Genomic DNA, 138967 nt, shown 5'->3' with positions numbered 1-138967 from the left:
TCATGAGAATATACACTCATATCGTCTTCTGGTTCTCTCATCCACTTGGAACCTCCACACTGTATTTTTAATAGCTTTTTTTTTTTTTCCCTGCAAGACTAACTCTTTGACTTGGGGCTTAGATAGAGCTTAAAGAGATCGCAGTGTGGCAGGATGTGCAGACTTCCTACAAAGACTTATCCTCACACCCCTTTTGACTACTAGTTGTGGCAGGCTTCAGATGATTTTATTCCTTACAAACCATCTATGAAATGCTTGGAAGTAGTTCATAAGACTTTTAAAAGCCTTTCCATGTCTGCATGCAAGCTAATCTCGGAAAACTAAACAGAATCCCAGCCAAAGCTGCTTTAAGCTAAATGGATTTCCCTGAAAGGTGCTTAGCAAAGCTGATAGGAAAAGGGGGAAGTTCAAAGATGGAGGGAGGCTTTTTTGAGGAGTCTCCCCAATACAGGGAATAAGCTTTGCAAGATTGGGCAGGCTTAAAAACAACAAAAAAAAAAAAAAAAAAACAAAAAAAAACACCAAACCACCAACTTTTTTTTTTTTGTTAAGTTGGCCTGTTGGGAGGGTTTTGGGTCCTGAAGGAAGAGCTCCCCTGACAGTAGTAATGGTCTTATAGATAGCATAGATTAGTGGAAATTTGATTTGTTTTCTCTCCATGCACATGCTCTGTTTGACTTCTCCCTTCTGCCATGAGTTGGCAAAACATGAGACCAACACAAGAAGCTATTAAACATCTGTGCTATCCTTCTGGATGTCCACAACTCCACAATCATGACCCAAAGGGATCTCATGTCTTTATAAATTTCTCAATCTCAGCTACTCGGTTATATAGCAACAGAGACCAACTAAAATCCTTTCGTTGGTTCATCATGGGTTCAGTGGCACCCACTGGGGATGCTAACAAGTCAGAAAAACACTAATCAAATTAAATACTGTAGGGCTAAAATCCTTTCCTTTTGCCTTCCTTCCTTCCTTCCTTCCTTCCTTCCTTCCTTCCTTCCTTCCTTCCTTCCTTCCTTCCTTCCTTCTTTCCTTCCTTCCTTCCTTCCTTCTTCCTAACTTCCTTCCTTCCTTCCTTCCTCCCTCCCTCCTTCCCTCCCTCTCTCTCTCCTCCTCCTTTTCTTTGTCCTTTTTGGTTTCTGTGATTCGGCTCCAGAATTAAATTACATACTAATAGCTTAACAAAAGAAAAGCACACCCATTTTATTTAATTGCACCACGTGCACATGAAATCCTGCTTAGGAAAAAAGTAGTTACGATCAAAAGCATATATACTCCCTGATTTTTTATTAATACAATGAATGATACATTTGTAGCAAAGTGGAAAGACAAAGAAAATGAATTCAAGCTTCAAAGGGGTGATAAATTGTAGGAAAATTATTAGGAAATGTGTGCTTAAAATTAATGGAAGATGGAGGTTGTCTTAATAGATTTGTCTATACACACTCATTTCAGTAGCAACTTCTAATGTCCAGTAATAAAAGTATCATTCTCCTCTTAGTACAGAAAAGGAATCTTTCTCATGGGAAACCTCAGATCTGCTTTTAAGTAGTAATTGAGGCCAGAGACAGAAAGTGTGCGTCTGATATTTCACAAATGCCACCCACTCAAACCAATCAATATGCAACATCAGTATCTGGGCAGAAAATTTTAAATTCCTTCAGTCTGGTAAGTGCTGTGAAAATTCTAGAAAGAAAAAAAAGGGTCATATTCAAATGTGAACACTAGAATGATTGATTGCCCTAAGCAAGATGAAAACATATAACCAGTACACTATGTACTACAGCTGGACCCTTTCATGATGTAAGCAAAGGAATTCTAAGGGTCTAGGAAGAAACTACTGAGAGAGCTGATTTTTCCATGTATCATAGCCAAACTAAAGAAAATTCCCTGGAGACAGAGAAACAAACAATAAAGTCAATTCCAAATATGCGTGAGTCTGGAAATAAATCTGTCATTTTATGGAGAAAAATTGTTAAACCCTACTGAAATCTAAGTGCATAAAAGTTTTTAAAAATGAGAAAATTAGTATCATCACCAAGTTTATAAACTCCATGTCAGTCAAAGACTTCTGATCCAGTGCTTTATACACAAAAGTACACTTTAGAGAAATATAAGGATGGAATTACAGTAGAATATAGCAAGTTGCCTAATAAAGGTGAAACTTCCTATTATAGTAGTAATCAGGAAATAGCCTGGGAATAGATTTGGCTTTCCATGGAAATTCAGTACACTGAAGATGTGGGAAAAGATGAACTCATTGATAAGAAGTTAGGAGCGATCCATGTAGAAACAATCACATTTCTGATTCCCATCATTGAAATCCCACTTGTATTGAAGATAGCATTGTGAAGTACGTTTGATGTGTTTAGACCAGTGGTTCTCAACCTGTAGGTCAGGACCCCCTTGGCAAACCTCTATCTCTCAAAATATTGACATTACAATTCATGACAGTAGCAAAATTACAATTTTTGAAGTAGCAATGAAAATAATTTTATGGTCAGGGGTCACCACAGCAAGAGGAACTGTATTAAACTGTCACAGTATTAGGAAAGAACCATTGGTTTAGAGGAAGACAGAAGATTATTAACTTCAGTGAAGGATCTTGTAAAATAAATAAGTCTGAAAATTGAAAAGACAAGCTCATAATAATTTAGTTACAAAGGTATAAAATAAGACTAGGCAATCACCAAAAAAAAAAAAAAAAAGAAGAAGAAGAAGAAGAAGAAGAAGAAGAAGAAGAAGAAGAAGAAGAAGAAGAAGAAGAAGTTTGTGACCCATATAGTAGAAAGATGTTTGTGATCTACATAATGTCTCTAAAGCACATAAATTATCACTACAAATCCATGTTAGGAAACTGTAGGTGTGATCTAGATTCAAGTTTCTTGGACTTGACACAATGAACAGCTTAGACTGGATAGTTTCTTGGTTTGTGTCCGTGGGTAGGAACTGTTCTGTTCTGTGGATTTTTGAAAATATAGCTGGCCCGTTAGACTGAGGTAACACCTGTGCTGGTTTTGATGGCCAAAAATGTCTTTAGACATTGTCAAATGTTCTCTAATGGTGTGTATGTCTAGTAGGGGCAAAGGGGGTCACTTCTGGTAGAGAGCTACCGTTTGACATTGTAAATGGCCTTTGAAGTGCTGGATGCCAACAGTTAAATGAATGCCCTGTGTGAGTGGACTGTTGGGAATAGAAAACTCACCTTCTCAAAGACAGGGCATTTTTGTTATGCAAGAATTTGTTTTGCCACAAGCATTGATTTTTGTAAAGATCTGAATATTGTACATCAGTGCTTGAGGATGACCTTTATGCACAGGAGATACGTCTGGGGATACTTTTACTGTTCAAGAGACTTGGTTTAGTAATGCATTAAAGCTCACATTTAAACAGCCTTATTCTGAAGTTTTTAGCTTGTTATTCAAATCTTATTCGGTTTACAAATGTAGATTTGATACAGTCAAGCATAAGGAGTAATTGCAACTTATACTTCTATGCAGATTTTTTAAACTGTTCACAAATGTGCTGAACTTCTTTTAATGGTGGCTGGCAAACTAATCCAGACACAGATTACTCTTCCCAGTCTGAAAGTAAAGGATGAGACAAAGATAAATTCTATTGAGTATTCTAACACACAAACATGAACTTCAATGTAAAGCTAAGGTTTTTAATAAGTTACTCTGTTACTGCTGTGGTTTGAATGTGTATCCTCAAAGTTATGTTGCAAACTTGATCATTAGTGAAGAACTATTGGGTGGTAGAGCTACTAGGAGGTGTTTAGATGGTGGAGACAGCCTTCCACTCTGATGAATGAGTTAACGCTTATTATTGAAGAGGGTTTCCTCTGTCTCTTCATTTATAATATACTTGCTCTTCCCTTTTGCACTATGGGCTGATTCAACTAAACGATCCTTTCCAGATGTGGGCCCCTCAACCTTAAACTTTCTAGCCTGTAGAACTGTAAGAATTATTTTAATTACAGCAGCATAGAATGGATTAACATAATACATACGATAAACTTAAATCACAAGTTTGTTTTTCTAATAGATCCAAAATATCACATATAGATATTTAGGTATTAAATATGCACAGGTAATTATTTTAGCACAACCATTACTGCTATGGTTTGAGTTTTGTCATTATTGTACTTAATGTTACAACTTTTGATAAGTGAAATATGCTCAATCTGGGAAATAAATGTCATCTTGACCTGTGATTATAGAGTTTCCCATTCCGTGAGCCAAGAGTCCTGGGTCAAATGTAGAAGAGATTCTTGCCCAGAGCATCAAGCACTAATGTGCACTTTCCATGAGTTAGGAAGGAAAATGATTTTATAACCTGTTCCCTTGGGCTTACTTCATTCGGTGGTTGTTTTCTACTGATGAAATTCTTCTAACCCCATTAAGATTACACGTAACTGGGTCAACTAACATTGACTCTCAAGGTGGATTAGTATCACCCAGTTGCTTTATAAACCTTAACGCTTTGATGGGCTCAATGATTTTGTTTTCTTGTGGGAAAATGAACCATGTGTGCGAATCACCGAGTATGTAACATCTGTGTGTGTGTGTGTGTGTGTGTGTGTGTGTGTGTTGGGGAGAAGGATGTAAGTTGGATGAGTTTTTTTTCAGACTTTTTTCTTTTATTGAAAATAGGTTTTTTTCTCACATAATATGTGGTGGTTTTAATAAGAATGGCCCCCCATAGGGTCATAGATTTGAGTGCTTGGCCATTAGGGAATGGTGCTACTTGACAGGGATTAGAAGGTGTGCCCCCTCCATGCTTTGTTCCTATTTCTCTGCATGCTACCTGTGGATCCAGATGTAGAACTCTCAGCTCCTCTCCAGCACCATGTCTGCCTGTGTGCTGCCATGCTTCCCATCGTGATAACAAAGGACTAACCTTTGAACTGTAAACAAGGCCCAACTAAATATATTCCTTATAAGAGTTGTTGTGAGCTGGGTGGTGGTGGGGGGGCACACCTTTAATCCCAGCACTCAGGAGGCAGAGTCAGGCGGATCTCTGTGAGTTCGAGGCCAGCTTGGTCTACAGAGTGAGGCCCAGGACAGGCACCAAAACTACACAGAGAAACTCTGTCATGAAAAACAACAAACCAAAAAAAGACAAAAAAAAAAAAAAAAAAAAAAAAAAAAAAAGAGTTGCTGTGGTCATGGTGTCTCTTCACAGCAACAGAACATTTGAGGACTAAGACATAATATATTCTGATTACAGTTTCCCCTCCCTGTACTCCTCCCAGTTTTTCCCACAGCCCCTCCCTTATAGATCCACCCTCTTTCTGTCTCTTATTTGACAACAAATAAAAAAATTCTAAAGAATAATAATGAAGTAAAATATACCATTATTAAAAAAAACATTGACATTGGACAAAACAAACAGATGAAAAGGAGCCCAAGAAAAGACGCACGAGTCAGAGACCCACTTGGTCACACACTCAGGGAGATGGATGACTTTGCAATGTGCATTTAGCACTTGGCAACGGAATATAAAAGGGAATGTCGGAAGGTGAAAATTGATCCCAGAGATAGTTTCCATAGTTGGGATGAATATGTTCTTAAACTGGAGTAGCTGGCAACTAGAATTGTGGGAAGGGTGTTAGTTATCAAATCTTAGGGAAACAACTTTTTATCTGGTGTAAGATATGTTCTAGAACATAGGAAGCACTCCAGAATTTCCCATTGCAGGAGAAGAATGTTAGCTTTTGTGGCTTTGTCCCATTGGATGCTTTGAGCTTCTCCAAGCACCTATGAATGAGGGGACTCATTGATGAGAAAGGTGAAGCTGTGAAGACTTCCATGTGATGGTCTTAGTAACTGGGGAAGAGCAACATGAACCTGGTGAAAGAAGGAAATATCAACTTCTGACACAGCAGTTGGCATTAAAGATTTATGTTAGTTTTTAATTATGTGCAGATATGCATGTCTGCATGTGGGAATGTGCGCATGTGAGTGCAGATGCCCATTGTGTCCAGAAGAAGGCATCTGATCCCATGGGTACTGGGAACTGAACTTGGGTCCTCTGTAAGAGCACTACATGCGCTTAACTACTGAGCCATCTCTCCAGTTCCAATAGTTGACAATTTATTCCTACTTACTCAAAGTGCAGAGGCAGGAGGATCTCTGAGAATCAAGACCAGCCGGGTACACATATTGTGTTCCAGGTCAGCCAGAGCTACACAGTGAGAATCTGTCTCAAATAAGAAAGGAGGGAAGGAAATAAGGAAGGGAGGGAGGGAAGGAGGGAGGAAGGACATACGTCCACCAGAGCAGATATTCTTAGATGTATAACAAAAAAGATGAGGTGTAAACTTCAGACAGGAGAAAGAGCACATCAAGTCACCCTCCAAATATTCCAGCATTCACCTGATTTCCTGATGAGGCTTCTATTATTACATATGATAGTAACACTTTGATTTGATCAATATTGGGTGCTAACTAGAAGGATTGATCTGATTTGTCAGAGTATTTAAGGTTAGATAGAAACCCATTTATTTTTCAAGAGCCAGATTTAAAAGATCCAATTACTTTACAGCCTGGGACAGTGATTTGTCTTTGGGAAGAATTAATTTAAGCTGGAAAGTAAATAATAAATGCCATAGTAGAAATCCCACTTAATGGGGCTCCCTGGAGCCTGATAAAAATGTCTGGGTGATACTATCTCAGGTGGAATTACACACCTTCATGGTTCAAGCCTTCATCTCAGTGTTCACTGTGCCAGCCTTTCTGATTTCCTGATTTACCAACAATTGGCATCTTGTTTTAGGTTTTAGAATCTGTTGCCCAAACCATTACATTGTAATAAAATGTTGAATTTAGAAGCTTTATTTTTGTTCCTTGATCTTTAGTGCCTATTGCTTTACTCTATATCTGTACAGTTCACTTGGTGAATAGAAAAATGTCCTCTCACTTTGGGGAGGTGGGTATGAAAGTCCAAATTCCTATATAAAGTGCACTCTGTTGTTTTTTGACATTGACAGAGTGCAATTTTCTAACACTATCTTTCATTTGAATACTGGTAACATCTTAGGCACTGGGTATGAACATAAAAGGATGCATGAGCCTGCTCTCTGTGCCCAACAGTCATGCCTTATTGTGGAGTGTGGTGGTACATGCTTTAATCCCAACACTAGTTAACCATGGAGGTCTGGAGGTCTTTACAGACAGACAGAAAGTGACAGAGCTGGGCAGGAAGAGGAAGTGAGGTAGCTGGACAGAGAGCAAACCAGATGGCAGAACAGCAAGGCATATAGCTGTGGGTAGACAGGAAGTAACACACATTTGGAAGCTGCAGTTGGTGAGGTAAAGTTGACTGGTGGCCTTCCCTGTTTCCCTGATCTCTCTAAGGCTTTCACCCCTATATTTGGCTCCATGTTTCTTATTTAATCAGACCATTTAGAAATTCATCTACAACCGTACAAGTACATGATGGGTAAGCCAATTTTGGGGGATAAGGATCTCCTGTCCAGTTTTCTTTCTGCTCTCCACAAAAGCACTGGCTTCTCTTCCATTCCCCTCCTACATCTTGTAGTATGTTCTTCATTAAGAGTCTCACTATGCCTTCTTGTTTCAAAGGGAGAGAACAATTAGAGGAAATCTGTAGAAGTTGAACTTCAGAGCTAAGTTCCTGGATCTATCTTGTGTGCCCAGTGTGGGGTCTGATGTCCTCCAGCCCCTGGCTTAGTGTGCAGGGCCATGAGTTGACGTGTGTGTGTGTGTGTGTGTGTGTGTGTGTGTGTGTGTGTGTGTGTGTTTGAAAACTTCAGTAAACTCTGCCATATTCAGCCAGGTATTTCTGTAATCTAAAAACAACAGGAATCTCTTATCTAGCCACCGAGAATGCAAATCAAAGTTTATGTAAGTATTCTAAAGCACGTTCTCCAAAATAGCCCCAAATCAGGAGCATAAACTCGAATCTGTCCTGGCAACTTCATAACAACTTGTCATTTTCACGCAGTTTTTCTTTGGCATGCTCTATATGCCAAGCGTACACTTAAAAATTTTATAATGCAGACTTCAGCGGCATGCTCATAATCTTTGCATAAGACTTCTCTTCCCCACTACACCCCAGGCAGAGACACTTTCACAAGGAGAGTGTACGGCAAATTGTATATAGATTGTGTGGCTGTCTGAGCCCCCTGAAAGACAGGAGGACTTCCCCACTCATGGAACAAGGGTAAAGGCTTTTCCTTCACCCCACAATTGTGAAAACAAGCTAAACACCTACCAGTGCATTCGTTTTTTGAAATTAATGTGGAATGTTTACATTTATTTGACCCGTTTGCAGAATTCAAGTTCCTAGTTAACTTCAGTGAATTTCTTGGCTGAGGTCTGTACAACTGCTTTTGTTTAGTTGATTTTGCTTTGCAACTTTAAAATAAGATTAAACCGGGTGGTAGTGGTGCACACCTTTAATCCCAGCACTAGGGAGGCAGAGGCAGGCGGATTTCTGTGAGTTTGAGGCCAGCCTGGTCTATAGATAAAGTAAGATTGAACATCTGGTAGAAAGTCTACTTCTGTGTCTTCTTGATATTAAATGAAGCCATAGTTATGAATATTAAAACATTTGTTGTAAATATACTTTTAAAGAAGTTGACTCTACCTCCCAGAGACATAACTTATACTATCTCTCGCTCACTTGAAATCACTGAAGTCACTGAAAATTTCCCCATTTTCTATTTTTAAACTGACAGTTCATTTTAAGACAGACACTCGCTATTTCCTTTAAGGTAGCCGTGTTGAGCACAGACACATCACACTACTTTTGGAAGGCAAAGACTGACTGTAAGACTCTTTACTCAGGTTCTCTGGAAGAAAAAAACACTTCCTCAATGAGGTAGAGGGAGGAGCGCTTTCCCAAGTCATCTTAGAAATCCCCCAGAGGAGCTGGCTCGTTCAAAGGCAACACCAGCTCCCTTTGTCAAATAAAAAGCAAAAGGGTCTTTATTCTTATTTGAAATACAGTAATGATTTCCTTCTCCTTTCCCTCCAGATCTGATCCTCTTCCAGTCTTTTGTCTACATCGTTCCCAAAGTAATCTTCCTACAAATGCAAATATGGACTTGCTGATATCACTTCATGGACCCTCTATTCAGGACAGCAAAATTTGTAGCTTGCTATATAAGCCTCCAGGGACAAATTCAGTCTTTGTGAGGCTCAAAGCTCGTGCAGCTGAGGGTAGGAATCATAAGAAGAAATACAAAAGTTTGAATTCTAAATCAGGTTCTAGGCTTTAGAAAGGGCCATGGGGATGAGCCTCCCTAAGGCATCAATTTCACCAGTCTCCTGGTATACCTTCTCTGTTAAGGGAATTGCTTAATTATCTCAAATGAGCTGAGGTTAAGGGATCAATAAATAATGAGCACGATTAAGGAATGAGTAACTGACAAGCTGAACTTGCGTGCAGCTCAGTTATCGCTGACTAAAACCAAGACTGAAGGTTGCTGAGTTTGGCTAGAGAATTCCTTCCTAACATGAAAGAAATGACTTGAGTATTTATTATAGTTACCTTGGTCGAGGAGATATAGGGTCCATCATTTTCAGATGACATTGATTTCAAATGGAGTTGATCTTCAAATGGCTTAAATATGATTAAGTGTATCTCTACATCATAAGGTGGCAACATGCAACTCTGGCAGCTACTAACTTCCTTCACTAACCCTCTAGTCTTTGAATGAAATATTTATTTAATAGTTTTCCTGTTCTGATGAGCCATATTCTTGGTAACAGTTTAATGGTAGGTGGTTGGATTTGGGATCTCTCACAGCACTGTCTGGGGGCTTATGTAGTTAACACAACTAAAATCATGCCAGCAAGGGCCCTGGTTAACTCCCTCACACCAGAGGGTCTAGTTTCTACCCACTTGAGACTGGAGATGATTTAAGGAGTTGGTATGCATATCCTGTCATCATCCATATAAAAATCTCTTCTTCATTCTGTGACTCCAATACCCCCTTTTGTTTTCTCTGCAGCCTCTTTTGAAAAGTGAGCAGTGAATTCCTGATTTCTGTGGTGTTTTTTTTTTTTTCCTCTCTAAAGTATTTCTGCTAGCTTGGGTCGTCCAAGAAGCAGAGGCCAAAAAAAATGGGATTAGACACATAAGAATTTTATTAGGCTGTATGCCTAAGATAGAAAATGGGAAAGAAATTGGCAAAGACCGGGGCAGAAGTTAGACCCTGGTACAAGAGTAGTGCCAAGAGGAGAATAAGAAGAAGGCAGGCTGGAGAGAGCAGCCTTTGTGGTGCCAGGCAGTCTAATGACCTCATTTAGAGCTGGAAGCCTCGCGCATCATCCTGTATGCCCATCAAATTAATATACCTAAATTTGGAATGTCCTGTCTCCAGAAGCGAAAGAGATTTTCCCAGTGTCTTAGCTCTTTCTCTGTGTAGGAGATAGAAGATACAGAAATTTGTCTTTTGTAGAAGCTGGGGAGATGGGATGATGGCTCAGTGGGAGAGTGCTTACCTTACTAGCCTGAGGAGGAGTTCCAATCCACTGTCCCCACATGAAAGCAAGGCAGGTGGGCTTGGTAGCCTTTCTGTAACCCCAGCAATGGGAGCAGGGACAGGGCATTCTTGTGAGCTCCAAGTTGAGAGAGAGGTGGGGCGGGGGTAGAGGCCCTGCCTCAGTAAGCAAAGCAGAGAGCAATGGAGGGAAACACATCATACTGACCCCATCTCCACATGCACATGCATGTCCCCCCCCCCCCCGGCATTTAGTATCCACACATACACACGCATACATGTACTACACGTGCACTATAAATCAATCAATCAATCAATCAATCAATCAATCAATAATTGGTCTTTTGCTTGGGGTGGCAATAGTCCCAGCATGCTCCTAATCGTTGAATCCTTAACACACTACTGAGATTCATAGTGTAATTTCTCTCCCTCCATCTTAACACCACTTCCAGCCTAGCAGCCGCCTCTTGCTCCCATTCCATCAGCATTATGTCATGCATGTGATGGATCAACTTGATGTTCTCTAGGATGTCCTGGAGGTTTAGAGTCCTCTGCGCTCTGTATGACTTGGCTACTTAAAATACTCAGAGGTAAAACTTTTAATGAATACTGTTGTCCATCCATGTGAATGCAAACTCTTTCCAAGTTCTTTCTTTCTTTTTTACGTTCTTGGTTGAGATTGGATAGGATGCAATCCCCAGCCACCTGTTGCCTATTGTGTGTCTGAGGCCACATGAATTGATTCTATCAATCATACCATCCATAGTACAACAGCTGTAATTGGCCCTGCTTCTTGGTTGAGTTTGTGATGGTCTACAGTAACTTTCTCGATCCATCTTGTTTTTGAAGAGACTGGAGTAGCATATCAAATAACGATGTGAACCACCATGGGAACCACCACTCGCCTCCTCAGACTATTTAGCGTGGCTATGCCTTTTATTAGTTTATTTTACCACATCCCTCCATGAGACAATGCATTATTTTTAGTTTAGAATTTTGGAGCCATTTCTGAGGTTTCCATTCAGCTGTCCACACTGTGAGAGCTCGCCACAGTCTCAGGACATGGTGAAGGGATCATTCTACCTGCCAATTGTCTAAATGAGTGCAGGCAAGGACACGGCTGCCATGGTTGGGCAGTCTTTCCTCCTAGGTCCCATCTCTTTGTTTAGTCAGTGGGTTACAAATGGAAAAATGATTCATGGTCCGAGGACCGAACAGGTGATTATAGCTTTGTTAGGCAATCACTCTCAGCCTCCTCCATCCATTTTTGTCTTCTGGCTGTAGTTTTAAACAGCATGCTTGTTATCTGCCAATCTGTTTTGTTCCTAGACATCTATGCTGAATTAACCACCTCTACAGCTCCCCATAGGTCAAAGCTCTGCCTGTGATTGTGATAATTGCAACCACCTGGAACACACGGGCTAAGTGCTGTCATTAGATCTGTATTACTTGAAGATCTCATCATCTTCATGGATGTTAATTAGTCCTGTGTGGATGCTTCTGGGATTATAGTCTCTTGTCCTGTTGAGGGAGCACCATAGAACTTCTTAGCCCTACCTTGTCTTGATAGCTCTTGTAAAGGCTGTGTGCTTGGAGCCCTCATGAGGAACATAACTGATGATCTTCCAGCCTTTTGTCATGTATCTGTTCTACATATCAGCTTTCCTTGGCCTCTTCTTTCCTTCTTCTACTGTCTGCTAGGACATCTAAGGTTTTTCTATGTGGTTGAGTATTGGTCAGGCTTCTAGGAATTACACTAGCTGTTTGATTACCCATTCTAAGGTGCTTGCTTGGGTATTAAACCTGGAGTCTTAAAAAAAAACCTAACCCCAAGTTAATGAGTCCTTATATACTGAATTATGTATTCTGGCTGCCTTGATCAAGCACTTTCAGCATCCAATCCTAGGAGTAACTCTCTGACTCCTGCCAATATAATGCTAGCTTGGATGAATGCATATTTCTTCAGATGTAGGGGGGGGGCTCTGTTGCTTTACAGCTCTCTGCCATCAGCATCCATGATTTCTACCCTTGATAACTAACACTCTTTAGCTGATGCTTTCATTTACTTTTGTTTCTCTCTCCCATGTTCTGCTTCATCTGGTTCCGAGGTATTTAAGAGGCATTCTACCATCTGGGTTGCCTACTAACTTATATGTGATTGTGCACGATTTAAGACAATAAAATTAAAAGTTCAAATGGTTCGGCAAGTATCATAAGAGATAACATTCCTTTTTCTCTCACCCATATTAAATACAGGTTGATGAAAAGCGAGAATTACCCCCAAAACAAAGCACAGGGAGCCATTTCAGGGTTCTTTTCTTCCCTCTGAGGTGGTTGATTAACATTTCAGCTCTAGCCTGACACATAATTCCAAAATAATAAAACCCAAATTTGCCTTCTGAAATGGCCTTTTCGAAATGGGAATTGGGGAGCTGAGTTCCTATCCAAAAGCAATTAAATGGCCTTCAGCAGGTAACTTGTGGTCTCATGATAGCTTCCGTGATGTATTCTAGAGCAATGCTCTAACACTGAATGAGAAAGGAAGGAACAATAGCTGATTGTAGTTAGCCTTGCATTAGTCCTGTATTCCTTTAAAAATCTTATCAAAATGTAAACGGGGGTTCGATAATGAGACAGATTAGAGTATTTCATTGCTGTCTGCCTGGGAGTTAAAATGCAGTGCTGCAGGAGAAACAAAGGGAGGTCAATGAGATCAACCCAAATACACCTTATGACTGTGCACCGAATCAGCCTTCAATTTGTCTAATCTTCGCGTCGTTTAGACTTGAAGAGCCGGCTAATTTGTGATATTGTTTGGAGAATTCAGAGGTATCAGAGTGAAGCCATTTTTTTTTCCAAAGTAAAATTAGTTGGAAAGATAAGAAAATCCACCATTTAAAATAAATTGGCTCGGGGACTCACTAAAACTCAAGACAGAGCTATATCACAAATGAAATCCTTATTGGAAACTTAGCTTTGACTTATCAGGGAAGATAAAAATCCTCATCTTAGTGGGGAAACAATAGATGTGAGTTACTTATAATTTTGATTTTTCTGGTGACAATTGGTATTGTTTGGTAACTGAAGAAACAGAGAATTTTAAAGAGAAAGTTGCATTGAAATTAGAAAAAAAAACCATTTTCATACCAATCTGCCTTTTATTATTTGTTTACTAAAATAGGTTTACTTCGGATTGTACAGAATCTAATGTTTGAACTGTGACCTCTCTTTCTTGAGAAGTGCTAGGATCACACGTTATGTGTCTCGCGTTTTGTTATCTTTCCATAGTCAGTCTTGAATAGGGTGAAGAGACCTGCTTTCTCCACCCCCTCATCTCAAGTTCAGCAGGCCTTGGCAAAGAGAGACTACCACGTGGGGGCAGAGCATAGATTCCCATCGCTTTAGCATGAATGCTACTGATTTGACAAGTTTAAATAATAGTGACTAGTGCAATGTTTCCAGAAAGAGCCTGTTGGGTAGAAACATCTTGATTAGAGATGGGTTTTAGTTATGAAAAGAGGGGAAGCAGGGCAGCTACATCTGACTTTAATGTCTATGAGAAAAAAAAAAAAAGATTTGAAAATTTGGGAAATCCTTGATTTATTTGACTCTTAAGATAGCCCAGTCATTCCACGTATACTTAGAAGTATATGAGTTTACCGATACTTTTTTGTCAACAGTTGCTGGAAACCGTGTATGTATCAGTTACTATTACATGACTGTGACTAAAACTACCTCACATAAGCTGAAGGGAGGATGGTTTATTTGGCCCCGGCTTTAGTGAGATTTCAGCCCATCATGGTGGGGCAATTCTGTCAGTGCTTGGAGCCAGTGACAGCCCATCAAATGTTGGCAACTCTGTGAAACAGTACCTGGAATCAAGAGTCTGGAGTCATCACCTTCAATTCAGAGTCCTTCTTCTAGTAATCTACTTCCACCAGTGAGACCCTACCTTCCAGGGGCCCCACCTCCCCCTCAACAGTGCTGCCAGTCAGGAAGCTAGGGTTCAGAACATGAGCGTATTGGCTGCACCTCAGATTTTAACTGTAAAAGCATAATTAACGGAGAAGCCTTTTAGGTCGTTAAAATAGCCTTTGGCGTTCCTTTTGTCGTCTTTATCAGTCTTCTTATGCATGCAGGCTAAGTGATCCTGGCTCACCCACCATCTGTTGTCTGGTTGCTTATACAGACGCCAGCTCCCACCAACCCTGAAGGATGTTCTGACTTACACTAGATGGAGTCTGTAGAGATATATGTTTAAAATTTCCTCAGCTGAACCCCATATGTAGGCAGGAGTTGTATCACCCTCCCAGGAAAGTACCTGCCTCTATATAGCATCTTGCTACTGTGGATAAGGGATCAGAACTACCATCCTGTTCAGGAATAGCGCTTGTCCTGTGAATCTTGAGATGTAAATTTTCCTCCCTTAGTGACCACTTTGCTCCATCAATCTTGAGCTCCCCACCTTACAGTGAAACAATTTTTCCTTATGAAGGCAGACTCAAAATGAAATTAAGTGGCTCTGCCTTCTTTCAGTCTATGGCTTTTTAAAACACCGTATTCTTTGAGCGGTGGGATCTGTCTTGTCTATATTGTTATTTTCTGCAAGTCTAATTTTGACTTCCTGAGGCAGCCCGTTACTGGTTTTAGTTATAGCTGCTTCCTTGAGACTGCATTTGTCTTGTTTGTTTAGTCGGTCTCTGTACTTCTCTTTCCTTAGCTCCCGAGCTGTAGTGAAACCTCCCACAAGTCCTAAACTGCCTGTCACTATAGTAGACTATCTGACAATGGAATGCTCTAACTAGTTTTGAAATAAACCTTCTTAGTACCTGGCACATTTTACAGTGCCCTTGACATCCTCTCCTTGGTTAACAGATTTGGTTATTTTTGTTTTTTTTTTTCTTTCTTCCAGACTTTTTATTCTCCTTCACTAATTTATGGTCAAAATGAATTTAATTCAAGAGAAAATATACTTTTTTTCCTATTTTTAAAGAAGCGTTTTAAACGTCCAGCTTCATTCTTTTCAGAAGGATTCATCAGGCAGATCGAGAACTGAGCATTTATCTTTTCCCTTCAAACTCCCTCTCCATAAAACATTGCTACATCAAAGCCAATGCAAAGGTTTATGTAAACAGAATTTTCCTATTAGTTTGGTACAATAGAAAAATAATTGGAAGCAGCTAGCATGTCCAGTGATACATAGTTAATATTCTATTGAATATATGGTGCTTACTTAGACAACATTAGAAAAGATGGTGTGGGATACTTAATGACATGAAAAAATGCTCATGCAATCACAAAGCAGGTTTGAAGATTATGTAAAGAGCACAGCAACAGCTTTCTAAAAATATATCAAAGTGAATCATCGTGTTAACAACAGTTCTACTACCAGATTATTGTGGTATTTGTGCTTTTTCTTTTATTTTCTAAATGCCTTATAACCATGTGGTCCTTTAAATATAAGAAAAATATATTCAATCGTTTTTATCACAGATACATATATCTCCATCTTTGGTTGTCTGCTTGGTTAGAATTCTCTTTTATTTTTATACCTGGTCTTAAAATCTATTCAAGTTTCAGCTATCAAAGATAATGAAAAGGACAGAGGAGATGACCGCTTGCTAAGTAATTCTGACTCCCCGCTAGCTAACATTTGAGTCTGACTGTATGTCAAGTGAAGCACTTGGGGGTTAGAATACTCAGCTCTTTATTTATCAAATATAGGCACTATCTCACACTAACCTTAAAGAGTATTTAGTGTTTTTGTGGATGCAGACACTAGGTTCATATTGTCCAAAGGCACACAGTTGGTATGGCATAGGTTGTCTGTGACCTAGCATCTCCAATGACAAACTTATAATCTTTCCACTACAATCCAAACTCGAATCATGTAGCAGCCTCCAACAAAATTACTAAATTATATACCACAAGAGTCTCCATTTCCTAGCCCTTCAATGAGTCATTTTTAAATTGAATTTTACTGTTTATTTTGAAATAATTATAAATCCACATGCGCTTGTAAAAAAATAGTAAAGATCCAGTATCTCTTAGCCCACCAAACTCCACAGGTAAGATTGTACAAAAAGTGGTACCAGATCATCATTAAGATACTGGCGTTGATACAGTCAAGATTCGAAACATATTCATCACTACGCAGATACTTCAGCTTGATCTTTTCTAGCCATACCCACTCTCCTCATCACCCTACTTAGTCCCTGATGACTACTGAGTTGTTCTAGTTGTATAGTATCATAAATGATGAATGCTCTCTGAATAGAACCATGCAGTATGTAACCTTTGGGGATCTTCGGTCTTAAAACTGATCCTTATTCTCTGGACACTCATATGTACTGTTGTATGTAACAATTGTTGGTTCCTTTTTATTGCTGAGCTGTAGTCTGTGTTATGGAAACACTACAGTTAACCCACACACGCACTAAAGGATTATCTACACTGTTTCCAGTTTGGGGCTATGATTAACGAAGCCTCTGTAGTATTATTGTATAGGTTTTTGTATAACTATCAGTCTAGGATACGTTTTTAGGGGTAATTACTGAGTTGTATGTTCTGTTTTAAAGAATCTGGCCAAAGTATTTTTAGACACCTCTAACAGCAGTGTAGAAGTGACCCAGTTTCTCTCCATCTTTTTCCTCCTGGTGTTGCCATTGGCTTTTATAGTCGTCATTCTGGTTGGTGTATGATGGTAGCTCATATTTGCAATAATGTTGATCATATTTTCATGTAAATCTTCTTATATTCTCTTGGATGAAATGTCCTCACATCATTTGCCCATTGTGTTATGTGTTCATTGCTTTTTATCGTTGAAATGTGATAGTCCAGATATGAGTCCTTCACCAGACAAGAGGCCTACAAAGAAAAGCTTCTTTGTCCCCTCATGTAGTTCTTCTCTGCCTGAAAGTCTTAACATTTTAACAAATTCCAATTCACAATTTTTTCCTTTTCTGAATCATAATTTCAGTGTTCAATCTAAGAAATGTCTATCTGTAATAATACAAGACTTTTCTCAGATTGTTTGCACTGAAAGTATTACAATTTTACATCTTATACAACTATGCCTCATTTATGATAGGGTTACATTTTGAGAAAAGCATTGGGGAATTTCATCACTGTGAAAATATCAGAAGCTGTATTACATAAGCCTAGATGGTACAGCATCTGGTATACACCCAAACTGTTCAGTTTAACTTGTTGCTTCATTGATATAAGTCTGTACAACACACTACGTCACTGAACACTATAGGTGTTGGTAAATATCTGTGTACCTAGGCACAGGAAAAGTAGAGGAAAAATGTGGTAGAGAAATTTAAAAAAATAGTATGCATACACAGGGCAGTTATGAATAGTGGAGTCTCCATGACTGGAAATCATTATGAGTGAATCAGTGAGTGAATGATGTGTGAGCATAAAGCCTAGGACATTATTGTGCACAGATGTATGGACTTTATAAGCACTGTACACTTGGGCTATCCCAATCTTATAAACAAATATCCCTTTAATAATAAACTAGCTTTGGCTCACTATATATTTTTGCTTTATAAATATTTATATTTCAACTTTTTGGCTCACAAAAGCAGTTTAAAACTGAAATGCACTGTACAAGCGTGGAAAATTATTCTTTGTTATTTCCTTATCCACAGGACTTTTCTTCTATTTAAATATTTTGATTGTTTGATTTAGAACATTTTTTAAAGCTAACATAGAACTTGTTATCACAGGCTTTCACAGGGTCAGGGTTGTTGATAATTGATGTCGTTTTCTCTACTTCCTCATCTTGTCCCGGTGGGAGATTTTCTTCATTAATACCACTCAAGGAAATGTCAGCGTCACCTCCTATGATGAAGGCATTGTCTTCTGGAATGTCTCCCTACAGATTTGCCTGAGACTGTTTTTAGGTGAACATTTTCAATAAACAGGAGTGGTAGACTCTGGAGATTAAAAAAGTATAAAATGGTAAATACAAAAACTGATAGCATAGTTGTTTATTACCATCATTATCAAATATTGTATAGTGGATGCAATTGCATGAGCTCTGTTTTTACGTGACTAACCACACAATAGGCTTCTCTGTACCATGGTTACTGAAAGCATGAGTACTCCAATGTGATGGTATCAATGACCAAAAGGGATATTTCTGATTCACTATAATATTATGATATTCCATAATATGAAACCTATCATTGACTGAGATCCTTTTCTCAGTGTGTGACTGCGTCTAAGTCATCACATCTTGGATATTTCCAGCCCCACTGCTAGAATCAGTCATTTCTCAAAAGAACTGTGGTTATTTTTAAAGTGGTTTAGAAACAGAGACTTGGCTTCTAGATGTACTTGTTGCTAAGTTATCTTTGCTCCTAGATTCTCTCTATCAACACAATAAAGAGGCTTGTGTTATACTATCCTTAAACTAATAATTGCACATATGCATCTATAAATACTTCCCTATGCAAGCATATATACCTGTGTCAGTCTAAATGAGTTTGTAATGCTATCTGTAACTATTATTTGGTCTATTACCACACAGATCATTCTAGCCTTTTGTCTTTGTTTGCTTGGAGACTCTCAATGAAGGAACCTGGTTCCTGTTCTTTTCCTGGTATCAGTACTGTGTGGGAAGGAACTGTATCCACAGAGTGCTGGCCTTTCTTTTGTATTCACATCAGACATGCTGCTCCTTTCCTGAATTACTACCTGCCCTCTTCAGTAAGGTTGTTCTAAACATTACCAATACATTTAGGCTGTCTACACAGTCTGCATTCGACACATAGACTACTAGACCTTGTAAATATTTTTATTTGCATATGGATTTTTGTGCTATACACTTCTGTGAGTTTTACAAGTGTAACAATATGCATCTATAATCACAATTTGCAGAACTGGTGCCTAGAAAAAATATTCGATATTTCACCCATTTAACCTTCTGCCCTTGCCTGGCAACCACTAATCACTTTAAGATCTCTATCGCTTTGTGTCTTATTACTTGCATCATACATGATGTAGATTTTCAGACTGGCCTCTTCTACTTTTTATTGTGCATATAAGAGGCATCTGTGTCTTTCTGTAGTGTGATAGTTCAATTCTTCTTTTAATCCATGATTAGTAGTGCACTGTACAGACACATCATGGCGGTTTACCTAGTAACCTATTGAGGAGGGATAGCTTGATTTCTTTCAGCTTTTTTTGCAACTGTGAATAAAGCTGCAATAAGCACTGACAAGTAGATTGTTGTGTAAACATAAATATGCAAATCATTTGGGTAAGCATCACAAGCATGATTGCTGGGTTACATGGTCAAATTATATTTAGCTTTGTAAGAGGATGCCAAACTGTTTTTCGTAATTACTGTACTTTTCTGCATTCCCACCACCAACAAATAAGGGTTTGTTTTCCTCTCCATCTTCAGCAGCAGTTACTATTGTTAGTTTTTTGCCATTGTAATTGATGTGTAGTTTTTGTATTTTAATTGTTAAAAATCAGCTGGAAGACAGGTGGCCCTTTTGGCAATTCAGGAGACTAGAAAATAAAAAGTTCTGTTCAGCTACTGATAAACAGTTGTTTGGCCTTACTCTCTGAGGAATGGCTTCAAGACCCACACAAGCCCATGTTTCTAAACATTCCCTTAAATTCATAGTTCTCAGCCCTATCAGAATCAATGTTCCCTTATGACAAATGTCTGTGATGTCAAATGAAGTTCATCATAATGTACCTAGGTGTGTGGGTTTTAAATAGCAAAGTGATACTTTATTATAACATTAAAGAGAAAACATAAATATTATAGTTAAATTGTATGTGCCAATGTTTCCCATAATATTCTAGTTACATGAAAGACAATGAAGTGGCCAGATATTAATACCTTAGTCTTTAACAAGAAGATGAGAATAGCCAATGTCTCTCCATGAAGACAAGGATGTTGAAGCTGTGGCACCTCAGTCTGTTGTCACCACTGAGTGCCTTCAACAAACTTTCACCTCCCATAATTCCCAAAGGCTTGAAGTTCCGGATGAGAGTGATGTCAGTAAAGTTGGGCTCTCAGGGATTCCTTTTAAGTTGAACAATAAAATTTCTTGTTGTGTGCTCACAAGCTGAAAGAGGACCAGAGGGTCCTCCTGTTCTCTTTTATGAGGTCATTAATCCTGTTAATAAAGTTTATACCTTCTTGTCTTAATTTATTTTTCAAAGGCACACACCAGTACATCATGTTGGTAACTAGAATTTTGACTTGAATTTTTGAGAGAGATAAAAACTTTCAGCCTTCACAAGCAGGATGGGTGGATACTACAATTAATATATTCATCTTGTGGAAGAGGAAAAGAGTGCCTATCTGGATGCTAAGGGAGGGCATCTCCCCATCTGGAGTAGAACATGCCAAGCTAAATGTTGCTGGGGTGGAAACAAGGAGAACATAAAGTTTTTACAAATGAGACCAGTGTGCATATGATGTTAAAGTTTCTTATATTACAATACACGGTATGATAGTGACAAAATGTCATGTTTCCTGGTTTGAGATTCTGTCCATGTTGGGACATGCATTTAGTCTCATCTACCAAGTCAGAGAAGGCTATATTCTTCAGTGAGCCATTGGAACTACATTATGCATTAAAATAAGACACTGTAGGGAAAAAATGTGTGTTAAATGATCGGAAATAGTGTTGAAGTAATTGCTGAAAGATAAGCAACTCCAAAAAAATTTTATTGTTATTTTCACAGCATAAAGTTTTATCCTTGTACCAGAAAAAATAATGTAAGATGGCTAAGGATGTAAAATTTTAATGCACTTTTTGTAGTGAAATGCACTAAGCTTTCCATATGTTCCTCTAATTTGATAATATTTGGCATCTAATCACTTAAAAGGAGTCCCAAATCTATGATACATTTGCAATCTGCCTGTGGTTTTTTTGCCGTAATTGCACATCTGTACTTTTAACTAATATGTACTTGGAAGTGCTATGCTACATTGAGTAGGTAGAAACCAGAAAGTAAGTCAATTATCCAATAGTTTAAAAATAATGTCTTTATCCCATTTAAGCTTCTCTCTGAGCAATATCCCCTTAACTTACATTGACTTTTTGTATGAGTATATGTAAATTTTCAGTCTTTTATTTAATGAGGTATCGATTTATTTTTGTAGTGGATTTGACACCCTAGGACACTAAAAAAAAATGTACGACAGTATTTCCTGAGTGGGATTTTCTTGCGTGTATTAGAATATCTGGAGTGCTTAGTCTCTACTCACTAAATGCCTGAGTTTCCACATCTTTACCGCTAATCATCAGAAAATGGGCAATGCTCCCAGGTCACCAAGATTAGGTTACCTCATTTACAAAGCCCAACTCACTGATGACCACACAATTCAATTATGGGTTCCTGCCCTTTTATGGAGAGTATTGTGAGGTTCAGCTGTGGCGTCTGTAAACACTGTGTAGGTACATAGAAGCTCTCTGATAACTTCCTGGTAGCAGCGGGATAGATGATCAAAAGGGTGTTATGGTAAAGGTCCTTGAGGAGTACAATAATTATCAGCAAAGAACATGTCAGCCAAGCAAAAAGTTAACCTAGCTCTTGTATTCTTTTTATTTTTGTTTTGTTTTTGTTATAACCTTGGTTATAATGAGAAAACCAGTTGAAAAGAAACTGCTACATAAGCATGTACTATATGCCAACGGCTATATTGATGATTCCACATCTAATTTTCACAAAAGGCCTCAGAAGATTTTATTGTCCTTATGTAATATTCACTTAGTAGAAGAAGAAAAACAGAATCCGCCACAAAAGAACAAGGAGATAAACTAGGCGCTGGAGGAGAGTCCGTGGAATTGGCTGCAGCATTGAATAGGTCAGCAGTAAGGACCGTTGATATGCTGTTGGTTGATTTTTTTAAAAAAATGCAAGGCATTTTTGAGATGTCAGATGCAGGCATTCTGTCTTCTCACCTTGTTTAAGGTCCTCTGTCCAACTTGTAGGACTATATACCTGTTCGGTCTTGTTCCCTGCTTCTAGGAACAGACGTAGCACCAGCACCCAAGGCTCAGCTGGAGCTGTCAGTGGGCCTCCACTTAATAAAGCGATTTATGCATGTGCATCAGTTAAACGTTTCAACTTGAAAGATGGGAGAAGGTCCCCTTAGCTCAGATTAAAGATTCAGTGCAAGCTAAATAAAGTACTTTCTGAGAGCTTGTGTACGGAAAATGTCGAAGTGTTTGTTTTATGTGCCACCCTTGCATGATCTGCGTTTAAATCAGGCGGCCCTGTGCTTTGACTCTGGAGCCTCCAAGGTGGCATGTGGGAACACGCTCCTAGAAGCTCCTGAAGGTCCACTGTGAAATTTTAAGAGCTCTGCCATCTGTTAGTCCAGTGATTGATAGTTTAAAATCAGCCAGGACAAGAAGAGTTCTACCACAGAAATCAGCAAATCTTACAAACAAAACCTATACCCCTCTATCCAGATGCAATTGTTAAATATTTATCAGCAGGCAAGGGTTTAAGGGTTGACTTGTTCCACTGTGGCATTGACATTTATTTAGTTATATGCTTAAGGGATCTCAGATTTATTAGGATTTCTTTTGGTGGCATACAATATTTGGCCACATGACAATTATGAAATTAAGGTGAGCCAAGAAACCACATTACTTCTTTTCAGGGAGATCTCAAGGACAGATGCTGGTGTCCATCAGCCTGTGGCTCATTGTTTTACGACTTTTATTATTTCTGTGGCTCCTCATTCTTTGCTACCACTGTCCTCTACTGACATTGATTAGATGTTAATCTTTTGTATGTGTCTTTATAAAATATGTACTGCTCTGCATATATCCACTCACTTACAGAAATGGTTTAGTTCACTCTATTTCATACCTTTTACACAAAAAATAGTTTTTACCTATTCTTAATTTAATTATTGTTAGTGACCCATTGTCCCCTGAGAAGATCTAACCTGTTAGCTTTCCCATCAGTCATTCTTAAGGACTCCCATATTGCCACATTCTTACCAAACTTCAATAATTAATTTGGCTTTCCATTTCCAGGCTAATAGGTGTAAAGTGATATCTTTTCCTAATTTACATTTCTCTGATTATTAATGAGCTCGGGGATCATTTTATATTCTTGCTAGCCTTTGGGTTTTTTTCCATAAATTGCCTGTCAGTATATGCTTGGTACACTTTTATTTCTCCCATGAAGTTCCTGTCTCCTTATTATACATTTTAGATATTAATCTCTTATCAATATCTCCTACTGCAAATATCATAGAGAAAATAAATTAAAGGTCTTTGTTATCTAACCGTGTATCAGAAGACGATAATTTTGTAAACTCAGTGTGCTCATTCCTTTCCTCTCCATGCTTCTCATCTGCCCTTTTTATCAGTCAAGATTGATTAGACTATGTTGCAGTAGCAAACATCTCTCAGATTTTTATGACTTAGAACTGGCTACACACCCGAGTGAGAAATGATCATGTCAACTGTGGATCAACACAGGGCTTCTGCTTGTCATGGTCCCTCTGGGACTGATGGATAAGCTGTTACTATAAGCACTGCAGAGACAAAGGGAAGAGAGTTTTGAAGGTACTGGCATAAAAACTAAATGGTGGGCCTGGAAGTGATAGGTTTTGCCCACAATTCTCAGGCCAAGAGGTGTCATGATGCTTTATCTAATTTCTAAATGGGCCAGGAAGCAAATTCCTGCCATTTCTTTTGAAAAAAGTCAGCAGCAAATAGTCACAAAACAAACAAACAAACAAACAACAACAACAAGAAGCACTATTATTAACTCTTCTGTCACAAACCAACACAGGTCAGGTCAGTACCTTCCTTCTTGCAAGTGAGAAATAGTTTCCATTTCTTGAGAAATAGCACCTGAAAGTCAATTCCAGTCAGTTGATCAAACTCAGAGTTCCTGCCTCTCTGAATGGCAATCATTATCTGGGGAGTTATGAGCAAAGATGACTAACTACTCATTTCTCACACTGCCAGTCAGGAAAAGGTGACTGTAGTGCCAGGCTGCCCAGGGGGGCAAGGGTGGAACACAACGCAATGCAATTCACAGTCCTAATATCAACAAGGGACTGCAAGGGGTCCTGAACACTGAGGTGGGATTTCTAACTGGGACTCAACGATACACCCCAGGACAGGGGCATCTGCTCTGTTACCCTCAACTTCACCACTGGGAAGTTTCTTCTTTATCCCTTGTCATCCTAGGCCATATCCGAGAAGAGTGTTGGGGACTATGTCCCCTGTCACAGTTGAAAGCGTTCTCAAGCTGTGCTTTAGGGACCAAGTGTCACTTTTAGCCTCAAATAGCCACCAGTTCTCGATCTAGTCCTGTGGTTCTCTGGACCATAACCAACATAGTAATTGGGTTTTCATTTGTTTGAGTCCAAACAGCATCCTGTGCCAATAGACATGTACACAATTATTTTAAAACCTGGGCTGCCTTCAGCTCAGTGCTCAGCTTGAACTTGGGTTTGCGTATGGGAATGTAAGCCTTGGTGTCTTTTCACTGAGTGGATGCCACTACCACTAACTGACCTCTGTTCTGAAATAACTGACTATTCCACTGTTTTAAGCCTTGATTTGGTTCTTTGCTGTGACATCAAATTCTAAGAAGCTTCCTCCTCTGTCTTACAATTTACTAGCTGGAGATAAAGCAGCTGCTCCCTGGCCCTACAGCTCCCAGAATCACCGAGTGTACTTCTCCTTATCACTTTGGCCAATAAGCCAATGCTCTCCTGAGTCATTGACTCCACACATGTTAACACATACAGCCGATGATAAGTAGTATTTTATTTTCAACCTCTTCCTACAGATGCCATCTTATCAAGCACTTGAATCATGTAATAACATCCATGATGTCACAAGTGACAATTTTAAGGAAGGTTTCACCATGTCACCCTATGGATTGTTACTTCTCCATATTCCAACATTTATTTTCTTGTCACCCAGCTACTGGGCCAATGACAAACAATTTGAAATTTTAGTTATCTCACCTTTATTTTTGAGAATATATTTAGTGCATGATCCAGCCATTCTTTCTGCAGGATGGATGACTAATGTAGCATATAAGTAAATATGAAGTCTCCCTAATCATTGTAATATTTTTCTCCGAATCTGAGTTAGAACAAGAAAGTTTACTGGTTGGTTTTCTCTTAAAACCGTGTATTTCTAGGTCAATAGCCTAAAGGTAACGTATTAAACTATTATTAAATGGCTATCAAGATCGAAATCATTAGTATCTAAAAACCAATATACAATAAAAGAGGATTATAGCAACTTGAGAAAATTCTTCATATGACTTTCCCTCTTGCCAGATGCTTTCATACTGGTATAAAGGATGGATAACTTGATCATATCTGGATTTTATTAAAATTTGCATAATCAGAAGTTTTCAAGGAGTTACAATGAGACTGCAACAGGCCTAGCTTTATGATTTATATTTTTGAGAAATTCTTGACATTAACACACTAAGCTAGAGTCTTTGAGGCATGAGAGAAATTGCTCTTTTACCATAGGGATTAGGGTAGGCAGTAGATTCTCTTTCCTTAAGGCAGGTGGGCAGTGGAACAGGCATCATGATTAGAGTTTATTAAGCAGTCGGATCTATTGCACCTCTGTTTGAACAGAGAAGGTGGGTGGAGATGGTGAAGAAGTCTGGGTTGGACATAGAGGACCTAATTCATCCCTAATTACACACAGTGAGCTGGGCATCAAGAAAACTCAATATCTCCAATAATCCAGGTGGTTAACACTAATCATCAAATACTAGAGTACCAGTTCCACAGATCTGAACATGAAAAGGACCAACAGCATCAAAAGGAAATGTCCTCTCAAGGCTAAAATTTCAAATTCTTCAGGTTTTGCAGACATACGGTTTTTGTCTCTCTCTTTACTTCTAATTCTCAACTATTTAAACAGACAAAATCCGGTTGTAGATCATACGTGGCCATGGACTACCAATCCCTGATATATTCGTTTTCTGTTGCTGCAACGTAATACCCTAGAATCAATCCAGATTGAGAAAAAGTTGATTTTAGACAACCGTTTTGGAAAGTCTTCTCTATGATTGAGTGGCCCTGTTATTTCCAGCCTGCTGTACACACCATGTCAAGGGCATGTGACAAAGAAACACTGCTCATCTCATAGTCAGGGAGCAAAAGACAATGAGATGGGATTGGGGGGTCTCAGAGTCTCTAAGGACCTTGATGAGGGCATGTCTTTCTCTACGCTGTGAATATGTGCTGCTCTGACTGGTTGATAAATAAAGCTGTTTGGTCTATGGCAAGGCAGCTTAGAGGCAGGTGGGAAATTCAAAGAGAGAGACAGGAAGAAGGAGGGGGTGGGGTGGGGGAGGGTGAGGTAGGGTGGGGTAGGGGAAGCTGCCAGAGAGCTACCCAAGGAGCAACATGTAATGGGACACAGGTAAAGCCACAGAATATGTGATGATACATAGATTAGTAGTTTTGGACTAATTTAAGATGTAAGAGCTAGCTAGCAAAAGGCTTGAGCCATGGACACACAGTTATAATTAATTTAAGCCTCTGTGTGTTTACTTGGGGGGGGGGGGCGGGGGGCGGGATTTGTCCCGACCACTGGCAGGCAGGGACACAGAAAAACTGTCAGCTACAGGAGCTTTTACTAGGCCTCACCTCTTAAAGATCCTGTCACCACACAAAGTGAACCACCCTCTGGATCAATCATTACCACATGGTCTTTGGGGGTGTAGTCAAGATCCAAGCTTTAATAACCAGTTTAATTCAGCCACGTCTCCATAGCACAATGGGAAATGGGTGGCTACAAGTCAGGGATGGGGCAGCAGGGGCAAAAACTCACTCCATAGGACAGAATGCCTGCTAAGGGACCCACTCTAGATCCTATTGGCTATGCAGAGGTAGCCTGAAAACACATGAATTTTTCCCTTTCTCCCCATAGCCAAATGACATCATTTCTGAGAAACTCCAAAGAATGAGGAGAAGCTCTTCAAATCAGATCTTTAAACAGGAATGCAATTAGGTGATTTTTGAAGTTGGCCGGAAAGAAAATTATTGAATTGGATGACTTTCTCTGTATCTGGGCAGTCCTGGGGACCCAGCACTAAGATGAAAGTGGTTAGAGAAGAAGCGTTCCCATTATGCTATTTGCAACTTGGCTTTCAAATCTGCACCTGGCGCACAAAAATGTTTGGACAACAGCCAGTGGAATTAGAGGCACTGAGCATCCATCTCTGCCAGTGTCACCTCCAGCTGTCACGTTTACATACTGCTCATTTAATACATCTCATTTAATACACTTCTCCCTGGATGTATCTCAACATATGAGAAGAACTAACGTTATTCCAGAGTTCCCAGATACTTTTTGTCACCGTGAACAATACAGTAACGTTTACATCTGGAATGTCCTTCGAAGTCTCATAATGCGAAAGAGTTGATTGGCAGCCTGTGAGGTTGCTGGAAGGGTGGGGCATTTTTGATGAGGGCTTTTCTCTGCTTTTTGGCTGCTGTGAGGTGAGCAATGCTCCACCTTGGGCTTCTCACTACAGAGGTTTAACTTTATCTTTGACTTCAAAGCCAGAAGCTCAAGTGCTGGTGGCCTCTGAAACCACCAGCTCCACCCAGTACTAACTTCTGTTGTCTTGGTTGGTATTTAGTCACAGTGACAATGCTGGCCAGCGTAGAAGCCTCTTTAGACACCGAAGATTGCCTGTTTTCAAGCCAATGCTGATGACACCAAATCCACAGAAGCATACTATCAAAGTTTGGTTGGTTAGGGAAAAAAAAAAATTTACACTACCTAGGTCACAAGAAAAAAAAAAAAGACAGGAAAATCAGTTGTGGTTATTGGAAATACTCAGATTTGTTTTTACCATCAAGAGTTCAGTCACCACAAAAATGAAAGAATTTCAGAATGTCTTTTACATTTGCTTTTTTAAAATTTGCTTTTATGTGTATGGGGGTCTTGCCTGTGTTTGTGTCTGCTACATCTATGCAGTGCTTGTGAAGGCCAGAAGAGGGCATTGTTTCCCCGGGGAACTGGAGTTACAGATGGTTGTGAGCTGCCCATGTGAGTGCTGGAAAGTAAGCCTAGGTCCTCCGGAAGAGTAAGTGGCCTGTGCTTTTAGCTGCTGAGGTATCTCTCCAGCTCCTGCTGTTAGTGATTCTTGATGCAAACATCGAGGACTGAGATGCCCTCAAATCGTAAGTCAGTGTCTGTGAAAATGGAGCTGACTCTTTGAATGTCTTGTGGATTTTGTTTTGTCTTTTTCTATTTTTTTTTAAAGTGGTAGCAGCAATCTTGCACTTATAATTACATCTAATACATGATAATGTTGAGGGAAAGCCTGTTAGGGTTTGAAGTTCTAGTTTACCTGTCTTTGGTCCTTAGCTCTCTTCTGTTGAAAGCCTTCCTGTAATTCTTGCCTGGTACTTTTTCACGCTCCTGCATACACAGATCTGGGCAGAGCTGTAAAGAGTTTGAGTCAGGCTAGTGCATGTGGCTTAAAATAGGTTGAATCGTGTGCAGTTTTTAGGGCCAAGAAAGACAGGAATCCCAAAGGTAGAATACACCAGTCATGAGAGCTGTGTGCACACCAACCTCACAGTGGGTGTTGTTGCCTTTTAATTCCAAGGAAGCCCAGGATCCTTATCTAGTTGTTTGGATTTTTTTAGTACTATCAAGTTTCTACTTAAAGAATACTTGTGTCTTATCTCTTAGTCTAGTGACCAGTAAGATTATGTTATTGGGATCATTTAAGGGTTGTCAGAAAGGCTCGAGCCCGCTTCTCAGAGGGAGTTTCTATTTCAGTTTAATCACTTTCCATGGGAGAGATAGCAATCTAGAGTAGCTATAGCGACCATTCTGCCTTGGCGCCCTGTCTGTCCAGTTATCCCATTTGCTCATATTTATGCCATAGAGAGTCTGGCAATTAGACTCCAGAAACTGTGTTCATCTTGTTCAGATTTTGGGAGAATTGAAGTTAATGCAATTAATTACTTGATGACATTAGCTGACCTGAAGATTTCCTGGAGAATGTCATTGTGAGGTCTATAATAGTTCCCAGAGTCACTAAGAATCTTGCAATTTCCCAGAGGATTCAGAGTAAATAAGGAGAGTGAAGTTTCTGAATAAATGATGGGCTATTACAAAGAGACTCACCTTCCTAGTGCAAGTCAGGGAATTCTTAGAGTTCTCCAGGGATCTATTGTCCATCATCCCTTAACAAGCCTGTCAAAACCACTCAGCTGATTTATGCTATGATTTCCCCAATTGTCAGCCTAAAATCCTAGACCCTGGGGCATTTGGTGATGTAGATACCAAATACTTTATGAGACAAAGCCTTTGCATTCTTCAGAGCACTCTTCACTTGGTGAAAAGCAACATCTTCTTTCACAAGGTCAAAGTTGTTGTTTAAGAGGAAAGGTTGAACTATCTCAATAGGCTTTGGTTCAGAATGTCCCCATAGCCACAGCCCTCAAGGACATCCATTCCTGTCATGTCTTCCCAAACAAGGCCTTAGGATTTCATACTGGTTATCAACTTTTTAACTACCCGGTAGTCTTATTTACCCTCTGTAGTTAGATCACTGATACCATTTTGCAATAACCAGTAAATTCGACTTTTTTGTCTGCATAGTTACCCTTGATTTTTAAATGCTCAACTTGTTCCACTGCTAAGATATCTCTACATTAGGATATTTTTATTGTCCTCACCAGTAAATTCTTAGCAACTGGGCCTCTGGCTAGGACCTGAAAGTAGCATTGTCTTGTATAACACTTAGGATGAGTAACTCAACCTCCTGATCACTGGAAGTGTATGCCCAAGCCTCTTACCACCTGCTCGCTAGGATTACTCCAGAAAAACATAGGGTTAGGCTGTGTCTTCAAGGAAGAAGCCATGAGGGCAGAACTAGAAATAGCTTCTGTTGTATTGCTGGTGATAGCTGTGACACTTGAGAGGGAAAGAAAGGGCCGGGCAGTGGTGGCGCATGCCTTTAATCCCAGCACTCAGGAGGCAGAGCCAGGAGGATCTCTGTGAGTTCGAGGCCAGCCTGGGCTACCAAGTGAGTTCCAGGAAAGGTGTAAAGCTACACAGGTAAACCCTGTCTCAAAAAACAAAAACAAAAACAAAAAGAGGGAAAGAGAGCAGTACACTGTAGATGTAACCAACCGTCTTATTAAATAGGAAACACAGAACCAATGCAAAGAAGAAAGCCAAGAGGTCAGAGCTAAGAGCTAAAACCTTACCCTTCCTCCTGCGGTGGTCCTACCTCTCCGGAAGAGAGCTACTTCTTGTGTTAAAGTCTTTATAAAGACTTTCAGTTCTGCCTTCTCATTGGTTGTAAACCCAACCACATGACTGCCTCATCACTGCCTGTCTGTACAGACCTCCAGGTCTTCTATGGTTGGTATTGAGATTAAAGGCGTGTGTCTCCAATGCTGGCTGTATCCCTGAACACACAGAGATCTACCTAGCTTTGCCTACCAAGTGCTGGGATTAAAGGTGTGCACCACCACCGCCTAGCTTTCCCATGGCTTGCTAATACCTCTGACCCCCGGGGAAATTTATTTATTAACATACAAATAACATTTTAGTACAAAATAAAATATCACCATAGTACACTGCACTGCGGTATCCCTGATGTTTTCAGCCATTGGTTGGGATTGTCCAAGCAGGGTGGTCTTCAGTCAAACACTAACAGATCACAAAGGCACTAGGCAAAGCCCATTAATAGACTGTATTATTTTCTTCTTAAAGAGAGATCTAAACAACAAAAATTTGATTGTTTACACTGATAAGCTAGATAAGGGCATCACTTTTAACATCATGGCCTCCTTATATCTAGAACTGCTTCCCACCCAATTGGATAATATTTATCTGACTTCAAAGTTCTTCTTAATGATGAGAAGAGGAAATAAAACTGGTCAGGTCCAGGGACCCCAAAGTACCAGTTCTGAGAATATCCTTTCTGGAGACCAGGAATGCCAGAGGAGAGTTTTCTTCGCTGGTTCTTTGTTATCTCTTCCTTTTGCCTAGAAGCCATGTCTGAGTCTGTAGCTAAAACCGGGAGATGGCTCCTAGACACCCCATGGCTGGGCCAACTGGACTCACCAGCCGGTCTCCTCCTGCCTTAGTCACTTTTTGATTGCTGTGATAAGACACCATGACCACTCTGGGGGCCACTGATGTAACCCAAGCTTGGTGGAACCATAAGCCTGGGGTCCAACATCCCCATTCTGAGTTAACGAAGCATACTCGAGAGCAGAGAAAGGCTCTGTTGTTCCTAAAGATACCCTCTTTCTTTAGAATGTCTCTAGATATCAGTTACTCTCTCTTCTCCCTCCAACGGTGTCACATCCCTGTCTTCTGTCCTCCATGCTGCTGTTCAGCTAGTGTGTTTTTCTCCACGCATTATCTCCTTTCTCTCATCAGCCCCATCCCCCTCTGCCTCCAGTCCCTAAGCTCTTTTGGAATCCCAATTGGACTTATGCAGGATTTTCACTTTATTATCCACATCTTCTCTTTTATATCTGAACATTAATCTTCCTAGGTACATGGCGGGTGTCTCTTCAAAATAGTCTTCAAGAATACACAGAAGGAGAATAAAATTAATCAGCATTTTCAAGTTCTTACACTGATTTTGACACACTGGATTCTTATTTTATACACACTAGCTAATGATTTTGATGCCCGGTTTAAGCTCATAGCACACGTTCATTATTATTTTTTGATTTGTATCTTGATGTATGTTGTGTATGTGTGTATGTACATGTGCATGTGTGTGTATGTGCTCAGTTTCACTGGAGATTACCTGTAGAGTTTTAGAGTATAAGGCTGCTGTCTGTTTTTCTGGGAGAATTGATGTTTTTTTGTTTATCAGCGCTGGGAGTATGACTTATTCTGGATAATTTCAAGTTTAAGTCTGTACGTGGGACTTTCTTGGACAACACAGATGACCTGATTCTTCAGCTAACCATAAGGGTAATTTACGACTGTGGGTTCTCAGGGGAGAATTGATTTCTTTTTTGCTGTCTCTATAGCTGAGTGTTGTGACCTGCACAGCTTTGGGATTGAACTGAGGTGTTAGAGAATAACGAAGAAACAACAGATACACATACAGGAAATCTGGGATCAGATGAGCTGTGTGTTCTGAGGGAGACGCACCAGCCGCAGAGAAACATCCTGGGCTTACTCTGTACAACTGAAGGAGAAGGCAGGCTGACTAATCTTGGTAGTGGTGGAGGGTCTCTGTAGCAGAACAGCCTCAGGCTACAGTCATCAGGGAGGTAGAAGCTGCTGATTACTCTTCCTGTACACACTGTCAACATCTGTACCAGGGGAAGGCCTTGCGGTTCCTACTGAAATGAGGCACTGGTGTCCTTGACATGGCCATGCTCATGTTCAGGGGCATATTCATGTATAGGGGTACACTTGCTCCCTACAACTAAGTTTGAGAATGTATGTTTTCTTGATTTGTCTTCTTTTCTTTTTGGTACCTTTTCTCTTTGTAAACTAAATGTATCAATAGAGTCTCCAACTGCACTGGCTGTAGGGCCTAGCTCTTCTTACTATATTAGTGCATACAAAAGAAAGCCAAGAATCTCCACAGGTCAGCAGAGATTGACAAATCTATTGTGATATTGTCCTCTAGTCTTTATTTTAAATGATTTGAAAAATTTTTTTCATACCCTCTAGTTTTGTAAATTAATAGTTCAAGAATGGTTTTTATTTTTCTATTCATTTTCTTATATTTAATGAAAACAAATTGTTTATGGCACTTAATCTACCATATCAGTAGGAATATAAATATTGGCAACTAGCATAATGCCAAATTTTTCCCAACTGTTTCCTACTAAAAATTAAGATCACATATTTTGAGAAATGGGTACTTTAACAGAACTAATTAAAACTCCATTTACCCCAAATTGGAAAAGCCTTCTGTGGAAAAAAAATGAAAACATGGACAAAGAAAAAACCAGCAAACAACAAAAACCCCATTTGTTATCAAAAGATGTTATGGTGGGTTTTTTTTTTCTTCCTCATTGTCCTCTCTGCCTGTTTTTGTTCCTCTTAAGTCAACTCATATTTTATTCTGCTGGAGTCTCCATGTTCTTTTTTTTTTTTTTTTTTTTTTGGTTTTTCAAGACAGGGTTTCTCTGTGCAGTTTTGGTGCCTGTCCTGGATCTTGTTCTGTATACCAGGCTGGCCTCGAACTCACAGAGATATGCCTGGCTCTGCCTCCCAAGTGCTGGGATTAAAGGCGTGCGCCACCGCTGCCCGGCTGTGGACTCTCAAGGTAGGATTCAGTCCACGGGAAAGTGGGAAGATGCATTTCTAAGTCTCACATATACCTTATTCCCATGAAAGGTGCTGAAAGACTAAAATTTTCCACACACTCTTGCGGAAGACCTCAGCTAAATATTCTTCCCACCATTCTTACTGAGCTCAGTTGCTTTGACTGTGTCTGCTGACTCTGAGGTGTTTGCCTACACCCCAACTTTAACCCACATTCATATGTCAGCCAAACACACCCAATGCATGCTCGTGTGAAGTACTTTTTTTTCCTTTTAGAAAAACTCTTTTTTTTTTATTCCATACATGCTACTTAGTTACTGCCAATGAGTCAGAGTGTGTAACAACCGTAGTGTGACTCTTGTCCTGAAAGAGGTCTTTTAAAGAAGTTAAAGAGAGGTAAGTAGCTTATGTGTGACTGAGACATTGTTCTCTATCCCCTAGTAGTCAAAGAAATGTACTCCACCCTGGAGTACATTGATCTCTGGAGAAAAAAAAAGAATGTCCAAAGGTATCTGACTCATCCCAGTGTGACAGAACAGGGTAGAGGGTAAGGAGCAAAGGTCTTTTGTGAAGCCTTATAACAACTTGACAAAGAAGTAGACTGGAAAATCCTGACCAGAGGTCAACTAAACCTGGTTGGCACTCTAGTACAGGTATGGCAGGTGCAGGCTCAGAGGCACTTCTAACTTCTGTCTCATTAGAATACTACTACTAATACTAATGCTAATTAGAATAGTCTTGGGTGGAGCTTTAAGATGTTAATGGGATATATAATGCATAGAGTTGTTGTATGTAACAGAGCGTGAACAAAAAAGACCAGGCTACGCAAAAGTCTGGGCTTCTGTGACATAGACACCCAATCCCTTACACAAAGACATACTTGAGATACTGAACTTTCTCTGCTCCCTTGGAGGAGTGTCTTCTAAATCAATTTTCTTGCTTTGCTTGACACAGTCTGATCCGCTACCAGATTCTTTATGACAGGATACAGGGAACCGGCAACTTCCTGCAAGCATTCATCAAATGCCAAGATCAGCCGTTATCAGTGAATGTCAGTAAGATTACACTTCCGAGCATCAAAGCCCCCTCTTCAACACACAGGATCAGAGACCATCCATGCCTGAACTCCACACAGACCAGGAGGCTCTTAAAGAACTTTATCCCTCAACTTTCAAAGTAGGGAAGGAGACCATGGTAAATTTCCACCTTAAAGAAAAATGGGTGCGTGTAATTTTTGCATTATTTGTGAAAAAAACCTAAATCTCACAATTCAATCACCAGTGTGTTCAGCATTCCTCAAACGAGTGAGAGAATCTTCACCGAGATTTTTCCTGGACTTGCTAGAATCCAGAAACTGAATCAACTAACTCAACTCAGGGTTATGATCATATGCCTTGCAATCCTCCAGCTCTAAAACTTCAAATTATTTAAAAAACATCAAAGACAAATGATCGTTTAATAATTTTAAAAGCCTATCACATGTTCCCTACCATTACAGAGGTCTAATTAAAATAAGTGTTCTTCATGAAATGAAGAGAGGCAAATACCTTCCATGTGACTGAGGCAATGTTCACATCCCCTGATAACCAAAAAAATACACTCCTCACTCTAAGGAGCTTGGCCTCTGGAGAGGGGTAGGGAAGGAAGAATGCTGAAGGGCATGTGACCCATCTGAAGATGGCAGCGAGTCGGGAGAATAGCATAGAGGGTATATTGTTTTGGAATATTAGCTTGTATTTGCTCACTCGGTAGTACAACCTATATAGCTTTATATGTCTACATCACACTAGCTATGTATTTCTGTCTTATTATAAATGGGGTCCTGCCTGAGTTTTCCCACATAGTGGCTAGAATTCTCATACAATGTCATCCTGGACTCTGTTGGCCCTTGTCTCTACTCCTGTTCTGCTTGCCTCCATGCTGCCCAGCTGTGCCCTGCTGTGGAACAGGAAATCAGAGAGAACAAAAACTGCTGATAAAGACAGGATGCTATTGTAGCGTCCTGTGGCATCTTTGTCGTTAACTGTGAAGGTGTCATTTTTGCATTTTGCAAAACATAGGGGCCAGCCAATTTGTTCCTGTAGGCTAGATGTTAGGAGCATCTCCTCTTCTGTACTGAGAAGGTCACCTTCTTGCTGAGAGTTGGTCAGAATACTCACGACAAGCTCCCAGTAATGCAGGAGAAACTTTGAGTGAAGGACTTTTGTCTACTATGTGTGGGGGCTTTGTTAAGGAAATAATATATGAGTACAACAATAATATGTACCAGTTCCACAGTGCAAACCCAGGAATACTCTAAAGTATAGTTTGGAGAAGGGTCCAGGCCTATTGAGTGTCCCTGGAACTAGGAAATTCAGAAGTGTTTTATAACTTACGCTTAGAAATTCGAGTGAATGACAACATGGTTTCATTTCAAAGAAAAGCATTCTGATTTTCCTGTGTCTAGCATTAATTAGGTACCACATTATGCAGGTGATTGCTCATTCTTGTGAATTACCCTGTAGGGTTGATATTTCCTAGAACTTATAGATAAGTCACAGTTGTGGTACAGAAACTTACTCAGAATTAGTAAGGTGACAATGAGGGACACCCCCTTCCAGGATGCTCAAGCTGAGGTACGTGATTCTATGTTTCCACCAAATGCAAGAAAACACTCAGGGTATCATACATAAAACACATATAAAGCTCTCGGGGGTGGGATAAGGAAGGGCAGAAGGCCTGAAGCCTGAGGAACTAAGAAGCATCAGTGTAGAGAGTAACTGGGTCTTCTTTTAGACGCCCACATCCCAGAGATGGAGCTGAAGAGGCCAGCAACCCAGACATGCCAATGGGTTCCAAAAGGGCTGAAACAAAGCCATCTCACTCTGTGATCATGACCCAGAAAGGGAAACTGTGGAAAGACAACTTCTCTGTGCCAATCTAACACTCCAGAAAAACTTTTGGAGAGCTTCAGTTTCTATCTCTTGGCAGCTGTAAGGATGTCCCCACCCTCTTGCCAAGCTGGTATCACAGGAGGCAGAATGGAGTTCCTGGGCTTTCATGGCCCACCCCAGGTAGTAACATGAACCATGCATGCTCCCCAGAGCATCGCTCCGCAGGGCATCGCTGGAGCCGATGCTAAGGACCTGGACTTCTGCCTGCAGTCTGCAGCAATCCAACGCCTTCTTGCTCTTCTCCTGCTGGAGCTATGTCAGAAAAAGGCAACGAAAAATACAATGTAAAAACAAGTGCCAGAGTCTCTTAAATTAACCGGCTTTGCTCTGCAAAACTCTCTGTTAAAAGAATATAAACACAAACTATAGCATGAGACAAAATATTTGCAAACTCCGTCTCTGCCAAAGGATGAAATCTGGAATACATAAAGAACCTTCAATTCTCAACAGCATGAAGACAATCCAATTAGGAGATGGGCAAAAGACATGCACAGACATTTCACCCAAAAGCATATGCAGATGGTGGATATGCACATGAAAAGATGTTCAACATTATTAGACATTAGGGAAATGCAAATTAGAACCACAGCAAGATACTACAACACACTTAACAGAATGACTAAAATAAAAAATAACGACAATATCAAATCTGGTGGGGACTTATAGAAGTTGGATTGCTCCCACCATTGGTGGCTTTTGCATATTGTTGGTGATAGTATAAATAGGACAGAATTCTGGGAAAACAGTTTGGCCTGTTCTCTCAAACACTAAATATCAAAGCAATTGCACACCTGGGCATTTTTCCCAGAGAGAAATAAAAAAAAAATTATATTCACTCAGAATCCTGTACACAGATATTTATGGCAACAGGACTCATATTTCTGAACACTGAGGCTAACCCAGTGTCCTTCAGTCAGTGAATGATTGAGCAGGAGTGTATCATGGAACAGCACCCAGCCATAAGAAGAACGGAACCATTGATATATATGGCAACCTGGATGAGTCTCCTGACGACTGAGTTTAAAAAAAAAAAAAAAAAAAAAAGCCTTTCTCAAGAAGTTATGTGCTGGGATACTATTTAAAAGATGATAGGGAAGTGATTAAATTATAATCACGGGGAACAGACGAATGATTGTCAAAGTGCGGGAAGGAAGGTGTGAAGCTACCCAAGGTCAACTTGAGGAATTCTATGGTGATGGAAAGGCCTGTGTCTTTACCATATTACTGCCAGTAACCTAGTTGTTTGGGATAAACCATGGCCACCTGCCCCTCAAGCCCTGTATCTCAGAATGTGACCATGTGTGAAGACAGTGTCTTTAAAGTGGTATTTGAACTATTTAAACAAACAAAAAAAGTCATTGAGATGGGCCATAACCTAGTTGGTTTCCCTGGAAGAAGAGCGGTTTAGACTGACAGGTACAGAAGGACCATGCTCTGAATTACATCTGCAGGCCAAGAAGAATGTCTCAGAAGAAATGATCCCTCTGACAGCTCGTGTTTGAACTTCTGGCATTTAGGATTGTGCAGAATTCTGTCTCTGTTGTTTAAGTCGGCCAGCCCCGAGTTCTTTGTTAGAGCAAAATAAATGGGTACACCAGTGTTGACACTCTATTATAGTTTGGGGAGATGCTGCCTGCCTGGGAAACTGGGAAAAGAGTACATGAGATATTGCCTATATGATTTCTACTACTGCTTGTGAATCGTCATTTGTCTCAAGACAGTTGTTTGTTTTTAACTGCTACCTTTTAGTTTATTTTGCAAAAAAGGAAAAAGCCTGATGGACAAGCAGCTAGTTCCACAGATGTTAGTGTTTAGACATCAAGAGGGAAACGAGGTGAGAAGGCAAACTTCCTCCCAATGCAGCATTGCAAACATCACAGAAACTCTTAACAGCACCAGAAACACGGGGTTTCAGCATGAGCAGCGTGAATGAGTATTGAAGAGCCATAGGGGTTGGTTGGCCTGGGGACTGTATGTTAGGAAGCTTGAATCCATCCAGCCAGCTTGCTGCCCGTCTTTCAGGTGCAGCACTGACTCTAATACCCTAGCGACTCACCCCTGTGCCCAGATGTTGGCAGTTTCAATGTACTCACTTGCTCAGTATTTCAGCTAGGCAGGTCCAGGCTCTGTTTCAGCACAGGAGGTTTTCTCTGATTTCAGAGGACCTCAGAATCCTCTGTGTCACTTTGATGTGGATAGCCACCTGGATCCCTTGCCTTCAACGCTCCAGCGGCTCGTCCCTTGGCAATCGATCACTGTCAGTTCTCCGGTGGTCTCACGATCACTGGTAGAGTACTCCGGCCGCTATCTCTGATGACCCTGGGCTGCAGGGGCAAGCACCAAGCTCTCCTCTCGGCCTGGGATTGCTTTCTTCCTTCTCTTATGTCCCCGGTGTATTTTTACTGTGAGAATCTGACTGTCACTTTCGAGGCTGTCCTGCAACTCTGACTTTTAAAGACTGCTTCATCTCCGGCTTCGGCAGAAGGCCAGGCACGGAGTGACCTGCTGGGAATGGTCTCAGGGATCTGCAGTCTCCGGCAAGCACCGCTTTCTTAAGGACCGTTTGGTCCTCCTTCAAGTTCTGCTCCAAAGTGGGTACAAATTTGTTTTAGTATCCATTGGTAACTTTTGTGCTGTAAGGTAACATCCATGCCACACTGACGTTAAACTTTCAGACAACCTGGGAATTGACCCGCAGCAAATACCATGTGTCAATACTCGATCGGTCCCATGAACTGCTGTGTCAGGTTCTGTGCGGGACACCTGGCACCTCGGAAGTATCTGGAACTGGATTTCTTCCCTGTGGCTTCCAGGGTGCGGGAGGAGACAACTAACTGCGAAGTTCTGCGTGGAAGCAAGATGGGTGTCTGGAAAGTCACAGGAAAAATTTTAGTCCGCTCAACCTTCTGAATGACATATGTACTATACTACTGAAGGAACCAGTGTTTACAAGTCAGTTGAACGTTCTCTCTGGCTGCCTGGGAAACCAGCAAGATAATGAATGCCGGGGCAGAGTCACTAAGGATGCTTTGGAAGAACCCCTGCTGAGAGGCGCCAGGCTGAAGGCTGGGCAGGAGCCAGTACCTCGTCTCCACCTGATGAACTTCCCACGCCTCTGCCAGCCTCCAGGTGTGAGGGCGAGGGCTGTCCGCAACGCGATGGGTCGCCACATTGCCTATGCAACTGCCTGGCAAGAGGTTCAGGGAACCTTCAAAATCAATGTTCAAAGTGATTCTAGGGTTCAAAACTGCAAGTCTGTTGAGAAAGCTTGTGCTTAAAATCGGCCCAGACTTTTGACCTGGTCCTTTGTCAGAAGACCTGAACTCCTGAAGCTGAGTCATTACTCTTAATTTTAGACTCAGCAGACTGGTGTGGGTGCTGACCTAAAGCCCTAGCTGTGATAGTTCCAACTGTAGTACTCGACCCGGCTTTCTGATTTTCCTCATTGTAGCTCAGCACTTCCTGGTTGCTGCCTTCCGTGGAGTAATGACCCACTCTTACCGACCCAGGATTTAGTTGAATGGGTGACATCTGCTGTCATTTTCACCTGTAAGTAAAGCCTTAGCAGTCTTAGAGGCAATTGGCACCACACTGTGTTCTGTGATTTTCTAAAAATCACACTAAACAATTTTGAGTGACATCATTTCAAAGTAATTAGAGGCATATTGCTTTTTAAATGGGTATTTTGGTACTGCATAGCCCCTAAATGTAAGTCGACCATGGCAAGTCTTCACTTGAGAAAATAGCAATTTTCTTTTTTCCCACATATTCATTTTTTCTATTGAAATAGAATTATATCACTTCACTTTCCTCTCCCTCCAGTCCCTCCCAGAAACCTTCCTGCAAACCCCCTCTGTGTCCCCACTACTCCCAATTTAATAGCCTCATTATATTATCATTGCACACATGTGTGCATGTATGAAAGTATATACGTATGTATGTGTATGTTCAAATATATATACACACAACTCGTTGAGTACATTGTTGTTATTTGTGAATAAATGGTTTCAAGACTGACCATGCTGCACCAGACAATGAATAAAAAGTCTCATCCCCTCCCTGGAAGAGACTAATTCTTCGCCCAGCACTCATCAGTTGCCTATAATTCTTTGTTCAGCGTTGGGAACCCAGAATATTTTCCTGCTTCCGGATTAACTTGTCCACCAATACTGCCACTGTTCTAGTCTTGTTTGTGCAGTGAATTTCTGGGAGAGCCTAGTTCGGCAGACTTCCTGGTATCCTGGCTCTTCAAAGATTTCCACCCTGTCTTCCACCATGTTCCCTGAGCCTTAGATGCAGGCGTTATGATGCAGATGTACTCATTGGCCTGAGCTCTCCATGATCAGGTGGTCTCTGCATTGTGTCCACTTGTGCTTTTCTGGGACAATCACCCTTTGCTATAAAGAGAGGCTTTGATGAGGAGCTATATTTAACTGTGGGTATAAAGGTAAGATTTAGAATATACTTAGGAGTTATGCTGGTGAAGCGAAGTGGCAGTAGTGGATTTTTTTTTTTTTAAGGTCCAAGACTCATCTGCCCCAGGAAGCTGGCTAGGTTTCCAGTACCAGGTATGATTTCCCTTCTGTTGGGTGGGCTGTAAGTCCAATTAGACAGCTCTTGATGGCCACTGACATGCAAGTGTCACTTATTGGACCTTTATACATATCTTGCCATGCTGGTAATTGCCATGGTTCACAGGTGTTGCAGCTGGGTAGGATGGTTTAATTGCTTCCTCCCCATGTCAGCTTGTATAGTATTTTTGGAACTATGGAAGCTAGACAGGAGGAAAGAGAATTTCAGGTCACATCCAACTCAAATCGTCCAAGTCTTGGGTGTGAAGTATGCAATGTCTTCATCAGTTGAGCAGACCTCTCAGCCCCTTAAAGGCAACAAAGGCTACATCTATAATATATAGCTTTGGGAGCCACTTGGACTACCCTAACCAATCATTTGAAAGGAGGTTGCTTATGCCTGGTACTGAGGATTTTGTTCCTCCAGGTTATTGAAGGGAGCACTGTCAACCCAAGTGGCTTAACATCCATAGATAGCTTAACCTTAACTAGAACCAACTACACCACTCCTTGGCTTTTGCCCAAAGGATTCAACATTCTTCTCCACAGATACTTGTTCAGAGATGTCCATTGCTGCCCTGTTCACAAGAGCCAGGAAATGGAAACAACCTAAATGTCCTTCAATGGATGAATAGATAGTGAAAACATGGTATATAGGCACAATACTATTCAGCTGTAAAGAAAAGTGAAATCATGAAATTTTCAGGTAATGGGTGGATCTAGAGAAAATTATATTGAGTGGGATAACCCAGACCCAGCAAGACAAATGTCACGTGCTCTCTTTCATCTCTAGTCCCTAGCTCCAAATCCTCAGATGTGAGTATACACCATGGAGTAACCACAGTAACTAGTAAAATATAAAGGGACCAGAGGTCAGAGGGATTTGGGGGGAAGGGAATAGCAAGATACAGGTGATATGAGTTGGAATGGAATAGCAAGGAGAGTCTCCAATAGAGGAGGAGGGGCTAGGTCAATAAAAAGTGGGAGGAACAAAGAAATAACACCAAGGGTGTTTGGTAAAGCCTGAGTGAATCATTTTGAATTTACCTAAAATCATACATAATACATATAAGAATATGTGTACACATCTGTATCTTAAAGAAAGTAGTAATATTTAAAACATATAGATTCTCCTGCTTCTGTCTGGTCATTATGTAGGAAGAGACTTTCATAAGGAAGTTTCAGAGGTAATTCTGACATTGTGAATATTTTGCTGACTTGGGAAATTAACCTCTTCATAAAATCCAATCCCACTTTGCTATTTTGACACTTCTTTTGTGTGAAAGTATTCATTAACATTTCACATAATTGCCCTGTTTCCAGAGCAAGTATGTAATTTCCCCCAGAATGAAGATTTCATAATGCATATCCAATAAAGTCCACCCAGTCTGCCACTACTTGACACCTTTGACTTAATTCGAGTTTGAAGGAGATTTTTCCACTGTTGATCCTGCTGGATCCTGATGATTCCTATTGTTCATATGCACCCATTTAAAGCTGTCTAGCAGCCAAGGCCATTGTAGCGTCTACTATTCAGTTACTGTCGTCTCTCTTGTGAATGCTTGGATCTTTTCTGAATATGTATTGCTAGTGACTAGTGACAATTCGGTAGGTAGGATTTTAATCAAACTGATGAGAGCACTATCACAACTTTGCCTTTGCCACAATGTTCATGAAAACAGCAATTAAATTTTGATAATAATGTTGGAGGCTTCAGAAAGCCATGATAACTGTTAGAACTTATACTGTAATAGAATATGAAATCAGCCAAGGAATAGACTTACAGAGTTAAAAGTATTTCATTTTCTTAGCAAATTGCATGGAGATTCAAAGGCTGTGTGTGTGTGTGTGTGTGTGTGTGTGTGTGTGTGTGTGTGTGTGTGTATGAATAAGTGAATCAGTATGTATCGAGGCTAAAGATCAACTTTAGATGTTATTATCTAGGTTGTGGCTACCGATTTCGGAAATGGGGCCTTTCACTGTTCTGGAACTCACTGCTTTGGTCAAGCTGGATGGCCAAAAAGCCCCACGAATCTGTGGGTCTCTGCCTCCCCAGCAGTGACACCACAAGTGTATACATCATTGCACCCACGCCAGCTTTTCTACACAGATTCTAGCGACCCAACATAGATTGTTATGCTTGTGTGACATGTGCTTTATACACTGAGATAGCTCTCCAGCCCAAGGCCAATTTTTAAAACATGCTTGTGTAGCTTATCAATCCTCTCATGAGTTGCTTTGCACAATTACTGTGAAGAAAGCCATCATAGGATCTTTATTTCTGCCTATTGTTAGCATCAGGCTGGCTTCTGTGACCCCTGGATGCCCTTCCTTCTACCTCTGTATTCTTCTCACTCTTTTCTTGAAGGGTTTTCTTCTCACAGAAGCCAAACCTTGCAGGTCACTTTTTGGATTCATTTTTCTTTGTGCAATCCAAGCAGCCCAATCATAAATAATGTCTAAGGCTATTTATTTTCTTGCCACCACCAAAATGTGTTCTGAATCCGAATTGAAAGATGAAATCTGGGATGGTCTTGCACATTTTGGCTAGTTTTCCTAAAATGACTGTCTTCAGAATTGTTGCTTTCCTGTGGTAAAGGCCATGAACAATCACTGGTCTCCTCTGAGGTAGCTGGTTGGTCATGAAATTCTGTACCTCATAACTACTGTGTTGTTTATGAAGGCTGCAGATCCCTAAGCAGCTAGGGAGAAAAAGAGGTAGGAGCAATTTCTCTTTTAAAGCAAGCATAGATGGACTCAGTAATGCAGATCTGTAACTCCAACTACTTCATAAGGTGAGGAAGGAGGATCACAGGTTCAAGACCTACCTGGGCTACTGAGTAAATCAAGGCCAGCCTTGGAAACGTAGTGAAAGGCTGTATTGAAGTAAAAAGAGAGCTGGAGCTGGAGCTCAATGGGAAAGCCTAAGAACATAGGTTCAGTTCCTACCACTGTCAAACAAACATACAGTCAAACAAATGCCCAAGTATATTTTTCCCTAAAGAACTGAAAGCAATTACAGGCTTCACGTACTACTTTTCTTTTCAAGTAAAATAACTTGCTATTATTTTTATGTTCTGGTAAAGTGCAATCAAACTATAAGAAACTACAAGCCAGGCGGTGGTGGCGCATGCCTTTAATCCCAGCACTAGGGAGGCAGAGTCAGGCGGATCTCTGTGAGTTCGAGGCTAGCCTGGGCTACCAAGTGAGTTCCAGGAAAGGCATAAAGCTAAACAGAGAAACCCTGTCTCGAAAAACCAAAAAAAAAAAAAAAAAAAGAAACTACAATCAGTCAACTCTAAACCACAATTGCGTGTTCTTACCAAGTTATTTTGTATCAAGTTATTAATCACATGGGCAATTCTAGTGCCCCTTTCATGGGATAATTACTGATAGAGAGTCTCTATTTTAAGATTGCTTTGAAGAAAGTAGACTTACTGGCTACTACATAGACTGGATATGTGGTTTGGGAAACATAGAATAAACACAAAGTGGTGTTTTAGAGTGATGTAGTGGGTAGCCATTCCAGCTTGGATCTGGAAGATTAAAGTATGTACATCATACCATTGACACCTATTCAGGATTTCAATGGGCAACTCCTATGAGTTCTGAAAAGGCTGATTCTGTGATTACACACCTATTAGAAGTTATGGCCATCATGGGAATACCTGTACAAATTAAGACAGACAATGCCCCAGCATATGTCTCCAATAAAATGAGACAGTTCTTTGCTTATTACAATATAAAGCATGTTACAGGTATACCACATAATCCCACAGGCCAAGCAGTCATAGAGAGAGCCAATCTAACTTTAAAGGATATGCTAAATAAACAGCAACAGGTAACAATGACTCCTAGAAATAGACTGCATAGTGCTTTATTAACCTTGAATTTTCTCAATGCTAATGACAATGGAACAACAGCTGCAGAGAGACATTGGACAACAGACAAAACTCCTGAGCTAAACCAACCAGTTTATTTCAAGGATGTGCTGACCTCAGAATGGAAACCTGGATATGTTCTACGTTGGGGAAGGGGTTTTGCCTTTGTTTCTACAGGAAAAGAAAAGCTATGGATACCAACAAAATTAATAAAAATTCGATTCGAACAGGAAAAACCCCTTGATGAAGAGAAGTAAAAGATCATTCACCAATGTGACATCTCTACAAGTTGTAAAAAAAATTTAACAATCAAAGGGTGGGGTAGGGTTCTGTTTTTGTCTTTCCAGGATAATGGAAATACCCATCTTCCAAAACTCATAAGGCCTTCAATATCCGGATATTTACAGCAGAAAGGAAGAATCTATTGGTACCAATCTACACATGGTAAAATCTCACTGTCTAACATCTTTCTCTCTATCAATCTAGAAAAGTTGTGGTTCCAATTCAATTATAGCCAAGCTGGCTTTGGAGATGGAATTGGCTCACTCCTTTTCTAAACCCAAGCATATTGCTAAAAGAAAAGAGATTCTTCAGTCCCATATCAGAAGAGCCCTCTGGTGTGAGACAGAAAGAAACCAACAAAGAGGGACCATTGTCTTCTAAATTCTAATTCTCTCCATGTTTACTCTTGATTTCTCAGAATCCTTTCTTACATGCTATGTCCTCTTTAAATCCAAACCTCCCATTTTTGATAACAAATAAGTTTTTCCAATAGCAATCTCAGAAGTCTCCAGAAGGAAGATGGGGCCCCAACAACAACAACTCTACCCAATCCAGAATGATGCCATGGTAATCATCATCATACTACACTTATTGCCAGAATTTCAGACAATCTTACCCATTACTCTAAAACTTGCTACAGAACCTACAGTTAGTCTAACTGAGATTTAACTATCTGAGCTTTCTCACAGTACCCAACAGAGATAACATCACCCCCTAAACGGCAGGAAGCAATTCTAAGAAAACGACGCCCCTTCTCCCTTAGGTTTCATAATTCTCAGGGTTATGGATAACGGTTATAGGGTTGGGGGTGGAAGAAAATATTAATTCAGTATTGTAAAAAAAAAATAAGGGGGGGAGAAGAAATGGAACAGATAGGTATAAGATATGATGGTAAATCATTGTATATACTAGTAAACAAACTTAGTAAAATAGCAACCTTAGACAATTTGCACTGTAATTTGTACTGTTATAGATTCTTATATGTTGATACAAATGTAAACTATTTTTATACTCCTGTTTAAGATAATTTGTATATTGATACAAATACAGAACTATATTTGTTATAATGTACATATATTTCTACTCTTATTTGAAACATTTTTATATTGATACAAATGTAAATTTATATCTATCATACTTTATATATGTTCTACTTCTGTTAGGATATTTGGTATATTGATATATATTTAAGATTATTGTCATATTGCATATCGCACTATATATTCCTACCTCTGTTATAAATATCTTGTGTATTGTCACAATTTTGAAGTCATCGTTCTTCACCATACATTTGCTTATAGACTGTTTACCTTATTTACGTGAAGCCTTAGTCCTTAGGTTATTTCGGTAGATAAGATTTATAGATTTATAGTCGCCTATGCCTGTCATCTCTATAGTTACATAAGTTAGGTTATCCAGATTTACAGATACATAGGTCAGATGGACAGGTAATCTTCAAACACTTCATAGACCTAGAGAATATGGCATTTAAATAACTTAGAATTCTGTTGACGTGAGGCACAATTGCTCCTGGCTGCACCAATTGATCCCGAGAGAATGTTGGGCTTCTAAGACATTTCCATTTGGAAGTTTGTCTTTTTGGCACAAAATGGCCTACAGGGCAAAGAACTGCCCTTGCCTTGATGGCTGACAGTACAAATGCAATGCTGTCCTTTCTGGACAAGCGGGACACAAGGAAAGCGACCACTGTACTCTGCCAAGACAGGGTAAGATGGTCTTTCAGAAATCCTGCTTCTGAAAATGGTCTGTCAGATACTCTAGGCCTGTAGCCAATTTGAATGCACCAACAATGCTGAGAAACATTAGGTGACTGTCCAGGCTGCCAGCTGTCTTGGTCTACTCTTGCAAGATTCCCGAAAGTTGCTTGCATCCGTCTACCATTTCTCAGGTACCATTATGTTCCTTCTCAGGTCTTTGATGGGATTGAAGACTAACAGTTATAGTTACAACTTAGTATATATAATATCTTAGATAGAACATATTAAGTATTAGATTCAGGTTCTTTAGGATAGGACACCTTTGAATGATCTTTATAACATGCCGTTTACCTATGCTCTATACTTCTCTGGACTTTAGAATATGTTTCTTGCTTGATATTGTTTGCATTGGTTGTAGTTACATCTTATCTAGGTCATTATCCCTCATTATTTCTGGACAATATTTGATAACCATTCCTTTATATATAGTCTTGTATTAGTTTAGAACCTTCTTATTTAGACAAAAAGGGGGAGATGTAGTGGGTAGCCATTCCAGCTTGGATCTGGAAGTTCCAACCCCCATTGAGACTCTGGCAACTGTCATGCCTACGAGGCGGGGCGAGGGGAGGTGCTGGAAACCCGAGAGCTGGATGAGCGAGCGTTCTCTCTGGGCGCGCTCTCTGTTCCTGGACCCTGGACGGTGGAGATTGACTGTGCAGAGCTCCAGAGAACACCACTGGATTGCGATACACCTTCCCCAGACTCCCGCAACCTATCCATTCCTTCATTTGTAAGTCATCCACTAAATAAATCTTCCTTTTAACTATGTGGAGTGGCCTTTATAATTTTCCCCAATAGCGTGACAAACACTTTAGTCAATATATCTGAGACCCAGAGGGCCAGTTTCTTTCCTCATACTTATAACTTCATATACCATCTCTCAATATTTTATGAGGAAACACACCAACATTTGCATGCTTTCGTATTTCTTTGTCAAATATGTAAAGTGACCCTTAGAGGTGCTTATCTCAGAAGTAGTGTGACTAACTAATCTGATAGCCAGCATAACGAACAGAAGAATTCCTTTTGGGTTATTACGTTAAAATGTAACCTTTCTGACTCAAGAATAGCAGTTAATTTTTCTTGGTACTATGCTCCACAGCATGCTGCTAGCAATATGATATTTCACCTCAGAGGCTTCATTTATTTTTCTCAATATCCTTCTTGTACAAGAAACAAACAGCTATGAATGCCCACGTCCCACCAATAAATCCTTAAAGGGCAAATCTCAACAAATACGCACATGTATATGTAATTACAGCTGGTAAATATTGTTGTTATTTCTTTCATAAGCCTTAGCTCTATAAAGATATTTTTTTCTGTTTTCTCTGTTCAGTGAGGCTGCTTAAAATAAGCCATCCGCACATCTAAAATAAGAAGCCTTAAGAATAAAAGTCTGACTTCTTATTAGAAAACTCGGGATGAAAAGGAGCCTGCCAGGAAGCTTTACAGACTAAAATGTCACTGGGTAAAGATAGCTACTCCAGCTCTCTCGCCTTGTCTGCAGACGGGCGCTACTTTTACATATGCGTCCTTCTGAAGCAGCCCTTCCCTTGAGGTAACCACAGTTTTCTATTGTTAGGCACCTAATATATGCAAACCATGCAGGACAAAAAGAGATTAAATGCTTGACATTCAAATAGTAAATCTTATAACTTTGTCTGCGATTGGAAATGGGTATAATGAGTATTGACTTTCAGGTCTGGTGGTTGTTAGAGTAATAAGAAAAATGGACTGGGAAATTGAAAGAATATGTTTGTATCCTGTTTTCCATGAGGGTACTCCAAGAAACATGGCCAGGATACATCTTTCAAGTACATTCCTTTGGACAGTGAACCAAGGGAATAGAGGACAAGATCCTGAAAGGAGTGAGACAGGATGGAGAAGGACCTAACCCAAGGGGGCATTGCTCAGTTGGCCATACCCCATGGACAATAAGGACCTGTTCCTGGTGGGGAATCATGGAGAATACCCTTGAGGATTATTGACTAGAGACACAAATAAGAACAGCCTGACCCCCCACAGACTAACACTAACCACAGAGAATATCAGTGTTATCTTTTTCAGGGGTCACCCTGGGAAGTAAAGAGTGTGTGGGACACCAAGCAGGGGAGTCACATTATATAGCTGAGATAAGATGTCAAGAATTCGTGTGGAGTTAGTTGACTCAATAATGGGCAGAGCAAACACTTAGATGGAGGGGATGTGTCAAAGACATGAAGATATCTAATAGAACTCCCAATACTAACAGTTACTCACTATGAGCATCATGTCCACTCAGCCTTATTTCTTCACTCTACAAGAGGTGATAAAGGAGGATCCCCTTCTCTGCCTGTTTATCCCAGTGATTACAAAAGAGCATTATGAAACTGATTGGCAGATAACCCACTAGAAACTTGAAAGTTGCTGAGGATATTGTAGATCTTCAGCATAGCTAGAAAATGGGGAGAGAAAAAGATTAGAGAAAGCATGGAGAAGGTCCCTGGAACCCCTGCCTTTATGTGACCGTTCTAAAACAACAATGGACCAGAACAGAGGGCACATACAAGGGGTAACAGCATCCGATTCAGTGTTTTTGGGAAACAAGTGTGTAACTCCAAGATGTAATCTTTCATTAATTGGAATATCAGAAGAATGTTTCTTGAGAGAATTAATACCAGTTGATATATACTCTTTAAGTGACTAATAGATGAAGAATAGGCCTGGTCTACCTCAAACCAACTTAAGATCTACATTTCAGTCATGTCTCCCCTTCTTAGCTTTAGTCTTCAAATTCACTTTCTTCTGCAGTGCTTTGACAATTGAAAGCCTCCAGTTACATTATTAATTTCAGGCTTTTTTGATCTCCGAGACATCAACCAGAAGCTCCCCTTTCCTCCTTAAGCTGTATGACAGTTATGCTTTAATTCCCTCATAATTTTGCATATTTAATGAAGGTTAAACACCAATGTCACTATAAATTCTCCTCTGGAGTATAGGTTTAGGTGTGTATGCATTATAGATATAATCACAGTTAGCCATATTCCATATGACACCTCTTGAAGGGATGGAGGGGCCGCTTTGCAGAAAAGAACTAGTGTTTGAAATGATAACGGACTTTCAGTGATGAAAAACGGACCTTCTGCAAGCTGTGGCCCTACAGGCTTCCCTTACGCAGCTTCCTAATGGTACATTCCTACTTCTTTTCAGGTGCCTTTTACTGGGGTGATTGCTGCAAGCATTTCACAAGGGAAAAGTACAAACCCTGAAGCCACTAACCTAGTCTTCAACATTAACCTGGTTATGTAGTACCTGTGACATCCCTCTTGACTTATCTCTCAGTCGTTGGTAGTTTTCAAAACCTTCCGTTCTATTTTTTCCCTCAGTGTGAACAGCCTCTGCATACCAAATATCTCTGGATGCATACACGATTTCATTCTAAGACTTCAAACATCGTCAAAGAATGTCTAGTTCTTCTACTTGAGATTCTATGAAAGTCTGCCCCCCCCAGCGCCCCCCAAGCCTACACTTTAATACTTTAGGATCTTAGCTATTTCCCTAAATGAACATGAGAGTGGCTGTGATGTGTCAGGAACTACATGGCTCTCAGGGATTCGAAGGTGGAAGCTAGGATTGCCTGCATCCTTCAAGGACGTCCCCGTTTGCTCTTGTGTCAGAATAAATCTTACTAAAGAATGATAAAAGTTGCAGTGGGTAACATTAGGGTTTCAGAGCTTCTTAGTTGGTTTTCAGCTGGCAAAGGAAGGTTTAGGACAGGTGACTCCCCATAGAGTTGTCGAGGGAGAGCTAGGAAAGAAGAGGGGACGAGTTCCCAAGTGCACCGGTCTTCTTCCCTGTGTGACAGGTGGGTAAAGTGTGTAGTGAGTGATGCCCAAAGACAAAGTCATGTGAAAAAGAGAATTGCATGCCATTCTAAGGCTTTGTGCAGATAGAAGACTCCTGGTACTTGTCTTCATACTTTTTTTGCTCACTTTGTAGCTTTTGTGACTTTCCCCTGTATATTCAGCAAGCAAGTATTGACCATCCACTGCAAGATAGTACCTTGTAAGTGCCACACACAATGCCAGTTGCTGAGAAAATAGGTATGATTGATCTTGGATAAGATGCATACATGTGATATTAGAGGACATGCATACACATATGCACTCTCTCTCTCTCTCTCTCTCTCTCACACACACACACACACACACACACACAGAGAGAGAGAGAGAGAGAGAGAGAGAGAGAGAGAGAGAGAGAGAGAGAGAGAGAGAGAGAGAGAGAAAGCCTGAGAGAGAAGGGAGGTGGGGGGGGGAAGGAGAATTATCACCTTCATTGATGCGATAGCATAGAGCAATGGTTCTCAACATGTGGGTTATGACCCCTTTGGTGGTGGAGTATCAGATTATGATTCCTAACAGCAGCGAAATTACAATTATGAAGTAGCAATGAAATACTTCTATGGATGGGGGTCACCACAGCATGAGGAACTGTTTTAGAATGTTGCAGCATTAGGAAGGTTGAGAACCACTGGCATAGAGGAAATACATACAATGCTAAGTCCTCCGCATGAGCGAGGAGGAAAAAAATGTATAGGTAAGGCTTTGCTTTGAATCTGTTTGCTAATCTTGTGTATTCTAGCAAGCAGGACAGTAATAAAGATTACAGGTCTGGAGGACTGTGGTTCCTTACATAGAAGTGTCGGCCACCAAATTGCAAGCACTTTTCTTTTCTTCTCTGCAGCAAGTTAGTCAGCTTTTCAGGGGACATGAAGTTTCTCAAGCACCCTACCTCAGGAAGTTGTGTTCTAATGTTGTTATTCTGTTACCATGCTGACTGACGTAGCAGAGTGAAATCCCTCAGCTGTTAACATAGCTGTGCCCCTTTACTGCCTGTGATGCCAAGGGTGTCTGAACTTTGAACAAAGTGACTCAGAGTTAGGGAAGTGTTCCAAGAAGGAAGCTGGTGGGTTTGCACTTTGCTCAGAGTAACTCAGTGCATTCTTCACTGCATTTGACTAGAAGGTATGGAGTTCTAGTAAAGGTAAGATTTTCTTTCTGTACTGTTTATATCTAGATTCTAGAGTTGGGCACGATTGAATCAAATGTGTATTGTTTTTACTTGATATACTACTTTTATGTTAGGGAAAAATGTGATTGGTCTTTTAAATCAATTGAATATATATAAAATCAATCTCACATGCACAAAAAAATAAAAAAGTTGGCATGGTGGGTGCTGCTGATATATTTTGAATAGAAGAACTTAACAAAAATGAGAAATCTTAATGTTGGACAAGACTCAGAAGGAGGGGCTGAAGGATACTTGTTTAAAAACATATTTGAGGACTTTTGATTTCAGTAGGTTTATTATGTACTTATCGAGTTACAATATAGGGCTTTTTAGTTAACCTAAAGTGGCAAACTTCACCGCTGTGATAGCTGAAGATTGGGAAGAATGTGGCAATGATATTTTAGCAGAAGCATCGGTGATTTGACAAGTCCCTGAGAAATTTTTGCTACCCCAAGGGGAAGTCATTAAGTTGATTTTATTTTTAATGCGCAAGGAGTGATTTTAAAAATTAAGATTTAATTCGTGTTAGCACTTTATTGCTTGGGATTTTGTATAATAGAAAAAATAGCAGTAGATAATTTTGGGGTGTGTCACTGTAGTTTGAGGAAATGAAACCAAATCCTTTCATTTCCTTGAAACTGTCTGCTCAGAGCGCTGAGCTGGTGCTGGGTGCTACACTTTCATGTCAGTGCAAAGATTCAGCAGGTATGGAGATGCCAAGATTACTGTCTGAAGCAGCAGTCATTGGCATGAAAGCCTGATTCATCATTAGCTACTTGTGGTTTGGTTTCTTCTGGCCTTTAGCTGCCAACTTTGTAAAGGGAAGTAGACAGAAGTGCCCGTGTTTGCTGGGAAAAACAAAAGTCAATGAACTAGCTTAACGTGTTCAGCAAGGTGTCTGCTATATAAAGAGTTCCCAATAAATACTGATGATTACTAAGTATGTCTATTTTAGTATCTGAATGTAAAAGAGAAACAAAGAATGTCCTGTAGCATAGAACCAACCTTAAAAGTTTGGTGATTCTTAGTACTGTCTTGGAACAAGGTTCTGCCAGCTGTAAAACTTGCTCTTGGCCTGAGCTGTCTGTCTGTCTGTCTGTCTCATCTGTCTGTTTGTCTGTCTGTCATCTTATCTTATGTACTTACTTTATGTATTTACCTATGTAACTCTGTGTGTGTGTGTATGTGTGTGTGTGTGTGTGTGTGTGTGTGTGTGTGTGTGTGTGTATACGTGTATACCACAGCTTGCTTTGTGAAGGTCAAAGAACAACTTCTGGGAGTTGGTCTTTCCTTCTACCCCGTGTGTCCTAAGAATCTAACTCAGGTGATCAGGCTTGGCTGGCAACAGGCTCCTTTCTCTGCTAAGATATCTCACTGGCTCCATTTTCTTTTCTGATCATTTTTTTAAAGATTAACTGTATTTTAAATTATGTGTGTGTGTTTACAGGGGGATGGTTATGCCTACATGAGTGCAGGTGCCCTCAGAGGCCTCAAAAAGGTATTGGATTCTCTAGAGCTGGAGGTAGGGGCAGATGGGACTCATCTGACATGGGCGCTTGGAACAAAACTTGGGTCCTTGGCAAGAGCAGTGCATGCCCTTAACTGCTAATCCATCTCTCTAGACCAATTTCTGGGAATTCTAAGCATAGTTTTGGACGTATGTGTTTTCTTCTAGAGTTATACTTTTGCATTCTTTTTTTCCGAAGGTATCTCCCATTCAACTAAACATTTTCCCTTATATTTTTCTTCTGTGCAAGCTGAGATGGGCCACAGCTTCTCCAGAAACCCAGGGTTTCAAGTCTCCTTGTTTTCACATCCCTGTTTTCTTCTTTTTGATGGTTTGAGAGATTGCATTGTTCCTCCTTCTCTTTAGGGATTTTGAGGGTGACCTAGCATGGCTTCACTTTGTTCACTCTCTTGCAAACTTTTTCTATAAGAGTTCAGTCTCTCTCCTCATTAATTCAAGCAGCCTCAAGGCAAGTAAATTTTGCAGCTTCTTGCAACTGCACTATATTTTATTGCCTTTTGTGGTGATACCTTGTTTGTGATCTAACAAATAAAGCTTTACCTGAAGATTAGAGTACGGAGCTAAGCCACTAGTTAGCCATAGAGGCCAAGCAGTGGTGGCACACACCTTTAATCCCAGCACTCAGGAGGCAGAAGCAGATGGATCTCTGTGAGTTCAAGGCCTCCCTGGGCTACACAAGATTGATCCCATCTAAAAGAGAAACAGAACCAGGCAGTGGTGGCACACACTTTTGATCCCAGCACTTGGGATCTCACGCCTTTAATCCCAGCACTAGGGAGGTGGAGACAGGAAGTGATACGGCTGGGCAGAGAGAGAAATACAAGGCGGGAGGAGACAGGAGCTCACTCTCTTTCAGGCTGAGGAGTTGGTGAGGTAAGAGATGGTGGCTGTGGCTTGCTCTTTCGTCTCTCTGATCTTTCAGCATTTACCCCTATATCTGACTCTGGATTTTTATTATTAAGACCAATTATGATTCATGCTACAGCCTTTCTCTAAGTTTCCTACTTTAACCCTTCTTTGATTATTTCTCTCAACCTAACCTGTGTGACCCTTATTTTTGGGTAACCCACCACAGTGAATTCAGTAGTCACTATGTTACCTGCTCGTTATAAAAGGCCAAGCTAGTTTAATCCATGAGCAATCTCATTCAGAAGAACATTGAGTTGTGTCATGGGATGAGGAAACAAGACACCTACCAAACTGAGCTTTGATTTTTGCCTCAGTGATTATTAGACACGTCATCTCACACAAGATTATATACTTACTGAATTGAGGTGATTTTTCTAGTTGGGAGATAAATATTGATATGATGGTTTAGCAATCTGACCCTGTATGGTAACTCGAGATTGAAGGAGGAAATTGTTCAGTTCACTTTGTTTTCCTGGTTGAATATTGTTAATTATTTATCTGATAGCAGATGTGCAGGTATCAACCCCAGAGTAACTAGAAACCTGGAAATATTTCAGCATTCTGAATTCAGCCTCCCTCCCTCCCACTGGTTTCTGATAGAATGTTCACAGAGGCAGACACTTCATTAACTGTCTGACGTGTCCCCCAACTTTTTCCTTGACAATTTGACTTTGATTTGTTCAGGTCACTGGTGAGGAGTCCTGGGTTCTGACAACCAAAATGGCATTCATTGTCTTCGAGGGAATCGAGAAGCTCTTCTCAGTCATCTGTTTGTCTCGCCTTTGAATTCCAATCCTTTTTCAAGTTCTGCTCTGTGTCCTCATTTTAAGTCACAGTAATGTCCTTAGTGTTTTCTTGTCACACAGAATTTTCAAAGGTGGAGACTAGTTTTTTTCCCTTTCTTTCTTTCTTTCTTTCTTTCTTTCTTTCTTTCTTTCTTTCTTTCTTTCTTTCTTTCTTTCTTTCTTTCTTTCCCTTTTCTTTTCTTTCATTTTTTTCAAGATCTCACTAAAGATATTGTCCACCTGGGTCAATAAAGGCAGAGGAGGTAATGAACACACTTCATAAATAGTTCCTGTGGGTCTTGCTTTTTCTGTCTGGTGCTTGCTCCCTCCATGAAAGCAGCATGGAATAACAGTCAAAGAATCAGCAAGTCCCCCCGTTTTCCGGGTAGAAACCAAAGGTTCTTTCCCCATTTCTCCCAATGAAATATCTTCCTTTTTTCTTTCTTTGATGTTCAAATGCTTCATTACTGTTTGTCTTGACCATCACTATGCTGAATTGACTTTTACCAGAAGGTGGACTGATTTTGGGAAAAAAGGATTTGACTTGGTTTTCATTTCAAGGACTCTTTCTATTTTGTCCTTGTGTTGGCTGCTCCATTTGGTGGCTTTTTAACCTCAGGCTACACCATTTGTGCCCTCGGGATTAACCTCATTGATCTCATACACCATACATGAATACACCAGTCCAGCTCAACACTTCCACTGTTTCAACAATGGCTCCCAAAGGGATGTCTTCTGTGCTTTACAGGTTGTGTGTTCACGTTGGTTACCATTGAAATGATTATTCCCTTGGCTCTTCAGTCCTCTCTCACCTTACTGTTTTGTTAGGCTTGTATTTAGTCCTTGCATAGTTCTGTATGTATTCTGTCCATTACTTTCCAGTTATGCTATCCCTAATGCCTCATCCTTTTGTAGACTGTGGTTATCTGTTACATATTTGGTGTGATGTTTATTTTGCTCAGAAGAGTCATATTGGTTTGGTATAGTATACGTGTGGCAGACTCATGCTTGGTTGGTCTTGACACTGCATTTGAGAGCTTACAACTCACAATGATAGCTGTAACTGCTGTCACCTTATATCACAGGACTCTCTGAGGGCTTGCTGCCATATTATAGTCTCATGTTCTTAGCCTGAATTATTTGCCAGGGATGGACATTAAGCACTGTCTGGTTTTTGTTAGATAACATGACTGGTTATTTTTGTACTCACTAACAATCACATTCATATGTTTAGACCATTGTTGGGTTTTGGGGGTGTCTGTGGCAATTTTTCAGAACTTTGATTTGCCACAGTTTGAGGTATGGTAGTGTAAGCTCTACTTCAACAGTAGAGTCAACCCCATGGTTTATGCTCCCTCTTGTTTTAGGCTGTCCCACACTTTGGAAAGGAGAGAAAAAACAAATGTTTCTCTCCAAACTTATGTACTAGATTAGGTTCCTAGGGCCCCCACAAATGTGATGGCTTAAAATAATGAAAACGTTCTGAATCCCCAATATCTGAAATCTGGGGTTGAGGGACCACACACTCACAGGAGCATTCTTGCTTGCGGCTTCCTGGTTCTGGTGTGTCCTGAGACAGTGTGATTCCAGTGCCAACCTCCATCCTCCCACGATTCTTCTTACTGTGCATCTGTGTGTTCATTTCTGACTCTCAACGGGATTTAGGGCACAGCCCAACCCAGGATGATCTTCTCTCAGACCTTGTCTTCTCCCCATTCACAAAGTTCCTGCCTTCAGATATGGCCTTAAATGTCGCAGGATCCAACTCAACCCACTATCATGTGTTAGGAAGGACTTTCAAGACTAGTCAACAAATTGCGTGCATATTGAGTCTGGGTATTGGTTAAATCTCCTAAAGCCCTGCCCTGCAACTTTCTGTGGCTTGTGGATATGGTAAATTACTCTTTCAGTCTAGAGTGGTAGAGTCTGCTCTTCCCTGTCTCTGCCTGAGGGTGTGGATCATCATTCATGTTTCCTTGAACCCTGCCCACAGATTTGTTGGTTGTTTTTAATTTGTTTTATCTTAAATTATTTTTTTTATTTTTATTTGTGTGTATGTGTGCCTGACTTTTGTGTGTATCATGTGTCACCCTGCTTCTCCAGTCCCCGCCAGATTCTTGAGGTAGAATTTAGGGCCTTACTATGGTAGACAAGGACTATATTACCAGGGAACTCCTCAGCCCCAGTCATTTGTTCTTGATTATCCCAATGGGTTATTGTATTTGCTGCCCAACTAGGACTCATGTCTGTCTGATTCTATGTTCTTGACCTATAGTATCTCTACTCATTCCCTCTATAGGACTTCATTGAAGTTTTTGAAGACTTGGGCTTTATCATATTAAAATGTATTTTACTTATATAATGGGGTCAAGTTAGTTGTTTTTGCAAACTGTTAGTTTTTCTGTACATACTAAGATGGTTCATTTTCACTTCTAAGCTGTTCATTTATAAGCCTGTGCTCTCGCAGAGATGAACCTGAGGCAAGGATTAAAATATTGATATTTCATATAGACAGGAACAACCTGATACAGTGAGGAGATGGAAGCGAGGCAGGGTGGGTGGCTCTGGGAGGGGTGGGTTTCCGTATTGGCTGCTTCATGAACAATGGAAAGGAAACTTGGGAACTTTTGTGGCAGACAATTACATTCGCTCAGCATGATGGACATTTCTATAGCCTGAATAGAGAGCTGTGTCTCAAGGTAGTCCATGAGAATGAGGGATGAAGGAGAGAGATGGCATTCATCTGGCAGATCTATTGTTTCCTTTCCATAAAGATTTACCACACACCTGCTGGGAAGACAGTTCAGTAGTAAAAGTATTTGATGTACCAGCATGAGATCTTCTTGGAATCCAAGAACCCATTTAAAAGAAAGCCAGAGACAGTTGTAGCATCAATAATTCCAGTGATCTAATGGGAGACAGGAGACAGAGAGAGGAGAATGCCCAGAAGCTGGTAGACCAGTTAGCCTGGAATACAAAGTAGACAAATGGCAGAGAGTCCCTACCTGAATGGTGAAGAGAGACACCAATGTTCTCCTTTGCCTGCCATAGGCATGCTCAAATTCACACCAACTAATGCGTGCCATATACACAGGCACACGCACATTTAGCACGCAGAGGTAAACAAACCATCCTACACATCCAGACTTCATCATCTAGTCCCTGTGATGACAGCTCAGGATACCACGGCCGACCCAGGCCCTGCAGTAAAGTGTTTCATTTTACTCCAGATGTATGAGGAAGAGCCAGGCTCTGCAGGTGTGTGGCCAGCTGACTCAACTCTGAAGTGATGTTCAGAGAAAATGGCCTGGCATACTCAGTACAAATGATGAATAGGCTTCTCACAAGTGCAATAAAGTAAATAAACGAGTTAAAACAAAGCAATCTAAAGAGGCTCATGAGATTTGCATCCATGGCAGTAAATTACATTTATAAATCTTTCTGATACTTTGACCTTCCAAAGGAAAACACAACTTGGTTACTTTGGACAGCCATGAGAAGGGGGCTGGTCAGATGTCAGGCTGAAGAATAAGTGACCGGTAAACCACTTGTTGCTCTCTACATTTGTCACTGTATGCTGTATTTTTATTTTATTTATTTTAAAATTTTAATTCTGAGTTCTTAGTTTCAAATTTGAGGATAAGTAAAAGGACAAGAACATAATAAAGGTTTATTACTTTTCCCCAGGTTCCCCTAGGCTAACATCTAAGATTCGTGTTGCATTCTAAAAATTTAAGATTAACAATGGGACAATACTATTACTGTGCTATCAATTTTATTTGAATTTCATCACAATTGCTTTCATGTTCCAGGACCCAATCAGAATACCCCTATAGGCTTAGCAGATCAGTCTCTTAAATCTTCTCTGAACTGTAAGTTCTCAGTGGTGTTTTGTGTTCTGTGACCTTGACAGTTCGGGGGTTAGGTAAATTGTAGCTTTGACTGTTAGCTTTCTTGTGGCTAGATTGAGGCTGTGTGTTTGTAGCAGAATACCTATAGACGTGGTATACTTGCCATCATGTAAGATGTAGTACAGATGTGATATCCATAGTATGTATAACATAGTACATGATTGCATCATGACTTGTCATGGATAGTGTTCACCTGCTTGCTTGTGCATAGTAGTTTGTCAGGCTTTCCTACTTTATGTTATTATTATTATTATTGTTATTGTTATTATTATTATGATTTTGGTTTTTTGAGACAGGGTTTCTCTGTGTAGTTTTGGTGGCTGTTCTGGATCTCAGTCTATCGACCAGGCTGGCCTCGAACTCACAGAGACCTGCCTGGTTCTGGCTCTGCCTCCCGAGTGCTGGGGTTAAAGGTGTGCACCACCACCTCCCGGCTTGGCTTTCCTACTTTAAGTGATGATTTCTTCCCTTGAGTACTCCAGTCCTTAGGAGGGACCAAGTCCTGTCTATATTCAAGAAGAGAGGCATTGAACTTCACTTGTCATAAGGAATTTGTGTGCAGATGCATTCTCTGGAATTATAGAGTAAGAGAAGCAATTCATTCTACCATGTATTTGTGTCAGATTAATCCAATATTATAACTTATTTGGCTGATTAAAATTTCCAGCCTTGGCCATGAGGGACTCTGAGGTTGAGGCCTGTAACCTTTGGTCATTGCTTCTACTTCTCAAAAACTTAACACGTCTTTCTTGCCTTTCTTTGTAGCTCACCAAATGTGGCTTCCCACACTAAATGCATCTACCTCAGCCAGAGAAAGCATATTTCCTAGAGAAAGTCTAGCTAAGCTAGAAGGAAATATTTTATCCCTGGTTTTGATATTTATAAGAAAAAATAAACCTTACACTGGGAAAAAGCAGTTATATAGTTTATAAATTGCCTTCAGGAGTGAAATACCTTAAAAATGCAAAATTCATCAGAAGATTCTGTTAACACGCTTGTGTTATTTTCATCAATCATATTCTGTTGACATTAATGATATATTGTTCTAACTACAAAAATCAGCTGGCTTAATTGTTGATTTTTAAAAATTTCTTGGCAAGTCAGAGTAATTCATTTGGATTTTCAAGGGAAATTTTTTGCAGTATAATGATCTGAATTCTGATTCTCAAAAGTTGTTAATCACTGAAAATGAACTGCATCCTACATGCATATTGGCAGTGAGGATGAATTTGCTTGTTTGTTATGATTGTGGATTTGATTTCTCATCTCAGCAAATATAGAACTGGATGCCCTTATGGTGCATCTCAAGATTGATTTGACAGTTTGAGAGGCCATTTAGAATGAGGGTTTAGGGAAGATGTAAGTACTTGATATTACATTTCACTCTATGTCATTTTCTCAAGTGTATAAATTCCTTGAGATCTGAAACTTTTTAAATGCAACATTTAGCGGGAGTATTCAGTCATCACTGCCAGCACAAATGAAGTTACAGTCACTGTGTGCTAACATACCTATGTAAAAATACTATTTATTGCATAAGCTTTTACTTGTCACCCAAATGCACTCGAGGTTTGGTAGAAGGTTATAACTTACACACTTTTCAAGTTGTGTTAAGGCAATACAGAATCAAGAATGCTGACAGAATTCAATTGCTTTCCTTCACGTTACCAAGCAGAAACGGGGTAATATCTTCGTACAGTACTTGTAGTCTTGAGATATTATTCCACTTATAGCAAATCCATTGTGGCTTCTCCTTCCAGCTCTGTAACTCACAAGTGGTGGAGAGCAACACCTGGGGGGGGGGCTTGCTTTTCTCTCTTTCCTAATAAGCCTCTGATCACTTAGTTAAGTCTCTTGGGGTGGTCTTTGTCTCCACTGTCTCTTGGGTAATTCAAGTACTGTTCTGGTGTGAAAAATAATAATTAAAGACATATGTAAATGTGTCAGCTAAATGTGGACCTATGCTTAATTATGCTATTCCGTGCCTGGTGAAATGTTGGAAGTGATGACGAGGATTGTGGAAATGTCAAGCAACATCAGACATTAAGTATAACTTACTTAGATATGTGCGGGAGGTAATAGGAATTCAGGTGAAGGAAGTAGCCTGTGAAGTCAGCCTGTGTCAAAATTACGAAAGGAATGGGGGATCCTCGGGTTGTTGCTGTTTTCTGGCCTGACCCTATAGATTGCTGGCTGTGTCATCTGGCTGATGTCAACATGAGCAGAAACCCCTATCATGTCCTCCCCATACCTCCCCCATCCTTGGTGCCACTTTCAAAAGCTCTATCTCTTTCTTATTTCTTTGCTTGTTCTAATTTGGGGCTGGGAATGGGCATCAGCAGGAGTGTAGTTTTCAAGATTGGTCTTTTGCACAGTTTGGGAGCTAGGATCTGAGCCAGAGAAACAACACATGGTACATAGAATTTGATTGCAATAAGTGGGACGTGACATAAATGTGATTATTTCTATTTTAATCTAAAGAGATATATATGTCCCCAACTGGTTAATTCTATAGAACAGCAGAAAAAGTGGATGGCACCCAGAGCTGGGTGAGCATACGGCTTGTTTAGTGTGAACAGAAGCATACACATGTAACAGAGGAGTGGGGTTAGTAGCACCGATTGGCTCTTGTTCCTTCTGTCTCCCCTACTCTGCTGTCAATCACAGAGAGCCACATTTTCCAGGCTCCCTTTCTCTATGACATCTGTATGGATTCAGCCAATGGGAGGCACAGGCAGACAACCAGAAGCCCAGAGGGGAGTGGAGAAGCCTGATCTTTCTCCCCAGTTTTACTTGTTGAGGTGTCCCAGCAGGGGCTGCCTTTCTTCTGTATCTCCTTGGTGCTTTCACAGCCCAAAGGAAGCTCTCACTGTCACTACCAACTTCTTCGACTGCCCGTCCAGGCCCATAGCAGCTTCTCATTACAGATAATGACTGGGCGGGCTTACTCACTCCTTTATGAAAAAAACATAAAATAAAATATAAAACAAACAAAGCACACCCACGGCTGTTGCTGTTTCCTGGCCTGACCCTCTTGTTATTCACTCGGTCATCAGTCATCCCTGCCATGTCCTACACAAATCTGCTCAGTGTAACCGAACTCTGTTTGGTACTAATGGCTCACGGTGTGCCTACCCTTGCTCTGAACTGCCTGGGAAGCTATGCTATCTGACCAGGGGTTATCCTTAACCAACAACTGATATATTTGGAGATGCAAACATCCTCTTACGTCTTGGAGAAAAGCAAGGCTGTGGTGTAATCTAGCTTTCAGTGCTTCCCAGGCTATAAGTCAAAGACCATAGTTTAGCCAAGCCTAGGGTGCTGGGCTTCTAACCTTTCTCTGTATTACTTCCTCATTTCTTTATGTCTGACTCTTGAAAGTTCATTCTTCTCAGTGATCCTGCTGTGTTGATACCCATTTCTGCCTCTGCTTCTAGGAACTGGGAGTTTACAGTGGTAATAGAGAAACTCTGTTAATCAGAGAAGTCACATCAGTGGAGTTTAGGAGCATCATTTCCCAACAGTTCCAACTTTGACAAGGAAGGTAATAGCAGCAGAACATCCAGAGGAATGAACAGTTGGTGGAATTTTTGACATTTTAAAATTGAAGAGAAAAAGAGGCTAGCCATGATGTTTAACATTGATACAAAGTATAAGAAATGCCTGTGGGATTATTAGTGGTGTGTACTTCTGGGGGTTTCTGTGAGTCTGTCCCAGATGATCAGATCATGCAGGTTCTCACACAGTGAAGTTGGGTCCGTTGATGGATTCATCTCATAATGACGGACTAGGAAGCTGTGAAAAGTAAATCCCCGGGATCCAACCCTGGCCCTGGCTTCTTCATATAGTCTCCCTTTTTCTCTGTCCCTGCTTGTCAAGGCAAAGCTTACCCGTCACACGTTCCTGACACCATAATGCTCTAAAATTAGATAATTAGACAAAATACCCTGAAACTCTGAGCCAAGGTAAACAGTGTTTCCTTTAGGTTCTGAAAGTGTTGGGTCCCAGGGATGAGAAAGATAATATACTTACCCAAATGAAGAAGGTGCATCAAGGCTAGATTTTACGGTAGAGCAATGATCTTGTGCCTTTGAGTGAGGAATTTTCAGTAGTGCAAATGCCTGGGTGGCAATTGTAAATCAAGTCTGATGCAAGACTCGAGATGCAAACTCGAAGGTAATTATATGAAGCCAGGAATTCTAAGAGTTGAATCATACGTCTCCTTTTTTGGAAAAAGGCTAGCATGTGTAGTCTTGCGGAGATGCAAATAGGACCGTGCAATTTAGTGGGAGTAAAGCCAGGAATAGCAGACGCAGCTAAACAGAGTGGCGCCATTTGTAAAGTCACCACCAATGACTGTGTGCAACTAGGGGGATTTTTTTTGAGGTAGTGTTTTTGAGGGACCATTTACCAGGAGGGGGGATGGGAAGCACTCACCTATTCTGCCCTCCCCTACCCACACCCACAGCATTTCCATAGACATAACCTTCTCCATGATTCTGGGATGTGGGTGATGTCCTGGGGAGAGAGAGAGGAGAGAATTACTGTGATTCTCCCTCTCCCTGCTTCTGAACACTCTAGGTCAAGGCTTGCCCTTGGGCAAAGTAGTCAGTTGGCTAGAGTTTTCCCCAGAACTGGTTACTACAGTGTGGCTGAAGGAAGAAGTGGACAGGTAAAGTCTTGCACAAGAGTTGACCATTGAGTATACATACGTTCGGGGTCCAAGGTGTTCAATGCACTTGAGTGTAGTCTGTCTTCATGTGCAGGGGTTAGGGAAAACAACTGACTTAATGCAGAATCAGGTCTGACTGTATACAGAAATTAAGCTCTGAAACCTTTAACACTGGTTTTAGTCTATTGGTGTGGGTTGAAGCAGAGTGCTTAGGGATTCGCTTCTCATCACATCTCCTTGTGTGGTTATGATGGCTTTCCTTCAGCCCCCACTAGCTCCTCCCTTATTTGTAATTCAGTTATTTCTGAGAGAGGGTGGTTGGTTAACAAGGCTCACTCTTCACTCTCTCTTCTGAGTGCCATTGTTCCCAGCCTAAGTCTAGACACACCTTGGTTCTGATGGATTTCTCCGGGTCAGCACAGGTTAGGTTTTACCTTTGTGCCCATAATACTAACAAATTGGCAATGTAACTCATACTAACAACTATGCCTGTAAAAATATCCAATGCTGAGAGAGGTGTTAACGGAGGAAAGAAGCGAAAGAGGCCACGAGTAGCCGTCAACCGAATTCTGTGTTCCATTGATTCTACTTCTGTTACCTGGAGTGAAGCACATCCATGGCCCTATGTTGTCCTCTAAGAAACAAAAGGGTCTTCTATCCCATCTTGAGGTGCCCCTTCTTACCATTTCAAACATTCACGTACTAGAAGGTTGGTCGTCTGTCCCCACCCCAGCTCCCCCAGTACAGGGATATTGCAAGGTGATGGGGCTTTCAGAGGTGATCTGCAGTTGAAGGTGATTGGGTCATGACATCTTTGAAGGTGTAGTTCAGTGCCGCTCTCCTGGGGTTGGTTAAATCTGGCGTGAGTGCATTCATCCTGGTGGCGCAAAAGAGTAGGCTGACTAAGAGCAAGACTGACTTCTCCTGTTTTTGACTGTGCCTTTGGGTGTTTGGTTTTTGTTTTTTCTGTTGCCGTGATAAAACACCATGACCAAAAGGAACTTATAGAAGAGAGAATATATTTTGGCTTATAGTTTCAGAGGCTGAGTCCATGAGGGTAGAGGACACATGACAGGAGGTGGGCAGAGTAAGAATCGTAAGGCTACTGGTCACAGTCACCCCTCTAAATCTGGATATCACTGCATATATAACAGCTTACAGATTATGGTATTGGCAGTCATCTAGTAAATTCTGAAGCTAAAAGTCAGAGCCAGCTCTGACCCTACAACCCCTGCTTCTGACCTGGCAACAATGCTCAGGTATTCTCACTATCTAATAAGACTGACGAGGTATCCTCACCAGCTAACAAGACTGACGAGGTATCCTCACCAGCTAACAAGACTGACGAGGTATCCTCACCAGCTAACAAGACTGATGAGGTATCCTCACCAGCTAACAAGACTGATGAGGTATCCTCACCAGCTAAAAAGACTGATGGGGTATCCCCACTAGCTAACAAGACCGGCACTCAAAGATGGGGTTATTTTTCCTCAACTCATCCGAATACAAAAGCTGTTGTGCCAACCAAGTGAGATGCCAGGCTCGGTGCCAGAGCTTCTTTTCGGCTCTTCAGGAGAGCAAATGCCTTTGTTTTCCCAGATGGGCTGAAAACAGTGCGTTTGTGTGCACATTAAGCCTTTTTCTTAGAAGCTCTTGCCCTGTGGAATCAGATTAAATTCAAGGTAGCTCATCAAGTGTGTGCCAGGGGTGTGTTTCCTGCCCTCAGAAGAGCCTCCAGCTCAGAACTGAGTACTGGCTGCTTCATAAAAGTGGTGTGCATACTGATTGGGTGTGCTCTGAGCCTTTGGAGACAAGGGCATTGGCAACAGGAAAATACTCGAAGATGATAACAGAAATGGTCCCCTGCTACCCAGAATGCTTAAGCATGTGCCCAAGGACCAATGTTAATTTCGCTTGGAGCTATTAACCTCTCCTTTGCCGCTGGGCCCTTCAGTTGGTCCTCTCCGCTGAGGAGGGTGCCCAGCCTGGACTGTGTAGCCCTGGGCAGGTCTCTTAACTCCCCCGCACCTTGTTTAACATGCATGTGAGAGGGCGATGCTGGCGAGGATTCTGAGAGGTTTTGTATCTGCTAGTGGGATTCTGGCGTGTTTGGACAGGTGAGCTATTAGACAAAATTCAGATGATTTATCTGATGGTGGGAACTTTCCCCTTTGAGCTTTCCTCTAGATAACAAAGCAATATCAGATACTACCAGCGATATGTCTTGGAGGAGGAATTAAGGCAAATAGGGATTATCAGTCTCTGTGTGTTTGGAGTTAAGTCTTCTTTGTTAGAAAATGACGTGGAATTTGAGGCTTAATTGAGATTTGGTCTAGTTTTAAGTGTTATTTACAAAGCTTGAGAGAGCCAGTCTGATGCTTTGAGAATGCTAATGGCAGATCTGCACAGGTTCAGGAAGCAACAGTCTTGTGCTTTATCAACATTTGTGAGAAATAGTTTGGCTGGCAGCTGGATTTCTTGGTATTTTGAAAGGGCAGGTGATATGCATAAATAGATTTGGTGGCTTTCTTAAGGTTGTTTGTTTTTTAACTGGAATGCTATACCCATGTTTTCCTTCCTCCTGATTTCAAATGTCTACTGATGCTCAGAAGCCTTGTCTGTTTGTGTGGTTTGCATGGGTTGATGTTTATTTGAATAATCTGAGGCAGCAGAAAAGGAATACGTTTAATCATCTAACCTTTACAATGAGGAACATTTGAAATGTCAGCATTTTATTTCCGGAACAGGTGAGCTATTACATTATTAGGCTCTTATTTATTTACATACCACATCTTTTGGGAAAAGGATTTGAAACAACTTTGAACTGCTTCTAATAAAGGATAAAAAAATAATCAGGGCAAAAGAGATGAAAGAGTAAACAAAGTAAGGAAGTCAACATAGTCTATGTGATGGACCTAAGGGCATGGAAACAGGACCAAGGCAGAAATAATTTGTATAATCTTTACTATTCAAAAGAAGAGAATACATTCTTCTGGTTCAAAAGTCCCAGCAAACATGGTATTAGGAATGTTGGTTACATTCATTCAGCAGACACTTAAATACACATTAATTAGCCCTGTCCTGTGTCAGGTGCCTTGGAAAACATTGATGCAGGTAAGAATGCCCTTCTCATGAAGTTCATAGTAGCAGACATGGTAAGTCCTGCACCTGCTGACACATGACCAATTGCACTTTGTTTTCATAGAATTTATGGAAAGAGTAACAGTTCTGAATGCTCCCCTGACTCTCTAGTCAGACACCCGAGAAACAGCAGACATCAACCAGGTTAAGGAAAGCAGGAGAAGCAGCAATATGGACTGGAAACTCTGCACTGAACCAGTGTACCTGTAGACAGACCAGAGAGGGCCTGCCAAGGCTGGCACTGACAGCTGGGGCAGGTCACCCATGCCCCAGTACTCTGATTCAGCTTTATCAAAGTTAACATGTCAGTGTATACAGACTTTTTATTTCCTGAAAAGAAAAACTTATTTTCTTTTGAATTTACTGTGCTTAGTAATTTATATAGTTTAAGTCTTATATTGTTTTTTAACTAAAATTTAATAACCTTGGTCAATTCCTCCAAACTTTTTTTTTTTTTAAGTTTAATGTGTCTAGGGAACTTTGGTCTACTAAGCCTTCCATAAATCTGGCTGGAGAGACATGAAGTTAGTACAAACTGAAGGTTGAAGCCTGGTCTAAAGACAGCATTTCCTCCTTTGACTAAGGCAGGGTTTTCAAAACACATAAGTCACAGTTTCCCTGAACAATTATTTTGAGTTGAACACCATGCTCATTCACTGGGCTTGTGGGGTGAGTAGAAATTGAATCCAGCCCTGTTTCCTGTTCCAATACCACGTGCCTGGATAGGGATGGAAGCAATCCCAGAAGAAAGGGAACCTTTGCTTCTTTATAGGAAGATACTGGCTGGTTGTAGAACATACACTTAAAGTAGTCTAATGTAAGGAAGGATCAAATGTAACAATTCCATAAGAGTCTAGATGCAGACTACAAATAGGACGTCTGTGACATTTATTTAGTGAGATATTAGTTTAATGAATAGGCCTGTTTGTGGTTGACTTTTAGTAGGGGTCTACATTGCCAGCTATTGCTGATTTATGTTGCATCTATACACTTCAGAAATTAAGTTGGCAAGAGGAAGAGTGAATTCAGTGGGGGAGGGAACATCTTGATATCCCAGCCATCGGATAGGCACTTCATTATTTTACATAAGTTAAGAGATTTACCTATAGAATTCTGTAAGAGAAATAGCTTTGGGGGCAGAAAGATTGTTTCTAAAAGAAATTGGAAACTTTGGACTGGAGAGATGGTTCAGTAGTCAACACTGATTGCTCTTCAAGCCTGATGATGATCTGAGTTCGATTCCCAGAATCCAGGAACCCATGATAGAAGGACAGAACTTAGTCCTAAAAGTTCTCCTCTCCCTCCATGTGCATGCTGTGACATGTGTGTGCCCACTTACACACAAGCACATGTACACACATAATTAATAATGATGATGATGATGATGATTATGGTGAAATTATAAAATTTTACCATAACTAATCTTGAATGCAGCCTTTATCGGACAACATTTTTTTCTTCATCCTCATTATAAAGTAGAAATGATCCTGGTCAAAGGGTGTTTGAGGGAGGATCTAGACGGCCCCATGAATGACCATGGAAAAGATCCTAGCTGAACCTTCTGCTATGTCTTGCAAGAGCCTCCTAAACATGCCTACCAAGATAAATGAACCACAAAACAGGTCCAAGGGTTGCAGGGTAGATTGACCTGCTCTGGAAAATTCTTTCATAATTGACCAATTATGTTGGAAACTGAGCTGAAAACAAATACTTTACTTAGCTAATGTTCACTCTAATTCCTGGAAACAAGCAATTACCTAAATCATTTCTCTTCCCCCCTACAATATCTTTTCCTTTATATTATGTCAGTTTGTGCTTACTGGAGAAAATCAGAAGGTACAAACAAAAAAGGGGGGGGCAGAAACTTTAGAAAACAGACAAAATCAAGCCATAATCCTATTATGTAAAGAAACAATAGTGACTTCTTATTCTGGCTGGCACTTACTTCCCACCCACATGTACACTGTAGCTGCATACATTTTAAGAACCATGCAAGCTGTGCTGGTCCTTGCCCTCACAGTGGGCCCCATCTTGAGGTGTGTGAGAAGTTTAGTGCATGTCTCAAGGCCTCTGGAATTTAGACTCCTGTTTGCCTTTATCAATATTGGCTTTCTTGCCTCACTTCTTCCATCTTGCAGCTATTTCCTTATCTCCCCTTCAGCAAACATCTGTTTGTCGTAGACACAAAGTATTCATAAGGTCTTTAAAGTCATCTGGCCACTGACTGTCTGTTGTACCTTAAGAGTATTGGCTAGTTTTATTTCAATTTTATACAAGCTAGAGTCATCAAAAAGGAGGGAGCCTCAACTAAGAAAATACCTCCGTAAGATCCGGTTACAGGGCATTTTCTTAATTAGTGATTGATGGGGGAGGGCTCAGCATATTGTGGGTGGAACCATCCCTGGGCTGGTGGTTCTGTGTTCTATAAGAAAACAGATTGAGCAAGGCATGAGGAGCAAGTCAGTAAGCAGCACCCCTCCATGGCCTTTGCATCAGCTCCAGCCTCCTGGTTCCTGCCCTGTTTGAGTTCCTGTCCTGACTTCCTTTGATGATGAACTGTGATGTGGAAGTATAAGCCGAATAAACCCTTTCCTCCCCAAGTTGCTTTGGTCATGGTGTTCCATTACAGCAACAGTAACCTAAATCAAGACACTAGGCTTTTTCTCAGTACTTTCCCTCTTTTTGACCTCCCAATCCCCAGATTTCTTTTTATTTCTTACTCCCAGTGCCTTAGGAAATTGCATTAATAAAACGTGGAGGAGAGTTAGAATCCAAAGCCCCAGGTGGGAAGGAAGGGAGTCTCAAATGACAGTGTCAGCCAGTAAAGCATTTCTTTTTAAAATTTTTACTCAACTCTAGCAACATATTTGATTTTTAAAAAGTGGCTACCATGTTATGTTCCTTGAAACCAGCCTGTTCAACTGTTTTACTGAGAACAGAGTTCATCAAATGTGGCCATTGTATAACCAGCTCATTATCACGACACTTAAATTTTCAATTGTGTGTGTATGTATGTGTCCATGTATGGGCATGTGCACGTGACTTTGTGGTGGGATCCATGTAACTTCTTGAAGGAACAATGCCTTCAAGAAGAGCATGAGTCTCTTTCCTTGTGTCAAGACCCCTGGAGACTCTGACCTACTTAGCATTGAACTACGGGCAGTTCGCTGCATGATTCTGGGCATAACCCCGGGAACATGTGTGCTTTGTGCTCTCTTTGCTTTTGTTATGTTAGCCATACTGATGGCCTGAACAAGTCACAGTAGGTCACGAAGCTTAATATTACATATGATTTTAACCATAGTGATTGATACAATGAAGAATGATTTTAGCCATAAGAGCTTTAAAGAAATGCTATTAATTAGATGCATCAAGAGTTAATGGGAACATTCAAGGAACAGGGAAAGAAGCAGAATCACAGAAATCCACTGTTCCCTCATTTCTAATAACTGTGCCAATGCCCCCAAGAAATCAAGGGAGTTAGACATAAGGACAAGGGATAAACAGTGCCAACTATTAAGAGTAAGTTTCTAAGTTAAGTTGCCTATAGAATAAATGGAAAAACCTGGTATGTCCCCAGAGGGGATAGAGCAGTATAAAGTGTAGGATGGGTTCATCTAGCTCTGGCTCATAAGTTGATCTTGTAAACCCAGATGCTACCAGAAGACAGAGTTATAAATATGCTGTAACCACATGTGCCGCCAATGGGACACACTGTTCTACCTGTAGGTGTGCCTAGTTAGAAAAGTTCCTTTGTAGCTTGCAAGACTGCTTCTGCTTCTGATGGTAGAGATATAGGTCAAAGGTTAATGGGTACTCGTGGGAGAGTTGGGAGGTGGAAGGAGAAAGAGACAGGACACAAGCATATTGTAACCGGTTTTTTGTTTTTTGGTTTTTTAGAAACTTATGAGGTATAAACTGGTTGTACAAACTGTTCATGCAAACCATTGAAACCGTATAAGATAGCTCAAGCTATTTGAGGCTGCTTGCTCGCAAGGCAATAGGCAGTCACAATCCCTTCTTAGTACCAACGCCACGCAGCTGTCCCGGGGCCTCGAACCCATCTGCAGCAAGGCCTCCAGCACCTGTACATGCCTGCAGATGCCTAAAGAGGGTGTCAGATGCCCTGGAGCTGGTGTTCCAGGTGGATACTGGAAACTGAACTTGGGTCCTCTGCAAGAGCAATAAGTACTCCTTACCACTGAGCCATCTCTCCAGCTCCAGATTACATTTTATAGTTAACTATAGGCATCAATTTCTTTTTCAAGTGTGTGTGTGTGTGTGTGTGTGTGTGTGTGTGTTGGATGTTTAGAGACTGTGAGTAAGGACACTCACAATCTCTCTTCTAAGTGGAGTGTTTCAGCCTGCCTTTTGCCTCAGCCTGCCTTATGGCAGCCTTGATAATACTCAGATCCTCTGCTAGGGCAAACGTCAATGCCTGGCAGTGCCAGTTTTTAAGCTTCTGGACCCATTGCCTCATGGCACTTTCTCATGGCTTCTCGGAGTCAGTTGCTGATCATGGTTAGGAGTAGTAACACATGCCTTTAGCTGTAAGATATGATCCCTCCATGGGAACTCATTTATGGCTAATCTCAACTAATACCCTATTCAAAAATCTCCAAGGAGAGCATTCAAGAGGGCACTGAGACATATGTGGAGGCCTAAGTAATTTATTAGAAGAGCTGTTAATGCTGTGGATAGACAGATGAACAGAAGACAGCATAACGGGGGGTCTGAGGAGAGTTAGGGCTCCAGAACCGGAGGCAGACAGTGGAGTGGGGCTCTGAGGAATCAGGACCCACATGGCTCTTACACGTTCCTGGCGATGAGGGTGGATTCACAGCACAAACCTCTAGGCTGGCTCTTGGCTTCCCTTTCAGGAGGCAGAGAAGGGCTGCCAAGCAGGAGATGTGTCCACCGATATTCTCTTTCACTTCCCTAGGTGAGAGATCTGGCAGCTGGAAGTCTGTTAGCCAGGGACTCACAGCCGGTCTCAGTAGGGTGCCTGTCAGCATGTGTCAGGGAAAGGCTGCAGAAAGTATGGTTTTAGGCTGGGCTCCCTATAAACTGGACTTTGACTGGACATTCTGATGCTTAGGAGTCTGGAGTGAGACCTCACCACGAGTCTCGCTGAAACGTCTTTGGAACTTCGCTGATATCTGGGAACTTTCTTCCCTGTCCTTCGTCACAGGTTCATCCTCTTTCCCCAATATATCTGCTGCATTGGTCCATCCTCTTCTTAGGAGGAGCCAAGCAGCTCACACATCCAGTAAGTGGCTATGAAAATTACAAAATCTAGTCATAGGAACTCTGTGTCTACCAGCTCGCTGATCTCATAGGTGCTAGGTGTTCTTGGGGGAGAAGATCCCTAGAGGCAAATACTGAAATATGCTAATCCAGAGTCACCGGCTTCTATTCAGTTCCCACGTGGGAACAGATGTGTTTGTTCATTCACAGGTGAAAACGTATTTTGAGCATCTCTTATGGTAGTTAACAAGTCCTTCAACACTGATAGAATTAATCATCATTAAAGCACTTGTATCAGCAGCTTCTACAGTACAGTCTTGGGATGCGTGTTCTTCACAGTTGTTCAGTTATTGCTCACTCATCCTCAGGGAGCAGACTAAAAGCAGCGCATGCCCTCATCCCATGGTCTGTGCTTAAGTATTTCATTGTGTAGTATACTGTGAACTTTATTTATGGCAGTGGACCTCATATCTGATTGTAAACTGGTCAGTTACAAGAGCATCAAATTGGAAAGACAACATACTTTGGTTCCTATTTTTTTAACCTGTCAATTTCTGATTTATCAAAGTCTATATGGTTTATACACTTGACTTCTTATCAATATTCTCTACAAGAGGAATTAATCTGTTGCCACACCATACAGGGAGTTCTAATTTGTACACTAGGCCACGCTACATGTGCAGGCTTGGTCTTTCCTCCTTATCCTCTACAGATGAAGTTATGTGTAAAATGTAAGTGCGCAATCCAAAAGGCAGTAGACGACTTTTGAATCCTCCATAAAGGTCATGTTCTAGAGTTTAGAATCTTCCTGAGTTTGCCTCTCTCATTATTTCTCCTGAGGCCTGTCCTTCCAACAGGCCAGTGGCCACTATTCTCTCCGAGTCCATCTTCTCCCAGGAAGTTGGGAGAATCTTCTAGACTCATCTAGAATTTAGAATGTCTCCTTGAGTTTCTCCGTGGTTTCTTGGCATTTTCATAAGGTAGGTCTCTACATATAATATCAATAAATAATATCTACATTTTAAAAAACCAAAGTTTACAGTTCAGTTTTGTGAAGAGACTGTGGTTCAGATGAGGGATTCTGGGGCAAGATAACGTTAGTGGTGTCTGGAGCTAGATGTCTGTGTCATGTGAGTTTATTTATTTATTTTTTATTTTATTTTATTTTATTTTATTTTGTTTTTTCGAGACAGGGTTTCTCTGTGTAGCTTTGCGCCTTTCCTGGAACTCACTTGGTAGCCCAGGCTGGCCTCGAACTCACAAAGATCTGCCTGTCTCTGCCTCCCAAGTGCTGGGATTAAAGGCGTGCGCCACCAACGCCCGGCTAGTCATGTGAGTTTATAAAAGCCACAGAGTACTTTGGGAAGGTCCCGAGTTCAGTTCTAGGGAATTTGAGCCTAACTATCAATGATGAATTTGGGAAAAAAATGACTACAAACCAAGTAGTAAGTAGAGAGCAGTAGGACTGTCCTGTGTTTCTTGTGTCTAAGCGCCCAGTGGCCATGTACTAAGTCAGAGCGGAGAACTTCGCCTGGAGTAGATAAATCTCCTGTACAGCAAGCAGACTTATTGGAAATGACAACAGGAGATTTTTAACCTGTTTTCAAGATCACCAGCTTCCTGTGTGGGCCTGGCTGTCCAGAGCTTTCTCTCAGGTGTTTGAAAAAGTGGTCCCATCACCAGGTGGTGCGTCTGTCTAGACTCACCCTGCTCCATTCTGGGCTGGCTGCCAGCTCACACTTGAGGATGTCTGCACTGTATCCTGGAGTTCATTCACTCCTGAATTGCGGAGAGCTCTCTTTCCCATGCCACTCCTCTCTTGTTTTTACATGCATTTTGGTGGAGCGTTCCCTCTCCCAAGCTTCTTATCAAGGGAAGATTGGTTATTTTTCGGAGACGGTGTAAGTCTGGCAATGTCATTCTGCCTTCATACGCTTTGAGTTGGATGTAATTCTAGTTTAGAGGTAATGTTCTATTGGAATCCCCCATGGCATAGGATTTTCTTTTTTTCTTTTTCTTTTTCTCTTTCTTTCTTTCTTTCTTTCTTTCTTTCTTTCTTTCTTTCTTTCTTTCTTTCTTTCTTTCTTTCTTTCTCTCTCTCTCTCTCTCTCTCTCTCTTTCTTTCTTTCTTTCTTTTTTTTTACAGAGGTAATAGCCAAAGAGATGACAGAATTAGTGAAGAGCCACGACTACCTTATCATACCACCTCTTCACTGTCGCTTCCCCAGAGAGAGCGTCTTCCTGTGTAACCTGTGTTTTTATTGCCTTTCTGTTCTACTTTCTCATTGGCTCTAAGGCCAGCCATATGACTTCCTTGTCACTGCCTGTCTATACAGACCTCCAGGTTTCTATGGTTGGTACTGGGATTAGAGGCTCGTGTCACCACACTTGGCTGTTAAGAATTTCAGAAAAGAAACTCACTAAAGAGGTGTAAGTGTATAAATTTGAAAGACATTATAAGATAGTTCTGTTAGTAATATAAATTAGGATAGAAAGTAAATCAGGTACATTTTGGACTTACCAAAATAGGATAAATAATGGAATATTTTCTCTGAGTTTGTCAAATGCAAATTGACTAGATATTGTTGAGGTATTTATTGCTTGTATATATTATATATAGTTATTGTACTTGTTGCATATAGTTTTTCTTATATTAGTTATAGCTTTTTTTCTTTTTTATTAGAATAAAAGGGGGAAATGTGGTGATATTTTAATTGTGCTGAAATGTGATTTTATTTGTGTGTTAATAAATAAAGTTTGCCTGGAGATCAGAGGTCACATAGCGAGGTCACATAGTGAGCGATAAGCAGAAGTCCAGCAGTTGGTAACACATTAAATCCAATCACATGTCAGTCAGAGTCTCTGTGTGGTCAAGAATTTTCTTTTTGCTCGAAAGTCATGCTGTTGTGAAGTTGAAAGCCATTGTGACCCATGATATTTTTCTTCTTGGGTGTCGACAGAGGTGTTTTTTCCCCCTTATGTTCTGAAATTTCAGAATGAAGACTCTTGAGTTTTTCCATCTACCACGTCTGTTCAGTAAGGTTTTTCTGCCTTTGTATTTCAGTAATAGAGACTTATCTCATATGTTCTGGAAATTTTGTATCATATTTTTTCTTGGCTTTCTGTTCTCTTTCTCGTCTTTCTGCCCATCCCTAGGCTTTTCTAAAGCTGCCATCAGATTTTTCTTTTTCTCCTGTTTTGTGCCTCTGTGTCTTTTTACTCTACTATCAAGCACCCCTCCTCCGCTTTATCTTTGGTTTCTGGTGACTTTACCTCTGCCCTTGTTTCTCATCTCCAAACATATGGTCTGCTAATTTTTATGGCATTTCACTCCTCTTTTATGGATGCAGCATTTTCTTATCTCTCTGGGAATAATAAGACAGTTTTATCTTAGGTAGTTACTGTATTTGCTGATTTCTTAACCTACATATTTATTTAATATGTAGGATACCTTTTTGTGGAAGATGCTGTTGTGTTTTAATTTCTATTTTCTATGACAGCTTCCCTCCTGGTACCTGGAAGTCACTGAATGACTCCTTAATATTGAGAATGGGAGGCCCGGAGAAGGCTAGAGAGCCTGCACTTTGGACCATGCTTATCATCTAGGTTTGTTGCAGGACTGTTCTGGCAGGGGAGCGAAAAGGGCCTCTATTCTACAGAGAATTCATTAACTATTCAATCCTCTTCACACACCAGCTCTAAACTGTGTCTGGCTTATCAACCTGGATATTCATGTTTTTAATTTCTGTAGGAAACAAGACTCCAGGTATCTCCCAGAGTAGGCACAATTGCTCTGCAAAGAGGGATGGAGGAAAGAACCTGGAGAGGGATGTATAATGATTTCCTCTTACGTGCTGTGATCGTATCTGGAGCCTTTTTTACTTTTAGACAGGGCCTCACTGTGCAATCCTGGTTGGTCTGGAATTCTGGAGCTCCCTATGCAGACCAAGGTGTCTTCAGACTCACAGAAGTATGCATGCCCCTGCCTCCACAGTGCTGGCATTAAAGGTCTTTCCTGGTATGTCTTGGCTTGATTCCATTAAAAAAATTGACTGCTGAGAGCTTTCCATTCCACTCTCATCCAGCCAGTTGATGAAGAAGCTTTCCACTCCTTCCCTTGGCACAGCAGAGGGGTCAGAGCACACGAATAAACTCTTCTATAGTTATGTCTCTTAATAGAAAACAGACTGAGCTGCTCCTATTCATATCACCCCCAACTCTCTTGCCTCCACTGATCTTTCAGACAAATTCCTGAGTAGCTCAGGTACTGTCCTGCTCTTCTTTGGAAGGCCCATGATGATGATGTGTTTATTTATTATTTTTCTTGTGTAGATTATATCACCCGGCAGGACCTCACACCCACTTTTTCTTTCTTGCGCATTTTAAAATTATTTTGTTGCATTTCATGACACTTCTCTAATTACACTATTTTCCCCTTCTCTTTCTTCCCTTCAAAACCTCCCATATAATCCTCATTGCTTTCTTTCAAATTTATGTTCTCTTTTTTCATTAATTGCTGTCACACACACACACACACACACACACACACACACACACACACACACTTCTAAATATACAAAAACAACCTGCTCAATTTGTGTAACGTTGTTCTTGCATGCCTGTTTTCAGGACTGATCATTTGGGGTTGAATAACCAGTTGGGGTGCTTTTCTATGGGAAAGACTGTTTCTCCCACTCTCAGCACTCAGCCTGTAGGTCTTGATATAGGGTTGAGGCTTCTTGGGCTTCCCCTCTTCCACATGTCCATTGCTGCTGTCCGTGTTCAGCTCATGTGCAGGCAGTCATGTCAGTGAGACTTTATGGGCATAGCTTTTGACAGCACTAGCAGATACAATCTCATAGTACAATCTCTATTCACTGAGAAGGGCCCCTCTCCCCTATATCAGACGGCAACAGGAGACTGTCTTCAGAGAGGGCTGTTCTGTCTCAATTTTCATCTCACACCTAACCAGTTCCAATGTCTTTTGGACACCCTCATACAAACTGCTTGACTCACATTTTTTCTAGTACTGTTTAAATATCAATTTTCTTAGGCCTACTAATTCAGTTACTTCTTATCTATTTTTAGTGAACTCCCAAATTTGGGGCACTATTTTTTTTTCTTTGCCTCATTTGTTTTACTGCTTTGTGTCTTTTAAATGCCATTGCCAAGTGTTTATTGAATTAAGGAGATGAGAAAACAATTAAAGGCACGTGTCTAATTTGTGATGTTGTCTCAGAACCCTTCCATGAGCACTTTCTTCACACCTTGTGGGTGCTGTCATCCCGGACTGCAGAATTCCTCAAGTGCACACAGCCTTTGTTCTAATTGCTCTGACAGCGCAGCTCGTCTATAATATTGGATTCTGATGCAGTCTACTCTCCAGGTTACTAAGATTCTATTGTATAATTTCACAATCTATAGCACTCATGAATTCAGCCATTTGGTTCACCTAAATTTGCTTCCTCTTATTAATAGCCCTCCATTGTAATGCAGATGCAAAGCATTCAAGGGACAGTCTAGACAGAAGCTACAATGAAAGAGAATTAACTTTATTTATCTGATTAAAAAATCTTGGTAATAATGCTAACATAGGAATTGAAATGCAGTTGTTTGTTTGGAAACAATGATTTCAACTATTGGTAATATTATTTTGTTTTCATAGTTAATTTATAGATGTGTAAAGGTTGTTTGTATTGTGAAAATATAATTTCAAAGTAATCTTCACAATAAAAGCATAAAGATGAAAATTAGTTCTTTTTAGCCATAGATAACAGAGTTCTAGTCTCTGCTCCAAGTCAGTGAGTCAGATTAAATGTATTTTGTATCCTTAAAAAAATCTGTGTGATATAATCATGATGGGGTATGTGAGCTTTAAAAACACAAAGAAGAGTATATTCTGCCGACTGTTTTGTGCTAGATCATATTTAACTGTGTTTCTGAAGATTATTCCTTAGACAGACAATTACATATGCCTTATTCCTTTATTGTTTTCTGTGGAATAGAATAAAATAAAGATATATATGAAATGGGACATAGCTAAACAAATCAGCATAAAATAAAAGCCTCTCAGATTAGCCATGTGGTAGAATTGCCTTAAGATTTTGCAAAGCTCCTTCAGGCCCCTTACAACTCAATCCTCATGTGATGCCTCTCCCAGCTGTCTGTGGACATTCTTTCACTGTCTTTAATGTTACTACCTAAACATAGAGCCTTACACATTATGGTTAAGATTCGCCTGCTTTTATAATTTTAGGTAATTAGAATTATACAATAGGAGTTGCTCTGTGTCTAACTTGGGATTCTCATTTGCCCCTCCTGTTATGTGTGCTTTTCTCCTGCCCTGACCAATCTTCCTTCTGTTGGGAACTTACCACTAACTTAGTGTTTCATTTTTCTTTACTCACTGCATTATTTACTTTTCTTTTGGCTGTGACAAAATAATAAAACAAATTTTGAAAAGAACAGTTTTATTTGCCTCACAGTTCCTGACAGGGAAGTCATAGCAACCAGAGCATGGGACAGCTGATCACATTGTGTTCCTAGTTGGGGAGTAGAGAGAATTGAAAGCCTGTACCTAGCTTTGCTTTCTCCATTTTGTTTAGTACAGAACCCCAGGCCATGGAATGGCACTGCCCTTATTTAAGGGGTTCACCTAAGTCTAGATAATCTCCTACAGAAATACTCAGAGATTTATTTCCATGGTGATTACAGATTCCATACTGTGAACAATCAGTTTTAACTACTGACTCCCTTATGTTCTTCTGCAGGATTATTAACTATATTCCTGTTTCTTGGGACCATAGGTCAGTTGGTATTTTACTATCTTTGTGAGAAATGGAAGCAACTAATATTTCTTAGTCTTTTCTAAACTTTTGAGACCATTACTGTCCCTTCCTGTCTTTCATTCATATTTAAAATATGAGTGTCAATAATGTGTTCAACTTACATTTGAAATGTTTACACCTTAAACCTTGTTGGTATTCTTGCTGCTATCATACATGTTTAAGTTAGTCTCTTGTTCATCAGTTTATTGAATTCGGAGTTGTTTTCTTTTAGCACTTAGGAGATATTTATTGTTTCTTATCTCTTTATTTCTATTACCTGTGTTTAAAGGTCAAGTGAGGTTGTAATATTTATTGTTCTGAAGGCAGTCTGTCATTATTTTTTTGTCTTTTTTGGCTGTTTAAATAGTTTCTTTTTCTTTTATTTGTAACATTTTACCATTACATAACAATGTCATTATGCTTGAGGATTACTATGCCTTTTGAATCTTAATATCTTTAAATTTTAGAGAATTTTTATCCATTATTTCTTCAAATAATTTTTATGTGGATTTCCTTTTCCTAGGGTATCACTTAAGGTATATATAATACACATACACACACATAATGTAGGATGTTCTGTATACTGTGAATGTGTAGCTCTGACTTGTTGATAAATAAAACGCTGATTGGCCAGTAGCCAGGCCGGAAGTATAGGCGGGATAAACAGACAAGGAGAATTCTGGGAAGTGGGAGGCTGAGCCAGGAGATGCCAGTTTGCTATCCAGGGAACAGCATGTAATGGCACACAGGCAAAGCCGTGGAACACGTGGCAACATATAGATTAACAGAAATGGGCTGAGTTTAGATGTAAGAACTAGTCAGTGGTAGGCCTGAGCTAATGACCAAGGAGTTTTAATTAATATAAGCTTCTGAGTGATTATCTTATAAGTGGCTGTGGGGTCCATGGGGCTGGGCAGGACCAGAGAAAACTTCAGCAAAACACACACACACACACACACACACACACACACACACACACACACACACACCTTTATCTATAGTAGCTTTTGTTTCTTGTCTTCCATCCTAAAATCTCCAACATTTTGTTTTTCTTTGCTTTATTCTGGGTGGTTCTTTCTAACTAACCAGTATTGGGGAAAATTATAAAGGCCACTCCACGTAGTTAAAAGGAAGATTTATTTAGTGGATGACTTACAAATGAAGGAATGGATAGGTTGCGGGGGTCTGGGGAAGGTGTATCGCAATCCAGCGGTGTTCTCTGGAGCTCTGCACAGTCAATCTCCACCGTCTAGGGTCCAGGCGCAGAGAGCGCGCCCAGAGAGAGCGCTCGCCCATCCAGCTCTCGGGTTTCCAGCACCTCCCCTCGCCCCGCCTCGTAGGCGTGACAGTTGCCAGAGTCTCAATGGGGTTGGAACTTCCAGATCCAAGCTGGAATGGCTACCCACTACAAACCAGAATCCATCCAAGCTTCCCCCTTATTATTATTCTTTGTACTGCTAAATTCCCTAGTCTTATTTCTTTGAATGAAACGAATATTTTAAAATTTGTGTTTAAAACCTTCAGCATTTGAAGTTTTTCTGACCATTTGATAATTTTCTTGTCTCTGAGTTCTCGTTATATTTTTTTATGGCATGTCATAATTTATTTGCAAAATATAGGAATAGTTTTCAACCTGGCATAACATCCCTCAAAGAGAATTTCTGTTCTACTTTGCTGGGACACTCATCCTCTGGGATCAAGTTGATCTAATTTCATTAACACAACATGTGGGAAAATACTAACTTGTTCAAGGTGATACGATAATGGCCTCTTTTGAATTATGCTGAAGTTCACCATGCATCCCCTGTAGTGAGTTGGGAGATAAGCTATCAGAATTCAGTATGATTTGTATAGATATCTACTTGATACATACATATGCATTTTAATTGCTTTCCAAATATCATTAAGACAACCCTTACAGCAATGAATCTGAAGTGGTTATGTAATCATCCCAGTGCTTCACATGGGAAGCTGAGGCAGAGACATATTGTGTATTTTGGCTGTGGAATAACTTAGGCTTCAAATCCGTCCATCTTCTGATTTTGATCATTATGGTAGAAGAACATCTAATATCTATGCCAATTCTTCTGAACTCAGTTATATTCCTGGCTTCTCTGGATGTATGTAACTAAAAGGCAATGCTTATTAGTAGAATTATTTGGTTTCTTCTTTCAAGGGGAAGTTTTGTGAATGATCACCAGGCTAACTAAAGGACTGAATTTGTATAGTGACTTCTATCCACCCTCATTTCCACATAAATACACACACACAAAAATTAGAAGCTTGAATTCTCACATGAGAGAGAACATGCAGTGTTCAATCTTCCCAAGCCTGGATTGCTTACTTAATACAAGACTTTCCAGTTTCATCCACTTTCCTGGCAAAGTTTTATAGTATCAATACTATAGAATTTCTCTATGGCTGAATGAGATTTCATTGTGTACCTGTGTGACATTTTAATGACCCCTTTGTCTGTTGATTTGAGTTTCTCCCATAACCTGCTATGAAATACAGAGCAGTAATGATTGTGGAAACACATGTTTGCCTGTGCTATGATGTATAGCCCTTTGTGTATAAACCTGGGAGTGGTGTAACTAGATCATGTGACACTTTGACTTTCAGTTTCCATATTAACCCCCACTGTGGTTGTACTAGTGAACATTCGTATCAACAGGTGTTCATGAGATGGAGGGCAAAGCTTTTAAGAAAAAGTGATGTAGAGGATGACAGAACACTTGCGATGTGGAAGGCAAAGGAGAATCCTGGTGGGTATCAGTGGGGAAAGGCAACAGGGGGAGATGAGAATGAAAAGGTTGAGCAACTAAAACTAATCACACACAAAAATGTCATAAGGAAACCTATAGTTTATATGCTAATTAAAAAATAAAAAGGAAATTGGGTCGGTATAATGCGTTGCTATCACAGTCAATTTCGAATTAGGATAGCAAATTATTCTGTGGGGTGGTAAATTTTAGCCTTACATGAAAGGGGGCAGGTAGGAGTGGAATTTTATTTTACGTTTAGTTACACTGTGTCACTGTGACCAGAATACCTGAGAGAAACAATTAAAAGAAGGAGAGATTTTGTTGACTCTGCTTTCAGAGGGTTGCAGTCCCTCATAGCTGGCAAGGCGTGGCAGAGTGGCACAGTCTCGGGATGGTGTGAGCATCCACGTGTGGCTTATTTACATCTCAGTGGACCAGGAAGCAATGAAGACAGACCTGAAACAGGGGCAGGTATCAACTTCAGAGCCCTGTTCCTAGTGAGCTGCTCCCATCACCCAGGCCTTACTGAAAGTGCTGCATCCTTTAAAATAGTACCAGAAGGGCTGATGGGATGACTCATCCGGGAAAGGTGCCAGCTACCAACCTTGACAGTTTCAATCCTTGGGACCCATACGATGGAAGAAGAGAGTTGACTCCTGCAAATTATCCTCTGATCTCCACTTGTGAGCCATGGCCCACAGACATGCACACACACACACACACACACTCAATAATAAATGTCAAAATAAAACAAGATAGCACCATAAACTGGGGACTATGCATTCAAATCATTAGCCCATAGGGGACATTTCAGAGTCAAACCATAATGGGTACTTAAGAGAAAATGAAATAATGTCTGTTATGTGGGGAAAGGGACTCACTGGAAAAGGCTCAAATTTGTTGCAGTTCCTAATTGGAAGGAGGGAGACTTTGGGATTAAGTGCATGCTCTTAAAGACTGCTTTGCACCTAGAGCAACAAGTACAGGGAAAATGAATCTTAGAACTTGGAGATTTTTTGCTGGATTCATGTATGATATTTGTTTACTGTGTTGCTTTCCACAATGACTGCTCAGGCTGCTTCAGCTTGGATGGTTGGCTAAGTACCCAGAGAGAGTTTGATTAGCTAAGTTTTGAAGCAAACACCATACACTGTAGAGGAAATTTACCCCGGAACAAATGCAGATCACTTAATCTAAATGCTATGTTTTCAGCATGTGAAGTCTTCCCTGGGAGAAAATGCCATAGGGGCTCTCTTAGAAGCACAGATGAACAAAATACATTTTTCTCCACGAAGGAAACAGAGATGTGGCCTAACATGTGATTCAAAAATCAGTCAACTTGACCTTGGAGAGACAGAGACCATAAAAGTAGAAAATTATGGAGTGAGGCACAAGACTGCTTCTGCAGAGAATATTTACCAGTCAGAACCCCTCATTGAAAGTGACAGAAATCAGATGCAAACCAGCTTAATCACAACTATCAAGATGGAGAAGATGAACAAATTGCTGTCTTTGGCTTTACTATGTTGCATATCAATATGAACTCATTCTTGCTGAGTTGGGGAGAGAGGCAAACTGTTCTAACAAGTTCAAACACACTTTGAAGACTATGAACTTTAAATGGGAGGAGGTACTGGCTCCTGACAGCAGAAACAATGGGCATAGCACTCTGTCACACTTCTTCAGGTGTAGAAGCAAAAGTTAGCTCTGTCCTTCTTCCATGCAGCCTATTTTTGATCTCGGTTTTTCTGTAGATGTTTTAACTTCTACTGTACACATTTCCCATGTTACCAGGGAAGAGGAACATGAACATCTTCCACTGTCCCTCTGTCATGCCGGGGGCAGAAGCTTATTAACTATTGTGATATCTACCTGAAATGTCCAACCTGAAATAGCCAGGAGCTAGAGGCGGTTGTCATCCCATAATGCTGTCAGGATGTGATGGCATCCTTAGGAGATGGGACCTACTAGAAGGAGGTCATTGAGGGGTATATCTCTAGAGTAACCATCAGAACCCTGGCCATTTCTCTTTTTCTCTGATTCCATGCCACTCTGAAATGATCAAACTTGTTCTACATACCACTTGCCACAGTCCCCAAAGCAGCATACAAGTGACCTTGCTCAGAGCTCATTACCATCATAAGGCAAAACAAACCTTCCCTCTTTTAAGCTGGTTTCCTAGGTATTTAGTCATGGGTGGCAGAAGTTGACTAACATGGTTATCTACTGCCGCATAACAATTATTTCCTGAAGGGCAGAGTCTGTGAAAAGCACAGACAGATGATTATGGCTCCAGAGTCTCTTGTGGTGTTTCAGTTAAGGTATTGCCAAGGATATGGTATCTGAAGCTGATCGAGAAACTGCTTCCAAGCTATGCATGTGAATTGCTCTGAAACTTTGGCTTTTGTTCCTTGTCGTGTGGGTCTTTCCATAGAGTTGTTCACCAAAACTGAATAACTGTAGAGGGAAATAGATAAAATAATCTTAGAAGCAGTGTATCACAATTTCTGCTATATTTTCTTTTTTATGTTTAGCCATGTGGTGTGTGTGCATGTGTGCGTGCGCATGTGCATGTGAGTGCATGCGTGCGTGCGTGAGTGCGTGCGTGCATGCGTGCGTGCGTGCGTGTGTGTGTGTGTGTGTGTGTGTGTGTGTGTGTGTGTGTTTCAACTACTTCTATTTCTATTCTGCTTCATAGACACAGGAATAATCTTTCTGATGACACAGATTGCTAAAGCAGGCTTCAGAACCCTTTGAAATATACAATACTGTGCTTCCAAGGCCAGGACTACAGGTGAGTAAGTGGTACAACTTAATGGATTCTAAAGTAGCATAGATCAGTGTCATGCCAAAGATAAAACAGTTCAGACTCCAGATGGCTATAGCCATGTATCCAAAGACAATTTAGTATTCAGTGCTTAGGAAATAACCCAAACCAGCAGAAATCTCTGGCTCGAACTAAATATAGGATCTTTGGGGATTAATTAGAGCCTGTCTTTAAAGCCCGTGTTTATTTATCTTTACTTTGGGATATGAAACAAAAAACTTTATTCTCCAAGTGTCATCAATGTTGTATTATGGCCAAAACAAAAAAATTAAAAAGGAGAAAGGTATAAATATCCATATGTCCATCCTTCTATGCTTTGAAAACAGCCCAGAATTGTTTTTCATCTACTAGTTCGAAGAGCAAACAAAATGCTGCCCCCTGACTTTCCTAATATACTACATTTTTTTACGCATATAAAAAATGCAAGGTACTAATTTGGGGACTCAGAAAGTTGGCAAGAATAGACATGTAATCAGAGAAAAACATTAATTATAGACCCACGAGTACTAGTGAAAATGGGATGGTTCATACACAGGCAATGTATCCAGAAAAATATCATTTACATCAAGTATGTTTAATAGAGGGGATTTAATGCAGGGAAATGTGTTAGAAACGCTGAAACTCCAGTAGGCAATAACAAGGTACCCAGATGTTGCATGACTCTTCCTGGGGATACATAAAGAAATGATTGTTTTCTCCCAATAGGCTAATGACAGTTAGCTTGGTGACTCAATGAATTTATCCCCTGAATGGTCCACCCTAGTATGGGTGATAACTCATGAAAGCTGCACCCCTAGAGTTCCACTTCCTAGTTAAACTCCCACCTCCCAAGGCCATGTGTAGTTGGAGACAGGCAGTGGGAATGGTGGATGGAATCCCAAGTAAGGATTTAGCAATGCTTACCCTTGCTACTACGGAATGGTCATAACTTCATTATTATCATTCCAATGGGCTTAGCTATCATTGTATTGCTGTGCTTATTTTGTTACCATGATATAAGCCATGATATTTTATATACCACTGAAATGACCTATATGTGAAATTTACAGAACACTGCACTTATTAAGCCAACTAAGAGTGTAAGAGTCCTTTATTTGGGGCTAGTGCCTCAGAAAGACTCTTGGTGAGGGAACTCAGGGTACAGCATTTTTAAAGTCAGAAGAAGACCACACAGAACACAGTGGCATCCATCTTAAAGGAGGATCAGAGTAACATTGTAACATCTGTCTTGGCAGAACACAGTTATCTCAGACACAAGATCATTAAGATTTATACTACTATCTGTTATTTTTGTTTATATTTAGTTTGTACAAACATTAACTGTTTTGGTTAATACATCCGGACCATGGTCAGGGGCATGGAAAACCCAGAGTGTGGCCAAGGCAGATGGGGCTGTTAATGGGGAGGTGGGTAGGGGGCTGAGAAGTGTCTAAGATGGAGTCAGGACAACATGGTGTGACCTCAGTCACTTCGCCATTGTAGTGATTCAGCCTCATGACCTAAAATGACATCATGTCCTGTAGCAATAGCTTCATTGTGCCACTTCACTCTCTACTGGCTCTTACATTAATTCTGCTCCCTTTTTCATTATGTTCCCAGAGCCTTAGATAGTGTGTGTGTGTGTGTGTGTGTGTGTGTGTGTGTGTGTGTGTGAGAGAGAGAGAGAGAGAGAGAGAGAGAGAGAGAGAGAGAGAGAGAGAGAAAGGGAGGGAGGGAAGGAGAGAGAGTGTGTGAATATGTAAAATACACTGGCTCACTATGCCACACAAACAGTAACCACAGCAAGAGCATTAACAGTATAAACCACAATAAAAGACACTTATTCTCAGCAGCTAAAGTTTCTCAAGTATCACCCACTGGCAAAGGAAGTTTCCTTCCATTATTGTAGACAACAGCCGTGATCTTTGCTTATGAATACAAATGTTTAAAAGACAATTTGGCAAACACATTATATTTATTTAACAAAAACAGTATCAATAGCCTTCTCACGGGGACTTAAGATTTTCACAGTCATAGGTTTTACCCACAAGTATATGAAACGTGGGCTCTCTTCTAAAGAACAGGACTTAAATCCAATCAGAAAGTAATTGGTTTTACCTATGGTAGTAATGCCATTATCACACCAACAGGCACATCTTACCTCACATGCTGATGGAGCAGCATATGGGATTTATAGCTGAGTTTGACCACTGGTGGTCATTCTTCTGAGCAGCCTGCAGAGTACCTAATGGTACTACAAATGCTAACCCACAAGAAATAAGGTTTCAGCTTAGTTCTAGCTTATTTTCTGTGTGTTCAACCAAAGCATGGGAAGTCTCCAGCAAGGAACATTCCATCCAACAGCAGTGCCCGGAGTGAGTATGCTATAGTAAACCTCACAGCAGTTCCAATAGTGAGCATGCTGTAGTACACCTCATGGGGGTCTCCCTGGCCAACAGCTCAAAGGGAAGAAATTGAATTGGAATTCACCCTGGGCCCAGTCATCCTGCCTGATCTTCACAGGTAGATATACAGACCATCCAGTTAAAGAAGAAACTGGGGTTATTGCAACCCATGAAAATGCCTTCCTTTGTGACCCCAGGATTTTATCCTATAGAGGTGAAAAATGATTTCAGAGAGAGAGAGAGAGAGAGAGAGAGAGAGAGAGAGAGAGAGAGAGAGAGAGAGAGAGAGAGATCAACTAACATATTAATTAAAAAGGAAATGAGAGAGAAGAGAGACTCTACCATACCTGGTTAGGAATCAAGGAGAGTTCCAAGAGAAGAAACTGTTCTGATGTCAAGTACACGTGTCATGTGCTTTTAAATAGTTCTAGAACACAGAAGACAATGGTGGATTAAAGGGTTATTGTCTTCTCTTCAGACACAAGCACAGGCTCTGGTCCTCCCTCACCCTTTCTCTAGTAATTCCTGAATAATATGAATTTTGCCACAGTCCTTTCTAGTGACCCAGACAAGCCCCTCTGTCTACTTCACCCTTTCCTCAGCCCTTCTGGAATGTTTTTAGCACTTCACAAATCCACCTCATAAAAAAGAAAATCGTGTCCCACAATGCAGCTCAGCAAAGCTACTGAAACCTTAAGTGGTTCTGAGGTTCCCACTGAGTTAACTTAATGTTTTTGAGACAGGACCTCCTTCTATAGCCCAGGTTGACCATGAACTTAAAACAACCCTGCCTCATCATCCTGAATTACGATGATTACAAGTACATGGTATCATTGCTGACTTAACTTCTTTTTTAACTGTCTAGTGTCTGTCCTGGTACATTGGACATGAACCATCACTTGTCTTGTGACTATTATGTTTATCTCATTCCCTCTATGTTGCCCCATTGTATGATTTTCCCCAATGGTCCCAGGTGTTTGAACTCAGGAGGGGCTTAATAACACAGTTTTTAGTGTACCCCTCCCCTTATGCTGGCCCCTAGCTGTAAGTAACAGCAAGCTGGTACCTGCATCTCATTATTCCTCTCACCTTATTTTTCCTGCTAAATTGAGGCTAATAAGGAAGATTCTTCCACATATCTCTTTTTCTTATTCAGGACAGTTCTCCCTGGGTAGAAAGCACAGCATCATTTGTATGTTTTATCACTCACAGCAAAGGCCACACAACTTGCTACAATAACTTGTTTATAACTTCGTTTTATATGTGCTATTTTCAAGGGCTACAACACATTCCCTAGTCCATCTGAAATTTTGAGGATATGCCCATACTCATATGGAAGATCACACTCACCAGGAGGTGTGCTACTCACTACCACATAGAAGAAGGTTATACTAGGATTGATCCAGTGGATACTCCACCCCCAAACAAATTAACCTCACTTTCATGGCTTTTGACTCACAACATGAGCCATGAAACTGCTCCACCTAGACTTATCTTTGGTTTTGTCAGTTTCTTGTGTGACTTCCTAGGGATACATAAAGAAATCAGTAGGTCATTGATTGCTTATGTATTATGTGGCAAACCAATGAATTTACTGGGTTTCATAGTCAACAGTCATATCATACTCAGAAGAAGTTATTTTGCTGCAACAGTAAGCACATGTGGAGGTCAACTCTAAGTTAGAAATGATTCTATCAGATTTCAGAGATAAAGTCACTTCAGGGTAGCTGGGGCCCTAATAGAACTTTGAGTCATGGAAAAAGAAAATCTTCCCAATATATAATTATTTAGTCTGGTGTTTATTCTTTTTTAAATTGTTATTCCATATATTATCTCCTTATTAGAGCAGGTTTATGCAGTGACTAAGGCAGATCCAAACACTGAAAAATGCCTCTGGCACATGCTATTAGCAGAATTGCGATATACACTCTCAGATTCTGGAGAAAGACTGCTACCTTTTGCTGGGGCTGTTATTTTTAGAAACCTAACTGATTCGGATTCTGAATCAAGAACATACTTGAATTTTAAGTGCTATGGTAAGGAATCCAGACCCACAGCAGAGGAAGGAAGGACAAAGATGAATTTTCCTGGCAGAATTCCATCAAGCCACAAAGTACAACTGAGTTTTATGAGCTTATTGATTTCATGCCCACTGAGACTGCCATGCTGCTGGTCCTTCCTCACCCATTGCTTATGGCTTTGTGAAAAACTTCTTTGATAAAAATGGGGCATGGGGCTGACACGGTGCCTCAGAGAGTAAGTATTTGCTTTCCAAACTCAGTAACCTGAGTTCAACCCCTGGGAACTCACAGAAGGTAGAAGGGGAGAATTGTTATCCCCTGATACCTCTTGTGGTGTTTTGAATGAAAATGGGCCCTGTAGGCTCATAAGTTTGAATGTTTGGTTCCCTGTCGGTGGACAGTTTCGGAAGAATTAGTGGGTATAAAGAGGTTGTGGAATCTTCCTCAGCATGTGAGAAAAGCCACCAAGGCCAGACATGTGGCAGGGGAGTCCCTGTTTAGAGGCCTGGAGAGGCCATTGCATGAAGCTGTGAAGGTGAAGTCTGGATTGCACTGAAGATCCCAGGATATTGGCAATGACAGAGCCATGGGATACCTCTCACAGAAAGCTGCAGATGAGATGTGGAACCAACTCCAGGGAGAGAGAAGTGTGCTGTAGTCAGCAAATGTGGAAGGAGTGGAAGACATAGATACAAAGTTTGGAGTTTGCCCTGCTGGGTTTCATTTTTGCTTTGGTCCAGTATTTCCTCACTATGCTCCCTTTCTTCTGTTTTGGAATGGTAATGTATATTATTCTGCACCATTGTATATTGGAAGTATGTAATTTGCTTTTGGATTTTACAGAAGGTTACAGTTAAAAGATTGCCTTGAGTCTCAGAAGAGACGTTGGATTTTGAAACCGTGTTGAGACTGTAAAAGACTATGGGAACTTTTGGAGTTGGACTGAATGCATTTTGTATTACGATGGCCACAAGTCTAGGGTGGTCAGGGAGTAAAATGTGGTGGCTGAATGAGAATGGCTCCCATAAGCTCATGTATTTCAATGTTTGATTCTCAGTTGGTAGAGTATTGAGAAAGGATTAAGAGGTGTGGCCTTGGAGGAAGTATGTCACTAGGGGTAGGCTTTGAAGTTTCAAAAGCCCAAGAAAGCCATTCCCAGTTAGTGCCCCCCCCCTCTCTTTGCCTCCTGTCAGTGGATTAAGATATAAGCTTTCAGCTACTGCTCCAGCACCATGTCTTCCTGCCTGGTGTTACACTCCATGATGGCCATGTACGATCCCTCTGAACCTGTAAGCCCCCAATTAAATGCTCTCTCTCTCTCTCTCTCTCTCTCTCTCTCTCTCTCTCTCTCTCTCTCTTTCTCTCTCTCTCTCCCTCTCTCTCTCTTTGGTTTTTCGAGACAGGGTTTCTCTGTGTAGCTTTGCGTCTTTCCTGGATCTCACTCTGTAGACCAGGCTGGCCTCGAACTCACAGAGATCTGCCTGCCTCTGCCTCCCAAGTGCAGGGATTAAAGGCATGTGCCACCACAGCCCAGCTAAATGCTCTCTCTTTTAAGTTGCCTTGGTCATGGTGTCTTTTCCCAGACATAAAACAGTACCTAAGACATCACTCCATTACCTACACACACACACACACACACACACATACACACGAGTAATAAAACGAAATAGACTATGGCATAAGAGAATGGCTTTTAAGGATAACAAATGACATCAGTACTAAATAAAGTGTCTTCACAGCCACCCTACCCCTTGGCAGGGCTACCTCTGAAGGACCGTAGTAATGGAAGAAAACTTCCAAGTAGATAGGGTATTGGACTCTACACCTCACTGTCACTTTTCTTGATGAAAAATGACATAAAGACAGGCTCAGTAACCGTTCTGGGACCTGTCACTCAGGGAAACAAAAAACTGGCTGGAGGAGTGAAGAAAAAAAAAAAGCTGAAAACATGGGTCACTTAGAATGGATTCAGAGTACAAGAGTCCTGGAGCCCATTGAACAAGCATGCCAAAGAGCCTGGGCTGACCTGACTGTGCTAATGCTCCCTCACACAGCTGAGAGCCTCCTTCAAAGTGGGGCCTTTCTGAGCAACAATGAAGGGGAGATGCATGGGAGATGCATCCACTGGAGTGGGAAGAGAGGCTTTATGCACACTCCATAGACAGACATCTTATCATCAAAGCAGACAAGGCTACAACCATATATGAGTGCTCCATCTCCACACCCTCTAGACCTGCCTATATCACAGTCGGCTCCAGTCAGCATCACAGTCAGCTCCACGTTGCATTATATTTAGCCACCTACATTAAGAAAGGGAACTGCATTTCTTTTTCCTTCTTTCTCCTGGCTATGCCCCTGCCAGAACTGTCAACCACAGACTTTCTTTTATACCCTTCATACTCCACCTTATTATCCCAAACTGGCTGTGAAGGGAGCTCCTTGGTTAAAGAATGAAGCTGAGAAGCAAATTCAAAAGTAATTAATTGCTTCCTCTTCTCTATTGATAAAAGTGCTAGCCTTATAATTGGGTCAAATGGCCGCTAATATTAAGTCCTGGAATCTCACAGGACATCTTTTACCTGATAACACAGCAATTTGCAGAATCCCAGGGAGAATCGGACTCTGGTCTCAAACTGACGTGTAGCTAGAAGACGTGGAGGGGAAGGGGCAGTGATGTGTCCAACAATTCCTCCGACTCACCAACTTCCTTGCAAACTCTTGACTGTTTCTTCTAGTGCCACTCATTGCTCATTGGTGCACAAGGGAGAAATGTTTCTTTCGTCACAGAATAAGTATGATTCTTCTGAATTGGAAGATAAAATGAGTCACTTGGGCTCTTTGGGGCTGGAGAAAAGTGGCAGAAGATGGAATTCTATCCTATCTGTGGTGACTGAGACTGTCTAGTGAGGGAAGTACAAATGGACCTGGGGGACATATGATAGGAGACATAGGATCTTTCTCTTTTCCTAGTGTGCTCAGGGACAAGAGTTTATAGGGCTCTCCTTCCCCTCCTGTGGGCAAAGTCATTAAGAACTGACAGGATTCAAGCCCCAAGGCTCAGGTTACTCTACTGGGGAGAAGACCGAGGGGGCATCCAAAGTTGGGCATCACAGAGTCGGGAAGACAAGGGAGGTACAGCCTCCTGGACTATATAAAGCAGAACTGGGCCAGGAATGGGTATCATCCAGAGCATTATAAGTCAATGTAGGGTAACTGTTGCCAGTGCACAGAAATGGAGTACTGCAATATTCCTGTCCCATGGGTGTTGAAAATTCCGTGCTTATTGCATGTGATAATAAATCGAGGTTTGCCGAGGATGCTCTTTTTAATTTAATTTTTACCAATTCACTCTTATTACATTTCTCCAACGACTTCAGCCGTGGCATATGAGAAGCAAATGTTATTGCCCCTTTCCTACAGGCAGTTTGAGAAGCACTGACCTCCATGAGTAGCAGCAGCCTGCAAAACAGGGTTTTTGTTCCTGATGCAGTGGCCCTTTGGAGCTTCCATTTCCCGTTGTGAAGGTAGTGAGCAGGCTTGCCACTGTTATCAGAGTATTTGTTAGTGTTAGAAGAGGAATCTTTGGCAGAGAGAGAGAGAGCAGGGGAGGGGGGGAGAGAGAGAGAGAGAGGGAGAGAGGGAGGGAGGGAGGGAGAGAGAGAGGAGTGTTAGAGGAATGAATGTCGATGGGCAGTCAAAAGCAGTGTGGAGATAAGAATTAACACTGCAGATTCTGTCTTTGCTACCTTCTCCCTGCCTCTTGTAGTCAATGGGTGGAGCAGCTGTGGACAGAAATGCATAACCAAAGATTGGCCTTTAAGGAACCTGGAAAGTGGAACAAAGACCCATCAAAGTAGAAGTTGATTGGAGCCCAGTGGGCCAGACTTCTGCTAGTCTACAGTGTTCCTAGTGTTGATGTTCCTGGACTTGCCTGGTCTCTGCTGGTTCTGACACTTAGTTTATCCTCCTTTAGTTCCAGAGGTTTTTTTTTTTTTTTTTTTTTTTTTTTTAATCTAAGAAGACATGGGTCCTTCTAGTGTTACATTCTCTCTCTCTCTCTCTCTCTCTCTCTCTCTCTCTCTCTCTCTCTCTCTGGTTTTTTGAGACAGGGTATCTCTGCGTAGCTTTGCACCTTTCCTGGAACTCACTCTGTGACCAGGCTGGCCTCGAACTCACAGAGATCTGCCTGCCTCTGCCTCCCAAGTGCTGGGATTAAAGGTGCGCACCACCACTGTCCCTTCTCTCTTTTGAATCTCTCTCTTTTGCATAAGTTTCACTCATGTGGGTTCTCTCCTTTTTTCCCTAACCTGTTTGTCACTAAAGCTACCTTAAATGATACTGTCTTAGTTAGTGTTCCATTGCTGTGAAGGGACACCAAGACCAAGGCAACTCTAAAAGAAAGCACTTTACTGGAGGCTTGCTTGTAGTTTCAGAGGGTTAGTCCATTATCATCATGGCAGAAAGTGTGGCAGGCAAAAAAACATGGTGCTGGACCAGAAGCTGAGAGCTTTACATCCTCATCCATAGGCAGCAAGCAGAGAGAGAGAGAGAGAGAGAGAGAGAGAGAGAGAGAGAGAGAGAGAGAGAGAGAGAGAGAGAGAAAAGAAGAAGAAGAAGAAGAAGAAGAAGAGGAGGAGGAGGAGGAGGAGGAGGAGGAGGAGAGGAGAGGAGAGGAGAGGAGAGGAGAGGAGAGGAGAGGAGAGGAGAGGAGAGGAGAGGAGAGGAGAGGAGAGGAGAGGAGAGAGAGAGAGACTGGGCCTGGTGTGGGCTTTAGAAACCTCAAAGACCTTCCCTAGTGATACACATCCTCCAATAAGGCCACACTTACTCTACCAAACCCACACCTCCTAAACCTTCTAATAATCTTAAAACTATTCCACTCACTAGTGGCTAAGGCTTCAGGTCTTTGAGCCTTCTCATTAAAACCACTGCAGATAAAAAGGATTTTGAGTTTTAAAAGCATTTAATAAATGTCACTGATTTACTTTTCAAAAAATTTAAAATTAGTCCATGCCATTACCTATGGTTTAAGTGACTGTTAACTGGTCTTTTTCCCACAAGCGAATATTAAATATACACGTATATAAGTATACGTATGTGAAGAAGTGGGCAGGGTTAAACATACCTAAGCAAAAAGTCTGAAATGAAGTGTTCTAAAATTGACATCTTTAAACACTAGCATGATGCCACACACAGAAATATCTGCCTCATGAAACTTTGTTTCAAGCACAAAGTTATTACAAGTATTATATAAGATTGTAAAATTGAATTCAGGGTGTGTGGCGTGCACACGTGCATAAGATATCTTACTGTATACATGTTAATATTCCAAAATAAGAAAAAAATTAAAAAGAAAACAATTAATGCATGGAGCCTTTTGTATAAATAACACCAGCCTATAGGTATACATATATCTATATATGTCTCTTGGACAAATGACATGAGCCTGTAGGTATCCATCTATCTATATATGTCTCTTTGACATTCTTCCAGGTTGGAAATGGGGCATTATTTGCATTTTTCATATCTTTGTATAAATCACTGAAGGGTGAACTTCGGGTGATATGAAGTGTCAGAATATTTTTATCTGCAAGTTATAGAAACTAAATTCAAATTAAATAAGACGAAAAGGGTTTATTAGCATATATGCAAAGATACTAGCATAGTTGATAGAATTAAATTAAAATGTATGGAACCGAGTCAGGAGAGCATGCTTATTAGGCTGCATTTTTGCTCATTCTGGTACATGCAATCACCTGCTTTCCAACAATCACTCACTCTAAGCCCTGGTGTTCACTTCTTCTCATTCTGTGTAGAAGTTTCTTTCATTTGGTAGGAATTGTTGCTGCTGCATAAATAGATCTTGTTTTAAGTTCAGTAGTGGTTTGACTTCTCCTGCATCACTTACCTACTGCCCACAGGGATGGGTTGCCATGATTGTCCATCTTGAGTTATTAACCTATCCTCAGTTGGAAGAGTAGGACAGGATTGTGATTAACCAAGATTAATGATCTTTCTCAGAATGAAATGAAAATTGGGGAAGAAAGACTGACTTAAAGGCAAGGTTGCTAGGCATGAAGAAATGTCCCCTACTTCCTTGGCAGGGGGGCTCTAGATTTTTGAGCAGTCGGCAATGATATGATGGTAAGATAATCATATAGTTCACCATCTCAACTGGGGCATTTTTGTAAAAGAAAGAGCCTTCTGTGAATAATGGAATACATACTTATCTTATCAGAAGAAAGCTGAGCAAATGAAAGAGAGTCTATTTGGAACTGTTGCACTAACTAACCTCTTTCCTGAGGTCTAAGACAAGTTATGGCTGAAAGCCACATAGGATTTTACAATCACCACCCAGCACTTGCCAAGAGAAAATAAAGTCTTAGAATCAGGACCAAGACTCAGAAAAGGGTCATGACTCACAAAAGATTAAGTCTATGCAAGAAACCATTTACTTGATGATTGGTTCTCAGGGGAATAATTTTGGGGTGATGAATCATGCTTTCAATGTAAGGTTTCATAGCAGAGTGGCTAACAGAATGCTCCAAATTCATGAACCTGATGTAATTCAAAGTCTTGACTGACATTTGCCAAGTATGACCTTGAACAAGTTATTTAGTATTTTTAAATGCTTGTTTTTGACTATAAATTGGTAATTATAATATGACACATGATTGTGCTTAGAAATATATATTGATATTATATGTAATGTATTTATAAACTTTATAGTTAAATATTATATTCTGGTTAGAACTCTAAAAGGCTAATATGCCCAAAATGAAATAAAGAACAAAAAGGGGGAAAAAGTGTAGGCGTTCCTAGTAGGTAGAATTTCCTAGCAAACACTGTTTATGCTAATTATTTCCTTTATCTTAGTTTACTTAATATACCAATTGCTTCCTCCAAGACCACTATGAAAACAAACAAAAATCCACCAAAACTTGTGAAGGAATGGCTGGATATTTCTCTTATGGTTTAGAAATGTCTTCGATACTATCTGTTCTGTAACTAGAAACTTTCAAAGTGCTTTCAGGATTGATAGGAAGAAAAGTCTCCTTCATAGGACCTTGTTTTCCTGTGTTAGAATACCACAATTAGCTTTATTGGGATCCTCAGTGGACACACCTGATCTGGACGCAGGTAGGCAATTTCCACTCTCCTTCCTGTTCACCACTTCCATCTCTCCAGTCTCCTCTCCAGTTCTGTAGTAGAGCACTTGTAAGGGCCTCTCCTCCCCCTGCCCTCCCTCCTGTCCTCCTCCTGTCCTCCCTTCTGTCCTCCCTCCATTCCTTGGGGACTCTGCCAAACCTTGCTTTCCTTCCTCACCCAATACTTTTGTGTCAGCCTAATACCTCTAAAAATTCTCTACCCAGGACCCCCAGTGGCCCCAATGGGAGGAAGAGGGAAGGGATGGAAAAGGGAATCTCAGGTGCTGAAAACAAGGTAGAAGAAATGGATATCTCAGTCAAAGGAAAAGGTTAAATCTGAAAAAATTCAGGCACATAATATCCAAGAAATAATAGCAACAGAGAAAGGAGAAGAAACCAAGGCCAGAGGCACAGAAAATATTTTCAATAAAATCATAGAAAATTTCCCTAACCTAAAGAAGGAGGTACCTATCAAGGTAGAAGAAGCATATAGAGCACTAAATAGACTGAACCAGAAAAGAAAGTCCCTTTGGCATATAATAATCAAAACATTAAACTTACATAGTAAAAAAAATATCAAAACCTGCAATGGGAAAAGACTAAGAAACATGTAAAAGCAGATAAATTAGAATAGTGGTTCTCAACCACTGGATTATGACCCAGGGTCAAACAACCCTTTCACAGAGGTCACCTAATAGCATCTGAAAACACAGATTTTTACATTATGATTTATAACAGTAACAAAATTACAGTTATGAAATAGCAACAAAAATGATTCTATGATTGAGAGTCACTACAATATAAGGAAGTGTATAAAAGGGTCTCAGCATTAAGAAGGTTGAGAATTGCCACATTGGAACACCCAGCTTCTCAATGGAGACTCTAAAAGCTAGAAGAGCCTGGACAAATGTTCTATAAACTCTAAGAAAACACAGATGCCAGCTCAGACTACTATAACCAGCAAAACTATCAATTGCAATGAATGGAGAAAGAAAATATTCCATGCTAAAACCAAATTTAAGCAGTATGTATTTGCCAATCCAGCACCACAGAAAGTGCTAGAAGAAACATGTCATCTGAAGGGATTAATCACACCCAAGAAAACACAAAGAATTTATTATCATCCTCAACAAGTAAATTAAAAGGAGGGGGATCCCCACTATAATAACAAAACTACAGGAATAAATAAACACTTCTTGTTGACAACTCTTAACATCATTGCCCTCAATTCCTCACAGAAGGGTGCAGCCTAACATTGGATTAGACAACAGGATCCATCTTTCTGCTGTATCCAAGAAACACACCTTGACTTCAAGGATAGACATCACCTCAGGGTGAAAGGATGGAAAAAGATATTCCAACTAAATGGACACAAGAAGGAAGCAGGTATAGCCATTTTAATACCAGACAAAATACTCTTCAAACCCAAGCTGTCAGAAGAATACTACATATTCATCAAAGGAAAAAAGATTCAAAGAGGATATTGTAATTCTAAATAGACCTAAACCCCTAGCAAAATAGAAGCAGTCATTAAAAGTCTCCTAAGCCAAGAAAAGAAAAAAAAAAAAGCCCAGGACCAGATGGTTTTAGTGCAGAATTCTATCAGACTTTCAATGAAGAGTTAACACCAATACTCCTCAAATTATTTCACAAAATAGAAACAGAAGGAACACTGCCCAATTAATTCTTATGAGGCCACAGTTATTCTGATACACAAACCTCATAAAGACCCAACCAAGAAAGATAATTACAGATCTATTTTCCTTATGAACATAGATGCAAAAATACTCAATAAAACACTTGCAAACTGAATCCAAGGACACATCAAAATGATTGTTTACTATCATCGCTTGGTCTTCATGTCAGAGATAGAGGAATGATTCAACAATGTAAATCAATAAATGTAATCCCCCACATAAACAGACTGAAAGTCAAAAACCACACAATCATCTAATTAGATGCAGAAAAGGCCTTTGACAAAATCCAAATTCATGATAACAGTTCTGGAGAGTCTAGGGATACAAAAGACATATCTCAACATAATAAAGGTGTTTTGCAGCAAGCCCACAGCTAACATTAACCCAAACAGAGAGAAACTCAGAACAATTCCACTAAAATCAGGGACAAGACAAGGATGTCCACTTTCTCCATACCTATTCATTATGGTACTTGATGTCTTAGCTAGAGCATAAGACAATTGAATGAGAGCAAGGGAATACAAATTGGAAACCAAAAAGTCAAAATATTTTTATTTGCAGAAGATATAATTGTATATACAAATGGCCCTAAAACTTCACCAGGAAACCCCTACAGCTGATAAACACTTTCAACAAAGTAGCAGGATATAAAATTAATACCCCAAAATATATAGGATTCCTATGTACAAATGCCAAACAGATTGAGAAAGAAATCAGGGAAATAATACCTTTCATGCTAGCCTCAAACAGTGTATCCTGGGGTAACTCGAGAAAAATAAGTAAAAAAAAAAGTATGATAAAAAGTTTAAGACATTGAAGAAGATAATAGAAGATGGAATGATTTCCCATGGTCATGGATTGGTAAGATTAATATAGTAACAATGACCATCCTACTAAAAGCAATCTACAAATTCAATGTAATTCCCATGAAAATTCCAACACAATTCTTCACAGATCTTGAAAGGACAATTTTCAGCTTCATATGGAAACACACACACACACACACACACACACACACACACACACACACACACACGATAGGTAAAATGATCCTAAATAATAAAAGAACATCTAGAGGTATCACCATCCACATTCTCAAATTGTACTATAGAGCTACTATTTGAATAACCACAAAGGTTAGCTTTAGGTTAAGGAACTATGTGAGAAGAAAGGATCTTCCAAGAAAGGGGAAATAGAACATGTAGAGAGAAACAGAAAGGATACCAGAATAAGAGGATTAAATGTAAAGGCAAAGGAAAGAAGATTTAAGGGAGGGAATATGGGAAGGGACTACTTAATCTCTAAGACAGTGGTTCTCAACTTTCCTAATGTGTGACTTTTTGACACAGTTCCTCATGTTGTGGTGACCTCCAACTATAAAATTATTTTCATTGTTATTTTATAACTAATATTGTTACAGTTATGAATCGTGATGTAAATATCTGTATTTTCTGATGGGTTGGGGGTGTGTGTGATCCATGGATTGAGAATGGCTGTTCTAAGGACCATTTGAAGGCTCATACAGAGGCATACCATAGAAGAAACTTCTTAAAATAGATACATATATTATGGAAATATGAATGGAATCACCCAAGCATGAGGGAGACAAAGACCCAAATAAACACTTCTTCCACCAAGTGAAATTTCCAGTGCTAGGATTGGGTTACATCTGAGTGTTTGGCCAATGGGGCCTTATGGAAACCCCCAAACAACTAAGAACATTGCTAAAGCTATCGGTAGCTCTCCACAAACTAATGACAAGGCTCTATTGCTGAAGACAACACCTACATGACTCATTGAACATGTAGAAGTCAAGCTATTGGCTACTTAGGGTCTTCACCCCTATTGAATAGTGTTCATGGTACTGGAAGTTACCCTGCATGCTACCAGAGAAGAAAGGTAAACGCCAACACTGTTATAAACCCTTTGATCTACAATGCTAACATCCTTGCTTGCTATGGTTGTGCAGTAGTGGGCCAACTGTTGTAGGAGTAACCAACCACCATCTGATTGGATTTAAGGCCCATTCCATGAGATGGAACCAATCCCCAACACTGCTTGTGTTGCCAAGAAGCTGAGCCTAGAAAGGCAATGGACCTAGGGCAAAATCAAATATTATTTTTTCTGCTAATGGAACATAGTGATAAAATGACTTCTAACAACAATCTGCTATACCCATAGATCAGTTTCTCAGTTAGTTATCATCAGAGAAGCTTTCTCTTTCAGTAGATAGAAACTGATAGAGACCAACAACTGAATTATGTTCAGACAATGAGAGACCTTGAAATATCCAGTCCTAAATGGGATGTTTCTATCAGATCCCTCCCCTCAGTGCTCAAGAAGAGGAGGTGGAAAACTTTAAAGAGTCAGAGGGGATGGTTTATACCAATAGTGTCCTCCAGACACAACAGATTGATGCATATATGAACTCACAGAGACTGCGACAGCATGCATTGGGCCTGCACAGGTCTAAACAAGACAGAGTCCCAGAAATGAGATGGGGAAGTAGACAGAAGCTCCCATCCCCAACCTAAAAGCTATCTTTAATTAACGATCACTTACTACAGAAAAACTAGTTTCTCTAACGGAATCTCACTGGGTATACAATCCACACATAAGGGCAAGCACCATGCCTAGCAGTAGATGGCCAACACAAAAAGAACTAAATGATATTTTGGAGATTTTTTGTGTCTAATATTGCTTTGTTTGAACATTTTAAGATTAAATTAAATTATTATTTTTTTATTGTACTAATCTTTTCCTTGTATGTTATCCTTTCTGATTTTGTGTTTTTATGGGTTGTGTGTGTGTGTGTGCATTTTTGTATTCTTTCTTTGTTCCTTTTTTGTTTGTTCCTTTGTTAGTTTATTTCATTTTGTTTTATCCTTGTTTGTCTTCCCTGTTTGTCTGTCTGTTTTCTTAGAGAGAGAGAAAGAAGGCATGGAGTTGAGAGGGCGGGGAGGTCGGGAGGGTCAGGGAGGAGATGAGGAAGAGGAAACCATAATCAGAATATATTGCATGAAAATTTATTTTCAACAAAAATAATCCTGGAATATTATCATCAAAATGCTGTTGCTTTCCTTATTCATGGTGATATTACTGCCTTGTTGGATAATTAGTTACTTTCTCCCATTCCACAAGTTGTCTTGGTGTCATTGATTGTTTTCTTCAGCATGAAGAAGCTTCTTATTTTGATATAATTCCAACTGTCTACTTTGATTTTGCTGTCTATCCTTTTAAAGTCTTATCCAGAAAGGTTTGTCTACACTGATGTCTTGATCTTGTAGTACTTCCCTTGTTTTCTTCTAGTAGCTTTGTAATTTTAGTTCTTACATTTAGGTTTTTGATCAATTGAAAGTTCATTCAAATCTTATGTGTATTGGTGTCTTGCCTGAATGTATGTCTATGCACACATTTGTATGCCTGGTGCCCACAGAGACCAGAAGAAGGCACTGGATACCCTGGACCTGGAACTGATTTTATAGATGGTTGTGGGCCCCCAGATAGAACTGGGAATTGAACCCTGGGCCTTTAGAAGAGCAGCTAGTGCTCTTAACCTCTGAGCTGTCTTTCTAGCCCCGTGTGCCTGTATTTTAAAAGTTACTCTAACCAATGGTGTCATTGGGAGGTGATAGAACCCTAAATAGATAGGGCAAATGGGATTTCTTTAGGCCACTGACAAAATGCTTTCAATAGTTGAGACACTCTATCTCCTTCTCTCTCCTTTTTCCTTCTTGGCTATGAGGTACATAATTTTGTCCCACCATGATTTGCTACCACAGGCCCGAAGTGATGGGACCAAGTGAGAATAGACTGAAATTTCTAAACTGTGATCCAAAGTAGTTTTTTTTTCATGTGTTGTCTATCCTAAGTACTTTGTATAGTGGTAGAAAAATGGCCAATACATTTTCGTATGATGGTCTTGTGTCTTACAATTTTACTAGGTTTACTTACCACTTTCGTCATATTTCCTTGGTGGATTTATTAGGTTCCCTATGTATAAAATTATGGCATCTCTGAACAGGGTTAATACTTTTCTATCTGGGTGCCTTCTATTTATTACTCTTGCCTGATTCTCCTGGCTGAGACTTCTAATACTACATTGATAAAATGGTGACAGTAGACATACATGACTTGTTCTAGGAAGTCATGTACGGCATCTATTGATTTATACAGTGAACCATTCTTATATCCCTATAATAATTCTTGCTTGATCATGATATATGCTCCTTTTGTGTACTAGTCTTTAATTGAGAATTTTTAAATCTATATTTACCAGGGATTCTGGTTTTTGATGGTTTTTCTACATTTGGTTATATTCTTATCCTTATCTGATTTTGTTATCAAGGAAGAGGTGGCTTCATTGGATGAGTTTGGGAGAATTCCCTTCTTTTCAACTTTTTTTTGGAAATAGTTTTAAAACTAATGTTAATTCTACTCTAATAGTTTAGCAAAATTTACCAGTGAAAATATCTGGTCTCAGGGTTCTCTTTTTGTGGATACATTTTATTACTAACTTAATTTTATAAGTTGTTATTGGCCTGGTTGAGCTTTTAAATATCTCCGTAGTACAATTTTATAGATATATGTATTCAGAAAGTTATTTCCTTTAAATTTCAAATTAGTTGATATGGAAATTGTTCATAACAGTACCTACAACTCTATGTATTTTAGTGGTATCATTTATAATTTATAATGTTATCTGCACAGTAGAATAATTCATATGGCCTAGCGGGCTGAACATCACAGAACAGGACACCCAGCTCTTTGATGAACTAATATGTCCAAAGAGGATTCCACTGATTCTTGGAGATGTCTCTGGACACAGCTGCCAGGCTGCTTTGAGGGACTGTAAGAGGTTAGGCAGAATCTCTTGTTGCAAGACCATGGTACTCAGAGTCTCCAGAGGGTAACATACAGTAGTGACTGGTGTTGGATAAGATACATTGGCTAGTCTGTTTCTCTGGGTCAGTGCAGTCGTGTGAACTCATTGCTATTTTTCTAAACAGGATCATGGACTGTTAGTTTCTCCAACAATAAGATATCATCCCAGATAAAGCTCAGAAGGTAAAGGCAGTTGGGAATTAGGATGATACACAGAAGGAACAATAGGGCTGACAAATGTTATTCTGTGTTTGTAGGCACAAGAAAGAGCTCCTAAATGAGAACTCATTTTGAAAAACAGGAAGATATATGGAGAGATGGGATCAAGGGCTAAGACTAAGAAGCAGAGGACATATGAGAAGTTGTGTTTCCTTGAGAGAACAATGGGGAATTTTACATTGTTTGAAGAAGGTGGCATATGATTTTGCAGTAGTAAGGGGGTGGAAGCCACTACAAGAGAATCAGAATCATCTTTTGGCAATGAATTATGCCAGGCCTATACCCCACTGCCAATGCAATGTAAAATGCCTCATTCATAAAATCCTCTTGTCCTGATGCTCTTCACCACGGGTTGATCTCTCTTCTCTCACAGCTCCTTGCCTGAGCTTGTAACATCTTTACTGAGTCCAGAAAATTCCACAGCATCTCTAACTTTAGAATCAAATGGAACTGAATAAAGTTTGACCAGGTTGGTGCACTGGGAGACTTAATTTGTATGAATGAACATATCTGTGCGTCAAAAATGAGTAAAACTTATGTTTTTCTAAAGGTGAAAGCTTATACATCAAATTAAAGCTTTTATATTGCTCCTCTTAAAGTCTTAGCTGATTCAACACTAAATTTATGGCATTGAAGTACAAATACTTTTATTGTAAAATGTCAGATTCATTATTTCTCAGCTATTTACTTTGAAGTTACTTTACGGTTTTATCGGCTTATTTTTATAATCCTCTTGAAAGCAAGGGTTTACCCGGTTTTTTTCTTCCTTTGAAATAAATAAGGGAACAGGATTTCCTGGAGAGTCAAATAGGCAGACAAACTCTTTTCTGGTGGAGCAGAAATTTCTCATGTTTGTAAAATGACACTTCATTTGAAAGTCAGTATTTTCGTTTTAATGTTGACACTAAAAGGAAACAGGATTTTTAAGGTAAATGTGCTTTTTCTATTAGAAACCGTCTATACACAACAGAAGGTGCACCCAACTAGCTATAAAATTCCAATGGCTCATAGCTAATGTTTGTAGCTTCAAATTAAATGTTACTTGTACTATTACCAAGCACATGAATGCCTCTTTACTCTGGTAAAAGATAATAGGACTTCTTGTGGCATTTTGCTGAGATAGGACGAGAGATTGCTTTCTTCTGTACTTTGTTATTAGAAAAAGAAGAAAAGCTTCGGCTATTTTTCTTCACTGATTATTTTAATTCGGTGTCACTTCTAAATACCTGGAGACACTTGAAGACTCCTTTCAAGGTAATTTAAATGCACTGCTTAATTAACAGTCGAGGGGTAGGGGATTCAGAACAGGTAGGAGGAGGGGCTCAGAAGTTAGAAGTGTAGATCCTCTCATTGTTCTGTCCTTTCATCCATCTCCTGTTGACATTTAACTGTTTTGCTCCTCACATACCTGTTAGATTGGTACTGCAGCTCTAGGCATCAAATCAATGCTTAGAAGGTAGAGATAGGAAGGAAAGTAGCAAGTTACAGTAGCCGTCCTCCTAACGGATTTCTTTTCAATCTCATTGTTCAAATGGTGACTGTTGTTGTTTTTCAGATTGATTTCAGAAGTTTATTAGGGGACAGAGCAGTGAAAGAGACTGAACATACTTTTCACTACACTTTATTACTTCCCTTAGACTATAGTTATAAGTAGGGAAGGATGGGCATGCAGGCATTGTGGTCATGGTGCCACACGCAAGCGTCAGAGGATAAACATAATTCAGATGACTTCCAATTTTCAAGGAACTTGAGAATTTCTGGCTGGCTTGCACCTCCCACCACTGACCCAGCTTCCCTTCAGGGCGGCCACCAGCTTATATTCGCCTTTCCAAACTTTGGAGGATTCCAAGTCCTGCCTTGAACCAGACACGACCATCTCAGTTATCTTTCCTGAGCATCTCAGTTCTCAGCTTAGCTGGAAGTGGTCACACCCTACATGGGACTGGGCAGAGGAATCCTGCTAGCAGGGGAGAGATGGTAGTGGTGCTTTTCACAGTGTCATCAGATAGTTTACTCCTTCCACACTAGTAAGTTGCTTTTGAATGGTCTCCTGTTACATTCTTAGTCACAAGCTGGCTCCTTTTGTTAACCATTAGAATTATACTGGTGTACCCTTTCTAAAATATAGGTCTGTCCTCATGATTAGCTCCTATGTGTTTAGTATGAGTTCTAAGAATAACCATGATACATTCCTTCCCCATCTTTCCAGCATTTTGTCTTCCATGTAGCTGCTTGGTAGTATCACTTAAGATTTATGTTTCAATGTGGCTGCAGCTTAGCTCCATTTTCTGTTATAATATCTACCCCCCCCCCCTATTTTCTCTGTTCCTCCTTCTGGGTCAGTTTCTCCTTGTTCTTCAAAACTGATGTTTGAAAACCTTTTCTAAGTACCCTACCCCAGCAGGCTCCAGCATTTAACAGCACCTCATGAGGGCTCTTACTGCTGTTCATGTTTCTGTATTATGATTTATTTGTTTCATAACCCACCTGTCTTTCGGTACTAGACTGAACTTTCCAAGATTAAGGGCTGTCTGGCTCATCCGTGTAGAGTTTATGACCCGTAGGTGATGTTCAGCTTGTATAGTTTTAGTGGTCAAAAAGATGTCAAGTTTGCTGCGTGACAAAAACTTAGTCCTGTTTCTTAGGAGGTCAGGATAAATCTGAGGTACTTGTTCTTGTGTCTTAGAATCTTAACATTTTCTGACTCTAACTTAGGAATGGATTCTGTATACAATTCAGGGCTGCAGACACAGAGCTTTATAAACAAAAGTTATTTGGCAGAATTGACCCTGAGTGCTACAGAAATCTCACTGGTACAAAGCAAACATGATAACCACTGTACTTTAGAAGTGATTCACCGAGCTGTGCCAGTAGTTTTTCTTTGCTTATATACCAGGCAGTCAGGTTAGCAGCAGCATTAAATCCTAAGGACAGGAAGTCACTAATCCAGGTGTCCATAGGCAGGATGCTTGCTGGAAGTAGTCTATCACAGACCTTCACTAGATAGAAGCTCTAAGTCATACACACAGCTAGGAATGAGTCTTTTCAAGATTGGTTTGAGCCTGCTCTGTCCCTCAAATCTTTGATTTTGATATTCAGTTACAGTTCACTCAGCCTCGATATGGAGATACAAGGAGGAGTTTTCTTTTTCCTGATTTGAAGGAAGGAGACAGGGATTAAGACAGGAATGATTAAAACTCACACTGGGAAATGCAGTGCATCGGATCTGTCACTAAGCATTCCATAGGTGTCTTTGTATGTAATGCTTTTGACCAGCATAGGATGAAATTCTAATGGCAGAACTGGGTGATAAATGCAACGAATCACGCGAAGCATCCTATGTCAGTGTGGCCCGATTCCTCAGCTTCCACATAGTGATGAGCCTCCTCTGTGATACTTTATTTGTAGGATTTGGGACTGTTCATTGCTTCAGTTGAAATCCTTACATCTGCATTTTCAGACCCAGAAAGAAGTTGATTTTGTTTTTTAAAAAAATGTTATGTAGTAAATTAAATTCTCAATTTTGTAATCTTGTAGGAATCCACTTGTGGTCTAGGTTTCTGGGGAGAAAGAAGGCACACTTTGTTCTGGATATGGGAACTGTTGTTTGATGTTTTTCTGAGTCTCCTCTCTTATACTACCCCAACCTATAGGGTAGTATAAGATCCCTTATCTTCAATGCTGATTCCTCAAAAATGGCCAGGGAGCTTCGCCTTCCACAGACTATCCACTTCTGAGATTCTACAGTTTTCTTTCTTTCTTTTGCCATTATCCATCTTTATACTTCATCCGAGAACAGAGTTTTCAAATTCTTCTCTTTTGTAACCTGCTTTTATTTAGCCTTTCCTAAGTGTGCATCTTATTCGGCTTCCTTGCTGCAGAAATACTGTTTGTTCTTGTCTTCCTACCGAATTAACATCCCGTTACATACCATTCTGTTAAATTATTCAGTGAGCGTGAGGGAGCAGAAATGCACAGAAAGGAGACCTTGGCTTTACCCACACATTTAGTGTGCCATTGGCATTATCGACATGTTTTCAAGAGGGAGAGGTCGGTCACTCTTTTTAACTCCAAGGCGTCACATTTGCACACCCTCAACACTTCTCCTAATGGAGTCTTCAATTGTTTCCCGCTTTTACATGCTTGACAAGGTGCCTGCTGTCTACTTGGTTCCCAGCAGTGATTTCCTTTGTCTATTTTTCTTCCTGTGATTTTACAGCCTCTGTGCTTGCTCCAAACAAACAAAACAAGGAAGGAAGAAAGAAAGAAAGAAAGAAAGGAAGGAAGGAAGGAAGGAAGGAAGGAAGGAAGGAAGGAAGGAAGGAAGGAAGGAAGGAAGGAAGAAAAAGAAAAACCAAAACCCACTCTGTCTTACTATATTCCTTCTTTCGCAGAACACTATTGTGGAGGGTTTTATAATCGACCTTCCCCCCACCCCCACCCCCACCCCCCGCCCCCCAAAGCAGCATTTCATGCATGATTAGACTCTAAACTGGAAAATGGTCCTTGAAGGCAAGGAGCCACATCTGAAGCAGGCTTTATTTTCAGGGACCCAACCTTACCTAAGAGGGGATGTATGAGCAAGTGTCCAGAGGGATCCCATGAGTGCCCTGCAAGGAAGTGATGTAAAGGCATAGAGGTGCAAATGCAGCTCAGCGTGGGGTGTGACCCAGTAAAGGCTCAGCCTTCACCCTGGAAAGCTCTGGACTGCAGAAGGGGTTTTGCATGAAACCTTCCACTATGGTAGGCAGTGGAGAAGTGATCCAATCCCCTGCCACTGCTTCCGCCCGCCACACAGTCACCACAGTCACCGGCTTCTGAAGAACTTTGCAGTTACCCGAACGAACGGGAAGTAACAGCGGGAGAATTCACATCCGAAAGCTAAATTGATTAAAGCAATTGTAGGGGACCTGGGCAGGCCATTAATTGTCTCCTAATTAGAAAAAGATCAGAAATTAAATGAGTACCTGGCCTAGTTAGGGTTTCTGTTACTGTGATAAAACATGATGACCGAAAGCAAGTTGGGGAGGAGAGGGTTTATTTGATTCTCATGAACTCCAGTCGCAGCTCATTAACCATGAATGAAGGAAATCAAGGTGGAACCTGGAGGCAGGAACTGAGGCAGAGACCAAAGAAGATGTTGCTTCCTGGCTTGCTCAGCCTGCTTTCCTATATAACCCACCCAAGTAGTACTACTCACATTGAACTGGGCCCTCATTCATTAATCATCAGTCAAAAAATGCACCACGAGCCTATCTGGTGGTGTATACTTTCTCAACTGATGTTCCTCTTCCCAAACAATTCTAGTTTGTGTCAAGATCTCAAACAAACAAACAAGGAAGAACGATTTAAAAAAAAAATAGGTACGTTTATTGTACTCAATTTACCAGTCACAGTTGGTATTAACTGTTACTTGGGTCCTTAACTTGTTGAGGGTGATTAAGAAAAAAAAAGCCCAGGTCCCAGCTCAACTGCCACATTTCTAAGTATCATCATCAGACCCCAGCTCACTTACAAAGACCAATTTCAGGAGGTCCTCCACTGGACTCTCCATACGGGGAGCTGCAGCAAAAACAGTGTAGACCTGACTCAGAAAGACTCACAGAGATCTCGGTCCCCACCCTCTATAATAATGCAAAGTGCTCACAGTTAAGAGTCCATACAGTAGGGGCAGAGAGATGGCTCAGGGGTTAAGAGCACATACTGCTTTTCCAGAAGACCCAAGTTTGATTCCCAGCACACATGCCAGGCACCTCACAACCACCATCTATAATTCCAGCTCTAAGGGAATCCAATGTCGCTGGACTCTGGGCAGCAGCACCGATGTATGTCACACACACACACACACACACACACACACACACACAGAGAGAGAGAGAGAGAGAGAGAGAGAGAGAGAGAGAGAGAGAGAGAGAGAGAGAGAGAGAGTAAACCATATGGTTTACTATACAGTAAACAATAGATAGCACCTTGCTTCCTTAGTGGCTATCTCAAGAAGTCAGGGGTACAAACAGAAAGAAAACTGGAGTTCCTTTGGCCATAGGAAAATTTTAACCAGTGTGCTCTTCCTGCAATTCTAGGTGCTGTGGTCTTTAGAGCTTTCAGCTGAGCAAGTGGCTGTTCGCTTTTCTGGTTACCAAGAAGACCACCATCATCTTGCATCTACTTTCCATTCTTGTTTCATTCCCCCTTTCTTCCACCCTCGTTGCTCTACAAATATGCCTCTCCATCTTCCCAGAATGCAGCAGCATGGACTCTTAGCCTGGGTTTCCAAAACAAAACAAAACAGAAATCTCAACCAATAGATCCTAAGGCAGTAATGGTACCCCCTAGAGATTCAGACTTTCAGTGTAATGTATGAATCCCCTATGTGGTGGAGTTCTGCTGTAAAACATCAGGGGAGATATTTGCATAGAGAGAAGGCAATCCAGAGTCCTCTTCTTTTGTTCTTATTCTGTCTAAACAAAGTCAATACTATTAAAATCTAAGTAGATGCTAAGGAGAAATCCCCAGGATGCTCCAAAGAGTTTTCCTTCTGTTTCTATTTCTTTTACAAATTGGCTCAGTGCCATGGACTCTGTGGAGAGACAATGACATTTTTAAAAATGCAGAAGAGAAGGAGGCATTCTGGAATCTGCTTTTCCTCAAAGGAACTCAGAAGTTTGACCCGCCCTGAGATGCATGAGGTACAGCTCTTTTCCACAACAGAGCTGCTGACTTGTCCAGCCGGCTGGAGACCAGTACTGGCCTCATGCCACCAATGTATAGGTTCAAGACTCTGGTCTGCCCCCACGTGCTGTGTGGCATCACTGTCGTCAGGTGCTGACAGCTTCTACTGTTTTGGTCTGTAGCTGTTAGGATGGGCACAAGGCTAACTATTCTCTCACACTTATGTTACAACTAGGGAAATAGCCTCAGCTTTCTCCTCTGTCTGATTGCCTTTAGCATCTGGATTCATTTTGCTCATGTTCTTTTCAGAGGCTGGTTTCTGCTTTTCTCCCTCACATCTGGAATCTAGCCAGAGTATACTAGAACAAGCTGTTACTAACATTTGAACCCTTTTGTAAGCGTGCTGATTGCAGCTTGGACAACCAGTTTCATCCAAGGTAGAAGCTTTCTGCTGCTTTGAGGGGGGAAAAAATAAATGTCTAAAAATAAAACCTAGGCATAAAAATAGGGCCAAATACTCATTAACTGCCTCACTTCGCTGAATGCTGAAACTATTTCTATAGTGTTAAATCAAGCTTTTGTGTACTTTATTCATGGTACTTTATCTTAGATGATAAGTAGGTTACTGTAATTAGTCATTTTATTCAAAATACATGAATTAAATTGTCTCAAGGACCCAATTTTCAGCTCATGCTTATGCTGACCCTTGGACTGGAGTACTTGTGTCCATGAGTCTTTCAGAATCTGCATTATTGGCTGCTGTGGGGGAGGCTGAAGGACTCCGGCACTGAGTGCTCACTGTGCAGGGGGAAGAATTTCAATCTTAGTCTTGGTGGTGGGAAGGCTCTGTGGGATTTAATTAGGATAATGTCACTTATGTATTTTAAAACTATGATGCTTGACTGTTGTGCTGACAGGGAGCGATAAGAAGGCAAGGACAGACAAGGATTACCATCCAGGTGTCTGGTTTTAGGTTTACACTTAGGAGACCGTAGTGCTGTGGAGCAGCAGGATGACGAGGAGTGGGAAAAAAGTAGACAGCAGACGAGTCAGTGGACTTGATATGAAGCTTGAAGAACTGGAAGAAGCAAGCTTATTTTTTTCCTTTGCTGAAACAACTGGAAGAATTTGAGATCAGTTATTGGGGTGAATACTTGAGGAAACCCATGATAATTCTTCCTGTTTAGTTTTGTTGAGAGAGGAGTGCAAAATAGTGAAAAGGGGGCCAAGGCACGCACCCCAGGCTCACGAAGACTTTGTAAAGTCTGCAGAACAGCACAGGTTAAAAGACTCAGTGGAGAAGTTTCAGAATCCCTGGTTCCGACAGCATGAAGTTCCACAGAATAAAGGAACCCACATACAGAGGCAATGGTAGAGGGAGAAGAAAGGCTGGAACACTCCCTATTTCCACACAACCAGGACGAGCAGAGAAGAAACAGAAAAGGACCAAGAAATCCAACAGAAGGAAGAGAAGCAGGGAGAACAGTACCTTGAAGCCAGAGCAGAGTCTTTTGGGGGTGGGGTGTGGGGGTGTGGGGGTGTGAGGGGTGTGGGGGTGTGGGGATGGGGTGTGGGGGGAGTGTGTGGGGTGTGGGGGTGTGTGAGGGATGGGGAGTGTGGGGTGTGGAGTGTGGGGGGTGTGGGGGGTGTGGGGGGTGTGGGGGTGTGGGGGTGTGGGGGGTGTGGGGGTGTGTGGTGTGGGGTGTGTGTGTGTGTGTGTGTGGTGTGGGGTGTGTGTGGGGTGTGTGGGGTGGGGGGTGGGGGTGGGGGGGTGGGAGTGGGGGTGGGGTGGGGTGTTGTGGGGGTGTGGGGGTGTGGGGGTGTGTGGGGTGTGTGGGGTGTGTGGAGTGTGGGGGTGTGGGGGTGTGGGGTGTGTGGGGGGTGGAGCCAGCAGTCAACTGTGCAGATGGCACTCTGGGACTGAGGAAGAAAGCAAATGGTATCAGATGGGAGCTCTTGGTGACAGTGACAAAGGCCACTTTTGATATGGCCTACAAAGAGAAAGCCAGAGTAGATTAAGTTGAGCCTGAAAAGGGAAAAATGGAGATGGTTACTTAGGGAATTTTTTTTTTTTGATGATTATGAAGGGAGAAATAGGTAGATGCATATACATACTTATATACAGGCAAAACACTCATATGGTTAAAATAAAAATAAGTAAGTCTTTAAAAATATGAGCTTATGGGCCGGGCGACAGTGGTACACGCCTTTAATCCCAGCACTCGGGAGGCAGAGCCAGGCAGATCTCTGTGAGTTCGAGGCCAGCCTGGGCTACAGAGTGAGTTCCAAGAAAGGCACAAAGCTACACAGAGAAACCCTGTCTCAAAAAAAAAATGAGCTTATTAGTTACTAATATTCTCATTCATAGATTGTCATTATGATATAGTATCTATTAATGCCTTGTACATGTAAACATATTTGTAAGAAGAAATACAACTTATTTTAATAATTAGTACTATTTTTTTTGTTTTTATTTTAGCAACTATTTTAGCTTTTGCTTTGAAGGGATAGAAGCTAGTGGATAACAACTTAGTCCTGTGGCAAATGTTGACCCTGTTAATATTTTAACATCGGTTTTTGTCTTTATTGCTCTTCTGATTTTTGTGTGGCTGTATTTTAATAAAAAATGAACAAGTTTAACAGAAAATGAACACATTTTAATAGAAAATCAGGAAATGATTCGAGTTGAGGAAACTCTTTGCAAAAGTTGCAAATTCAATTATTTCCTTCTAGCCTTTAAAATGTAAAATTGAAACTATAAATTATTATGCTGCTGGATTTTGTTTTGATGGAGGAGTCTAATTTAAATTTTTAGAATAATTCTAATCATTCTAAGATTTTATATCTTATGGCACATTTAAAGCACATTCTCAATTGTAGAACTGCCAAATGATTCTTCAAAATCTTCTAGTGATTTTAAAACAAATTATATGCTATTCTTAAAGACACTGTTTCTCAAGAGGAAAAATTAACGATAATCCCATCATTCAAGAAAATCAGTTCTATTTTATATGAAACTATGTTGTGTGTGGACAAGTAACTAATCATCTATATTAGTCACTTGTCTGTAGCTGTAATTACACACCATGACCAGAAGTAGCATGGAAGAAGGACCATATTTGGGCTTACAGTTCCAGAGGGATAAGTGTCCATCATGGTGGGGAATCATGATAGCAAGCGGCAGGCACAGGAGCAGGAACAGAAATCTAAGAGCTCATGTCTTTAACCACACGACCAAAGTAGGGACTGAGGGCTGGAAGTGAGGCCAGACTATAAACTCTCAAAGTCCGTACCCTACCCAGTGACATACTTCCTCGTCCTCTAGCAAGGCCACACCAAGTAAACCTCCCCAAACAGGACCACTAACTGGGGACGAAGTGTTCGAAAGCCTGAGACTATGGGTAACATTCCTCATTCAAACCACAGACCATGTATTCTCCCCCACCCCCACCCCCATTTTAACAGCAGCCTTGTGGTGTGCACTAAGGTTGATGTCATGCTTTAGCTGCTTTTATGTGTGATGATAAATGATGCCACAGTTATCGCTGGCACTTAATATTGAATTGAATTTGGTTTTAGTATATTTTACTATAAAAACAATGTATTCACACCGTTGAAAGCTTTATAAATAACAGCTATTGTCTAGAGAGCCACTGTGGGATCACTGCCAAATTCCTATTCATTCAACAGCCATTTATCAGTGACTAACATACGGCACACCCGGCTCTGGATATGCAGTCCATTCTTTAGCCTTAACATCGTAACGTAGATTTGGTGATGAATCCTGCTAGTGCCCTGTATGCAAAAAGGTGTGTGCTTCAAACAAACAAAGAACACACAGGAGCATCGTGTTTAAAGTTGCATTATAATTGGGTTTTCTCCTATGCTGCTGGAAGAAGTTCAGTGCCACTGAACTTACATAATATTGTGTGTAATGGCTACAACAAGTTATATGTGTGAGTGTATAATAACTTAATCTCCCGGAGTCAGATCCTGTAGTTCCTTCCAATCGTCTTTTGCAGTTACAGTCCATAATGTGAACATTTTCTTCTTTTCAACAGCACAGTTAACATGACCTCCACAAGACATGAAGGCATGGGAACTGCTGTGTTTCTTCTTGGCTGTCACACTGGACCCTTGTGGATCTCAAGGTAACTTCTTTTTGTGATACTGGTGTTAGTTATTTGTATCACTTGAGATTAACAGTAGCACAAAAAGTAAATTGGCTATAGATTGTACATGCATTATCCAAACTGCTCCAAAATTTGCAACATTTTGAGCACTGACATGACACCACAGTTGGGGTATTCCACAGTTGACCTCATGTGACAGGTGCCAGTGAAAACACAGATGAAAGAAAATTACCCTTAGGTTGTGTGTATAACATGCACACGTACTGTGGGTGGTACTTAAATTGAGGTCCTTCCCTTTAGTTGTCTTACTATGTATGTTCAATTATTCTGAATTTCCAAAAGTCCAAATCAGCTCTGGTTTCAGCTGTGGGGACTCAAGCTGTATCTCTGTACACTGGGGACTTTCCTGGGTAATCAGCTTGTGTCTTAGCAGAAACAGCAGCCCAGAAGTATACACAAATGTTAAAATTCACATTTTCTTCTGTATGCTCTATTTCAAGCTCTCTCTAATATGTTATCTACTACTAACATCACTAGAAAGGAGCGTTTGACTGATACAGTTTCAGAGTGGAAGTTTGGTACCCAAGCTTGACAGGATTCCAAAGTTCTAACATTGACATTCTTTTTTTTTTAACCATCATTAACATTTTCATTTTAGAGAATGCCATCTAGATAAAATGTTTTCATAAGCATTGAATCTTAGAAGGTTTATCACACACAGATAAAAAAGCCAGCAATAATTAGCATCATAGCAGAAGTACACAAAAGATTTGCATATTGAGCCAACTTGTGCTGTGGAAAGTAAATTCAGAACCTTCAGTTCAGTACAGTAATGGGGCTATCACACTGGCCAAAAATGAAATGTTAGTACCTCTTATAGATTTAGAGAATGGTCTCAGTTACACATACATTCTGTGTAAGTGTTTTGCTATTATATATATATATATAGCTATTATATATATAGCTATATATATAATAGCAATATATATAATATATATATATATTATATATATATATATATAATAGCAAAACACTTATTCCTTTGTATTGAAAATAATTTTTATACAATATATTTTGGCCATGGTTCCCCCCTCTCATCTCTTCTCAGATCTCATCTCTTCTCTTCCCCCAATTCCTACCTACCCAACTCCATTTCTTCTTTCCCTCTCTTTATAAAACAAGCATGAAAAACAAACAAACCAGTAATAAAATAATAATAATAATAATAATAAATTTATAAAAAAGAAAAAGTATGAGAAACATATACACAAAAACAACATTGAAAACACAAAATCAAAAATAATAACATATAAGCAAAAGTCCTGTAAGTTGAATGAAAATGTTTAAACAAAGCAATATAAGACAAAAACAAAACATCTCCAAAATACCACTGAGTTCTCTTTGTGTTGGTTGCCTGTTGCTGGACACAGGGCCTGCCCTGAAATGTGGTTTATATGCCCAGTGAGATTCCATTGGAGAAAACGAATTGTTCCTTTGCCAGTGTAGTCAACTGGGTATACTTTCATGGTTAGGGATGGGAGCTTGTGTCCACTGCCCCCTCTCAGCATTCAGACACTGTCTATCTTGGACCTGTGCAAGTCTTGGGGCCCTGAAAAAACTGTTATTTAGTCGGGGGGGCGAATAGATATAGAGGTTTTTGTTTGTTTGTTTATGTTTTAAATTATTTACTTATTTTTGTTTTGATGTGCATGGGTGTTCTGCCTATGTGTATATCTGTGTAAGGGTTTTGGGTACCCTGGAACTGTAGTCACAGACAGTTGTGAGCCACCATGTGGGTAGTGGGAATTGAACCCTGGTCCTCTGGAAGAGAAGCCAGTGCTCTTAACCACTGAGTCATCTCTCCAGCCCCGCAGAGGGGGTTTTCAATAACAAGATCATCCAGTTGCCAGGCTCTGCATCCAAATATGGTGTCAACAGCTTTTACAGGTCACTTTGCGCACATGAAGCATATAAACCTTTAACCTTTGTAAATATATAAGATGTAGATACACAGCTTTACAGCTGAAAGTCACAGGTACATAGCTCATCCAATGTACAAAAATCACTTTAAAATAGCTGCTTACAAAGCAGTCATTTAAAAGGCTATAACCCAAACAGACTCTTGAGTGAATCTTTACTTTTTTGTTTTATTTATTTTTAAATAATTTTATTGATTCCTTGAGAATTTCACACAATATACTGTGATCATATTCACCCCTCCAGGCCCTCCCATACCCACCCTTTTCACTTCCTTACTCACCCAACTTGAAGATGATGGTCGGGTGATATGCTGATGTGCGGTTATAGCAACATGTGATTAGAAGTTGTCCTGGTGCTGTGTTCACTTAGTTGAATAATATTTGATTATATCAATATGTCATATTTTCATTACACAGCCATCAGGAGATAGACATCTTGGTTGCTTCCATTTCCTGGCCATTGTGAATAAAGAAGCAATGAATATTGAAGAATAGATATCTCTGCAGTAAGATACAGTAACCTTTGAGCATCTGTACAGATGTGGCAGAGCTGAAACATGTGGTAGATCTATTTCTAGCTTTTTGAGGAAACGCCACACCAGTTTCCATAATGGCTATATCAGTTTTTGCTCCTAGCAGCGGTGAATAAATGTTCCCCTTATTCATGGCAGCATTCGCGCCTCCCCCCCCCAACCCGCCCCGCTCTCTCTCTTTAATCTTGGCTATTCTGGAGTAAACCAAAGCCTCAAAGTAGTTTTAATTTACATTTGCCTGATGGTGAAAGATGCTGAACACTTTTAAAAAGTGTTTCTCCCTTTAGAAGAAGTTTGTATTTCATCTTTTAAGAACTCTATGTTTAGTGTCGTGCCCCATTTTAAAATATCAGTGTTTATCTTCTTGATGTTTCATTTCTTTGCGTTATTTGTATATTCTAGACACCAGCCCTCTGTGAGGTGTCTAGCTGGTAAAGATTTTTTTCCGCTCTGTAGGCTGTCTCTTCCCTCACTGATGGTGTCCTTTGCTGTACAGAGGAAGGTTTTTGGTTTGGTATGGCCCTGTTGGCCAGTCCTGCAATGAAGCAGTAGAGGGGTATGGCAGTGCGGCTAGAGACTCAGCAGTCACTTCTTTTCTTCCCTGCTACCCCAGGTCTTTTCCTTAGCGCAATGCCGCCCCCCTCACATTTGCCTCAGAGACTCTGCGTCTCTCTGAGAAAGAGTAATAAAGCATGGCCGGAGAGAAATATCACAGGGGAGTGGATGGAGGGAAAAGGTGAAACCGAGTAACGCCAGTGCTCAGTGGTTCAATCTCAGGCAGTGGTGGCAAAAATCCTGAAGGATTTACCCCAATGTCCACAGCAGAAGGTCCTTTCTCATCTTAATATCTTAGAATTCAGAGAAGAAAATACTGTTTTCAATGCCATGATGCAGTTAAGTATATGTTCATTAGAAAACCCTAACTTGTGCTGAGTAGTTTTGACTTTTGAAATCTCACATTCACAAATAAAACAACACCAAAATTTGATAAACCAAGAGGATTAGAATTTTACATTTATGTCCAGAATAATATTCCCCCAATCTCATTTGTCTGACTCATAGAGTATTGGGAATGTGGTCCTATTATGATTTGAATGGGAATGGTCCCCCATAGACTCACATGTTAAATATTTGGCTTCTAGATACTAGTGTTATTTTGGAAGGTTCTGGAAATTTAGGAGGTGGGGACTGGAGCACATTATATTGGAAAATTGCCATGTGTACATGTGAGGAGGTGCAAAAAAGGAGCCACTGGAAAGGCTGCTCCATAAAATGGTTGGGGGATAGTATTGTGAATAAGAGAGAGAAGACATCCAGAGGCATATGCAAGAGTCCAGAGCAGAGGGAAATGAGAAGCAGACTGAACATGGCCAGAAGAGCAGCAGAGAATAGTGGAGGAGACAGTGAGGTAACAAGAGACAGTGCGTGTTGCTGGAGGGCTTCTCTCCAGGTTCCACCAAGCCCCGCAGTCCCACAATCCACGAATAAAATAATCACTCAGACGTTTATATTACTTATAAACTGTATGGCCGTGGCAGGCTTTTTGCTAACTGTTCTTATATCTTAAATTAACCCATTTCTATAAATCTATACCTTGCCATGTCACTTGTGGCTTACCGGCGTCTTTACATGCTGCTTGTCCTGGCGGTGGCTGCAGGGTCTCCCTCCTCCTTCTTCCTGTTCCCTCAATTCTCCTCTCTCCTTGTCCTGCCTATACTTCCTGCCTGGCCACTGGCCAGTGTTTTATTTATATAGAGTGATATCCACAGCAAGCACAAGAGTAAGGAGATAGCAAGAGAGAGAATAAAAGAGTGTCTGGGCATAAGGAGGATGAGTAGCTGGGGACTTGAGGGGAAGGTCCAGGAGGCTACCACTGAGTTTGAATTTTATAATAAGTAGTTGTGAGTGGGGACTGAGGGAGCCTGGAGGCCAGTGTGAGTTTTGATATGCAACCATATGTACATGTCAATAGAGAGCCATATGTCCCTTTTGCCATGGGTAAGGGAAATGATTCCTTTTGGAAGATGGGAACAGGTTTCACAAGTTCGTGAGGATTGCCGGCTTTTTATCTAACTACTAGGAATCCTTCTACAGTTCAGTGTGAGCTCATTTCTGGATATATGAATGTCCTGAGACCTAACAACATGCTACTTAAACTTTTTGAAAGCAGGCGATAAAACTGTGGAGCTCAAGAATGGTTTTAGCAGGAATCCTCTAAAATATTGCCCTGAGTCAGGATGGCCACTTGACTCTCTGTAACAGGAAATACTGGTGGGGAGCAAGCAGATAAATGCATTAAAAACGTTGTGTTCTTGAGAACAGATAGAAGCCAAACCATTCCTTACAGACATTACTATTGTTTATCCCATGACATAGAAATGCCTCCCATGGGAACAGGAAGCTGGAAGTTGATCAACGGGGAGACTTGCAGTTGGGAACTCCAGCAGTGATTTGATGGTGTTACCTTTGTTTACTCTCTCACTCAGGCTGCTCTCATTATTTCTGCTAGATGCCATGAGCCCCTGATGGATGGTGTTTTGCTCTCTGTCTTGGATTCTATCCACCTGCTGCTTGCTTTTTTGTTCTTTTCTTTTGCCCGCTATGTGCTTAATAAGTCGCCTAATTGAAACCGAAAATACGACTATTGCAGATCATTCTCTAGACCATACTGAAGAGGGTCTTAGCTGGAGGAAGCAGGTTGTTGTGGATGTCCCTGGGAGCTATACCTCACTTTTGTCTCCTCTCCTTTCCTCTCTCTCCTCTGCCAGATGCTTCTGCCATCATGATGTCCTGCCTCACCCCAGACCTGGAAAGAGTAGAGTCATCCAGGATGGACTGAACCCTCTGAACAATGAGTTCAAATAAATATTTCTTCCCTTAGGTTGTTTTTATCAGCTGTCTTCTCACAATGATGAAGAATCACTAGTGCATGTTCGAAAGCTGAAGTCAATATTTACATCATTTCTCCTCTTGATCTCCTGCCCTCGTCCTCTTGGGCTGAGGAGACTGTCTTCCAGATTACCGACAGACTGTAGAACCCAGGATTGCCTTCTAAATTCTCCATATACTTATTGACTCAGCAAAACTAATTTCCCCCCAGATTTAGGGCCTTCTGGCTCTAGCAAGCTTCAAAAACTATTAATATTGCAGTAGGTATAAAGGTGACTTCTTTCATGTTCACTCTTTCCAGTACGACAGCAGCGATTTGGAGAGAGACAGACTGTTGTTGGTCACGTGGGTTACAAACTAATATGCTTAATCCTTGGGCAGTTGCCAACCTCACAGTTACTTTGACTCAATTTGACTGAGCGGGAAGATACTCCATCACAGAGTCAGGGCTTGTTGCCAATGACTAGCGAGCCAGGCTCCTTGAGATGTGGGCAGGCTATTCTTCTAGGAGGTTCACTCAGGCAGTCCTGGCATAAGCCCTGACAAGCACCTGTCTCTAACCCTCTTCATTTTCTGTCTGCTCCCCACATTATACCTATTCTTCCCAGTCTTCTTCAGTTACCACAATAGTAATAATGAGAAACTCATTATTGGAAGATACAACGAAGATGTGATTCTCCCTTGCCTGTTTACAAGCGAGCCTCAAGTTGTAATTCACTGGAAAATTCAAGATAACACTGTTCACACTTACTTCAGAGACATGGACCAGTTGGAAGGACAGTATCTTAGATATGCAAACAGGACATCCCTCTTTCATAGTGAAATTCACAACGGGAATGCCTCTCTAGCTGTCAGAAGATTGAGCCTTCTGGATGAAGGAATTTATACCTGCTATGTGGGAACAAGAAGTAGATATTATGTGAGCAAAGTGGTGCTGAAAGTGGGAGGTAAGTGTGTATGTACATTTTAGTGAGGTGTGATGACATAATTTGATGCAATTCTGAAACAGCGTTTTCTGAGCGTCATATACTAAGATCTTCCTTTCAAGTCAGTTCCTACAAATCTACCCCATTATTTCAATGCATAATATCATAGACAGTGCCCAATGTGTAGTAATATCTCATAGTATGGGCATGCTATGATTGGTATAACCATTCCCCCCTGTTGGTGGATGTTCAGGGTTTCCAACGTTTTCCATCTGTTGTGATGCATGTCTTTATAGTTACATAAGATGATGACAAATTATCTGAACTAAAAGTACCAGAAGTAAGATTTTAATACTCCAATGACATTAGCAGCATAAGGGCATTCATTTCTCTAGTACTTCTATCAACACTGAATATCATCAGTCTTAAACATCTCTTCCAACATGATGATGAGAAATACTCAACTAACTTTAAACTGCCTTTTTTAAAAAAAATAAAGTAAAACTTACTGTTGATATTGTATGATTTTTATCTTCTCTTCAATAACTGTAATGTAACTCTAGCCATACTATACAATTAATGTACTCATGGTTGCCAATGGTTAAGTTTATGTTAAATCAAACTAGAATCCAATTAAAACTTAAGAAATAATAGGAATAATTTCATGACATATTCATAATCATACTACCAAGAATTCTTATTGATACAGCATGATAACGTTGAACGTGTTCATCATTGACATGGTATGTTAGGAAGTATTCTTGATTTCACAGTAATTTTACTGCTATTATAAATTTATTGTTAGTTCAGTTGTGTTTTGATATTTTAAATACATATACTGTTTTCATTTATACAGGTGTACAATGTATTTTGATCATATCTAATCCCTATTCCCTGTTTCCAAATTTTCTTAGATCTATGTTCCCTTCTCAACTTCACACTAATTTTTTTCTTTTTAATTAGTGTTTCTCATATATGTATGAGTATGGGACCATATACTAGAATATGGCCAACCTACTAGGAGTTATACTCTTAAACAAAACTACCCCTTCCCCAGCAGCATGAACTGTCAGTTACTATTCAGCCAGGCATGGAGGCTCATGTCCCTTGCCTTCTCCACGCTGTAATGCTGACCTGCTTGATTTTTTGCAGGTCTTGTGCAGGCAACCACAGTTGTTGTAAGTTCATGAATACAATTGTTCTGTCATGTCCAGAAGCCACTGTTTTGTCACAGTCCTCCCCGACCTCTAACTTCTACAGTCTTTCTTTCCCTTCTTCCACAATGGTCACTGAGCCTTGGGAGGAGCATTGTGACATAGATGTCTCATTTATGGCTGAGCATAGTTTTTAAGACATAATGCTATTACAGAGCATAGGGTGGTGACATGGACTTGTAATTCTAGTACTGGGGAGGCTGAAAAAATAGGATCGATGGCTTGAGGCAAGACTGTACTCTTGAAAAGAGTACCTGTTTCAAATGAAACAAAGCAATTATAAAGCTAAAGCTATTACATATGTAATATATATATATATACATACATATATAATGTAGAACTGCTTTCATATGCATCAGGAAATCATAGACATCATATGACTTATTCTATCATAATATTTGCTGTGGGATAGGGGGCTGGAAGAAAATTCACATTTCTCTGAGATGCACTGGCAAGTGAGTATGAGTGCATGTAAGAGTGTGCACAGCTAGGGTATAATAGAGTGCTGTACAGTATTGCATGCTTCAGGGGGGATATCTTCTAATATATTTTTAAAATTTAATTTTTACTCTTTCTTCCTCTGACTGATTTAACTGCTTTATATATTGACTCAGAATTGTATGTTAAAAAAATATTCAAATAGGCTGAGTCAGTAGCTAAGGAGTCCACAGAGTGCTGCGTGAACTCTACAGATTTTGACGCTGTTTTGTTTGGGTTGAATTTTTCTTTAAGGAACTGAGAGATCTTGTTCATAAAATTTTGCCTTTATTGCATAGGTAGTGATAAAGAAACTAATGGCTACAATTCTTTGTAACTCACTCTTTGTTTCATGCAGCTTTCCACACACCTTTAATGAAATATGAAAAAAATACAGAGAGCTTCCTGGTTTGCAGTATCCTGAGTGTTTATCCTTATCCACGTATCACATGGAAAACGGACAATGCAATTGTCTCTGGAAGCAGTACAGAAGTAACTGAGTCTCCGGGTCCTTTTTATGTTAAAAGTACACTGAATGTTACAGGATTAAATTCACCTTGTGAGTGTGTTATTGAAAATTCACTTCTCAATGAAACATGGAGAGGAGAGTGGACATTGGCAGGTAGGTTCCATTGGACTTTCTGTGTAGAGGTGCTCTGCCAGAGGCTGGGATAGATCAACAAAGAATCAAGAAAGAAAACCCAACTGCAGAAGGAATAATTTGGTTGCATTGATTCTGAGCATCGTTCCCTATTCATAAAATAGAAGTACCTACTTTACTAGGTGAAAATTGAGTGAAAACACTGGAGATCTGTCCATGAATGTCTGTTTATCTATCTATGTATGGTTTCTCCTCCAAACAGGATTTCCCACATGCACAGGAATGTGTGTCCTTTAGCAGATCATAACCCCTGATTCTCTCCAGTTAAAAGATTTATTAAGTTTTACTATTATTATTGCTGGATTTTAAGCATTGATCTTTAAAAATACTTTTATTTTATTTATTGGGGGAAACATAATGCTATGTTGTGCATGTGGAAGTCAGAGAATAATTTGGGGGAGTGTGTTCTCTCTTTCCACTATGGAGATCCTGGAAATTGAACTCAGGTGGCCAGACTCAGCAGCAGGTGCAGTGTTCCAGAGTAATTCTTCAGGTTGGAGGAGGTAAAATCCAGGAGTTTCCTCCCTGGAAGACCCCATTCCATCACAACATGAAGGTCTAATATAACCTTAGAGGAAAAATTTAAAACAGAAACAGGACAGCTTTTCTCATATGAAACTCTACAACACAAATATCAGAAAGTTTTCCCCACAGACATAAATACTGCAGTTTGTTTTCCTTCCCAATCTTAAGTGTAATTCAGAAAATTCTTCCGACAGTTTGGTCTTCACTAGTTTCCTTTTTGTTTTTGTTGTTAGGTAGTCACTGGATGAATCAAAGTGAATCCATCTCACTCGGGTGCACTGTCGGCAGCAATTTCTCTCTACAAAATCAAGACTTCCGTGTTAATTGGTCTAAAGTAGAAAATGTCTTGGATTGGCATCTGAATTCTTCACAGGACAGAACTGCTAATGACCTTCACTTCACACGGAATAAAGAGCTGAGAGATCACCATGACTTACTCATGACATTGAAACATCTTCATCCTTCAGACAGTGGGGAATACTTGTGTAACGTTTCTTCACCTAAGTATACATTCCTCACCGTCCACAGGGTGCAAGTAGGTAAGCAGCAAATAGGGCAGGCTAATGGGTTTTGGGTGTTGCAACAAAGGTTTGGTTTTTTTTTTTTTTCAAAATGTCATTGGTGGAGATTCCCATGAGGGTATTGCTCGTGAGGGTAGGTGACATGCCGTCTTTTGATCAAAGTTACTCTCAGAAGTTTGCGTTTTCATTCTTTCTGTTTTGAAATGAAGGGAGATGTGTGCATTTTGGTGGCTCCAAGGTAAATACCTCCAACTCCTCTTCGCTGCCGTGTGTAACATACACCTTAGGGGCTTGGTTTAGGAGCTGAGGCAGTAGGAACAGGGGAAGTTAGAATTGGGTATTGCTGGATGCTGGGAAACATGGTGATGTCCGTCAATCTAGTGGAAACAAATGGCATTAGAAGCCCCAAGAAATTATCTGGTTCTGTTCACTTTTCACTACATTCAGTTGCCAAAATTTTTTGTTTATAAGGAATGTTCCTAATCCACAGACAAGTGAGTCGGGGAATGTGTGCCATAAAGTTGGCTTTCTGGTGAGGTGGCTGGCCTCCCCACCCTTATTCTATCACCCTAGCATAGAGGAAACCCTAATAGCTCTCTTTTATCCCTTAATAAGGATATTTGAGATTGTGAAAATTATTATGTGTTTCATGAACTTTTAATTGTCTGTGTGTTATGTGGTTTCCAAAGAAAGCTTCATGCTGACTGATGAAACTCCTTTTGATGATATAGAATGAAAAATATAGATGCATATAAAGTTCCTACTTTTCTCCCCAATAAGAGTGTTGGTTTTATGTAAAACGCAGTGATGCCAAAATTCTATTTTTAAAACTGTTGCCTCATATTGGATTCATTTTGGAGTATAGAAAAACAAATCAGGAAGCATCTGCCTGAAGACTACATATGCCCCATCTCCTTAAGCAGAGATTTAGTTTTCAGTTTACCTACAGTGAAGCATCAGGGCAATTCCAGCTCTGGAAAAGGTTTTTTTTTTTTTTTCAGAACCTTGTATCTTCAAATACACCCTGTCCTGTGTGAAGACAGGTAAAAAGTCTTCTCACATTCTCCAAGAAGAGGCTTGTAGCAGGAGTATCCCAGCAGGGAAGAGACCAGAATGAGCAGTCATGGTACCAGGCATGAATTCTTTACTGAGTTTTGGTTTCTTAGTTCCTTTTCTATTCCCATGACAAAACACCATGACCACGGCAACTCATGAAAGAAAGCATTTAATCTGGGCTCACAGTTCCAGAGGGTTAGAGCCTATGGCCATTATGGCAAGGAGCATAGCAATAGGCAGGCTAGCGTGGTGCTGGAGCAGTAGTTGAGAGCTTACATCTGATCCATAAGCAAGAAGCAAAGAGAGAGAGAGAGAGAGAGAGAGAGAGAGAGAGAGAGAGAGAGAGAGAGAGAGAGAGAGAACTTAGCTAACTGGGAATGGCATGAGCTTTTGAAACTTCAAAGCCTACCCCCAGAGACATACCTCCTTCAACAAAGCCACACCTCCTAATCCTTCTCAAATAGTTCCTTCAAGGATAACGTATTCAAATATATGAGCCCATGAGGGGGCGGGCATTCTCATTCAAACCACTGTATTGTACTCCCTCCCTCCATGGGCTTTTGGTCATATTGCAGTGCATTCACTCTAACTTCAAAAGTCCTCATAGTCTTTCAGTTTCAAGACTATTGAAAAGTCCAGCCTCTTTTAAGACTCAAGATGATCTCTTAACTATTATCCACCATAAAGTCAAGACTGAAACCTAACAGGTCAAACACCAAATCCTTTACCCCCATGTCTGATGTCAAGGGCTTAGATGGCTTTGCCTTTCCAGCTTTGCTGACCACAAAACACTTCATTCCTTTGAGATGGTTCCTCTCTGTGTGTAGCAATCCTTGGCTCTTTCATTTCCAGCATCTTGGGGTCTCTAACACAATCCAGGCTTCACCTTTGGAGCTTCGCCCAATGGCCTTTCCAGGCCACAATCCAGGGAGTTCCCTGCTATATGTTTGGTTTCAGCAGTTCTCCTTTTTAAAGTTTTTTTTTATTAATTCTCTCATATATTACATCCTGACCACAGTTTCCCCTACCTCCTCTCCTTCTAGTCCCTCATCTCTTCCTTTCCTCCTCCATTTCCCTTCAGAAAAGAACAGGCCTTCCAGAAATATTGCATATCAATTTGCAGTAAGATTAGGCACCTCCCCTCATATTAAGGCTGGACGAGGCAGTCCAGTAGGAGGAAAAGGGTCCCCAAAGCAGGTAAAAGCATTGGAAACAGTCCCTGCTCCCTTTGTTAGGGGCCCACAAAACCATCAAGTTATACAACTATTGCATATGCAGAGGGCCTAGGTCAGTCCCATGCAGGCTCCCTGGGGGTTGGATCATTCCCTGTGAGCTCCTATGAGTCCAGTTTTGTTAATTCTGTGGGTTTCCATGGAGTGTCCTTGACTGCTCTGGCTCCTACAATCTTTTCTTCCCCTCTTCTGAAAGATTCACTGAGTTCTGCCTAATGTTTGGTTGTAGGTCTCTGCATCTGTTTCCATCAATTGCTGATGGAGCCTCTCTGATGGGGATTATGCCAGGTTCCTGTCTACAAGTGTAGCAGAATACCATCAGGAATCATTTCATTTACTTCCCCCCGCCCCTTGGGTTTGTTTAGTTCTACCCCAGGTCTCTGGGCTGTCCAGCCTCCAGTTTCTGATCCTCCCTGCAGTGTCAGTGGTGGGCGTCCTCTTATGGCACAGGTCTCAAGCAGGACCAGTCATTGGCTGGTCACTCCCACGATTTCTGTACCACCTTAGCCCAGCACATCTTGCTAGCAGGACAAATAGTAGGTTGAAGGTTTTGTGACTGGGTTGGAGTCCCAACCCCTCCATTTGAGGCCTTGCCTGCTTATGAGATGGCCAGTTCAGACTCCATAACCCCCATTACTAGGAGTCTTAACTTCGGTCACCCTAATAGATTCTTAGGAATTTTCACTGCACGAGGTTTCTACCTTGCCCTTGGATTGCCCCGCCCCCCACCAATTCCAGTTGTCTCTCCAGTACTCTTCCTCTCTCCATCACCCCCTCCACATGATCCCTCCTATTCCCATCTCACCTGCCCCAAATCCACCCACAATATGTGTTCTATATCCCCTTCCCAGGGAGGGAGGTTCACGCAACTGCCTTTTGAGTTCTCTTTGTTACTTAGCCTTTCTGGGTCTGTGGATTGTAGCATGATTATCCTTTATTGTATAGTTAATATCCACTTATAAATGAGTACATGACATGTTTGTCTTTCTGGGTCTGGGTTACCTCACTCAATATGATTTTTCTAGTTCATTAATTTGCCTGAAGATTTCATAATTTTTTTTTAGATTTCATGATGTTATTTTTTTAAGCTGAGTAATAATCCATTGTGTAAATGGATTTCCTTTATCCATTCTTTCTTGAGGGACATCTAGATTGTTTCCAGTTTCTAGCTATTATGAATAAAACTGCTATGAACAAAGTTGAGCAATTATCTTTGTGGTAGGATGGAATATCTTTTGAGTATATGCCCAGGAGTGATAATAGCTGGGTCTTAAGGTAGATTGATTTCCAGTTTTCTGAGAAATCGTCATATTTATTTCCAATGGGGCTGTACAAGTTTGTGCTCCCACCACAATGGGGGAGTGTTCCCTGCTGTGGGATGGCCTTTCTGTGCACTGTACATATGTGTTGCTCTCATTGGTTGATAAATAGAGCTGTTTGGTCAATGGTGAGGTAGAATAAGGTCGGGCGGTACTATCAAACTGAAGGACAGAGTCAGGGCAGCTGCCAGCCAGCCGCCAGAGAAATAAGATGTATTAGAACACAAGTAAAGCCGTGAGACACATGGCAAAATATAGATGAATAGAAATGGGTTAATTTAAGTAAGAGCTAGTTAGTAACAAGCCTGATTCATCAGCCAAACATTTATAGTTAATATAAACCTCTGAGTGATTACTTGGAAATAGCTGCAGGACAAGGTGGAACAGAGAAAAGCCTTCATTTGCAGTTCCCCTTGCTCCACATCCTCACATGCATGAGCTTCCACTAGTGTTTTTGGTCTTAGCCATTCTGACTGGAGTAAGATGGAATCTCAGAGTCAATTGGCTTCCATTTCCCTGATGGTTAAGGATGATGAACAATTCTTCAAGTATATCTCAGCCATTTGAGATTGTTTTGTTGAAAATTCTGTTTAGATCTGTACCTCATTTTTTAATTGGATTTTTTTAATGTCTAGTTTCTTGAGCTCTTTATATATTTGGAAGATCAGCCCTCTGTCAGATGTGCAGTTGGTGGAGATCTTTTCCCATTTTATAGGCTGCCATTTTTCCTATTGCCACTGTCTTTTGTTTTTTGTTTTTGCTCTTTTGGGGAGCCAACCACCCAACTCCCAAATAAATCACACATAGAAGCTTATTCTTAATTATGAATGCCCGGCCTTAGCTTGGCTTGTTAGGCAGCTTTTCTTAACTTAAAATTATCCCATCTATCTTTTGCCTCTGCGCTGTTCCCATTCTCTATTTTTGTATACCTTTCTTTCTTTCTCCATTGTTGGTGTGTAGCTGGGTGGCTGGCCCCTGGAGTCCTCTTCCTTCTTTCTTCTTCTATTTGTCCTCTCTGCCTGCCAGCCCCACTTACTTCTCTCTCCTGCCTCACCATTGACTATTCAGCTCTTTATCAGACAATCAGATGTTTTAAACAAAGTAACACAGCTGCGGAGTTAAACAAATGTGATATAAACAAAAGTAACACACCTTAAAATAATATTCTACAACAAGCGTCCTTTGCCTTACAGAAGCTTCTCAGTTTCAGGGTGTCCTGTTTATTAATTGTTGATCTCAGTGTCTGTGCTACTGGTGTTCTATCCAGGAAGTGGTCTCCTGTGCCAATGTGTTCAAGGATATTTCCCACTTTCTCTTTTACTAGATTCAGTGTAACTGGATTTATGTTGAGGTCTTTGATCCACTTGGACTTGAGTTTTGTGCAGGGTGATAAATATGGATCTATTTGCATTCTTCTACATGCCAACATCCAGTTATGCCAGCACCATTTGTTGAAGATGCTTTCTTTTTTCCCCTTGTATAACTCTGGCTTCTTAAAAAAAAAAAAAAAAAAAAAAAAAACCAGATGTCCACAGGTGTATGGGTTTATGTCTGGGTCTTTGATTTGATTCCATTGATCAACCTGTCTCTTTTTATGCCAATACCATGAGGTTTTTATTACTATACCTCTGTAGTAGAGCTTGAAATCAGGGATGGTGATACCTCTGGATGTTCTTTTGTTGTACTTGATTGTTTCAGCTATCCTGGGTGTTTTGGTATTCCATATGAAGTTTAATATTGTTCTTTCAAGGTCTGTAAAGATTTGTGTTGGAAATTCTAATGATCCATGAGCATGGGATATCTTTCCATCTTTGGGTATCTTCTTCAATTTCTTTCTTCAAAGACTTGAAGTTCTTGTTATACAGGTATTTCACTTGCTTGGCTAGAGTTACCCTAGGATGTTTGATACTATTTGTGGCTATTGTGAAGGGTGATGTTTCCCTGATTTCTTTCTCAGCTCATTTGTCCTTTGTATATAGGAGGGCTACTGATTTTTTTTTTAAGTTAATCTTGTATCTAGTCACTTTCCTGAAGGTGTTTATCAGCGGTAGGAATTCCTTGGTAGAATTTTTGGTGTTGTTTGTGTGTACTATTTGCAACTAGAAGGGTGCAGAATTGGTGATGGGGTTCGGGGAAGCTGAGATGGTGCAAGTGTGGGGGAGTTTGCTGGGCTGGCAGTTTGCCTGGATTTCTCCCAGTCTGCTTGTTCTCTGGTAGAACAAGGAATCTCAGGCCCTGATGGAGGCTGGGGCACAACAAGTAGGAGGGCATGGGACTGGGGACAGTGTGGAGAGGTGCTGAGATAGTGAGAGTGTGGAAGTTTAGGGGGAGGAGAGACTACCTGGACTTCTTACAGTCTTCGAGTTCTCTAGTAGGGTGAGTCAGTAGTTCTCCTTATCCGTGGAGAAAAATTCCACAACCTCTTACTCCTGTATCCTTCCTGACTATAAAGCCAGAACCCTGTGGCCACTGCTGCCAAGTTCTGCTGCCTGCTTGGGATGAAACCTGGCCCCCTCCTTAGATGACATTTGCCTAAACTTTCATTTATCGTTGTTTTTCAGGAACAGGCTCATTTTTTTTTCCGAAGTTGCAGGATTCTGGGTGGGGGTCTTATTTTCCAAGCTCCTACTATGACAGCCCACTAAGCCCTACTTACAATGTTCAACCACTTTCCTAGTCCAAAGTTCCAAAGTCATCTCCATTCCTTGAAGAAACAGCATGGTCAAGCTGGTCCCGGCAAGAGGCCCACTCCTTAGTACCAAATTCTGTGCCAGTTACTTTTCTGTTGTTGTACTAAGACACCACGACCAAGGCAGCATAGAAAAGAAATAATGTATTAAGGGGCTTACAGTTTCGGAGGGTAAGCCCATGACCATCATGGCAGCAAGCCTGGCAGCAGATCAGCGGGCATGACACTGAGCAGTAGCTGAGAGCTTACATCCCGATCCACAAGCATGAGGCAATGTGGTGGTTTGAATAGGTATGGCCCCCATAGACTCATGTTTAACACGAATCTTAAAAGGCCTTATAGTAAAAATAAAATAAAATAAAATAAAATAAAATAAAACAAACAAACAAACCCAGAGCCAGATATTGGGGTGAAAGCTGAAAGATCAGAGAAGTGGAACAAGCCAGCCACTAGCTTACCTTACAAAATCCTCAGCCTCAAAAGAGTGAGTTACTGTTTCCTCATACCTTATATACCTTCCTGTGTCCTGTCATATGACTTCCTGGGATTAAAGGCGTGTGTCACCACTACCCGGTTCTATTCCTCTCATGTAGCCCAGTGTGGCCTTGAACTCACAGAGATCCAGACAGATCTCTGCCTCCCGAGTGATAGGATTAAAGGTGTGTGCCACCACTGCCTGACCTCTCTGTCTAATTTAGTGGCTGGCTCTCTCCTCTGATCCCCAGGTAAGCTTTATTGGGGTACACAATATATGACCACACTCACATGTTTGAATGCCTGGCCCATAGGGAAGGGCACTATTAGTAGGTGTTCCCTTGTTGGACTAGATATGGCCTTGCTGGAGGAAGTGTGTCACTGTGGGGGCAGGCTTTGAGGTCTCAGATGTTCAAGCCAATTCACCTCTAGCTGCCTGCCAAATTAGATTTAGAACTCTCAGCTCCTTCTCCAGCTCTATATCTGCCTGCATGCTGCCATACTCCCTGCCATGACAATAATGGACTGAACCTCTGAAATTGCAAGACATCCTCAATTAAATGTTTTCCTTTATAAGAGTTGCTGTGGTTGTGGTATCTCTTTACAGCAATAAAACTCTAAGACAGGCAGAGAGAGGTAATTACCTCAAAGCCCACTGCCAGTGACCCACCTCTTCTAACAAGGCCATACTTCCTAATCCTTCCCAAACAGTTCCACTAACTGGGACCAAGCATTCAAACAGATGAGCCTATGGAGGCCATTCTCATTCATACCACCACACATGGCTTTCTATTCTTAATTACAGTTTTCCATTTGCTGTCTTGCTAAGAGATGCCACAGCATACACACAAGAAGTCCGCTTGGTATTCCTAGTGTTGAGATCTTCCCAATGAAAACTTCATTGAACCGAATGGATCTAAGCAATCTTTTCTAAACTGTCTTTCTGAGTTGATATTTGACCTTGTGGCTATCTCTTCACTCTGCCAGGGACTGAGGCTCACAGACAAAATGTGAAGTAGTTGTACTATGCAGGGTTATTTTCAGAAGGGAATACATACATCTGGATACACGTTAGAAAGTGAGCTTGCCCTCTCTACCTAACCTCTTCTTCTTCACAAGAGGCAGATATTCAGAATTAGCAACTAACTAGAGAGATTAATATTTTCTTTCTTTCTTTCTTTTTTTTTCCTTCCAAGACAGGTTTTCTCTGTGTAGCTTTGCGCCTTTCCTGGATCTCACTCTGTAGACCAGGCTGGCCTCAAACTCACAAAGATCTGCCTGCCTCTGCCTCCCAAGTGCTGGGATTAAAGGTGTGCACCATCACCACCTGGCAATATTTTCTTTGTTAGAATGCAGACTGTATTGAGTAATAACAGTATCTTCAGAACAATTACTGTGTGACATACAAATAGAGATAATCATTTTAAAGAACAATTAATAAACATTGTTTCCACCCTACATCTACCTTTGTGCTCAAATGCCTCCTACAATTTGGTAAGATATGAATTGTAAGATCAGTTGCGTCTGACTTTAGTAATACAAACGCCCAAGTTTTTCCCTTTACCAATCGAGTTATAAAATTCCTTTATAGTAATTACAATAATCCTAGTCTAGGCCAGCATGTAGGAAGTCCAGGTTCCTTCTGGTATTCCTGAAGAGCACAAACTATGATTGTGCTCTTCATAAACCAGGCCTTTATTTCATCACCAGGAACATCCTATCTCTGTTCCCTTAGAATTGTCTTCTCCAGACCAGTGTGGAAAGTTTTCTTGCCTGGGGTCTGAGGAGAACTACAGACTAATGCAGTTTTCCATTCTTAATCAATCCTTTGTTAAAAATATGTTAATATCCTGATGTAATCTAAAATAATAGAAAATTAAATACAGTGTTGAGTCCTTGGTCTTTGACTTTCCAGACTCTTTTCTCTCCTAATTTTCACCTTTACCTAGACCCAAACTGGTTGACATTATAGTGACCATAAGTTTCTTGTAATAGAGAGACTGAGAACAGACATGTTTATACTAATGGTTTATTGTACCAGACTTTTTCTTTGGGGCCACCAACCAGTTCCCAAATTATGACACGGAGACTTCTTATTAGTTATGAATGCTCAGCCTAGCTTAGGCTTGTTTCTGGCTAGCTCTTTTAACTTAACCTGTTTCTCTCTATCTACATTTTGCCTTGGGGCTTTTTACCTTCTTTTTTTCTGAATATCTTACTTTCCTGCTGTCGCTATGTCTGTCTGTCTGGCGGCTGCCAGGGTTCTGGCCCCTGGCATGTCCTTTTTTCTTCTCATTCTCTTTTTCCCTTCTTCTCTCTCTTCTACTCGAGCCTGGATGTATCCCCCTATTTATCCTCTCTGACCACCAGCCCCACCTATCCTTTCTCTGCCTAGCGATAGGCCATACAGCTCTTTATTAGACCAACCAGGAGCCTTAGGCAGACAAGGTGAAGCAAATGCAACACATCTTTACATAATTAAACACACATCCTTACATCTTTAAACAAATGCAGCATAAACAAATGTAATACACCTTTTTACAGTTAAAGTAATATTCCACAATAGTTTATTTATACTATTAACTTTTTAAATGTTTTTTGAGGGCTTTTTCACTCTGTGAAATGTTCTCCATATTAATTCTTCCCTCTCTGCAGCTACAAACAATCTTAAAAATAGAAAACCTGCTGTACTAGCACTAACCTACTCACATTTATTTTCCTTGGTAAGTTTCCTTCAGCTCACAGCCTTTGTTACTTTGTTTTATTTAGCACCAAGTCGAGCTTCACAGCATCTTGGAATTTGGGTTTCACTTGTACTGCTGATGGTGCTGCTAGCAATATGCTTCTATATACAGATGAGAAAGTCCAGTGACTCTGAAGGTAATATGGAGAATTTGGCTTTGCTTATGGGTGTCCCATGCTCTCAGTATTAATGATGTAGAGAAGCACTCACCTAGACTGCTGGCTGCAGATGTAAATATGTTATTTTTCTGCAAGTCCTTCTACAACTTATCAAAATCCATTAACATTCTTTTTTACATTTTCACCTACTATTCTGCTTCCTAAAATTTGTTCCAAGCAAGTAGTCAGAGGCACATTAAGTTATACATAAGCACAACCACTGTAGCCTACTGTTAATATTCCCAAGTTTTTACTATTTTAACTAATAGTAGAGAAGATGGTTTAATTAATTGAAAAACATAGGTCCTTTTAAAAAAATTCAAAACATTATTTAAAATAATAAACAAGATGATCTGATTATCTTGTACTGAAAAATAGCTAGAAGGAAATAAATCTAAGCTTTAAAAAGTTGTCTTTGTAGATCATGGACTTCCCCATCCTCCCACTTCCTGCAGGTAATTCCTTCCTGTCCCCAGGCTCTGTTGTTTGTTGCACAGACTTCATCCTATGTTCGATGCTTTCAAAAATTGCTATAATCTTGAGTCATTTTTTTAAAATCCTTGACACATCGAACACATTTTTCTTAATTTCTGTGAAACAAACTTGTATTGTCCAGTAATCATTTAAAACAATGCCTTAAGATGCTGTGATCACCAGTCCTTACACTTCTGCATTGAAATGTACATTAATGATCAGAACTTGACACAGAAGGAATCTGTACAAACTAGGAATTATCTTATTTCCACATTCCAGGAAATATGAATCCAGGAAGGAGTTCAAGTACGGAGCAGGCTCAGGAAGCAGGTCTGTGTGACTGCATGCTATCTCCCTTTCCACGAATGTCTACAGCAACACTGTACACCTAAACGAACTTCCACACTCCATCCTGCCCTCAAGAAAGCCCTGGGTATCCTGAAGGTTCAGATAACTCTCACATCCCATACATGTTTCTTGCAAAGAGAGAATTTCGGTTATTGAAAAACCACTTGTAGTGGGTAGCTACCCACTACACCACTATTGAGAATGAGGTTTTCAGGGTGACATCATGGGATCATTTCACCAAATTGACCTTGTGATCATTCAGTCTCATAGGCAGGCTGGCCTCCTTGCTTGTTATACTTGCCACTCTTTGACTAGGAATAGTCAGAGATGGTTGCATCTCGAGTAGTTCAAGTTATTTCCAGATTTATCTTCTGGGCTAAGATAATGATCCGCTGGTTGGATTAAATTCAAATTATAGGACATGGAGTATCATATGCTGTTCAACAATGACAGTGTCTACCCTGGAAGTCTGCCCACTTCCACATCTATAGAAAAGCACACAGAACACTCAGAACTTATAAAGTTAGCATAGAAGATAGTTCATTCAACCCCCAACCCCCAGCTATTCACATCTGAATCAGAACCAAACTTATACTTGAGGTGGCAAGGAGAAAGAAGAGTTCCCCAATCCTAGAATGGAGAGTCACAATAAATCACTCCCATATGGAGTGAGAAGACACAGCCAAAGAACAGTCTCCAGAGAAGGAGCTGGGGGAAGAACACTTACTGAACTCTTTCTTATCCCTGATCTCCAACCAAATTAGGAACCAGAAGAAACAGATTCTCTGATGAAGGAGACCAATACTTCCAGGTTCCCCCATCAGAGGAAGAAGTGCATCGTGGTTCTGATGAAGTAACGGAGCACACTTCAGGTCAGGGTCTATTCCTCTTGGTTATGAAGAGAAAATGTTTTATACTATTGTGTGATATTTGATTTCACTGTGACACTCCAAGACTGTTAATAAAATTAACCTTGAATTGGGGGACGTCGCCAGTGACTAGCTGAGTGGAATTAGCCACAGAGAAACCAGGAATTTGCATAGAGAAGATAAAAAAAAAAAAGGAAGGAAAGGGCAGGACTAGAGTTTGGTGCTATTTTTGGTTTTGGGATGAGTCTTACACTTCTGTAGTTTGATGTAATGAAAACATATTTGGAGCTTTTATTTGTTTAATATGCTATGGTTCATATGCTTTGATTTTTAAGTCAGTTTTCTATTGTTCAAAATGCCCTTACTCTAGGCTATGTTCAGATGGTCCAGAGTTTTCAGCAAGGCTGAGAAGAAGGGTTTCCCTGACAAACGACATTCTATTCTTGTCCCCTAATGGCCATTCTCAGCCCTTCCTCGGCCAGGACATTTTCTTTGTTAGTAGTTGGTGGAAACCTGGCCAACAACTGTAATGAGCCAAGAATTGCTGATTGGTTGACTTGTATTTATTCTCCCCTTTGGAGCCCTTGAATCAATCATAGAATAGTATTGCTACTTTGGATGCCATATTTCTACAGTGAATGCATTTTTAATATTGTTTGTTGGAATAAGATGTGAAAACAGAAGTAACCAAGGTGACTCTCATGATTACAAAAGAGGAGAGAGGGAGAATGTGAATTCTTACAAACAGAATTTTATTTTGTTCTCTCTTTCTTATAGAAATGTGTGCTGTCGTTATTGAGGGTGATAACTCCAGTGGAAACGACGGACACAAAGCATCATCTTCTTCATCAAACCATTCCTGATGCAAAGGTAATATGAAAGGAAGGAAGGAAAGAAGAAAGAAAGGGACTTGTGTAACTGAACCCGAAAATCCCACCATTCATGAGGTAGACATAGGAGGCTCAGGAGCTTGAGGCCAGGCTGAGTTGTGTAGCAAGATGCTGTCTCAAAAAATACAATACGAAACCATCTCTACTACCACCAACAAAGGAACTGAATTTTTTACTAGCTTAGATATCATCATACAAGTCTTGTGGGTAGGGAGAGGCGAGAGGAATTACAGGATAATATGATAGAAAAAAATACAACTAGGCTTTTCTCAACATATGAGATCTTCCTATTTAACTGGCTCTTCTTGGTCTCCTGCTTTTATTTGTGAACATATCCAGTGGTACTGTACACCTGGACACTCACCAGAGTATGCTCAGTGTGATTGTCCTTCTGATAAATGTGGGATTGTGCCAACACAGAAAGGAACAGACTTGTATAAAAATAGATCATATGGCAAGTAGACCATGGCTTTCATCTGGATCCAGATGTCTGGCCGTCCATACGTTCCAGATATTTCTAGGTCCCTGGATGACTAGTACTTCAAACACAATGTATGTAGTTTGGTTCATTTTGCTGCATCAGTTTTTACAGTTTTGTGTGTTCCTCAAATCTGAATGTAAGTAAGCGGTAGAACTGGGTTAGGCTTGTTTTTAAAACTTTTAAAACTCAGGAACATCTAGAAGGAAGATTGAAGTTGGCACTGACATGACTTAGACTGTGTCACTGTTCATTTTATAACGTCTCATGGATCTGTGATCACAGATATAAGCGATGGCTTGAACCTCGTCATCCCCATTTTTCCTACAAAACCCACTAACACCATTAAGTGTTTAAAATAAAAAGCGGTTATTATGGCTTGAACAACAGACACTGATTCATTTTCTTGCTTCTAGTCCCCTTCAGAAAAGGCAACCAGCAAGTGAAATCCTGTTCTCGACGTATAGAAGAAATCCTCTGCTTGACTTACTCCTTTTATCTGAAGATTTACTTGACTGACGTCATCCTACCTTCGTTCACTGCCATCAGATTTGACAATTTCACTGTTGTGAAGACAGTCATTTACTTCCCAGGCATGGGTTTGAATGTGGCCCTAAAGCTCATGTATTAGAAACATTATGTAATAGTGTTGAGGACTTTACCAACATTATGGAAGCAGGTTTGTTCCTGGAAACTGGAAACAAACTGGAAAACTGGTTTGTTCTGAAAGTACACTCTCTTTCTCTTGACCTCTCTTGACTTTCAAACTTTTGCCATGGGAAGTTGTGCCCAAAAGGCTCTAACTGGATGATAACACCTTAATACTGGAATTCCTAGCTTATAGAATTATAATAATTAATTTTTTTCTTTATAAATTATTCATTGAACAGCAACACCAACCAAAGACATCCAGAACTGTATTGACTCTTTAGGATGTAAACATCAGTCACTGATCTACTACCTGCAATAAGATGATGGGTACCTGTGTGCAATGGATGAGTTCCACTTCTTGTTAATGAACATCACTGTTGCAGCCAGGCTAGAAGGTTACTGTGCATTTCCATGAGCTCAGCAGGCCTGTATGATTAGAGGCTGCTTCAAGATCTGAGAGAGCAGGTGGGAGCAGGACTATCCTTAGTGGAACTGTAAAGAGCCATGCATGACCTGGAAATAAGACAACTAATGTGATACAGTATTATCCCCTAGTCTTCGACAATGGCTGTTTGAGCATAACTGATTAGCCTTTGGATGATGAGTTACAGGATCCTGGAGAGTAAGGATGCCAGCATCTCCAAGACTACTTAGGGAAGGAGATCTTATCATCACTAGGAGTGACCTGTCTGGTGGGAGTTACAACTGGCAACACCAGGCTGGCATAGCTGCTGATGGATAGCCATGAAGATGATTTAAGGAAGACTTTGGGCTCAGTTGCCATATTATTCATCAGTCTTCTAACAGGTTAAGAGTTCCATGTAACTGTTCTGCAGGGGGAGAATGTAGGGCCTGGCTGGCTTGATCTGTTCCTTTCATTTTAATAATCAACTTAAAGTGATGTCAGTACTTGGAAGTTTGTTGATATAACTGGGCTTTTTCCCCCTTAAGTAATCAAGATTTTGAGACTGTAGTTCATAAGGGAAAAAAGTGTGGTGTGATTGCCACCTAGCTAATCTTCTCTACCAGCTGATACGCTTGGTATCGTACTTGTATACTATGTATATAGTTTTGGTAAATTTTTGTATAATGTACAAGATATTCATAAACATTAAATGTGTGAAATATTCCAACGTAAATAAAAACTTCACTGAGATAATATTATAATTGAGTTAATTATAATACCTCTGTTACCTAGTGAGGCAGTAGTTAAGATTAGCATATGAAAAACACAGGTTAGCAAATAGTCAGGAACCCCTCTCCAGTCAGGGCCAACTGTAGTTGGAGTTATCTCCAGTCCTGCCCTGGCCAGCAGCCACTCAGACTCAAATAAACACACAGACGCTTATATTATTTAATCTGTTTGGCCTAATGGCTCAGGCTTCTTCCTATCTAGATCTTACATCTTAAATTAACCCATTTCTATTAATCTATAAGTTGCCAGTTGGTTCATGGCTTATCAGTATCTTAACATCTTTAACATCTTCTCATGGTGGTGGCTGGCAGTGTCTTCCTGACTTCCCAGACTTCTCGTCTCTCTTTGTCCCACCTATGCTTCCTGCCAGGCTACTGGCCAATCAGCACTTTACTTATCAGTCAATCATCCACAGCAGCCAACTAAGACTCACTGTCAATTGGATGTAATGACACTTCATTGTCCAAGAGTAACCTATGGATCAACATAATACTAAAACACATCCCTGGGCAGAGACTTAAAATGCTAATTAGACATATGACATGTGAAGTTGCAAGTTGAACACATCACTGACCCAGCATGCATAGAAAAGTTAGCATTATGCAAATAGACTGAAAAGCTTATGCTAAACTAT

At 40.6% G+C, this 138967-nt stretch overlaps 1 protein-coding gene and 1 long non-coding RNA gene across 8 annotated transcripts; one reads left to right on the top strand and one right to left on the bottom strand.

The window, feature by feature from the left end:
* The first annotated feature begins 39680 nt into the window (after positions 1 to 39680).
* Hhla2 (HHLA2 member of B7 family) lies at positions 39681 to 138299 on the top strand. 7 transcript variants are annotated; one of them, XM_076548955.1, is made up of 12 exons: positions 39681 to 39833; positions 40156 to 40253; positions 41225 to 41272; positions 113961 to 114050; positions 120042 to 120380; positions 122409 to 122672; positions 123470 to 123775; positions 133297 to 133407; positions 134182 to 134232; positions 135015 to 135122; positions 135897 to 135989; positions 136904 to 138299. In XM_076548955.1, exons 4-11 carry the CDS (start codon positions 113987 to 113989, stop codon positions 135980 to 135982), a joined length of 1329 nt encoding a protein of 442 aa, XP_076405070.1. In that variant the 5' UTR covers positions 39681 to 39833; positions 40156 to 40253; positions 41225 to 41272; positions 113961 to 113986; the 3' UTR covers positions 135983 to 135989; positions 136904 to 138299. The 7 variants fall into 7 exon arrangements, with proteins under 7 accessions (XP_076405070.1, XP_076405071.1, XP_076405069.1 ...); XM_076548956.1 differs by having other exon boundaries at positions 119313 to 120380; XM_076548954.1 differs by lacking the exon at positions 40156 to 40253 and having other exon boundaries at positions 39688 to 39833.
* Positions 83536 to 87840, bottom strand: LOC143268130 (uncharacterized). Its single transcript, XR_013043761.1, has 2 exons — positions 87609 to 87840; positions 83536 to 84507 (listed from the first exon to the last, which is right to left on the bottom strand). It is a non-coding gene; the product is annotated as an uncharacterized LOC143268130 (long non-coding RNA).
* Positions 138300 to 138967: the final 668 nt, after the last annotated feature.

This window comes from Peromyscus maniculatus, chromosome 12 (assembly GCF_049852395.1).
Source record: "Peromyscus maniculatus bairdii isolate BWxNUB_F1_BW_parent chromosome 12, HU_Pman_BW_mat_3.1, whole genome shotgun sequence".
NCBI lineage: Eukaryota > Metazoa > Chordata > Mammalia > Rodentia > Cricetidae > Peromyscus > Peromyscus maniculatus.
The sequence above is the reverse complement of the archived record's forward strand: the minus strand, read 5'-3'. Positions and strand labels throughout refer to the sequence as shown.

Bases quoted from the DNA above. Each gene is read 5' to 3' on its own strand.
- Hhla2 (XM_076548955.1), top strand. From the start codon at position 113,987: ATGAAGGCATGGGAACTGCTGTGTTTCTTCTTGGCTGTCACACTGGAC. The intron at 122,673-123,469 runs GTAGGTTCCATT...TTTTGTTGTTAG, and splicing joins AGGAGAGTGGACATTGGCAG to GTAGTCACTGGATGAATCAA. The intron at 135,123-135,896 runs GTCAGGGTCTAT...TCTTTCTTATAG, and splicing joins AGTAACGGAGCACACTTCAG to AAATGTGTGCTGTCGTTATT.